Genomic DNA, 144179 nt, shown 5'->3' on the forward strand with positions numbered 1-144179 from the left:
CCTTTCATTTCCAAAAGGCAAGAAAAGAGGGGAAAAAAGGAAAGAGACAGAAAATGCTTTAGTCTGTCCATTTGGAACATGTAGCCATGGTCTGGATTTAATTATTATTACTTTTTTGTACATTGATTTCATTGTACTATTATACTAGCTCAATTTGTCTGGATACTGAGATGTTCCAAGGATGTGTTGTTGTTTATTCGTTTAGTCGCTTCCGACTCTTCGTGACTTCGTGGATCAGCCCATGCCAGAGCTTCCTGTCGGTCGTCAACACCCCCAGCTCCCCCAGGGACGGGTCCGTCACCTCTAGAATATCATCCATCCACCTTGCCCTTGGTCGGCCCCTTTTCCTTTTGCCCTCCACTCTCCCTAGCATCAGCATCCTCTCCAGGGTGTCCTGTCTTCTCATTATGTGGCCAAAGTATTTCAGTTTTGCCTTTAATATCATTCCCGCAAGTGAGCAGTCTGGCTTTATTTCCTGGAGTATGCACTGGTTTGATCTTCTTGCAGTCCAAGGCACTCTCAGAATTTTCCTCCAACACCACAGTTCCAAAGCATCAATCTTCCTTCTCTCAGCCTTCCTTATGGTCCAGCTCTCGCAGCCATATGTTACTACGGGGAACACCATTGCTTTAACTATGTGGACCTTTGTTGTCAGTGTGATGTCTCTGCTCTTAACTATTTTATCGAGATTTGTCATTGCTCTTCTCCCAAGGATTAAGCATCTTCTGATTTCCTGACTGCAGTCAGCATCTGCAGTAATCTTTGCACCTAGAAATACAAAGTCTTTCACTGCTTCTACATTTTCTCCCTCTATTTGCCAGTTATCAATCAAGCTGGTTGCCATAATCTTGGTTTTTTTGAGGTTTAGCTGCAAGCCAGCTTTTGCACTTTCTTCTTTCACCTTCATCATAAGGCTCCTCAGTTCCTCTTCGCTTCCAGCCATCAAAGTGGTATCATCTGCATATCTGAGATTGTTAATGTTTCTTCCAGCGATTTTAACTCCAGCCTTGGATTCCTCAAGCCCAGCATGTCGCATGATGTGTTCTGCGTACAAGTTGAATAGGTAGGGTGAGAGTGTACAGCCCTGCCGTACTCCTTTCCCAATCTTAAACCAGTCCGTTGTTTCGTGGTCTGTTCTTACTGTTGCTACTTGGTCGTTATACAGATTCTTCAGGAGGCAGACAAGATGACTTGGTATCCCCATACCACTAAGAACTTGCCACAGTTTGTTATGGTCCACACAGTCAAAGGCTTTAGAATAGTCAATAAAACAGAAATAGATGTTTTTCTGAAACTCCCTGGCTTTTTCCATTATCCATCGGATATTGGCAATTTGGTCCCTAGTTCCTCTGCCTTTTCTAAACCCAGCTTGTACATCTGGCAATTCTCGCTCCATGAATTGCTGAAGTCTACCTTGCAGGATCTTGAGCATTACCTTACTGGCATGTGAAATGAGTGCCACTGTTCGATAGTTTGAACATTCTTTAGTGTGTCCCTTTTTTGGTATGGGGATATAAGTTGATTTTTTCCAATCTGATGGGCATTCTTGTGTTTTCCAAATTTGCTGGCATATAGCATGCATTACCTTGACAGCATCATCTTGCAAGATTTTGAACAGTTCAGCTGGGATGCCATTGTCTCCTCCTGCCTTGTTATTAGCAATGCTTCTTAAGGCCCATTCAACCTCACTCTTCAGGGTGTCTGGCTCTAGCTCACTGACCACACCGTCAAAGCTATCCCCGATACTGTTATCCTTCCTATACAGGTCTTCCGTATATTCTTGCCACCTTTTCTTGATTTCTTCTTCTTCTGTTAGGTCCTTGCCATCTTTGTTTTTGATCATACCCATTTTTGCCTGGAATTTACCTCCGATGTTTCTAATTTTCTGGAAGAGGTCTCTTGTCCTTCCTATTCTATTGTCTTCTTCCACTTCTGCACATTGCTTGTTTAAAAATAATTCCTTATCTCTTCTGGCTAACCTCTGGAATTTTGCATTTAATTGGGCATATCTCCCCCTATCACTGTTGCCTTTTGCTTTCCTTCTTTCTTGGGCTACTTCTAGTGTCTCAGCAGACAGCCATTTTGCCTTCTTGGTTTTCTCTTTCTTTGGGATGTATTTTGTTGCCGCCTCTTGAACAATGTTGCGGACTTCTGTCCATGGTTCTTCTGGGACCTGATCTACTAAGTCCAGTCCCTTAAATCTGTTCTTCACCTCCACTGCATATTCCTTAGGAATATTAGTGAGCTCACATCTAGCTGATCTGTGGGTCTTCCCTAATCCCTTTAGTCTGATCCTAAATTGTGCAATAAGAAGTTCGTGATCTTCTACAGTCAGCTCCAGGTCTTGTTTTTACCAACTGCATAAATGTCCGCCACCTTTGGCTGCAAAGGACGTAGTCAATCTGATTTCGGTGTTGTCCATCTGGGGAAGTCCATGTATAAAGCCGTCTCTTAGGTTGTTGGAAGAGAGTGTTTGTTATGCAGAGTGAGTTGTCTTGGCAAAATTCTATCAGCCTATGTCCTGCTTCGTTTTGTTCTCCCAGGCCATGCTTACCTGTAATTCCAGGTGTCATTTGACTGCCCACTTTAGCATTCCAGTCTCCTGTGATGAAAATAACATCTCTTTTAGGCATGGTGTCCAGTAGGTGCTGCAGATCCTCATAGAACTGCTCTACTTCAGCTTCTTCAGCATCTGTGGTTGGGGCGTATATTTGGATCACTGTGATGTTAGATGGCTTGCCCTGAATTCGAATTGAGATCATTCTATCATTTTTTGGATTGTATCCAAGCACTGCTTTAGCCACTTTACTATTAATTATGAAGGCTACTCCATTTCTTCTGTGGTCCTCTTGTCCAGAGTAGTAGATCTGGTGGTCATTTGATGTGAAGTGGCCCATTCCAGTCCATTTCAGTTCACTGACGCCCAGAATGTCTATCTTTAATCTTGACATCTCACCAATAACCACATCCAATTTGCCCTGGCTCATAGATCTTACGTTCCAGGTTCTAATGGTGTGTTGATCCTTAGAACATCGGATTCGCTGTTCACCACCAGCACCGTCGGCCGCTAGCCGTCCTTTCGGCTTTGAGCTAGCTGCATCATCACGTCTGGGGCTAGTTGAACTCATCCTCTGTTCCTCCCCAGTAGCATTTTGACCAACTTCCGACCTGGGGGTCTCACCTTCCAATGGTATACCGACATATCTCTGGTTGTACTGATCCATTGGGTTTTCACGGCAAGAATACTGGGGTGGGTTGCCATTACCTTCCCCAGGGATCGCATTTAGTCTGACCTCTCTGTCATGACCTTCCGTCTTGGGTGGCCCTTCATGGTTTAGCTCATGGCATCATTGAGGTGCTCAAGCTCCAGCACCACGACAAGGTAACGATCCTTTGCTGAAGTCCAAGGATGTAGAACAGACTAAAAGCTACTGCCTACTTTAAGCCTCCAGGGAGGCAGTCATACCCCTTGCCCTTTGAAAAGTTTCCAGAATTAACTTTCTGTCAGTACCTTCTCTCTTCCTCTTTTTCTTCTTCTATCTTTTTTGAAAGTCTGTTTTCATTTCCTTGCATGGATACCACCTCTTTAATTGGAGACAATGAAATGGGTGGGCTGTAGTTTTGACCTTTTCAGAAGGAAGTTCTGACTGCCAGGAATACTTACCTATGAAGCTTGTAAAGATGTTGGGTTATTAGCCTCGCTCTGGCCAGATATTTCCTTAAAGTTTATATTTTTAATGTACAGAAATCTAAGAGCAAAACTCTCCTCCTCCTCCTCTTCCTCCTCCTCCTCCTCCTCCTCCTCTTTGTCTTCAAGTCAGTGTTGACTCTTGGCAACTGCCTGACAAATACCTGCAGTTTTCTTGGCAACATTTTTGGAAGTGGTTTGCCATTGCCTCCTTCCTAGGGCTGAGAGAGAGAGAGTGACTGGCCTAAGGTCACCCAGCTGGCTTTGGGCCCAAGGCAGGATTAGAACTCATAGTCTTCTGGTTTCTAGCCTTGTGCCTTAACCGCTACACCAAATTGGCTCTCAAAACTGTTCTTACAAACTTATTTTTAAGTGGACTTAAAATAAGTCCTTTTCAGCTGGCTCCTCCATTAATTTTATATGAATTCCTGTCTCCTTCACCATTGTTGCTGGCTCCTGAAGGGCATAAGTGAGAGTTGGAACAATGTTTGAAGTAAAAGTTGTACTTACTATTGTTTCAACAAAGGCCAGAGGAACAGGAGCCTTTGTTTTGCGTATATACATGCAGTATGTGTGATATTTTATAGATCCGTTAAACTTATGGATGGGTTAATCAACCTATTTCCTTTGGGTTCTTGTTAAAAATCTGTGGGAAACTGTGCCCACCAATTTTCAGTATTTTTCTTCAGTTGATGATGCCTACTCATGGGGGCTATTAAAAAAGGGATGGGGCCACATCCAGTCACTGGGCATACCTCACACAGCATTCCATCAGACAATGTCTATTATATTAATTATACCAGGAAAGTGTTGCAAGGGAAATTATGCGCATTTCTGTAGCTCCCTGTGTCCTGTTTGAACGGTTCTGGTTGGCTGATGAGGAACCATACTTAAACTTCATGCTGTTTGCACAATGTGCTAAATTTCCCATGGCACTATGTAGTATTAAGCTTTCTTCCCTCAGAAATGCACTCATCTTTCAGAAGTGATGTATAATCTTAACTATTTGTGCTAGTATTTAGTGATCATCCTTAGGCTGATACACTGGAACTTTTGGTATATTTTCAAACCATTTAGCTTAATTTTATTGATTTTTAAAACAAATGTTTAGTTATGATTGTTATTTTCTATATTAGGGATATATTTGTTATATCCCTAGTATAGAAAATATTTGATATATATTAGGGATTGTTTGTTGGTTTGTTTGATTGGACAAAACCTTGTACAGAGGACATGACCCTTGTATTTTGATCTGACTTCAGTCAGCTCTGGGAGGACACCACCCGAAGTTCAAAGAAAGACCAAAAGGTGACACTGATAAGTCTTCTCACATACTATTTCCTACCTAAGAAACACATGGTGGTAAAAGCTGCCAGGAGTTGTGTGGGTTTCTGGGGTGGAGTCATTGGCATCCAAGCATCTTGGTAAGGTATTTGTATAAGTGGATGATGAAAGAAGCATGATCCCAAGAGGACACTGCAAAAATGAATTCCCCTGTGGTTGCTTGCTGAGTTAGGTACCTTGGAACTCCTTGAAAACCCTGAGCTTTTCATACCCAAATCCAGGGCTATGATATGCCTACTTGTCCCAGCTCTTATTATTAGAAGGAATTCAGATTGATTATTTGGCTGTCTCTGTGACGTACAGCTAGCAGAGTGAATCTGAAATTTGCTATTGGGTTAATGGTAATGATAGGCACAATCCAGCCAGAGTTGAAGTGCACTATCTATTGCTCCAATAATTGTCTTTTATATAGCTTGATTCAACTGTGGGGATGGGAAGATGCTGTCCAAACACCCCTGGCCAATAGCATTTAAGCATATATTTAATTGGATAACTAATGCCATACTTTGTGAGCTGCCCTGGCTCACAGTGGACTTGTGTGTGTGATTTAAAGCACTGGTGGTTACCAATAAAGCCCTACATAGCACAGGACTAGGTTATTTGCAGATCTATCCCAACTCTTCCATCATATCTGAGAAGATAGGCATGCTGTGGGTCCCTTCCATGAAACAGTGCCATCTACCAGAACCCAAAGGTTTTGTCAGGCTTTCAAGATTATCAAAAATGTAGAGTTCTAGTATTTCTTGTGGTATGTGTTTCCTGATCTGGTCTGCCTCAAAGGGCTGATATGTTCCTTTTTTGTGGCAGCCCCTGCCTAATGGAATGGCATCCCCCTGAGATCCAAATGGCCCCAATCCTGTTAGACTTCCAGAAATCCTTAAACACCTGGGTTTTACCCCAGGCAGTGGGACCAGGTTGTTAATGGAACTCAACATGTATGAGTTTTTGATTGGGAGATGTCTTTTAGGGGTTTGACTACATTATAGTGCTTTTATGACATTCTGGTTTTTAAATAGTTTTTACATTGTGAATGTCCTGTGCTTAACACAAGCTTAAGAAGTGTGGCTGTATTAAATAAATAAATAAATAAATATTTATTAGATTGTCCCTAACTTTTTCCAAATTACTTTTTATAATTCTGCTAGTTTAAAAAGATATGGAAGTTCATCAATTTTCAGAAAATTCATTTTTAAAATTGTATTGTTTTTCTTAAAATATCCTAAATAAAAACTTTAAGATAAAGGGATTAGCAAAGCAAAGTAATAAAAATAGAGGGACAGAGGGAAACCATCTGCTGGATTTTAATTTAAATACCTTGGCAGATCTAGTGACAGTGTTCCGGAAGACTGATGAAATAAGACTGATGCCATTACTGAAAAGGCCCTGTCCAGAACAGTATAAGCCATGATGACATCATATCCATCATAAGATCATCATCCAATTGATGAGAATTATGCAATTTGTGCCAGCTGTTTTATGTCATTAGAACAGAAATAAGATACAATACATAACAGGCATTATTTATGGAATAATGTCATGAGTGTGTGGCGTCATTTGACCCCCATACCTACTTCTTTGGCTGGGCATGGTTCAGAGTAAACTACCAGAACTTGAGCTATTGTGTAGTGCAGAACCATTTTGAGTAGAATTCACAAATGGATCACATGCTCTATTGTAGTTGCCATGTATTTTCAAGATTTTCTATATCGGTCCTCACACTCTCCATACAGCCATAAATCACGGTTTAGAGAAAAATGACATGGCTAAAGGAATCAAAACACAGCCCCTGCCCAGGAAAATCACCTTTTGGATCTGTGAAATGTGGAATGCAAATTCTGTGGTTCTATTCTTATTCCTTACTTTGCTATCTTATCAAATAAGTTCCATGTAGCCTGATACGCACAAACAGAGTTAGAGTTTGCAAAGCACATTTTCTTAGTAAGTCCAACTTAACCTTTTTTTTTCTGGTGACACATTAGTCATTCCTTCATACTTTTTAAAGTTCTTTCAGTATTTTAGCTGAAGAAGACAGAACTGAATTGCATAGCAAAGGCAGTGTAAGCTTAATCAAATTGCATTATTATCTTTCTCCAGGAAATTCTTTTTACTAGACATGTACATAATGTTTTATGACATACACCTGGTCCTTCCTCTTATGGCACAGGGAAATATCTCACTGATACCTATCCTCATGCTGTTTATCCCTCACAGTTACTTTGTGTTTACATCTGAGTGGAGGTGCCTCCAGCTTCATAAATCTGTATGCAGTAGTATGGGCTCTCTAACAGCCATTCATTTTAATTATGTGTGACATAAAAGGACCACCTACTGATGAGACAATACAGCTGTAAGATTTTCAAGGTTGCTACAGGGAATACTTCATAACTGAAGTATGTTTTCCCTAAGGAGTTATACTACCATTTGATTTAATTTTTAATTTTTACATTTTAATCAAAAATAGATCAAATGGTAGTGGTACCCCCTGGGAAGCATACTTCAGATATGAAACTGTTCATGTTTCCTTTAAATATGTAAAGCTGCCATTTATGTATAACTCATGAATGACATCCTGTGTTGCAAGCAAATATCCATGCAGTGGGTTGTATACTGCTCTAGTAACAATAGTAGAAGCACATACATGTATAGCCAGATTCAACAAGGAAAGTATTGCTACTAAAACATTCCAAGACATGATTCCATTCAGTATAAACTTAGCCCTAGTTAAATAGTGTATGTTTAGAGAAAGCTTAAGGTCATATTTCTAGGCTTATAATACAGAAGTCACGTAAAAATTTCATCTAAGCATGCACAGATAAGTATTTTTATTAAGAAGTATATGAGATGTGCCCACAAATAGGGGGATTATGAGAGGTTATTCTAAATTCTTTTAAGATTGCTTTGGAAAGAAGGAAGGAAGGGAGGGAGGGAGGGAGGGGACGGGAGGGGAGGCATGTTGGCACTACAAAGTATGTAATAGATCTGAATGGAGATGATCTGATCTTTGCAGTAAGCTTGAATCCATGTATGGAAGTGAAAGTATAGTTTAATGATAAATGAAAGGTATTTATCAGAAATGTATGTCAGAAGGTATGAATTTGTGTCATCTAGATTGTTATGGGCATGTGACATAATAAACTGGTCATGGGAGCTGGGTAATGCATTAATACTCATAATTTGTCCTAACAGCCAGGAAACACACTGAGACAAGGAACTGGTCTCTAATATTTATTGCTAGTACTTAACAGGAATCCTAGCAAACTGAAAAAGCGTGAGGAAAACCCAGCCATATAAACCCCAAGGGTTAAGGCGGTCCCGATCTGTGTCTCTTCGAATGGCTGACCAATTCCTCAGTGCTATGCATGCGCTTGACAGGCTGGATGGGAGCCCCCTGCTCGCCATCCTTACTCATGACATAATTCATAGGTTGGTGATAGTTGTATGTTTTGCTCTAGTGAATGGTGATAATGAATGAACCAGGCATATATTTTGGGGGAATTGCTCAATTTTCTGAATCAATATGATCTGGGAGGAAAAATTATTGGTTTAAGTGACATGAATGGATGGGTGGAACAGGATGGGAGAATGCAGAAAAAGGGATTGGGCCATTCAGAGAGTCAAGATTGAATAAAAATAGTGATTATTTAGTGGGTATCTGCTTTGTAGAGAGGTCTGTTTTGAATATGTGGTTTAAGGATAATGCTAATGAACAGAAATCTAAAAGTATGCTTGATTTGACTGTTTATGATGAAAGATTAAGAGAATTGGTGAATGATACATGGACTGTCAGAGATTCTGAAACAGATAATCTTGGTAGTGCCAAGACTGGCTCTTAGGAAAAAATTGACTTGGAAGAATATGGAAATAAATGGGAGAAACAAGAATGGAGGAAAAAGAGTCCTGTATGAAAAAAGTATCAGAAAATAATTTAATTTCATAATTAAATGAATGTAAAGTGAACATAAGGAAAAATGATGTAGAAGCTGCTTGGAATAAAGTGAAAAGAATTTTGTTACAAAATGCCACTTAAGTGTATGAAGTTACACTAATGGGAAGCAGGAAAAAAGATGCTTGGTTGGAATGATGAAGTGAAAGGTATTGTGGAAGAGAAAATGCATGAAGACACTAACTGAGGATGAGAGAAATACATTGTACAACGGGTATTATAGAGAAAATGGATAGTTGCAAAGAATTTAGTCAGGGCTGAATGGGGCAGAGAAAATTCAGAATGATCTGATGGAAATAAGAATGGTTTTGGAGTGGGTGAAGAGGGAAAGAAAGAAAGAAAGAAAGAAAGAAAGAAAGAAAAAGAAAGAAGGAAGGAAAGAAGGAAGGAAGGAAGGAAGGAAGGAAGGAAGGAAGGAAAGAAAAGGGAAGAAAACTTAACACAAAATGAGTGGCACTAAGGATAAAAATGAAGAAATGAGATTTATTTGTGAATAGACATGAGTGCTATAAATGTTAGTCATTAAGGAAAAATCTGGTAAGGCTGCAAGTGCTGATTATATTACTGGAGAACTGGAACCATCATTCCAATCACAGGGATGTAGCAAAAATTGCTGCATTATCAAAACCTTTGTCCCAGTTTTTATCAGCCTATATATGGGAAAGAGTAATACTGGTATCTTGATTATATCTGATATCAGCTTTCTCATTCTACTTATTACTTTGGCGATTGACACTTTCAGACAACTACCATACATTTATCCAATGTATCTGACCCTATCTATTGGCATTAAGCAATGTTTCCTAAATCAAAGATAATGGGCTAAGAAAGGCTGTGTAATTATATATAGTATTTCACTCAAAAATAAATCCTACTGAGTTCAATTAAATAGAGTGCCAGAGAAGTGCATTTAGCAGTGTTTCTCAACCTTGGCTTTTTTAAGAGGTGTGGACTTCACCTCCCAGAATTCCCCAGCTAGCATGGCTGGCTGGGGAATTCTGGTAGTTGAAGTCCACACCTCTTAAAAGTGCCAAGGTTAAGAAACACTGGCATATAGGATCAGAGCCTCAATTTCTTCACGGCATAATAGAATAGAAAAGCTCCACACCTATAGTATTTAATACATGGTAAAGCTATTTATGTAATCTGCTGTACCACACTACTTGAGTCACTTGCTACCACATCTCCCCCATTCTACTTGTTTAAATAGTAGTTTATTATTCATTATTGATGATTAGCTACAAAAAGTAATCAGGCACTATTTTAAACTGAAATAGTAGTTATACCAGCCTGATTCATCTATGTTGTATATCTAATGTAGAATGTGTGATACTATATGTTATAAGCAGGAATGTACAAAGAAGAACAGGGTATCAGAATTGGTGGAAGACTCATTAACAACCTGCAATATGCAGATGATACAACTTTGCTTGCTGGAAGTGAAGAAGACTTGAAGTAGTTGCTGATGAAGATCAAAGATTGTAGTCAGCAATATGGACTATACCTGAATGTGAAGAAGTTGAAGATACTCACAAATGGACCAATAAACAATGTCACAATAAATGGAGAAGAAATTGAAGACGTCAACAATTTCAGTCTACTTGGATCAACGATCAACGCGAAGGGAAGTAGTAATCAAGAAATCAAATGACATATCGCGCTGGGAAAATCTGCCATCAAAGACCTATCTAAAGTTTTCAGAAGTAAAGATGTCAGTTTAAAAACTCAGGCCATGGTCTTCTCAATTGCCACATATGCCTGTGAAAGTTGGACATTAAAAAAGGAAGACAGAAGAGGAATTGGTGCATTCGAACTGTGGTGTTGGTGAAGATTATTGAAAATACCACAGACTGCCAGAAGAACAAACAAATCAGTTTTAGAAGAAATACAACCAGAATGTTCCCTAGAGGTGAAGATAACTAGGCTTAGACTCTCATACTTTGGGCACATCATCAGGAAAGACCAATTGCTTGAAAAGGATATCATGTTTGGTAAAGTTGAGGGACAGCAGAAAAGAGAAGACCTTCAGTGTGATGGATTGATACAATTACCACAACAATGGATGCAAACATTGGAACAGTCAGGCATATGGCGCAAGACCAAACAGTATTTCGTTCTGTTATACATAGGGTCACCATGAGTCATAAATGACTTGACGGCAACTAACAACAACAACAACAACGTATGTTATAAAGTGCAACTATTTAATATTTGGGTATGATAAATAGCAGCTATAGTATTTTTACAGGAATACCTGGTCACAGTTAAGAGATAGGCATACCACTTCAAAAGAATGCAAGGGAAAAACGTTGTAGTAGATCTACCAAGCAACTTCCGAATATGGTGACAAAACGAATACTAAAAAGCCAAGGCCTTAAATTCTGGGGAAAAAGACCTTTGAGTCAAACCACTTACTCCAGAGAATCCTCTATAGGTCAATTCCTGGAGAGAGTAGGTTGTGGAATGCAGACTGAGAAAGAAGTCTGAGAATCAAATAGTCTGTAATGAAACTTGAGCTTCGAATTTTGAACATACTTCTTTGCAAGTAAAGATAGATTCAGAAATCTACCTTTTCTTACATTTTGCTGTTTGTTCCCTTTTTGAACAAACTTGCTGAATATATAATATCTGTATCATCTTATCTCTATTTTTCACATTGTAGATGAATGCCCATGTGTCAGGGAAAGAAGAATGTACACTCATTTTTTCTGTGTCTTTTGTCCTAGCGAGCTTTCCTGTGAGCATACCTCTTACAGTTTATATTTCACCAAAGTTCAAGAAGTTTGGGAATATGCAGATATTTTTCCAAGAGCATCCTTGGGGTACTTTAAAAGCTCCCATACTTATTTTGGTATATGCTTTTGTGGATTACAGTCCACAAAGGATACATGAAATGTTATCTTCCTATTAGCATGTGTGTATAGGTATTCCAACTGGGTGGGGAGGTGAATGATGAAACATGTAACATGACATCATGTTGCAAACTGTCTCACTTATTTACTTGTGTCTGACATCATGCCGCAAGTACAAAAGGCCAAGGTTTGCATCATGAAGTTGTGACACACATTTCACCATCTTTGTCATTGCAATCTGTACCAGACACTCATGCAGCAGGAGGAAATGTCAAACTGGACTGCAAAATATACAGCTTGTGACAATTACATCAAACCTTAAATACATGCAAATATTTAAGTAACCATGATGTTTGTTCAAAACAGAACTAATAGATAAGAGAAACACCTCAATATTAGTAAGTTAAACAACATATGTAGTAGAACAGGAAACCATCATCATGGGCATAGCTGGAAGTGACAGAAATTTACTGTTTGATAGCTTGTATTTTGGAATTTCACATAAGAATTTTCCTTTTAATTTAATAATGAGCACTTTTCAAATGTGAAAAATGCCCAGTTCTCAATGACATAGCAAAGTACAGTCTCCTATATTCTATCTTATTTATTTCTGAGGATCTACCTCCCTGAAACATATGAAGGGAGAACAAGAAATAGCATTTACTTGGACAACATTGGAAGACAAATTTTAGAAGAAAGGTAAATTTAGTTTTTCTTATACATTAACAGGTCTTTTTTTAAAAAAAAAAAATTGTCAGCCTTTAAAGCAAATATGCTTTTTAATATTCCAGCTTAAAAAAATATAATTTATAAATACAAAGTGTTAAAGTTATATAACAAAAAATCAACTGCTGCGTCAATTTCATTTTTTTTTCCATTTACGAAAGTAGCATTCTTAGATTTTGTATACAAAAAAGTCACAATGTATCTATATTTGTAATCTTTCTATTATAAAATCAAAAAGTGGTTAACATTTCTCAAAACACTTCTGTGGTTAACAACATTTCTGGCCTATTTGATTTGGAAACAAATTCCATATTCAATTTGAGGACAAACCACATGTTTATTCAACGTAAGATTTGTAAGGTCTGATGAACAATATAAAATTGTATTTTCCCACTGTACACTTGCCAATATAAATATTCTAGGATCTCTTTGTTAAACAAAAGGCTAGTTTACTCGCATTCTTAAGAACAATCTGTTGCTTTCAAGAACGTAATTAAGAAACTTCAAAAGTCTATGTATAATGCTCATGAATGCCATGTTGTCATGCTGAAAATTAAACTTCTGAGGCTTGCATTCAGGTTTACATTATATGCAACCAAGTGGACAAGATGAATCAGGCAGACTGTGGTGCAGATTCTATGAAGCAAGCTGCGGGGGGTGGGTTCAGAAAACCAGGCAGAGGTATTTTCTGTCAAACTCAAGGACCTGACTTTGGGGAGCCTTTCTGAGAGATTGGAAGGGCTGCTGCTGAAACAAGGAGAGGAAGCCTATATGCATCTAAATCCAATCCACTGTTTCCTAATATGCCATTTTAGCATTAACAGAGGTTTTTGAATTAAGTAAAATGTAAAGATCAATTTCACCCTCCCCCCAGGATGGATGAAGGTTTGTTATTCTGTTCATTTTTATGTTTTATGTACTTAACACCTGCCTCTACAGAGCAAAATTAACCTAGGATATACTAAAAAGTATACGATAAAATACGAATTGTTAAAGGAAGTCTTGTGATATACATACAAGTAACAACTTCAGATTTGTGAATGGCAATCCTACATTTATTTTCCAGGTCTGTAAATGCTGTGAGCCATAAAGGAAGAGATTTACCTGTCATCCTGTTTGTCTCCTATGTTTCATCCTGTGTGTGGATATAATGTTGGAATCAGAAAATGTAGAATCTAATGAGTGATTCATGTAACCTTTACCCCTAACTTTTTAAAGGCAATGACTGTATGGATGGAGCCTACAAATGCTGGACTCTATATAATAGTCTCACACTACAGCCAATGTAGCCAGTATCAGTTGGGCGTGACAAGGTGGGACACACCTTGCAAAAATCCTATGAGATCTCAGGAAGCCTCTCTTTTTGTATTTAATGTATTTCTTTATTAAATGTATATACCACCTCAGTGCGGTTAGACTCTAGGCACTTACAGAATATGGATTAAAATACAATAATAATATAAAATAAAAATATGAACAGTGAAGAAATATAGTAAAACTAAATCTTACATCAACAGCTTTGGAATCAATCCTCCAAAGAGCTTGGTCTTTATAACTTTCTGGAAGGTTGTAAGAGTGAAGGCCATCCTCACCTTTGAAGGTGAGGTATTACACAGAGAAGATGAACATTTACACTTGTTCATTGAGACTCTTTCACAGATAAGTGTCCATCAGAATGCAGTCTTAGGCATCTTCAAGCTGCTGATTTGGAAGCTGCTTTGTTCATAGCATTCTGAAGGAATAAATAAAATATCTCAGTCTTTGGAATTGAATTGAATTGTAAGCCCTCGCCTTAATTGTATTCATATTTTGTTCTTAATATTTCATTCAATACTGTATTACAATTATGAGCAAAAAGTATTTGATTGAACCGTAAAGTTAGAAGGAGCAATAGACTGTAGGTAGTTTAATTCACCAGGTTTCAGTTAAGTATTTCAGCTAAAATATAAGGAATCATACGTTACACCTTTTATTTAAATTCTGATATTACATTACAGTGCTGGCATTATTTATGCATTTTTGTTAATTCACCTAGCATAAAAATATTTTTTAAAAAGGTCCTAAAAAGGTTTCATATAAAGTGCTTCCATATAAAAACTTTGTTCTTAGAAGCAGGTCTTTCTTTTGTGTAAGGATTTCTCCCCTTTTATTTTAGAACATATTCAACATAACTTTGTTCACATCATTTTCAGCCTCTGCAATGCCTTCTGACCCTGCAGTAACATCTGGTAGAAAAATAAAATACATCACTGGAAGTGCATCTAGACAAGGCTTTATTGTAGGTCCTGACAAACATCTCTTCCATCCGTGATTCTTCCATGTTTTGCTATGGAAATTTGAAGGGGACCTGCACACTAAGTTTCTATCAGTAATGGAAGATAGCGTCTGTCTGGAAGCACCAAAGTTCAGATCCTACATATTAAGGCTGGTGGGGATGGGTTGGTCAGAAAGGAAAGCAATGCAATCCAAATTAGCCCAAGAAGAAAGTTTTGCACTGCTCATGCGCAATTCTATGGAAGTAATGAAGTGGTAAGAACAGGAAGCGCCATTACTGTTCCCATAAGGCATTGTTTGCTTTACAGATTTGCCATAATGCTGAATTACAAATAAGTACAAGAAAACGTGCAGGACTTATACCTGTTTTTTCTTATTTTAAAAGTGATTGATTTAATCTTGCATTCGAAAATAATTCCAACAACCTCAAGTACATTTTATGACATATTCAGGAAACATGCAGGTTAAAATAATGTTTACTAGCAGCAAGCAAAGAATTGCAAGCAATTCATTTGACTCATTATTTATTTCACGTGAAAAAGAACTAGTTCTTATCTGAAAATTTCCTTTCTCTTCTCTCAGATAGGACTCATCCATCTGACAAGAGTTTTCCCCAATTTATTGCCCTCCAGGTGAGTTAGTTCTAAAGTTCCCAGAACCCCCTTCCCTCAGAATTTCTGGGGAAAATTCTAGTCTCAATGCATTAGGAAATATTTTTCAGGCCTCAGGGGACCCTGGTACATTCAGGCTCAAATATAGGCCAGAGGTTAGTTAAAACACAATTTTACTAAATGGTTGGAGTGCACACAATATTGCTAATCAGATAATGTAATTCCTTTGAATGTTATTTAAGATTGGTGGAATAGATCTCTATTTTGAGACAGATGTTTAGTGCTGACTATTGCTGTCAAGATTCATATAGAAACAAACATGCATTTTGGGTGTTCAATGCAAAATACATGAAGTGAAAATAATGCCATTAACAGCCTACATTCAGGAAAATATACCTCTAATAGTACATGATATGGACATGTGTGTATTAGGAGTGGAGAATTTTTTTTCTAAATAACAGATAATATAGAATATTAAAAAGCAATTCAAAATGGGATTCTACTGAAAATACTTAAAAAAATATAATCCATTATTTACTTCTTTTTACACCTATAAGAGTTTTTAAGAGACGTGGAGATAGTATTGGCAGCTCAAGCTTATATTATTTTGTTTGAAGAACTACTGCATCAACATCCTTTGATCTTCTATAAACCCATCATATGACCAAAGTGTCCCTGTAATGAAAAATAAATCATATTAATTGAAAGCAGGGTTTGTTAAACAGATAAAAATGTGTATCACACTAAGAATAGAGAATAAATGTACTACAATAAGATCTGCAGCTTTGAGAAGCTTGGAAGGTTTTAAATACTACGTTAAAAAAAGAATTATGTTGCTGATAGGCAGCTACTAACTGGAGCTGGACGTGGCCATTCAGATAAAGGCTGGGCTGACATACAGCACTACAGCATCAGTTGCTGAATAACCTACAGTTCGTTGTTGTTTATTCGTTTAGTCGCTTCTGACTCTTCGTGACTTCATGGACCAGCCCACGCCAGAGCTTCCTGTCAGTCGTCAACACCCCCAGCTCCCCCAGGGACGAGTCCGTCACCTCTAGAATATCATACATCCACCTTGCCCTTAGTCGGCCCCTCTTCCTTTTGCCCTCCACTCTCCCTAGCATCAGCATCTTCTCCAGGGTGTCCTGTCTTCTCATTATGTGGCCAAAGTATTTCAGTTTTGCATTTAATATCATTCCCGCAAGTGAGCAGTCTGGCTTTATTTCCTGAAGAATGCACTGGTTTGATCTTCTTGCAGTCCAAGGCACTCTCAGAATTTTCCTCCAACACCACAATTCCAAAGCATCAATCTTCCTTCTCTCAGCCTTCCTTATGGTCCAGCTCTTGCAGCCATATGTTACTACAGGGAACACCATTGCTTTAACTATGCGGACCTTTGTTGTCAGTGTGATGTCTCTGCTCTTAACTATTTTATCGAGATTGGTCATTGCTTTTCTCCCAACGATTAAGCGTCTTCTGATTTCCTGACTGCAGTCAGCATCTGCAGTAATCTTTGCACCTAGAAATACAAAGTCTTTCACTGCTTCTACATTTTCTCCCTCTATTTGCCAGTTATCAATCAAGCTGGTTGCCATAATCTTGGTTTTTTTGAGGTTTAGCTGCAAGCCAGCTTTTGCACTTCCTTCTTTCACCTTCATCATAAGGCTCCTCAGTTCCTCTTCGCTTTCAGCCATCAAAGTGGTATCATCTGCATATCTGAGATGGTTAATGTTTCTTCCAGCGATTTTAACTCCAGCCTTGGATTCCTCAAGCCCAGCTTGTCGCATGATGTGTTCTGCATACAAGTTGAATAGGTAGGGTGAGAGTATACAGCCCTGCCGTACTCCTTTCCCAATCTTAAACCAGTCCGTTGTTCCGTGGTCTGTTCTTACTGTTGCTACTTGGTCGTTATACAGATTCTTCAGGAGGCATACAAGATGACTTGGTAACCCCATACCACTAAGAACTTGCCACGATTTGTTATGGTCCACACAGTCAAAGGCTTTAGAATAGTCAATAAAACAGAAATAGATGTTTTTCTGAAACTCCCTGGCTTTTTCCATTATCCATCGGATATTGGCAATTTGGTCCCTAGTTCCTCTGCCTTTTCTAAACCCAGCTTGTACATCTGGCAATTCTCGCTCCATGAATTGCTGAAGTCTACCTTGCAGGATCTTGAGCATTACCTTACTGGCATGTGAAATGAGTGCCACTGTTCGATAGTTTGAACATTCTTTAGTGTTTCCCTTTTTTGGTATGGGGATATAAGTTGATTTTTTCCAATCTGATGGGCATTCTTGTGTTTTCCAAATTTGCTGGCATATAGCATGCATTACCTTGACAGCATCATCTTGCAAGATTTTGAACAGTTCAGCTGGGATGCCATCGTCTCCTCCTGCCTTGTTATTAGCAATGCTTCTTAAGGCCCATTCAACCTCACTCTTCAGGGTGTCTGGCTCTAGCTCACTGACCACACCGTCAAAGCTATCCCTGATATTGTTATCCTTCCTATACAGGTCTTCCGTATATTCTTGCCACCTTTTCTTGATTTCTTCTTCTTCTGTTAGGTCCTTGCCATCTTTGTTTTTGATCATACCCATTTTTGCCTGGAATTTACCTCCGATGTTTCTAATTTTCTGGAAGAGGTCTCTTGTCCTTCCTATTCTATTGTCTTCTTCCACTTCTGCACATTGCTTGTTTAAAAATAATTCCTTATCTCTTCTGGCTAACCTCTGGAATTTTGCATTTAATTGGGCATATCTCCCCCTATCACTGTTGCCTTTTGCTTTCCTTCTTTCTTGGGCTACTTCTAGTGTCTCAGCAGACAGCCATTTTGCCTTCTTGGTTTTCTCTTTCTTTGGGATGTATTTTGTTGCCGCCTCTTGAACAATGTTGCGGACTTCTGTCCATGGTTCTTCTGGGACCCTATCTACTAAGTCCAGTCCCTTAAATCTATTCTTCACCTCCACTGCATATTCCTTAGGAATATTAGTGAGCTCATATCTAGCTGATCTGTGGGTCTTCCCTAATCCCTTTAGTCTGATCCTAAATTGTGCAATAAGAAGTTCGTGATCTGAACTACAGTCAGCTCCAGGTCTTGTTTTTACCAACTGTATAAATGTCCGCCACCTTTGGCTGCAAAGGATGTAGTCAATCTGATTTCGGTGTTGTCCATCTGGTGAAGTCCATGTATAAAGCCGTCTCTTAGGTTGTTGGAAGAGAGTGTTTGTTATGCAGAGTGAGTTGTCTTGGCAAAATTCTATCAGCCTATGTCCTGCTTCGTTTTGTTCTCCCAGGCCATGCTTACCAGTAATTCCAGGTGTCATTTGACTGCCCACCTTAGCATTCCAGTCTCTCGTGATGAAAATAACCTCTCTTTTAGGCGTGTTGTCTTATAGGTGCTGCAGATCCTCATAGAACTGCTCTACTTCAGCTTCTTCAGCATTTGTGGTTGGGGCGTATATTTGGATCACTGTGATGTTAGATGGCTTGCCCTGAATTCGAATTGAGATCATTCAATTTTTTGGATTGTATCCAAGCACTGCTTTAGCCACTTGACTATTAATTATGAAGGCCACTCCATTTCTTCTGTGGTCCTCTTGTCCAGAGTAGTAGATCTGGTGGTCATTTGATGTGAAGAGGCCCATTCCAGTCCATTTCAGTTCACTGACGCCCAAAATGTCTATCTTTAATCTTGACATCTCACCAATAACCACATCCAATTTGCCCTGGCTCATAGATCTTACATTCCAGGTTCTAATGGTGTGTTGATCCTTAGAACATCGGATTTGCCGTTCACCACCAGCACCGTCGGCCGCTAGCCGTCCTTTCGGCTTTGAGCTAGCTGCATCATCACGTCTGGGGCTAGTTGAACTCATCCTCTGTTCCTCCCCAGTAGCATTTTGACCATCTTCCGACCTGGGGGTCTCACCTTCCAATGGTATACCGACATATCTCTGGTTGTACTGATCCATTGAGTTTTCACGGCAAGAATACTGGGGTGGGTTGCCATTACCTTCCCCAGGGATCGCATTTAGTCTGACCTCTCTGTCATGACCTTCCTGTCTTGGGTGGCCCTTCACAGTTTAGCTCATGGCATCATTGAGGTGCTCAAGCTCCAGCACCATGACAAGGTAGCGATCCTTTGCTGAAGAACCTACAGTTAGTTGGATTAATTTATCACATTAAACTACAAAGCAGATTTAACAGCCTACAATTGTTGGTTCCATATAACTCACCATCAAAACCAAATAGGTCATATTAAATCTTGCACAATGTGTGAATGCCGTTGCAATTTCCAAAAATCCAAAGCTTTCTGAATTGAGCCTACCATATTTTTTTCTCTTTTTTAAGAACATAATAATGGCCTTGGTATATCAAACCCACAATGTCCAGCTTTATTCTCAAAGAAGAGTCAGGCAGATGTCTTTAAAAATCTCGTAAAATGAGAATACAACTAAAGTAGCCAAACTGTTTTTCAATGCTGGTAACTAGAATAGTAGCCTTCTTAGCTACTGTCTGTAAACACCACTGAAAATGTTCCATGACATTATATAATCCTTCTTTAAAACTACAGTATTTAAGCAAACAGATACCATTTAGCCTGTCAATGTTTCATAAGATTATGGCTAACAAATTAGAAACACAATGCAGCCAACGTATCCTAAGATAAAAGATATCAACATTTAGTTAATGAGCATTGTTACTTTTTCAGGAAACACCTCTGTGGAATACATAACGGAGAACCTACTTCAGATATTACACAGAAAAAAGATAAAAGATTTACTCATACTTAATTTTCCTGTCGGTCAAGCAGCTAAAGTTGCTCATAAACAACTTTTTAGCTTTTGTAGTATTGGAACATGAATGGAGATTCCAACTCTAGAGGCTAGCCTAGCTTGATGAAAACAAACTAAAAATCATACCCCTCCCTACTTTGTTTAAATGTCTATTTCCTTACTTTTGCTCTCACCAATTGTATTCAATCTTAAAAACACAAATTTTAATTTCAATTTCCCCCAAAAAAAGAAAAAAGCATCAGCTGAGAATAGGGTTAAGGGCTTCACTAAAATAATTGGAAATCTGCACTAGGAATCTGGCTTGGGGGGGTATCATCTTCCTTGGGTTGAAAGCAACTCTATTTAATCACAGAAAACTTTAGTTGAATTGGATTATGCCTTAGATTGAACATATCAAAGAATAATATGCAATTCTCCCCTCTTCCAGTTTTATAGAGATACTTCTAAAATCTCTTCATAAATCTTAAATGTCTCCGAACTGGAACAGAGTAATACATGCCTTTTTAATGTGCATTGAGATTCATTTAGGTGACTAATTCTGCTTTCTAGAGTGTGTTTGAAAAACGAGCTTGCACTCCCTATATTTTCAACCTAATGCAGGAAACATATTAGTTTGCACTCTGCTAGCATACCAAGAAAAAGCTAAATCAATCTGCTGCTTTTATTTACATGCTTTATCCCTGAGAAATGTAATTGCTGGGTTTTTTTTTATTAACCTTATGTTTTATGGCTCTAATATTTAAGAACAAGCCTATCTTATGTCATAGTAAGAAGGTTAATATACTTACAGGTTCACCAGCAATACATCTTGGACATGGCTGGGCAGTAGCTTTGGCTTCATTATCCGTAAATACCTGATTAGTAAGCACATATATACAAAATTCTCAAAACAAGCCAATGATCATTATTTGACAACTTTATTATAAAATAGATTAACATCTGCTAAAAGAGCTGCGTAAAACATACCATATAATTTGGCTTCTCTTTTGTAATCTGAGGACTGAACAATTCAGTGGGATCATTCTGCTTGAGATTCTGCTTCATAGCCCAGTAATCCATAAAACAGTTGCTTAGTGGGTGGCAAGGATTGATTGCCTGTGGAACAGTCTTCAAATTTCTGCACACTCGTTTCTGGGAAAAGAAAAAGAAATGAACTCTGAAGGCTTTTCCCATATGCTCATTATGCATGCATCTTGGCCAAGGTGACTTGTTCTTGAGAAATCATGATTCTATCCCTATTGCAACCACAGGTTATTGCATGACCATGAGCGGTTGATGGTCATTGTTCTTCCTACTTGAGAAATTAATAGTGAGAAATTGTAAGAGCAGAAGACTGCAGAAGTTTCTATATTAAAATATAAATAATAGACACCATATTTACCTAACAAGGAAGCAAGATTTCTCCCTAAATAATTACCTATGATTTGGAGAATGGGGCATTTCATAAGACTAAAAGATGCTGTGAAAATGAGGAAATGGATGAGAGGTACAGATGGCTGCAGTTGCTGCCTAAGACTTAAATGAGTTTGAAGATAAACAGTCACCAGCCTAGGGCTTCTTACCTGGGAATTCCAACCCTGTTTGTAATATCCAACAAGATTTTCTCTCTTTTCTTCCTTGTGAACATCTTTGCCCTTCTTATTCTAGTTTTGTTCTCCCCTTCCTCATCTTTTCCTCCTCCTTTTTGACTCTGTTGGAAGGGGAAGGAATGTATATGTGTAAACTTGTGCATTTATGTGTTTGAGAGTGGTCTGAGTGTGATTCGTTTTATAAATGGCTTCCTTTAGATATACAATTAATTTTAGTCAGTAGTTATTAATTCAACACACACACACACATTCCTAACCCTGCTTATTTTTAGAGTTTAACTTCTGGCAGGTATATACACATGTACAAGTATGTCATATACATACATCTGGGTGAGTGATGTCCAGAATTGGTTTCAAATGCAGTTTCCAATCCTAGGTTGGCAAGATGAGGAAGCTGGGGTTTCCACAAGATTATTGTTTGATTGTTTCCACCTTTCTTTTCCTTTATTGAAAGAGTATCTTAGATTCAAGGGTGTTTTCTTTTTGGATAACTATGATGGAGATAACAGGTATTTGGATAGAAACAGAAAACAGAAAGAAAAACATTTCACTGAATAATGAATTTTGGTATCAAAATGATGTATTCTGATTTCTGTAGTTTTCTATTTTATAATCACTGGCATAAGCATGTTTTATTCCACAGACAAATAGCTTGTCTACAACCTAGGCTTCCACAGCAGCATCTTTCTAACAGTGAATCTGGGTAACTGAGTATTTATCATTTTGGAATGCAGGCACTTCAAAATAAGATTTTCTTAATCTGTATTGCTATATGCAAAATCATTATAGAGAGAGCATATAAAAAAGGAGCTTTTCACAAAGACCTATGCTTAATGATTCCTAGGACTTATGGCATGTTGAAAGTAATCCAGTGAAAGAATGATATAAGGATCAGCAGGGAGGTGAAAAAACAAAATTGAGAGGGATGCAGTAGGAATAGGGTTGGGGTGCAGCTGATCATGAAGTCCATAAAATCCTATCTACACTAACACCTGAACATTTTTAGACCTTTGTAATGGAATAATTTGAGCAGGATGGAAGAGAAAAAAGTTCCTTCTCTCCATATTCTCTTGAAGTCTTCCTGTAACTTCTCTTTATCCCCTGAAAATGGCTTCAGGGCTCCTGTCTCAGGTTGACTGGACACTAGAATAGAAGCATTTCATTTTGTGAAGGATACACCTTCATAGAAATCAAGTTCAAAAATCTGAATATAAACAAAAATGAAATGAAATGAAATGAAATAGAATCATGTTAGGTTAAAACAAGAAGAATATCCAAGGGAAAAAGGCTGAAGCATGACTACTGTTGAAAATGGATCAAGATACATCTAGAGGAAGTGAATCAGAAACAAAATATGTATTATAGTAAGAGTGTACAAAATGTAATAATAAAAATCTGAGAAGACCCTCTGAAGACAGGCTGCCTTCCATTGGGAAAACATCCATCTCCTTTGTTCCTGGAGAATTTGTCCTTTATTAAAAGCTATAGCAAGCAAGTACAAGCAGCATAACTAGCAAGATGCATGAAAGGACAGATAAAAGAGAAAACTGATTTACTGCTATGCATTAGAAGAAATTTTCTCTTATCAAAAATAAAACCAGGCTATTGCTTTGGGTCTAAGGCACTTATGATCAGAGACAGGAATTTAGCATACAGAGTAGCTGGTTATGAATGCGACACTAATGCAAGCAGAACCTGTAGAGGTTTCTATAGAGACTCCCAAATTATTCTGATATTTGAAGGCATCAGAAACATCTCAAGAAACTGCAAAAACAGACCTGTATAGAATTCTGATTGTGGAGACTGCATTAATAACTCATACCTAGCATGTCTGTGGCAAGGCCCAGTGGGTCAGAGAGCTTTAGAGACCTTCACACTGAATTTCATAAAAATGGTGCATAAATGTGCCAACCTCATTCTTCTGCAGTCTGAAAGGCCAAATATATTCAGAAGAATGTCTGCTATTGAGCAGTTTAGATAATTATGATAGCATCTCATATGTTTATTAATGGTGTGTGGGTGTCTGTGTGTGTACACACACATACTATATATATTCTGAACAGGCAATGCATTTTTGCTTTATTGTATGTAATGAGCAGATGAGTAAAACTTAGAAATTCCATGAGGATTCTACATGAAGTTTCACAAAATGTATAGCAAGAGCAATGGAATAACAATTTATCATTTTGAGGCATATGCTTTAGGTAATATTAACTGTGGCTTTAAATTATTACATGTGGGCACACTTAGCATTATTATTCCTCTTGCTTTTACTATTCAGTCTACAGCCTCACATATTGTTTTGTCTAATGTTTCAATATGAACAGAATTTCGGATAACTATTGTGGTTTTCCTGTTGAGCAAGGTTAAATAGCCTGTGATTCTTCTGTATGTTGTTGGACTTGAACTTCTATCACCATCAGCTACAGCAAGTGTGGCCACTAATTTGAGGCAACAGGTGCTATTATCCAACAATGAGTGGTCTTTTCACAGTCCTCCTATTGGAAAGTGTGTAATTTTCATTTTAATGCAGCCATTTCATTAACCAGCCATTTTTCCATATACAATGCATGCAACTATGATGCAGCATGAAGTTTCAGGATAAAATACCCATCAAGGACAAACCAAGGACCAAAGAATGAGTGAATGTAGCAATAACGAAGATTGTTGGACCAAGTTAATGTTTTCACTAAGTAAAACAAGTATCTGTAAACTTCCAATTTCTCACTTTGAGTCACTTCAACCATAATCAATAGGAATTTGGGACTAAATGCACAACTGAGTTAAATCCAAGAATATATAATAAAGGAAATTTAACTCTATTTGCTTCAGAAGAATTGCAATAGTTTTATCCCAGATATTTTGCCTTAATTGGGATGCCTAGCATGATTTTTCTAATGAGTCAGTCCTTTAGTATTTACTGAAGTCTATATTATGGATTTCACACACCGAAGTATTATTTCAAACAATAACCATGATGCAACTGAGATAAAATTACATTTTTCTACAATTAATTTTAATTTTATATAAAAATACAGTTTTTTAGTAATTTACAGCAAAAATAAACACTGAAAAGGTTATTTGGTATTGTTTATTCTTCTTACATCTCACTTTAATTTCATCTCTGCAAGGGCACTGGGGTTCAATAATAGGTAGCTTAGAACATCTCAGTCATGTATCCTTCCTTAAACTCCAGGCAATGCCTTATATAGCTGCATATAATGGAGCATATGCTGAAGTTCAATACGCAGTTATTGATAACTGATGAATAGTCTGTATCCTTGTGTAATTTGTGGAAACCTCCAAAAATACCTATTTTCTTTGACCTTAGCTTGTTATCTTTTGGAATATGGTTTGATTCACGGGACAGGCTAGGCTAGGTAACTTATGCTTGTCGACAGGCATTGCTGCATGATCATTTGGCTGGGAGCACTTTCTTAGCTAAGTATATCAGTGGGATAAAAATTAAAGGAGACGCCAATTACCATCTCTGATCTCAAAAGCTGCAGATAAGACCAATCACCCCTTAAGGGTGATATTAAAACTCACTCTACTGAATATAAAGCATTAAAGTAGATGGCCTTTAGACAGACAAGGAAAATGAGGATGGCATTAGCTTGCATTATTCTGATCAACCGCGCCAACAAATCCAATCCTCCGTAGAAATGCTATTAGTGTCAGCCCTCTCCCCCCAAAAAGGGGAGAGGAGGGAAAAGGCTTTGTGTAAAGTCCCTGAAGGAAAAGAAGCAACTAATGTCATTAATGTGTTAACAGCCTCTGGTCACTTAACAGAGTAGTTTTAATAGGCTCTAGAGGGGAAACGTGTCCAGCCCTTTTCAGCCAAAGGGTAGGTTAGAGCTGTGTGTGGGTTTTGAAGATAGTGGGTTAAATTCCTGGGGGATTTGCCTGCCTTGTTATATATTTGCAAATGTACTTTTAATAAAGCAAATGATGGCTAACTACAATTAAGTACCAAAGGTGGCTCTTTTAACAAGCACATGCCATTGCACTGATAGGTTTAATTACACTATAAAGCTCACTGGAAAATACTTCAGGAAAAAGATATAGGGGCATCACAGTTTGCAACATTAGCATATAACAAGTCACTAGTGATTTCAGTTTCCTGTCATAAGTTTGCTGGTGCATTTGAATTCTGAATTACATTTCAAGTCTCTTAAAAATAGATTTTCCCATACCTGCCCCCCCATTTACAAATCTCTTTACAAGAGCCTTTTTCTCATACAACAAAGTACTGTGAAATCGCTAAAGAACTGGGCTCAGCACTATTTAATTATTAACACTAGAGGGCTAAAATAAAAGGTAAGATTGAACAATTGAATTCTTAGATATGTGAAACCAACTTTTATTTTAAAATATGCTATTTTCAGACAGACATTTATTTGCTTACAAAACACACAGTGGCCAACTGCTGTTGACTTTTAAGCAGTGGCATTTAGGACAGTCCTCACTGTACTGTATTTGTCTCCTTAGCTATGAGGAAGAACACATTGGCCTAAGAAAGAATGCAATGAATATTGTTACGTAGGAGTGTAGAACTCCAGCTACTGAATTCTTCTGGATACCTTTGTAGATTCTTCTGCCTGTCCTCCCCTCCTGTAATGGTATGTGGGAATGACCTTGGGAGACGGTAGGAAGACCCACAGCCTAGGTAACGGTCTGGTAAGAGGCTGCTCAGTCCACAGGTAGGGGGAAAGCATGGGAAGCATTTCAGAAGCCCCCCCCCCCCCGTTTTCCAGAGACTAAAAGGGGAAGAGGGGAGAAATACTTTCAGTCTGGCAAGATTGATGTCAGTTTTGTGAGGTAGTCAAACAAGAAGAACACGCATATGAGCTAATCCTACTTTACTGTAAGGTTACATAAACAGAATCTTTTTAGTCTCTGGAAAACTAGGGAGAGTCCCTTCTGAAATGCTTCCCATGCTTTCCCCCCACCTGTGGACTGAGCTGCCTCTTATCAGACCAGACCATTTGCCTCCTGTCTCCCAAGGTCATTCCCACATACCATTACATATCCCCTCCACCCACTTCTCAGAGTAAGAGAGGAAGACCATTTCATAGTGTAATGTTTCAAATTCCAAGCAAAAATCTTAGGCGCCCAGCTACCTGGATATTTTTCCAGCCCCAGGCAATGTTTTTAAGTGCACACAATCCATCCTGCCTCTCCCCATCCTTTTAGCGTTCTACAGATCCTACTACTTCTGAACAGGCAAAGAGTTATGTCAGTAGCATCTGCTGTGTAAATTTATAACTGAGTGATGATTTCTGACATTTATGTATATACAAGCTGCTACATCTTTCTCCATTCTCACCTCCATGACAGCTCATGAAATTTCCTTGTCAGAATCTGCTATTTTCTTGCAAGAGTGGCACGGCCTGATGGATGAGAGGACCCTCTAGGAAGGGAAGGTGATGTAGAATCATTTGAAGATTTTGAAGAAGCACTAAAAGTATCTGTCAAAGATACTTTAGGTCTACAAATACTAGAACTGGTCCATGAGGCTGAAGTTTATGGCCCAGACCTGAGTTTTAAAATAATTGCTTTGGAATTCACAATGGCCAAAAGAAAAAGCTTGGAGCAGAACTTAAGAACACAGAGTTACAAATATTTGATTTGCAAACAGCTATTATCAGCTTTCATGATGAAAGTCTTGTAGGCAGGCTTGGAATGAGAGGGTGAATAATTACACCTGGGGATGGCTAGCGCCATGAAGTGATTCGGAGGGACCTACCAGACTGGAGGACTGATTAAGATCTTTTCGCCATGTAGATTGTATTATATTTATATTGTATTTTGTAATGTAATGGTTTTATATTTTAATCCTGTTTTATTGTAAGCCGCCCAGAGTCCCCCCCACAGGGGAGAGATGGGCGGTGAATAAATTCATAAAATAAATAAAGTCCAAGAAATGCCATTATTTCTTTTTAGTAGCAATTTTGACACAATGCATTTTTTTCCTTTTTTTGGCAACTATTCTTCCTGAGCATAGAGAGAAAATGAAAGATTAGGCAAGTTTTCCCAATGTGGTGCTGTCCAGATGTGGTGGGCTACAATTCACAACATTCTCTGCCAGCTGGCTTGGGATTCTAGGAGCTATACTCCAATGCATCTGGAAAACATGAAGCTGGAGTGGAGAAAGCTGTACTGTATTAACAGGTTTAATTAAAGTCTACACTTGTCCTACTTGTTGCCAAACATTCTGTGGGGCAATTCTGGTCCCCATGGCTAGTGGTCACTGTGATTTTGGCAGCCCAGATCTGGTAGCCCCACTTAAAATGCCAAATTGTACATACTCCTCATGCTGACCAGCACTGTCTACAGCCAGTAAATCTGAGTAGCCCAAAATGACTTGCTTCCTTTTCAATCAACAAGAAACCCAAAGCTGATCTGGGGTTCCACTTCAAGCAAAATCATGTATTATTTTAATTATTATTTATTGGCATTCATTAGGCTATGGAAATTCTCCAGCCAAGCTCATCCATCTCCAGTCTGAGGCTCAAAATGGAGAGCACACCACCTCTGAGGAAACCCAGTGCCACATCCTGATATGTTTTGGGGTGCACGATTGGCCTCTCCCAACCGCTCTGCTCTCCCGCCCATCTAGAAGAAAAACCCGGGGGCAAGGGGGGGGGGGTAAAAAAGCAACCACAACACTCTTCCTGCTCTGCGCCCCCTAAGCTCTTCCCAACTTCCCCGCTTCTTAATCCTTTCACAGATGATTTGCAGTCGAAGGACTCGATCATATTTCAGAGAAAACCAAGCGAAGCCTACCTAAAACTTTCCTAAGAAACAGCAGCTCGCCCTACGGGTGCCCTTTATGAACCAACGGAGAAGACGGTCGAAGAGAGAAGGCTGAAATATTCCAGCTGGCCCAATGTGCAGGCCAGGCACACTGTTACTTCCGATAAGACCAATTTAAGGTATTGCGTGATGCACTAAAAAGGAGTGCATGAGAAAGAAGAGGCGTTAACTTGCTGAGAGCATCGTGGCACCCTTCTCAAGTCCCACCGCAGCTACAAGTTTGGACTAAAGAGGGAAACGAGGGTCCCCCCTGAATTTTATTTCCTTCTTCCCATTAAACTCCTCTCTCGCGGTTCTTTCCTCTTCCTCTCCGGCTGGAACCGCTGGGCCTTCAGCAAAATTTAGGAGGGCAAGCCAAACGTGATTTGCTTTCAGCAGGGTCGTTTCTCCGGCCAGTTTGCAAAAGTGCAAAGGCGCAGGCCACGGAGGGCAACGAGGAGGAAAGGACGGGTCGTAGCCTCGGCAGACCAGACAGCGCATGCTCAGGCCGCCCCTTTCCAGCCGGGCGGGCGAGCAGCGGCTCTGGCGCGCGCAGCCCTAGGACGCTGAGCGAGGTGGACTTACGCTCTCGGGCTCAGGGGCGCAGAACTCCTCCGGCCACCCTCGCCGCCGCCGCTCCTCCAGCAAGTTCATGGGCGTCCAGTCCAGGCAGTTGATTCACCGCGGTCAGCGCTAAGCTCGCCGGCCGCGTCTCAAGGGACTGCGCCCCCGGCACTCCGCCCACTCCTCTCGGGAGCCAATCCTCTTAATTTAGCCGTGGAAGGTGAGGGCTCCGTCGCCCGCGCGGCGTGTGCTTAGAATGGCAAGGCCCGATAGGCAGCCTCGAGCGCTGCCTGGTGCAATTCCTCAACGCCCAGATATAACGGTGCTAGAAGTCCGGGAGGTAGCTCGAGGCCGCTCAAAGAAGGAGCGAGGCGTGCGCCGGATGGCTCTGGGCCTGTCGCCAATTCTAAAAGAAAATTCAGGTTCATGCACCCCGCTAAAGCAGGTTTCTCCACCATAGCAACTTAAAGAAGGGTGGACTTCAACTCCCAGAATTCCCTAGCCAGCATGGCTGTCTGGGGAGTTCTGGGAGTTGAAGTCCACCCATCTTAAAGTTGCTAAGGTGGAGAAACCCATAGTTTGCTTAACCATGGCTTGTTGAATGCATTACCCATGTGTGGCTTCACCCCATGCAAAGTGTAGTGGCATTCTTTGTTTTGGTTTTAGTGTCTGGAGTCTTCTGTTGAGATTAGCTGAAACATTTCTTCAGCCTGGGGATTCCAGAAGGCTTCAACTATATGCAGAGTTTTCTGTATCTCTGTTACTGTTTAGGGGTTGTCTGGATTTTTGCATGTTGGGTCCTGTAGCCCTATTAGACCATATTTCCCATAATTCTTAGACAACACAGCCTTTGGCACGAGATTAGAGAATGACTGTTGTATAGGGAACGTCCATTAGAAACAAGAAAAAAAAAGCTAATGAGCTCAAAGGACTTGAGTCTTAGAAGTTTTATCAGTCCTTACAAGTATAGCCGTTGATAAGTGGCTCCTGAGGCATGGATGGGCTGGTTTCACCCAACTTGTGAAGCTAACAGGTGATAAGCTTGTATGTGGCACATTGTTTAATGCATATGCACATAAATGGTGAATTCAGTAAATCATTGTTCAGTTACCCATGGAATAGCATATTGTATAAACCCAACTGTACCATTTAGTACAGTAGAGAACACATGGCCCGTAACTGGAAAAAGGGAAATTTGAAGAAGACCTGATGACTTTTGCTGGGGGCTAGCTGGGGGCTGACTTTTCACTGGGGGCCAGTGGGGTACAGATTAATAATTTCCTTTTTTTAAAAAAAAATATTTTTATTAAGAATTTTTATTATTATAGTAAAATCTAATACAAACTAAACTTAAAAAAAGAATATGAAGAAGTAAAAAGTGCAAGAAAAAAGAAAGAAAAGTAAGAATATAATAAAGAGAAAAGAAATATATTCTTCATCCCATATCCCATCTTTTATCCATAAACAAATCTATAAAACATCTTTTCAGTCTTGGTGTCAGCAGAAAGTCCATAAAGGGTAGAAGTAACAAGTCTTGTTTTAACCTTGATCAAATAAACCAACTTTATATTCCTTCCTTTTACTTCTAACAGTCTTAATCTTTAATTTGTTCAATGTTAGGAATGAGGAATCAGAGGAGGAGGAAGGAGATGGTTTGTTAGAACCATTAACTCAAACCGTAGAAAAAGACGGGGAAAGCATAGAAAACAGGAAAAGCGGAGAGCAAGAAGAAGAAGATGGGCGTGACTGGCATTCACCACCTCCAATCAGCGTGAGAGAATGAAGGGCTGAAAGGAGGGCTGAGCAACAGAAGGCCCGATTAGCTCCCAGTCACCGACGGCTCAAAAAGGAAAGTTATAAAAGGTGCTGAAAGACTGACCCAGTTGCAGAGGACAACCGCTCCGAATCACAGCCTTGGACTGAGATTACCTCAGCCTGAGCCGTCTTCCTAATTCGTCTGAAGGACCTTTCCAGCCTTGCCCTGACAGCACTCTTGGAGAACCCTCGCCTCCTCCACCAGGTCCCGAAACCTACCTTGTTGACGAGTCTTCTTCTGTTCCTGTCACTCTGCAGTGTTTTTCCTCAGCTGCATTCTTGCCTCTGCCTGTGTTCCTGCCGCTCCACCGCCTCTTGACTCCGCCTGCGATCCTGTCTCCGGTGAGCCCGTGCCTTGCTGCTCAGTCAAGCCCTGCATTCCCCACAGACCCCACTGTCTTGCCTTCACCTGACTCCTAGTCTGACAGCTGTACTCTTCTTGCCTAGACTGTTAATAGCCACTGAATTGTCCTGCCTTGAACGCTTCAGCCCAGAGCCGTTCTGAACTTAGGCTACAGCCACGTGCAGATTTATTCACCATCAGTTGTAGAGCAGTAGCAAGCCCACTTTATTCTGACCCACTGCATCCAGTATGCTGTGTTTTCACTATTGATGTAAATAAAGGTTTTAATTGTTAAACTGGTGTCGGTTGTGTCAAGCTCAGCCAAACAGGCCATTCAAATATTGTCGTAGGATTTCATTTCTCTCCAATTCTTCTTTGTCCCATTGCACAAAATTCTTCAAGGCTTTAACCAACCTCTTTTGTAAATCCAATAGGAAAAAAATTATCCAGGTCACTCTCTTGGTTTGTCATTTGTATTTGCCTTTAAAATTTTAAAACCTCTGCCAGTTTCTTTTATAGATCCAATGAAACCTCCTTTTCTAAGTCATTCTCTTGGCCTGTCAGTTGTAAATCCACTTTCAGTACTATGTCTATCTTGTTAGATAAAATTTGTTCTATATCTGTCATTTCTTCATAACATTTTTTGAATATAGTCTATCCATAGAGGCAGACATCATTAATGACACCGTTGCTATTGTGGCTGCTATTTTCTAATTCCATTCTTCAAAAGTCTCCTCCAATATTTTCATTGTTACAACATTTTGCAACAGTTTACAGGATTGTAAACCTAAAAACTTTAGTTCCCTCTGGTGTCCAGTTTTTGAAATCATAAAATTGCTGATCTTCGTTGTGTCTTGCAAAAACCAAAACAGAATCTTATCTCCCACAAGAAGCTGTTTGTTCTTATAATTCATTCCAAATTCTTATCGTAAAAGTTCTAATATTCCAACTTTATCTGCACCCTTAGTCCATTTATAACTTTCTAAGATCAAAATCTTATTTAAATTTTTGCTGTTTATTTCATATTCTTTAATTTCTTAAGTTTATGATTAAAATTTTCTTTTGTTCAGGATTGAAGGCAGACACACACATCATTTTCAAACTTGTCATTCCAAAGGTCTCTAATAGCTTAGAAGTAGTTAATCAGCAATTTCTGAAAGTGATTAGAAAGTGAGGTTTGCAAACTTAGTGTCCTTTAAAAGTCTCCACTGCAGGTGCGAGCCAGATGGCTAATCCCGTCATCTCCCAGCACTCAAACCCACAGAAAACTGCTGTCCTGCGGTCTCCTTGTGAAGATCAGCTTCCTGGAGCACACATGGGTGATCTCCCATCCTCTCTTTGTCTGGAGAGGTTCTGAAGAACCCGTCTGTACACCAGTTCTTCAGTCTTTGCCATGGTCATCAGCTCTCCTTTTGCGGAGATATCTTCAGTTCGCCATGCCTCTCCCAGAAGTCTTGCTGATGACGCTCCTCCTTCATTCTTAGTGACAGCCTGTTTATTGAGTGAGACCGGGCCTCCCTTATTGGAAAAGCACTTTTGGCCATGCCTACCCTACCGGTTCCTTGGTCTTTGCCACAGTCGTTGGCTCCATTTTTGCATGGCCATCTTCAATTTGCCATACCTTCCCCATACCTGGGTGGCATACAACAGAGTTAAACCAATTAATAAAAATCTAAAACCATTATCATTAATTATTAAAAACATTAAAAACTAGAAACTGACTTAGGTTCTTTTTCTGACCTGAATCTCACTTGGTGACTGACTAACGTGGCTCAGGAATTACCCAAAGTCAAAAATCTTTTTGGGTAATTCCTGTAGAAACTTTGAAGGGTACTACATGGTGGTGGAACTCTGCAATTTTGAAATCTGGATACTATCCTAAGATAATTATTCAATTCCTTTCTACAATAAGGAGGAAATGAATGTGCTTTTCCCCATAAATTATGAGGGTCAGAAACCTTTAAGAATTATTTCTCCCCATACAGATAAGGGTTTTCCAGAAAGGTTTAAATGGAAAAATGTTCAGGAAAATTTCCCTATGTAGATAAGTATGATTCCATTTAGAATATTCATTTCAATATCTAGAGCTTGTGCAAGAATTTGAGGTACATTATTTGATATTGAAAAAAAATTAACCCATTTTATGAGGTTCCCACTAGATATTCAGAGAAACTAAAAGCTTTAATGCATGGAGAAAAATAACTTTATTGGAATGCTGGAAACAGCAATGGGCAATAAACAATAACACATTATACAGTCTGAAACTGCCAAATCTGCCAGAAATATAATATTTTCTGCAGAAAATATTGACCCTGGAAACTTTTACAGCCCACACTTTTCTTCTCCCCATTTCATTTTCATCTAATCTTGACTATTTCATTTGCTTTCCACACCCCAACTCCCTGTTGGATACCTGTAAACTTATTCCATGTATCTGATGCACATACTGAACCTGGATGTCTAGAACATTCTAGCAAGCCTTAATTTTGTCCTGAAAGACAGGAATAATCTTGAGGACATGGGACACCTGTTGTAATAGGAAGAAAAAAAATGCTTTGGAGCACAGAAAATCTATTCTTGAATATTATGAATTGTTAGGTTAAACAACAACAAATTACATCTGAACGTCCCATTTGTTTTGTAGATGTTAAATATCTTGCTTCCACCTGTACCTCCATATCCACTTGTGCTACATATAGATTCCTGCTACAGCTTCTATGTCATGCAGCATTCTACTGTTAGGCAGATCAGCAGCACTGGCTGTAGGTCTCAGCTCTAATCAGCACTAATGTTCAGATAACATCTCTTGTAGTTTTAGCTTTTCTGCACAAACTAGAATGCAAGGTAGGGTGGTTATTTCAAGGGTTGTCATTTTAAAAAAGACGTGTATTATTCCCATGCTCACCCCTCCCTCCTTTCCTGTCACAAAAGGGAAGAAGACTATGATTTGCAGGTAGAATAATTTAGAATTCTGATGTGTTAGGAAGAGAATCTTGGCAGTAGAGAGCATTTGAGTTGTTACAGTTTCCTCTATAAACATTTTCTGAGCTTTAGTTTAGTTTTATTACACTACAGTTCCATCAGATTCAGGACAGGGGAGACTTCATGATGTTAAAAATGATTGAGGAAGGATATAAAAGCTTAAGGGACTGCGCTGGAATAAACAGTTTGAGAACTAAACCAATTGCCATCTGTGTCTTACAGAAAAGTTGTTGTTTATTCGTTTAGTTGCTTCCAACTCTTCGTGACTTCATGGACCAGCCCACGCCAGAGCTTCCTGTCGGTCGTCAGCTCCCCCAGGGACGAATCCATCACCTCTAGAATATCATCTATCCATCTTGCCCTTGGTTGGCCCCTCTTCCTTTTGCCCTCCACTCTCCCTAGCATCAGCATCTTCTCCAGGGTGTCCTGTCTTCTCATTATGTGGCCAAAGTATTTCAGTTTTGCCTTTAATATCATTCCCTCAAGTGAGCAGTCTGGCTTGATTTCCTGGAGGATGGACTGGTTTGATCTTCTTGCAGTCCAAGGCACTCTCAGAATTTTCCTCCAACACCACAGTTCCAAAGCATCGATCTTCCTTCTCTCAGCCTGCCTTATGGTCCAGCTCTTGCAGCCATATGTTACTACAGGGAACACCATTGCTTTAACTATGTGGACCTTTGTTGTCAGTGTGATGTCTCTGCTCTTAACTATTTTATCGAGATTGGTCATTGCTCTTCTCCCAAGGATTAAGCGTCTCCTGATTTCCTGACTGCAGTCAGCATCTGCAGTAATCTTTGCACCTAGAAATACAAAGTCTTTCACTGCTTCTACATTTTCTCCCTCTATTTGCCAGTTATCAATCAAGCTGGTTGCCATAATCTTGGTTTTTTTGAGGTTTAGCTGCAAGCCAGCTTTTGCACTTTCTTCTTTCACCTTCATCATAAGGCTCCTCAGTTCCTCTTCGCTTTCAGCCATCACAGTGGTATCATCTGCATATCTGAGACTGCTAATGTTTCTTCCAGCGATTTTAACTCCAGCCTTGGATTCCTCAAGCCCAGCGTGTTGCATGATGTGTTCTGCGTACAAGTTGAATAGGTAGGGTGAGAGTATATAGCCCTGCCGTACTCCTTTCCCAATCTTAAACCAGTCCGTTGTTCCATGGTCTGTTCTTACTGTTGCTACTTGGTCATTATACAGATTCTTCCGGAGGCATACAAGATGACTTGGTATCCCCATACCACTAAGAACTTGCCACGATTTGTTATGGTCCACACAGTCAAAGGCTTTAGAATAGTCAATAAAACAGAAATAGATGTTTTTCCGAAACTCCCTGGTTTTTTCCATTATCCAGCGGATATTGGCAATTTGGTCCCTAGTTCCTCTGCCTTTTCTAAACCAGGCTTGTATATCTGGCAATTCTCGCTCCATGAATTGCTGAAGTCTACCTTGCAGGATCTTGAGCATTACTTTACTGGCATGTGAAATGAGCGCCACTGTTCGATAGTTTGAACATTCTTTAGTGTTTCCCTTTTTTTGGTATGGGGATATAAGTTGATTTTTTCCAATCTGATGGGCATTCTTGTGTTTTCCAAATTTGCTGGCATATAGCATGCATTACCTTGGCAGCATCGTCTTGCAAGATTTTGAACAGTTCAGCTGGGATGCCGTCGTCTCCTGCTGCCTTGTTACTAGCAATGCTTCTTAAGGCCCATTCAACCTCACTCTTCAGGATGTCTGGCTCTAGCTCACTGACCACACCATCAAAGCTATCCCCGATATTGTTATCCTTCCTATACAGGTCTTCTGTATATTACAGAAAAGTATCATTGCTTAAATTATTAACTGCATGGTGGTACGCATGAAGTCCAAACATATGAGATTCTGGCCTTAGCTTTTGGGCAAAAATATTAGATTCTTGTGTTAGATAGCATTTAGGAGGTAAGGATGGAGCAGGTGCCTGTTCTAACTTAGTGTAAGGCATCTGTATATGTTAATATACAGTCGACTCTTAGCAACCATATAGATAGATCTTCTCCATGGCAATCTATCCCTGACCTGGTCTTTCAGATTGGCTGTGAATCCCAAACTTAGTTAAAAATTCCAGTTGTGAAATTTCTCAATTCTAGAACAAGACATTACTATATGAGGGTAATTTGGAAATAAGGATCGATTTTTGAGATGCATTCCTATAGTCCTACCTGCCATCAGTAGTATAACTCAGCCTTCTCCAACTGGATTTTAGTCCTGTGTTGGAATACAGTTCCCAGAATATATTTGGAGGGCACCCTCTCATGCACTTCAGAGTATATCCATTGCATTTAGCTGATTTTATGCTTAGGTAGGTTTGTGCACAAGGATTCTTGGCTAAAGCATATAAGCAAGATAAGAAATTAATTTTAATAAGATGCAATATCTATGGCTCACCTTATATTGACATAATTATTTGTAAAATGTTATTGTAAAAGGGTGCTTGCTTAGAAGTGCATTCTAAATTAGTTCTGTCATTCTTCTATAGTATAACCATATTCTGGATTAAATAATACCTGCAGAATAGGTTGTCATGAAGATTTTATGCAGTTTATTTAAAAACACACTTGTTTGATGAATGACCAAAGAGAAAGGCTCAGGGAAAACCTGCCTTTTAATAATGTAATGATATTGTCCAGTCTTAGAGATGATCCCTTATCATATACTGTATTTATCTTTAATTATATGTAATATAAGTAAATCAAAGTGTGACAATAGTTACCTAGTGTCAGATATTTTTGGTTTGACTGTGATTATTGAGCTCTGGACTTAGATGCATTGTTTCCCAGAGTGGCATTTATTTCAAGACTGAACATTACTGCTTACACCAATACAGTCCTCTTATTTTGGCTCTTGATTCTCCAATAATACGTGGAGTGGGGGCGGGTGGAGGGAGGGCAGATTGACCTGTACAATGTTTCTAATTTAGCTCAATCTAGTAGGATTTTCATTTTGATAATTTAAAACTTTCTTGTACAATAAAGCACATTTATCATTGTGGTGCTTAATTCTTACACTACAAAGTTGAGATTCACTGATCATAGTGGTGTAGCAACCTCATTTAGGTTGATGGGATAATTCTTGAGTATGAAGTTTGTGAGTCAACCCATAATAACCAGTTTTTTGCCAATACAGAATATTGCATAACAGATAAATAGGAAATGGGACAATCCGACTCTTTTAGAATCATAACATAATAGAGCTGAAAGGGATATTTAGGCCATCAAGTCCAACCTCCTGTTCAGCAAATTTCTATTATAAGAACAAATCTGATTTTGCTAAAGAAAAACACATTTAACAATGTATTTTCTATTTCAAGTCTGAATGTTGGATTCAGTTAGCACTGACATTTCTTATTAGATATGCTGACAATCTGAACAGTACTACAGATTTTCCAAAACCCATTTGCTTGTCCCAAAACATACAGTGTGAGAAGTTTGGCCAGACTTCTAAAAATAATTAAAGCTTAATTCAACCCACCTCCTCCCCCTGCCCCCCAATAGCTTATACAGTAATAAGAATGAAAGCTTTAACAGGGAGAGTTGCTCATCTTTAGAGGCTGTTTATGCCACCTACAGACAAAGAGCTATCTTTACAACTCTGACTTGTAGGAAGACTCATTTCTATGTTAAGAGCTTAATTAACTTTGTTAGTTTGAAAGAATAAAAATGAAATAGTTAGAATGCTTCTTTCTTATCAAAATTAAAAAGGATTTAGGAGCTATCTATATAAGCTTGTTTCTGAAGTTCGTTTGACTTCTTGCCTTTTGGTGGCTTCTTGGTGTCTAACAGACGGATGTGCATTTTTAATTTGCGGGGTGAGAGAGGCAGCTGAAACTCCAGGAAAAGAGTCATGACGTGTATATTGTGCAGCTGTTTCTTGCATTGAGCCCTCCCCCTCCCCCTTCACACTTCTAAAACCCAAGACGTTTAAAGAAAAGTCTTTGCAGGTCACCAAACTGCAGAGACATGATACCTTAGGTTTCCCCCCTCCCCCCGCTAAACTGAAAACAAAGGAAAAATGTGTTTTCTCTAAAAAATTGGTGACTTGCTACTAAATTTCAGTGAAAAAAAATATCTCAAGTGGCTGCTGAAAGGGAGTTGGGCTACTTCTGATTTGCAGATTGTCCAACCATCTTATGGAATCTTGCTTGATCTGGTCCTAGAACACCTGAAGGAAATTGCAAGAAAGCCAGAACAAAATGGAATGGAAAATGGTCCCTTCTGACCTCTTCAACTTTCTGCAACCTTATTTGATTCTTAAATGTTAAAACAAAGTATGGAAGGCTAAGTGTTGAAAAGAGATAACTCTTTGTTTGGGTTCTTTTACGTTAGAGAAGAGAAACATAGGAGTCTACGAAGTGAGATTCCTGGCATTTGCAGACATAACAGAAATTACTTACACGCATATCTGCACCTTGTCTTTCAAATTGCGTCTCAGACATGAGAGCTTATTTCTAAAGAATATAAAACCAAGGAACAATTAAAGGTTTCCTTAATGTACCCTGAAGATCTGGGTGATACTCTGTGGAGTACCCTCTGTAGAGAAACTCCCCTGGCACTTATACTACAGTCCTTTTGGTCCCTGTGTAATCTCCCAGGTATTTAAAAATAATTTCCGAGACTGTTTTACAACCACTTTTATTATCATGTTCTGATGTGCTGTAATGTTATTGATGCTATGATTGCACTGTTCACTGTTTAACAGATTTTGAACTTACTTTCCAAGAAAATAGTGTGTGCTATAGTATAGAATAGAATTATAGTACATAACAGACAAACAATTCTGCTTGACCCGAACATGAATTTTACAAAAAGTAAGCTTGTTTTTTTGGCATTCAGAATCCCTGTTTTTATTAACAAGTGGAAAGGTGGTATTCTGATCTTAAATACAAGTATGCCATTCACTTCATTTGAATTTCCTTCCAAATAAGTGAACTAAGGACTGCAAATATTAGAGTTTTGCCCAGTGTTGGATATTCATCACAGTGCAGTTTTGTTGTAAGAATGCAATACAAACCAAGTGTCCAAGAAGTAGGTTAAACTACAACAGCTTAGGTAAATAAAACACGGCATTTGGAATCCTTTCATTACATTCCAATGTTCTCTGCCTTTCAAGGCACAATCTCAAAGACAGATTTGAGCTAGTTTGGGGTAAAATGTGGGATCATTCATTTGCCCCTATCCAATTATCTCTGTGGTGTTTGGGAAAATATTACCCACACTTCCTCCAATTCATAAAAGGTTTTATGTATGCAGGTATGTACTCACACACAGACACACACAAGCTCCCTAATGCAATCAATATATATTAAACAGCATTAAGGGTCCCAATAGTACTACAATTTCACAGATCTAGAAGACAGTATGTTAGTAGAAAAAGGTGGGTGGTGAGTGGTTTTCAAGTATTTCTTGTAGACATTTGGTTAAGTGTTTGTATTTTATACAGCGATGGAGAAGTAAAATTAATGTATAGAATTTAACTTCACATCTGCCGTGTTTTAATTTTAACTGGTGTGTATTTTATCTTGACTTCAAATATTTTCTATGCTTTAAAAAACATGACTGCTTTGTCCACTGTGAGGACTTTCATTTTGTATGAGGGAAGCAGTTTTAAGGCCAAAGAGCTTAAGGAAGTAAATCCTATTTTCCACCTTCAGATAAAAATTGTGGTTTCAGAGGGAATACCAAATTCTGTTTAGCAGTTAATTTTTAATGGGTGAATTTCTCCTGTGAATACAGCAAAATAAAAACCGAGTTTGTCAGAGGTATCTTTCATCGGATTCATTTTCCCCTTTCCCTGTTTCTATGATGTGGAATCCCTATAAATAATTTGCAGCCCTACACATCTTGAGCTATTACAGATGAGATAAATTCTGATGATGCACTCAACGACCATGAGCCTAAAAATAGTTAAAAGTGACTCATCCTAGGGACTCCACTTCCCATTATTCTCTGGTTACAGAATAAGGCTGCAGGTGATGGGGGCCATGTGGTCTGCAAGTATTGTATACTACTTAAGATGGATTCTGTAATCAGATTTCTTTAACTTGAGGTAAGTGCACCTGCACATCTGGAAACAGCGCTTTGTGTGCTGCTGCCCCATCCGTTTCCTTGGGACTTGTATTGGCTGAGTAGTTGGAGGATTATACTGTCTGGGAGGCTTGCCAGATTAATTTGGCCTGCTGCCTGTTGTTCAATCTGGAGCCACTGAAGCCCTTGGTTTCTCTGGGACCTTGCTGCCAGATATTCCATATGGGATGCCCAGAAATATAGCCTAACATTAGGGAGATTTAGTTCTCCCATGTCTCCATGGGCCCATACATTTTTAATGACAATTCCTGTTTTTTGCCTACCAAATGAACCTTGAAAAGGTCTTGTGGAGCTTATTAAAGTGTGAGGTTTTAAATTCTCTGAAACAGTTGTAGTTGATATAAGAGACTAAGGAGGGTATTTATTTTAGGAAGCTGTATTCTTTCCATAATTGGTGCAGAGAGATTCATCCACCTTTCCAGATGATCCTTAACATTTGGTGGCATCAGGTTTGTGCTTGGTGGTTGAATGGCCTCATTAGCATCTTGAAACTAGAAGAAGGACATGTAGCCTAACAGCTTAAGTGGTTTGGTCAGGGATGTTGTGTACTAAAACAAGAAAGGATGTTCGCAAAGCACCAAAGTCCTGTCTTCGTTGCTTTGATGTTGTTTTTCAGGGCAAGTTTATACAGTACAGTATAAGCAACCAGCACAATCTTGCAGAATCACCCATACAACCAGTGGTCAGTTATAAATTCAGTAGTCGGACTTCATCACTTCTAGAACACAGCAGCTTCTATTTCTCCTCCAGTCAGACAGGCATTTCATCTGAAGTTGCTTTGCATAAAATAAAGAATGGGGTGGGAATGATCAAGCAACTGCAGTTGGAATCTGTGTTGGAATCTCTGGTTTCCTGCTGCTAACAGCTGCTCCCTCTTGTTTTTATGCAGCAATTTCATTCCAGTATTTTTTTTTTATGCAAAACACGTATGGATATTAAACATTACTGGCCACAGTTTTGAGGTTTTTGTTTGTTTAGCTTGCTGGATGAAGTCAGCTCGTGTGATTTGTAAGCCATGGTTTATAGCTTAGCATGTGTGAGCACAGCCAGTTGTGGTTTATTTAGGAAGCCATGCCTTAAGTGCAGTGTGAGAATTAAGCGCAATGTGTGGTTTCAGAAAGTAGTTTGATTATTTGCATGAGAACAGAACAATTATGCATGCAGCATTTTTCTTGATATATTTGTTGGTTTCATTTTAATTGGTCTTTTGCTAAGCCTCCATGGATTTAAGGAAAACTGCTAGATACTGTACCTGCAGCCACAAAAAAAAAAAAGTAATATGCATAGAAACAAGTTAGATTAACTGACTTCATTGCTATATGCAAGTGACTGATCCTCTTGATCAGTTAATATTCCAGAGTTAATGATTTCTAATTTACATTTTGTGGGCAGCAGTAAAGGTGAAAGGTGTTTATGTGTCTGTACATGTAAAATCACAGTCTGCTTACCAGATAGCAAGTCTGGATCCAGACTTAATCATATTTAGACTGGACTGTCTGAAATTAATAGTTTATATTACTCATAATTAACTTGGATGTTGAGTTTTTAAATAGTTTCTTATATGTTTTTATTATTGCTGTGAACTGCCCAGAGTTTTGGTAAAGATAGGTGGCCATGTAACTTTCTTAACTAAATCAAAATAAATAAACGTAAGTCCCATCACTTTCAGTGAACCTATCCAAAGTATATCTGTGTCTGAATACATCCTATGATTATATACCCAGAATCAGGACGTTATACACAATGATCACAGCCAATAACTGATGTTTGGGCAATTGGTAAATCAGTTTCTGGCCTTATTGACAAAGGTCTTCATTGAAGGAAGGGAAACAGCTTCCTGTGAACAAATGTGGTGCCTTGTAGTTTTCATAGGGTTATGCTGCTTTATTATCACATGGCTACTAGGAAGAAAATCCCTCTGTATTCAGCAGGATTTATTTCCATGTGTAGACAATTGTAGACATAGTGATTTTGACATTAACCTTTTTAGTTTAAGTTATTTCTGAATAAAGCTAAGTAGTATTAGGCTGCATTTTATATCAAATATAGTAGACAGTGTGAAAAAAATACTTGACTGTACATAGATCTTTGTATAAAATGTGCTGATTACTATCAACACTGGAGGCTGTATCCAATAAATTAATCCAAAATTTGGTACATACACAATTCAAGGTATCCAATTATATGACAGTAATAAAACATTGGACACGTTTCATTCTCATCTTAGAAAGGTCAAGGTGCACTCCAGAAAGACTGATTCCTGAAGAGAAATCTTAAAGATTCTTAGGTGTAATCCAGAACACATTAAATCCTTGAGAAAAACGTGGAAGGTTGAATGTCTGAAATAGATTATATATCCTTCGTTTTCTTAGGGAGCTTAAGATGATACACGTGGGGATCTCGCCTGTTTTTTCCTGCACAGCAACTCGGTTTGTTCACCTGACAACTTGCTCAAAGCTGCCAAGGGAACCCCCCGAGATCAACCCCCCCCCCGCACGGAAATACGGCATCCAGAAAAACACCTTTCTTTTATTTATATACTAAAAAAAAAAGGCCAACAGGTTGAAGCGCCCTTTAAACTGCTTCAAAGCATTGCTCAAGCCGTCGTTCACAGCGCCTGGCTTCCGAGTTCTGTTTCCACTCATCGCACAGGGTTAGAACCCTCACCCCTCAGAAACCTGGCCCCGTAACTCTCGCGCTGCGCAAATCCCACGCAAACAATCGTCGCAGGGCAGTAGACAAGGCTGCCTGTCTCCCGGCCCGCATGCGCGAGATTCCAGCAGCCAGTCTCGAGGCGGGAGCGGACTTCGGAGGGGTGACGTGAAAAAGCGTCAAGAAGGGGATAGGCCGGGAAAGCGCACCTCCTCGCCTTCTCCGCCCTTCCCGGCGCGGAGATCAGCACCAGCGATGGCGGCAGAGGGAGGAGCGGGCGCCTTATTAGAAGCGGCATCGTCGGCCCAATTCCAGGATTTGCTGCAGCGGTCGGACAGGTGGGTGCCCAGCCGCCGGTTCTGATGCTCCGTTTGAGTTTCGTTGGGGCGGGGAAGGGAAAGGAGCCACCCTGCCAAACATCGGCTACCTCCGGGCCGGTTCTCTTTTGGAAATGTAAGCCCCGCTGGTGGGTGGGTTATTCCTGTATAGGTATGCCTCGAATTTCAACTTTCATTGAGTTACTCGTGGGAAGACCTGTTCAGCTTACCCCTTGGCTACAGGTCAGCCCCCATTATCCCCAGCCACCCCTTGGCTAAAGGTTGTGCTGGCTGTGGAATAGTAGGTCTAAGGCAGGGGTCCCCAAAGTGGTCAGTACTGAACCCCAAGGATCGACGGGACTGTCCAAGGGGTCGATGCTATCATCATCATCATCATCATCATCCGTAGCACTATTACTTAAACCAGTATTTATTAAATTATTTTCATATAACGTTTGGAGGTTGATGAACAATCTGAAATTTCACGAAGGGGTTGATGAGCTGAAGAGTTTGGGCACCCCTCGTCTAAGGTATTTGCAGGGCATGTGGTTGAGGAAGGCCGGCATGAATTGGGAAAGTTTACTTGAGAGTAAGTAAGGCAGTAAATTGAATTTATTCCCAGAAAAAGCCACCCTGTTTTCTGACAGAGATGGTACAAGGAGTGGATCTGTCTCTTGGTGCATCCCTCCGCCCCCGCCATTGTAGCATGCATTCATATTAGTTTGACACTGGAGCAGAAGATGCCCCTTGCGTCTTTCCTCCTCATTGCAAATATAAATGTGGTCATGGTCTGGTTTTGTGAAGCCCAATGACAGTTGGTCTCCTCACTCTGTTGGTTCCATTTTAATTGCATTCAGCATTTTGTTTGTAAACAATTATGAAATAAAGCAAAAGGTTTATATGATTATATGGAGAATGGCTTTTGGTTTTAGAATTACAGTTGACATGTGTGGCAGATGAAATGACAAATCAGCCATGAGATCTGGCGCACTTTAAATATATTCATCTCTCTCTCCCACCCTCTTCATTTTGGAATGAATGGGTTCTTTGGGGGGAAAGATGGAGTTCAACAGAGCAACATCTCAGAAGGTTGAGAGGTAAAAGGTCTTGTCAGTGGTCCTACTGGCTGGGCATGAGAACAGAGGAAGCCAACCCATCTTGGAGAATCCTTGGATGGATGAGGCTGAATGGACAAGAGATTTGTGACAAATATGTTAATAGCTAAGTGAAGTCCCACAGATTTCAGTGAAATCAGGTTTGGATTCCACCTATTAAAAATGCAGCATGTTGACAGATTGCTTACTTTCTGTTCTCTAATTTTAGAACCTTTCTGATAAAACTGGTTCTTTCGCATAATGTTTGCTAGATAGGTTGAAAGTGAAGAGAAAGGTACACTAAGAACCCTCCCAAGGAAAGGATTATTCAGTAATTAAAATGTAGGATCTCTGATCCTTAAATTCCTGCTTTTACACTATTACTATTAATAAATAGGTGAATCCTGTGTTGGGGATGCATTGGAGCACATAGGTCTTTAGTTTCTTACATTCATTCTTTAATTCTTTTTCACTGAAAGTGAAATGATGTTGGCAGAAATTTGGTTTGTTGCTCCTTGTCATCTTCATGACTGAATTGAACTAGAAAAGGAACACATGAACTGTGTGTATTATATGTTATTTATGTAGAACTAGTTTTTGTGCTGAGCAAGGAGGTAGTAAAATAAAATCCTGACCTTGCTGAATGTAGAGTTTGGCCCCAAGGAGTCTTGCAACCTACAAATATGTATGGAATTATGCTAGAGCACAAAGATGAAAGAAGCATTATCTCCTTTACATTTTAGGAAGTGGGAGTGAGAGCACACAGCTGTATCTAGGTGGGGAAGGAGTTTTGCTGGTGACTCAGCAGGACAAAGCTTTAGTCCAAGCTGTATTGTTGCAATGCAGTTTTAAGAAATAGGTACAAATTCATTTTAGTCAGAGTAATTCTAGGTGAAAGTATAAATAATACAGTGCATTCTATGAAGTTACAATTTGAAATGAAGTCCAAATATGTGTGGGAAAGATTTAAAAATTTTTTCTTGTATATTCCCAACTGAAGTATCTCCCCAAAGTTGGAAAACTTATATTAAAAAATAAAGTAAAAGAAACCAAATACATTTAATCAAGTGAATTGCAACTTTTAAAAGACAGTTTCTGTCATTTCCCAGCTTTCTCTACAGAATGTTTTTAACTACAACTGAGTGAATGGGGCTGGGGTGTCAAGAGTGATATGGGAAGTAAACTAATACTTTCAACTTTTGTAACTTCTGTTGTTAAACAGAGAATGGCTGGATTGGAAGTCTTTGATAATTCAGCTTCCCACTGAGGAGCAGCTGTCAGGGTCTATTCTTTGGCAGCAGTAAATGGGATGTGAAGGGAACAGCAATGAATGTGAGTTGAATTTGGATCAGCCTTGAATAGAATCAGTAAGCAGGCTGTTGGGAATATAGGGACTGGTAATATATCATGTCAAAATCTTGGTCCATTGCTACTGTCTATTTTGACTGACAGTGGTTCTCCAACAACTAAGGCAAAGAGGAGTTTTTTTCAGTGCCTGTTTGCCAAATTCTTACACTGTGCCTCTAGTTGCTTTTTACATTTCTCTGGTCTGCAAAGATATTTGACTGCCATGTGTTTTCTTTGTCTTATTGCAGGTCTTTAGTGGTGGTTCATTTTTGGGCCCCATGGGCTCCTCAGTGCGTTCAGATGAATAATGTCATGGCTGAACTAGCAAAAGAGCATCCACAGGTTACGTTTGTGAAAGTAAGTCAATATATGTGTGATTGCTGACTTTGTACACGCAGGGGAAACAGGAGAACAAAACAAATTGTCTGGAGATTCCAAATTGCTTGAAATTGTGAATTGCAGCAAGCAAGTTTTGTTTGATCTTGCAGTTGCTACTTTCCCATTTTCATTGGTGGGATATCAAATGCTTTCTTCAGTAAAAGTGAATCTATTCTCTTACTTTTAAACCAAGATAAGCTTTTTAAAATGTGGATATAAAAGTGGGGATAATGCTTAGCCATCCAGAAAATGATGCAGCACAGACTTCATTCATAAACATCAGTGGAAATTGAATTGTGTCAACTGTCGCAGTAAAAGAGGCTCTGTTCCAAATGTTGTTGCCATGCTTTATTTTTAGTAGGGCTTATATGGCTACAGTCTTAAGCAAGCACAGCAGGCTAGAGATTACACTGGAAATAAATATCTGAATCTTTGATGTCTTGAAATTTAGTTAGAATTGTAGTATTTTTTGTTCTTTTTTTTTTTACTTAAGGCTAACAATTCTTCAATTTAACAATTCCAGTTTTCAGCATAGAACGCTATCGGAAGTTTAGTCAGTTCTTGAGGATTTTGAGATTAAAACAGGATGCAATGAGCCCTTGATTTAACAAACTAATGGAAGGAAGGGGTCCTGTTAGAGATGAATGTCAGATAAAAGGCGAAGTGTTACGGATAAATAAAATGTACATACTATGCTTAAAAGTACATAATGTATGTTAATTGTCTGAACTGATTTGCTTAGGGTGAAGTCTATCATCTGAAATGCAGATTTTGTCTGTTATATCCAAAATCTGCTGAATTGAGGCCTGTAAAAAGCTTTATTGTATTGTCATTTTTAAAGAGTTTATTAATTATTTGATTTGTCATATGATGCTGCTGATTAAGCAGATCACTCTCTTTTTAATGCAGTTCAGATGACCAAGATGCCTGCCTTTCAAAATTATTTATATTAATTAATCTATGGTATCATGGTCTGTTTTCCCGAGTAGTAGAGTATTTACAATTTCCAGTAAGATGTTTCAAATAATCAAGGAAACATAAGTCCACTATAACTGTATTCATGTATATCTGACTGCTGTAATATGTATACTTACTGGCAGTTTGTGTAGAAATGCAAAATGGATGGAAATTTTGAAGTGACAAGAAAAGAAATTCATTTAAAAAAAAAGAAAAGTTGATGTCAACTGAAATATATATAATACCTATTTTTAAAAAAATACTTTATGGAAATTAACTTTTCATACTTTGTAAAGTATGTTATTTCTAGCATGATATGCTTGGGGTATAAGATTGAAAACCATATAATTAATAGCTAAATGCATTGATTGAATTTATTTAAAATTCAATTAAAAATAAATAAAGCTTTTCTGCATATTCTTTAGGAAAAGTGGGTAGACAAAAAAAAGTAAAAAACTGAAGAAATTACCAACATTGTAGAGAAATAAAGTTAAATGTTTCTGCTTTATTTCTCACTGTATCAATAAGGAAAGGCTGTAGGGAAGGACTAAGGTTTAAAATATACATTTTGCCATGTGAAGTTTTGTGTAAATTAGTCTCAGTTTTTTAATATTAAGTGCTATTGCTATCAGCGGTTTCTCTTACTTTTGAATCTTAATTTTTGTAACTGTCATTTTTGTGGCCTTCAGAAAATTGAGTGTTTTCATATCTTAACCTTTTTATGTATCATTTAAAATAGGAATGTTCCTTTTTTTCAGAAAAAAAGTGTCACAAAAGCAGAAGAAAACATTTTTTTTTCTTGTTTTTGTAATTCTTTTTCTGGGTACCCACATATCTAAGTCAGTCCCTATGAGCCTAGTTTGTCTTTTTATTAAACGCATAGTAAAGGGTAAAGGTTTCCCTTGACATTAAGTCCAGTCGTGTCCGACTCTAGGGGGTGGTGCTCATCTCCGTTTCAAAGCCGAAGAGCCGGCGTTTGTCCGTAGACACTTCTGTGGTCATGTGGCCAGCATGACAGTCACAGAACGCCGTTACCTGCCCGCCAAAGCGGTACCTATTAATCTATTCACATTGGCATGTTTTTCTTGTAAAAAATCATATTGAGACCTGAGATAAATGCCAGTCTAAAAACAATGGAACTGAAGTCTGGAACCCTGAATAATCACAGGGTTAAACCAAAAGCAGTTGGCACTGGTAGAGTGCCATTTGAGTTCCAGTCTATTGAGAGAGGGAGACAGAATGAATTTCATTCACAAAATAAATTCTGAGGATAATCTAGGATAATTTCTAATACTAGACAATCCTGTCACAATAAACATAGAGGTTTTCTCTGATCTTTCCTACTATTTTTTGAGCATTCTAAACCAAGAAATGATTAAAAAAACTCATTTAAGAGAATGCTTATTTTTAATTTCCCGTTATATTAATATCCATGGCTAGGGTAGTAGTAAGGGCATGATTTTCAGTTTTATGTGAGGAATTTTTTTTATGAATAGTAGTGACAGTACAAAAAATGAAGTTCAAACTTAAAGTCAACAGTGTCTTGCTTATGGATTATATGTCAAGGATGATATTTGTTTGGATTTAAAAACTCTAAGTTCCATTCTTACTCATGTTAAATTCTTAAAGTCAGTGGGACATTAGTTATAATTTAGTATATTGTAATTAAGCAGGCTTAAAAATTATTGAAATACCAGTTCCATTTATATTCTTTTATTTTCAGTAGAACTTAACACTCAAATATAATATTACAGCTTTCTCTGATGGCCAAGAATAGTGAAAGGAGTTAAATTTTATATACATGCCATTAAAACATGCAGACTTGAGATTACAGGTTGTCTTCACTTAACAATCACAACTGGGACTGGCAACTCCATTGCTAAGCAACAAGGTGAAACATCACGTATGCCCAACTTAGGGTGTCACTTCTGCTGCGGTTGTTAAGCGAATCACCCGAGTTCACTGAGTGCAACTTCATGTGACCACAACTTGTGACTTACTGCCAGCTTTCCCACTGACTTTGCTTGTTGGAAGCTGGCTGTGAAGGTTGCAAATGGTGATCACGTGACTGTGGGATGCAACAGCTGTAAGTTTGAAGACCGGTTATAAATCTACTTTTTAAGTGCCATTGTAAGTTCAAACGGTTGCTGAATGAGGCAGTCATTAACCAACGACTACCTGTATATTTAAAAGTTTGTATGCTCCACTTTGATGTGAATATCTTCAAAGAATATCTCCAGTTATGTTAGTCTTTTAAGTGGTTATAACCTTTGGGGGCAGTCTTCTCTTTATTGTGGTTTACAGAGTACTGTTTAGTAATGATCAGGAGCAATTGTCCCAAGGAATAATATCCACTTTACAGTATGTGAGCCCCAATGCTGAAGTGTTTTAGATGTATTTTTAAAATGTACCACTTTAGGTTGACCATCCCTGGCTTTTAACTCTTCTACCTATCTACCTATCTACCTACACACACACACACACTTTATTAGAGTTGTAAACTGCTTTGGAATACTTTTCAGTGAGAAGTAGGATACAGATATTTTAATGAATAAATTAGTTTTCTTTTTGTAACTCAGTATAGTGTTTTGGTACTGATGAATAAGTACGAAACAAAATGTATATCATAATACTTGTATTATTTGCTGAGTTATACAGTATTAGGTTACTATCAATAACATAGTTATAATAGTAAAATCACATTAGTCTGGAAGTCTATTAATGTATTGCCTGAAGTCACATTAATTATAATGTTAATTGTTCTTATATCAGTGGTAGTGATTAACAAAAATGGATGGGTTTTTAAATGAACTTTGATGAGGATGGAGGAGACATAAAAGAGTTGAACAGTCTCCAGCATTCTCTTTGATGTGCAAGCTTTCCTTATAGAGGAAGATAATATAAAATGTAAATATCACTCCTGAAATCTTAAATAAAATGAGAAGAATAAGGAAGCCTAAGATGTGAAATTTAAAAATTAAAGGCTGTAATGAATTCTGTGCATTCATAGTTAAATGGATGAGTTATTTGGTAATAGAATATTACAGGTTGTCCTTGCTTAACCACTCTAATTGGGACCGGCAACTCTGCCACTAAGTGAAGTCGGTAAGTGGGAAATCACATGACCGTGACTGTGCTTTCTTGCTGGACAGAGCGAAGACTACTGTGCTCAGTTTGACACCATTGGCATTTGTTTGCCTCCTAACCACTCCCCTGCCCTTTGGAATGCTCAGGTGTCTGCTTACTGTCTTGAACACATTGAAAGCAATGAAATCGTGCCAGCAGCCTGGGGCTGGGAGCCACAGATGTGCTATGCAAACAGCTTATTCTCTTGCTATTCCTTCCTCTCCAGTCTCTCCACTCTGTGGTGGTGGGGGGAGAAAAACAAGCGATTTCTGTAGGCAATCTCTTCTTTGCCTGACTCCTCCTCTCGCAGAGCAGAGCAGAGAGATTGGAGAGGAAGGGATTGCAAGAGAGTAAGTTTTTGCTGTTCTACACTTCGAAAGCAGTGCAGTTGTGCCGGCAGCCCAGGCCTGGGAACCACGGGTGCACTACGCAAACAGCTTACAGTGCTCTCTTGAAATCTCCTCTCCAAGCTCTCCACTCTGCGGGAGGGGGGTTGAGAAAGCAAGCTAGCGATTTCTTTAGGCAATCTGTCCTTTGCCTGACCCTTTCCCACTGCTATCACGACTGTATTACTTTTGATATGTAGAAGAGCAAACAGCTCTTGCAATCCCTTCCTCTCCAGTCTTTCTGCTCTGCAAGGGGGTAAAAAACCCCCCACACAGGTCAGGCACAGGGCAACATGTACTGACTGTAATGGTGATCACATGACTGAGGAACACTGTGAAGGTTGTAAATAGTTCTAAATTGGCCATAAAGTTATTTTTTTCAGCCCCATTGTAACTTAAATTGTTGCTGAGCAAGTGGTCGGTAAGCGACGACTACCTTTATACATTTAAGTCACATCTAGATTAGTTCTAATGGTGATACGTTTTATGGGTGGAAAATAAGGTAACTGGCAGTCCCATTAGAGACTAGTTCCAAATGGCAACTGATAGTCCAATCTGATTGATTCAAATCATGTGGTTAAAAAATGATGTAGATTGTATGATCTTCAATTCAGTCTTAGACATATTTAATAGAAAGTAAGGTCCACTGGGCATAATGCAATTTTTTTTCTCAAATAAGTATATTAAGTTATACTCTATATGAAAAACTTCAGACAAAGAATGAAACAGACCAGCTTACAGGAAGAGTGAAATTATTTTGTGTTGTAACATTTTTACAGTTGTTTTCCATTACTACTGTCCCTTCATATATCTAACAGATGTAACATTTCATATTATTAATCTTGTAGATAGGTCCTTTAGACCCCCATGTCAAAGCATTTTTCCCACTTGGATACTATCTTGATGTGCAGACTTCAACTCCCAGAGTTCTCAGCTAGGGCTGTGGTAGCCAGAGAATTCTAGGAGTTGAAGTCCTCAGATTTGGAGGGGAACAAGTTTGAGGAAATCTATCCTAAACTGTTATATATCTAGAGTTACATATTAACTAATGGTTTTTAAAATGATATTTTGAACATAGCTGTTGAATACTCACATCAATACCTATAGTTGTTAGATTTTTATTGCTGAGTGAAAGTTAGCAGCATTACTTTTATTTATTAACGATGTCTGTGTCTTAAATGTTTACTATATATAGTTTTAGACTGTTTCATTCAAGTAATTCATTCCGTTTTGTAGTGTTGAGCTACTATATTATGGGTATATTATGCAAAAAAAGTTTGTTTAAAAATCTTTATTTGCTACTTCCAGAAAAATACTTGGATTCTTTCACCAACATAGCACTCTCAAACTATGTTGAACTTCAAAACATCTGGATGGTGGTAGATTGGAAAAAATCTCTTACTATGGTTAAATAATCAATTTTTGGGGTTTCCAAATTTTAATCCTAAAAGTCACCAACTCTTACGGTGTTCATTAGAATAAATTTATATTACACATAATAGAGTTAATTTGATTGCACAATTAAAGTATTAATGTCTCTTACACTTGCTTCCTTCTCCAAATTGTTCAGCCTTCTCACTGATAATTTCCAAGTATGCAAGATTACATCAGGACTTCTGTATTTGTAAATGGAAGCCTCTGTAAATTGCAAGTTTCGCAGTTTCATATTTGATTATCAGTTTCTGTTGTCAGCTTAGTAATGTGCTACTATCTAACGGTCTTTCAGGAGTTAAAAACTAAAATGTACCAGGCATCAATAGTTTATTGAAGAAATACTCCTTTTTTGCTTCATAATTTGCAGAAGGCTGGAAATGTCAGTCATGATGTACTGCCTCTTGAAATTAGTCAATAGAGCAAACAGCAAGAATTGCTGTGGGCAGAAAATAAGCACTGTAATCATGACATAACTGGGGTCAGTGATTTATGGATTTCAATATAGTAGTAGCTGCATATGATTGAAAATTTACTAGGTCACTAGTGCACCACGAATTTTATTCACAGCCTCTAGGCATCTTTTGAAATGTGCAACAAAATAAAAACCTCTGAACCTGTTTTGACATGGCAGGCTCAGTGGATGACAAGCCTGCCCTGTGAGTTTCATTTAAATGCAAATGTGTCACAAACTTTTGCACTGAAATCCTTTTAAACATTTAACATGACTAAAAGAACAGTGTGGACAAGATCAGCCACTGCAATCTAAACTATAAATAAGCTTTTGGGGATAAAATAATATTTCCTTCTTTTTTAAAAGCTGGAAGCTGAAGCAGTTCCAGAAGTATCTGAAAAATATGAAATTTCTTCTGTTCCAACGTTCTTGTTTTTTAAGGTAAACTTATTTTATCTTTCTTGAATAAATGCTTTGGAGGAGAATACGTTATTTCCAGTACTGGTAAGATAAATGTTGGGGTAATATTCAATTTATATATATATATATAAAAGTTAAGAATCTTCATGATTAAGTTATATAGAATTCCTGTTTTTTAATAAATCAAATATTATTCCCAAAGGCATCAATAAGGAACTACATTTCAGTTGTTATGTACTGTTAACCATGTAAAAATAAATTTGATATCTAAGCTCATTGTGATGACTTAGTTACTAGATAATTTTAGAAAGTGTGTTTTAACAATTTAGATTATCATGTCAACTGATGAGCTTACTAACTTACCATGCTTTGTGAATGTATTTACTTCATTCTGTTTTGTTAGTCCTGTTGAAATGAGGTTTATTCCAGCTGCCGTATTTGAATTTCTCTTGTAGCTTTTAATACAGCCATGTGACTTTCTCTATACGGTAAGGTGATAGTTTTTAGAAATGTGTTCTTGTGGCCCTTGCAGATTGATCAGACTGCTGTTGTCTGTTGACAGGATTCTCAGAAAATTGACCGATTAGATGGTGCTCATGCACCAGAACTGACCAAAAAAGTTCAGCGTCATACATCTAGTTTGGCTCTTTCACTTGGTTCTGCTGATAATGAAAAAGAGGACCTTAATTCACGACTCAAGAAACTGATTAATGCTGCACCTTGCATGTTGTTTATGAAGGGAACGCCTCATGAGCCTCGTTGTGGTAAGAATTATTTTGAACGTTTGTGTAGTGGGACGATTTATTTTATGATTTATGTTACAGGGTTTTTTTTTAAATATATGTATCTGATCTCTGAATGCCAGGACTGATCAGGACTTTTTTTTAGCAACACTCATTTAACATCTTTTGTCCTGGTCTTAAATAGTGGATAAAACAGTTGCCTTGGTGCAGCTATCTTTCAAGGTTTCTTTGAAAGGCTTTAACTGCAGCTGTGCTATACCCAGCTCTGGTTTTCTGAGTTCAGGATATTTAGGTTACGAATACTGTAGATCATTTTGGATAGAAAGTGGAAGAGGGTAGGAGATACAGAGGTTAAGTCCCGTAATGGAGTATATGGGGAAGGGATACGCAGAAATCCTTGCTTACAGTTTGTGGTGTGACTCTTGGTAGACTGAAACTATTCCAACATTGGCAGGGAAAGGTGAATAGAATATAATTTCTCCAGTCTCTTCTAAAACCATGCAAAAGAAAACTTCAAACTTAAAGTAGAATAGCATTTCAGGTGTGGAAGATGGGCAAAAGGCTGGGTAATTTTTTTCACATGTATAACATGGATCAATGAGCTGTGCAGCTTGGTTGCTGAGGAGAAGAAAGCTTTATCCACTTCAGGCTAACGTCTGTATTCTAAGTTAGTGCTCTCTCTCATGTTCTCTGTCTTCAAAATGGGAGTGGGGGGTGGAAACATCTGAACATTTGAGAATCATCGAGCTACATTTATATCTAAAGGTGTATAAAAGATTCCAAGTTTGTTTATAAACATCGATATAGCACCTGTATAGTTTTTGAGTAATGTCTGTTAGTGACAAAAATGGACCTCCTATAATAATAATTAATAGATTCATTCTTTAAGGAGATAGTTGTTTTTGTAATGAATCAAACTTTGAATCTGTTTATTATCATTACTCTTCACTCATTTTCTTATTTATATCTTTACTCATTATCCTCCTTTATCTCAAAATACTCCTATCTCTAGTTAATTTGCCATGTATTGGCTTGATGTAAGCACTCTACTGTATGAATTGTTTCTTACAGAGAAGTGTATGTGTAAGATGGAGCGCTTCATTGTGTTCAATGAAGTATTATATTGAGTATAGTGTGATACTGATTGATAAGCCATGTGTGCACACTTAATCTAGAACAGTGAGGACCTGAGCATAAATGGATTTGAGGAAGAGATGGGTTTTAGGTGAACTGTGCTACTCCTTGGCTGCTACTGTGTCTATGCATAAATCTTATGCAAATTTATAACAGTAACAAATTATCTGTAATTTGGCCCTAATTTCCTCAGGAAGCTCACAAAAATAGTTATGTGTGTATATTATAAAGTTCTCTAGATTGCCTTACAAGCACTGTATAACTCTGCTTGCAGAACAGGAGATCAGCCGCACAGTATTACTTGTGCTAAAGTTCCTAACAGGTTGTGTCCAGGCTAATTTCCATAAGAAGGACAATGGTTTGTCAGTTGCAACTGAGTGTAATTGAATTACAGGAACCAGTAATCCTTGTTATGGCTGGTATTTCATCACTGCCTATGTAAAATCTATTTACAGTAATGCTAAATTATGTCTGTGCCCTTCGCTCTGTGCTTATAGGTGTTTTGCTTTCTGACATCGTTAGTATTATACAGTGATTATACATTAGCTTTCTGTCTCTTTCAATGTGGTATTCCCATTATGCAGCCTTGGTTTGTAGGTTCTTATATGTATACTTCAGACATGTTTTCATTAGCTTTTGTGTTGCTCAGATTGTATTGGTTTTAAAACGTCAAATATTTCATTATGGGAATAAAGTAGTGTTGGTACTTTATCCCTAAGCATAACATTTCCAGTCTGCTACTTTAACCCTTAAAACAAAGTCCCACCAATCAATCTTTTTGTCTGTTTATAGTTGCTTACAGCTAAAATAAAGTGTTTGTTCTCTTTCTTACAGTAGAAATGAATTAATATATTGGTAGCATAATAACCATCAGCAATCACCCTGTAGCTGTTTACTAATGAACTCCCAGATGCATGGGGAAGGGAGGGAGATCAGGATCCTTGCTTCACTCGAGGCAGTACAAGAACTTAATGTTTCAGTTGTGTGAAGAAAAGCAACATATACATCATATAAATAAATACTGCTTGCTCTTGGCTCAAAGAGCAGATTATAAAGACCTCAAGCTACAGTACAAAACAAAAGTGATGGGCAAATTTGACAGATAGAAAACTTGTACAGGTTCTTTAGAATGTGTACTTCTTATTTTAAAACTGTGATAACACATCTGGTGTCTTAGAAGTTTTTCTAAATTGGCCAATATTTTTCAGATACCATACAAAACTCTACACATATAGCTGCATGCAACACATATAGACACATAAGGAAGATTTCTGTTTTGTAAGGAGAAAATTTAAATACAGTGGACAAGAGATTATATGGGTTGTTGATGTATAATGCATAGATGTTCAGTTTTCTAAATAGTTTTATTACTCTTGTATAAATGGAGTTGATGGTAAAATAACTTGTTTGCTGCTAAAGTATAAATATAAAAAAGCTTTGTATCACAGTTGTACAGATGGGAATAAGGAGAAGGATAAGTGTGCCCATCTCCTCCTGCTTCCTCTACCTCTTGCGTGCTGCTTAATTTTAACCCTTGAATTATTAGAATGTTTTGTTAACTGACATTAAGCCAGAATTCTCTGGTTGTTGTCAACCATGAACTCTCCATTAATGTGAATATATTTTTAATGATGGCCCACAGTTGGGGAGGAAGAAAGACATGTTATCAGGGATTGATAATGATGCCTGGAATAAAGTTATGAACAATGTTTATAAACTGTTATTTATCTATTGTGCATGAACCACATAAAGTAAGTTCTCTATTTGTTGCTTCTATAATTTAATTCTGGGGGGGAATTCCCTTGGTTAAAGATATAGCCTCATTAAAAATTGTGATTTTTTTCTTTTTGTCCCCCATCTTCCAGGTTTCAGCAGACAAATGGTAGAAATTCTTAACAAGCATAACATTGTGTTTAGCAGCTTTGATATACTTTCTGATGAAGAAGTACGCCAAGGTCTAAAAACGTACTCTGACTGGCTTACTTATCCACAGTTATATGTAACTGGAGAGCTTATAGGTGGATTGGATATTGTTAAGGTTAGAAAATAAAATTATCTGTTTGGTGTTTTTTAAAATCTAACTTAAAAAAAATTCCTTTATGTATACAGAATTATTGTATTTTAGGAGCTTGAGGCTTCAGGAGAATTGGATACAGTCTGCCCTAAAGCACACAAATTAGAGGACAGGTATGATGCATTTTGTTTTCTGCTTATTATAAAAAAGAAGAATGGGTATATTCCATGATTGAATTTAATTGTTGTCCAGTTCAAAGTTATTGCTTTGTTTTTCTGTCCTTCAGCCTGATTTCTTTTTTCTATGCCTACTCTAGCATAAGAATACCCAATGCTGCTCTAGAAAATGATGATTGCCAAATCAGATTAGTCTCAACCTCAAAAACAAGGCCTGGAGCTGACTGTAGTTCAGATCACGAACTTCTTCTTGCACAATTTAGGATCAGACTAAAGAGATTAGGGAAGACCCACAGATCAGCTAGATATGAGCTCACTAATATTCCTAAGGAATATGCAGTGGAGGTGAAGAATAGATTTAAGGGACTGGACTTAGTAGATAGGGTCCCGGAAGAACTCTGGACAGAAGTTGGCAGCATTGTTCAGGAGGCGGCAACAAAATACATCCCAAAGAAAGAGAAAACCAAGAAGGCAAAATGGCTGTCTGCTGAGACACTAGAAGTAGCCCAAGAAAGAAGGAAAGCAAAAGGCAACAGTGATAGGGGGAGATATGCCCAATTAAATGCAAAATTCCAGAGGTTAGCCAGAAGAGATAAGGAATTATTTTTAAACAAGCAATGCGCGGAAGTGGAAGAAGACAATAGAATAGGAAGGACAAGAGACCTCTTCCAGAAAATTAGAAACATTGGAGGTAAATTCCAGGCAAAAATGGGTATGATCAAAAACAAAGATGGCAAGGACCTAACAGAAGAAGAAGAGATCAAGAAAAGGTGGCAAGAATATACGGAAGACCTGTATAGGAAGGATAACAATATCGGGGATAGCTTTGACGGTGTGGTCAGTGAGCTAGAGCCAGACATCCTGAAGAGTGAGGTTGAGTGGGCCTTAAGAAGCATTGCTAATAACAAGGCAACAGGAGACGATGGCATCCCAGCTGAACTGTTCAAAATCTTACAAGATGATGCTGTCAAGGTAATGCATGCTATATGCCAGCAAATTTGGAAAACACAAGAATGGCCATCAGACTGGAAAAAATCAACTTATATCCCCATACCAAAAAAGGGAAACACTAAAGAATGTTCAAACTATCGAACAGTGGCACTCATTTCACATGCCAGTAAGGTAATGCTCAAGATCCTGCAAGGTAGACTTCAGCAGTTCATGGAGCGAGAATTGCCAGATGTACAAGCTGGGTTTAGAAAAGGCAGAGGAACTAGAGACCAAATTGCCAATATCCGCTGGATAATGGAAAAAGCCAGGGAGTTTCAGAAAAACATCTATTTCTGTTTTATTGACTATTCTAAAGCCTTTGACTGTGTGGACCATAACAAATTGTGGCAAGTTCTTAGTGGTATGGGGATACCAAGTCATCTTGTATGCCTCCTGAAGAATCTGTATAATGACCAAGTAGCAACAGTAAGAACAGACCACGGAACAACAGACTGGTTTAAGATTGGGAAAGGAGTACGGCAGGGCTGTATACTCTCACCCTACCTATTCAACTTGTATGCAGAACACATCATGCGACAAGCTGGCCTTGAGGAATCCAAGGCTGGAGTTAAAATCGCTGGAAGAAACATTAACAATCTCAGATATGCAGATGATACCACTTTGATGGCTGGAAGCGAAGAGGAACTGAGGAGCCTTATGATGAAGGTGAAAGAAGAAAGTGCAAAAGCTGGCTTGCAGCTAAACCTCAAAAAAACCAAGATTATGGCAACCAGCTTGATTGATAACTGGCAAATAGAGGGAGAAAATGTAGAAGCAGTGAAAGACTTTGTATTCCTAGGTGCAAAGATTACTGCAGATGCTGACTGCAGTCAGGAAATCAGAAGACGCTTAATCCTTGGAAGAAGAGCAATGACAAATCTCGATAAAATAGTTAAGAGCAGAGACATCACACTGACAACAAAGGCCCGCATAGTTAAAGCAATGGTGTTCCCTGTAGTAACATATGGCTGCGAGAGCTGGACCATAAGGAAGGCTGAGCGAAGGAAGATCGATGCTTTTGAACTGTGGTGTTGGAGGAAAATTCTGAGAGTGCCTTGGACTGCAAGAAGATCCAACCAGTCCATCCTCCAGGAAATAAAGCCAGACTGCTCACTTGAGGGAATGATATTAAAGGCAAAACTGAAATACTTTGGCCACATAATGAGAAGACAGGACACCCTGGAGAAGATGCTGATGCTAGGGAGAGTGGAAGGCAAAAGGAAGAGGGGCCGACCAAGGGCAAGATGGATGGATGATATTCTAGAGGTGACGGACTCGTCCCTGGGGGAGCTGGGGGTGTTGACGACCGACAGGAAGCTCTGGCGTGGGCTGGTCCATGAAGTCACGAAGAGTCGGAAGCGACTAAACGAATAAACAACAAACAAAAAGCATGGCCAATAATCAAGGATAGAAAAAATTGTTGTCTGTCATCATTGGAAAACTGATTATTCCCTACATTAATGGCTTAAGGAGAATTGATGTTCTGTTCTTTCATGTGTCACATATATACAAATACCATAATTTTCTAAAATTCATTACTCTTTCAGCTCCTCAAACCAGCATAACATACATAAAAAATGATTATGCAAAACATTTCCAGATCAAAACAGTCTTATCCCAGAATGTTCCATTCTGAGGTTTTGAAGGGCTTCTGACCCTACTGGATCTTGGAATGAGCTGTTCCAATCTTTGTTTATAAGTCAGGAAAGTGGATTTTGAAGTTGGAATATTTTTCTAGTAAGTTTGTAATCATTGAAATACTTCTTGTAAGATTGAAACTGATATTATGGGTTGGGAATGTTTTAACTCCATCTCCAGCTGTCAGCTATGGAAGTTCTCTTTGCCATTATAACTTTGACTGTACATATTCCTAGGCACAGATTTACCGAGATTTTACTGTTATCTCATTACCCTTGTATATTAACATTGTTAAAACACCATCACAGAGCTAAAAGTCTTAATGCCCTGTTAATTAAAATAGCTTTACTGCAGGATACCAATGAGGTAGAGTGCAGAAGAAAAACATGTCCCATTATTTATGGGATATATTTGAATACAAACTGAATAAAATTGACAGAAATGATTTCAAGACTCTAGAGCATCAGCGCAATTCTTTGGTATTATTTTGAAGTAATTCCTACTATGTTCAATGGAGATTAAGTGCTATGATTCCAGCTGGAATTGTAAGAAAAAAAGTTAATGCTTGAGAATCCATTGCTAACCATTTTTAGAATGTTGTGTCTTTGTTACTGAAATAGATGCTTTGAAAGGGTAGGTTTCTTTATATTAAATTTTGTTTCTCACTTTTGGGAATAAATGTTACATTTTCTTTGTGGTTAAAAGTTACTATAAATTCATGAGAATAATTGGAAGTTACTATTTCTGTTGTAAGTTGCATTAATCTCTCTTTATTTGCAAAAACATCAAACATACTAAGTATTACTCTTCAATGTATTTAGAATGTAAATCCGTAGTTGGGAAACTGCCAATTTTAGAGAAAGCCTCTTTAAATTTATATATAGAAAAGTATTGTTAGAAAAATAATTTTAAAAGCTGTATCTTGTTATGGAGAAAAAAAGCAAGCATGAAATTGTTGAACGTATAGTTACACACTTCAGTGAGAATCTGTTTTTGATCTATATTCTCTTACAAATTAATGCTCAGGTTTTATCAATATTTTCCTTTTCTAGGCTCAAAGAGTTAATAAACAAGGCTCCTGTGATGTTGTTCATGAAAGGAAATAAACAGGTAAGACTTGTAGGAGTGTTTTAGTTTGATGATCATTGCAGCTTATTAAAATAATGCATTAGCTGTTCCCAACCTTATGACCTCTAGATACAATAGAACAACAATGTCAGAATTCCCACCCAGCATGGTTTTGTATAAGAATTCTAGGAACTACAATCCCAGGCCATTAGGAAATGTCAGCTGGAAAATGTTACTTCAGGAAAGCTGAAGTAAGATCATAAGCACACTTGCAGTTTCACTTAGCAACTACTTAACTTAACAACCTAGTTGCCAGTCCAAATTGTGTTCCCTAAACAAGGACTACCTAGAGTCATGCATTCATGTGTGCCTAGGCACATAAAGATATAGAAAGTTCACAATGGGCTAGACTGCAGATTTAATGAACTGTATAAGAATATGTCATTCTGAGATGAGGGCTGGAGAAAAAAGTGCTGCTGTGGTTGTATGAAATGAATTTAGTTTCTCTGTTATATGTTGAAGTCAAATGTATTAATCAGGATTTTCTGACGTTTATTTTTGGAATGTCTTGTTCTTTGTTTCTTTTGTATGACATAGCCTGTTCTAACCAGTTGCCTTTTAGATGTGTTGGACTATGGGATGTGATATGTTTAATCTAGTAGAAAACAATGTTTTATCTGTTTTTTCTTATTTTAGATGGCAAAGTGTGGATTCAGCAAGCAGATTATAGAAATTCTAAACAATACTGGGTATGTAACTAATTTATTATCTTTAAACATTTATTTTGTTAAAAATCTTAGCATATTATTTTCTTGCTATACACCTGAACTAAACTAAAAGCATTATAAAGATTAACAAGCTAAGGAGCAGAAATTACTCCTTAGCTTTTTAATCTTTTTAGTGCTTTCATCTTTTCAATATCCATGAATTCTCTGATTATATCTTTTATTGTCTACCGTGCATTTTTGCACTCTATATGAAGATTGATTCTTCATATATAATGGAAGGCTCCTTCCACCTGGTTGCCTATTGGTATCTTTTTTTTATCCATTCAGTTGTGGCCGATTCTCAGAGGCTGCCTGGACAAGTTCCTGCAGTTTTCTTGGCAAGTTTTTTTCAGAAGTGATTTGCCTTTGCCTCCTTCCTAGGACTGAGAGAGAGGGACTGGCCCAAAGTCATCCAGCTGGCTTTGTGCCTAAGGCGGGACTAGAACTCACAGTCTCCCAGTTTCTAGCCTGATGCCTTAACCAGTACACCAAATTGGCTCTCATTGGTATCTATTAATAAGTAAATAGAGGAAGAATTTTTGGTACTTTTGGGCTCTCTTCTCCATTCATCGATTCTGTTGGTTCTCTCAGTGCCAAGCTGCTGAACAATTTGTATGACTCAAGAGCTCTAAATGGGTCATCTCTATAGTCAGCTATAGGACTGGAATGCTAACCTTGTTACCTACATAACCGGAATGATATGTAGTTGTGATTGAAATTGATCCATATGTTGAAAGTAGTTTGCTTATTTGGATTGAATAACATAGCCTTACTTGAAATCCTCAAATTATTTTGTAGTTTTAAATCACAGTGGCTGGGATTTCTGGAATTTTTTTTTAAATAACTCATGTAGGCCTTGGATTCCTCAAGCCCAGCTTGTTGCATGATGTGTTCTGCATACAAGTTGAATAGGTAGGGTGAGAGTATACAGCCCTGCCATACTCCTTTCCCAATCTTAAACCAGTCTGTTGTTCCGTGGTCTGTTCTTACTGTTGCTACTTGGTCGTTATACAGATTCTTCAGGAGGCAGACAAGATGACTTGGTATCCCCATACCACTAAGAACTTGCCACAATTTGTTATGGTCCACACAGTCAAAGGCTTTAGAATGGTCAATAAAACAGAAATAGATGTTTTTCTGAAACTCCCTGACTTTTTCCATTATCCAGCGGATATTGGCAATTTGGTCTCTAGTTCCTCTGCCTTTTCTAAACCCAGCTTGTACATCTGGCAATTCTCGCTCCATGAACTGCTGAAGTCTACCTTGCAGGATCTTGAGCATTACCTTACTGGCATGTGAAATGAGTGCCACTGTTCGATAGTTTGAGCATTCTTTAGTGTTTCCCTTTTTTGGTATGGGGATATAAGTTGATTTTTTCCAATCTGATGGCCATTCTTGTGTTTTCCAAATTTGCTGGCATATAGCATGCATTACCTTGACAGCATCATCTTGCAAGATTTTGAACAGTTCAGCTGGGATGCCGTCGTCTCCTGCTGCCTTGTTATTAGCAATGCTTCTTAAGGCCCACTCAACCTCACTCTTCAGGATGTCTGGCTCTAGCTCACTGACCACACCGTCAAAGCTATCCCCGATATTGTTATCCTTCCTATACAGGTCTTCTGTATATTCTTGCCACCTTTTCTTGATCTCTTCTGCTTCTGTTAGGTCCTTGCCATCTTTGTTTTTGATCATGCCCATTGTTGCCTGGAATTTACCTCCGATGTTTCTAATTTTCTGGAAGAGGTCTCTTGTCCTTCCTATTCTATTGTCTTCTTCCACTTCCGCGCATTGCTTGTTTAAAAATAATTCCTTATCTCTTCTGGCTAACCTCTGGAATTGTCCTAACAACCAGGAAACACACTGAGACAATGAACTGGTCTCTAATATTTATTGCTAGTACTTAACAGGAATCCTAACAAACTGAAGAAGCGTGGGAAAAACCCAGACATATAACCCCCAAGGGTTAAGGCGGTCCCGATCTGTGTCTCTTTGAATGGCTGAACAATTCATCAGTGCTACGCATGCGCTTGACAGTCTGGATGGGAGCCCCCTGCTCGCCATCCTTACTCATGACAGGAATTTTGCATTTAATTGGGCATATCTCCCCCTATCACTGTTGCCTTTTGCTTTCCTTCTTTCTTGGGCTACTTCTAGTGTCTCAGCAGACAGCCATTTTGCCTTCTTGGTTTTCTCTTTCTTTGGGATGTATTTTGTTGCCACCTCCTGAACAATGCTGCCAACTTCTGTCCAGAGTTCTTCCGGGACCCTATCTACTAAGTTCAGTCCCTTAAATCTATTCTTCACCTCCACTGCATATTCCTTAGGAATATTAGTGAGCTCATATCTAGCTGATCTGTGGGTCTTCCCTAATCTCTTTAGTCTGATCCTAAATTGTGCAAGAAGAAGTTCGTGATCTGAACTACAGTCAGCTCCAGGCCTTGTTTTTACTGACTGTACAGATGTCCGCCACCTTTGGCTGCAAAGGATGTAATCAATCTGATTTCGGTGTTGAAGGTGAAAGAAGAAAGTGCAAAAGCTGGTTTGCAGCTAAACCTCAAAAAAACCAAGATTATGGCAACCAGCTTGATTGATAACTGGCAAATAGAGGGAGAAAATGTAGAAGCGGTGAAAGCCTTTGTATTCCTAGGTGCAAAGATTACTGCAGATGCTGACTGCAGTCAGGAAATAAGAAGATGCTTAATCCTTGGGAGAAGAGCAATGACAAATCTCGATAAAATAGTTAAGAGCAGAGACATCACACTGACAACAAAGGCCCGCATAGTTAAAGCAATGGTGTTCCCTGTAGTAACATGGCTGCGAGAGCTGGACCATAAGGAAGGCTGAGCGAAGGAAGATCGATGCTTTTCAACTGTGGTGTTGGAGGAAAATTCTGAGAGTGCCTTGGACTGCAAGAAGATCCAACCAGTCCATCCTCCAGGAAATAAAGCCAGACTGCTCACTTGAGGGAATGATATTAAAGGCAAAACTGAAATACTTTGGCCACATAATGAGAAGACAGGACACCCTGGAGAAGATGCTGATGCTAGGGAGAGTGGAGGGCAAAAGGAAGAGGGGCCGACCAAGGGCAAGATGGATGGATGATATTCTAGAGGTGACGGACTCGTCCCTGGGGGAGCTGGGGGTGTTGACGACCAACAGGAAGCTCTGGCGTGGGCTGGTCCATGAAGTCACGAAGAGTCGGAAGCGACTAAACGAATAAACAACAACAACATGTAGGCCATCATGTTGGAGAATGATATACAACCCTGTCCTGTTGTTTTCCTTTTCCAGGGTATTTCAATAATATATGTGTTACGTTTACACACACACAAACATACACCCCAATAATATATACTATAACAAACATTGTTTTGCTGTTTTGAGCTATGATAGAATGAATTGAATTGTAGAGTTAGAAGATGCAATTTTGGCCAACCCTTAGCTTAGTGAGGGAATCTGAATTAAAGTATCTTTGACAGATGGCTCTGTAGCTTCTCCTTGAATATATCCAGTAAAGGGGAACTCACAATATCTTTACTAACTGATTAATTGTTCATTTGTTCTTGCTATTAAGTTTTTTTTTCTTATGTTCAACTGGAATCTTTCTCTAACTTGACTATCATTCTAAGATCTGTGCTTTGCTTTGGGATGATAGAGAACAGATTTGTGTTGCACTCTTTGAGATAGTTGAAAAGTATCCTTGTTGCCTTTTTCTGCACTTATTCAGGTTGCTTCAAATCTTTCTTAAAATATGATGCCCATACTTGACACAGTATATGAATTGAGGTCTTTCCAATGCAGAATAGAGTGGAACTTTTGCTTCTCATGATTTGGAAACAGTACTTCTATTGAAGTGCATAAATTTGACTTTTGTCTTTTAGCAGCCATATCACACTGCTGACTGATAGCAGCTTGTGATGAACTACAATGCCAATGCCATTTTCTTACTCTACTACCAAGATAGTTATCTACCATCCTTTATATGACCATTCTGATTTGTTTTTTGCTTGTTGCATCCTGTGAACAACTTTGAATTTGTTCCTATTCAGTTTAATTTTGTTCTCTTCTCCAGTCTATCAAGATTATATTGAATCTAATATCGGTATTAGATTTACTACCCAATCTTGTGTAATCAATCAGATTTTATAAACATTTTCTGTTCATCCAGGTCATGAACATTGTGCTGAAGAATAAAGGATCCAGGATCCTTGTGACACTCTGTTCAGTATCTCAGTCTTGGTTGATGTGGGTCACTGATGAGCATTCTTTACAGTTTCAGTCCAGCTGAAGGACGAGAAATATTGGAACAAGGATAACTGTTTTAGCATTTGGCCTCTGTACACCACCACATTGAAGTTGAAAGGAAACACACCCAGATGGGAGCGAACTTTCAGCTGTAATTCAAGAGGTTTGACAAAAGTGGGGCACTAACCATTCAGGAAGTACAGCCAATGGCATACACACACCCGTTGGTGGCTAATAAGTAATGGAACAAACGAACATCATTACAAACATAAGGATCACTTTTAATATCTGGATGAAAGTCCTTTGCAGTCGATGACTGCCTGAAGTCTGGAACCCATGGACATGACCAAATGCTGAGTTTCCTCCCTTGAGATGCTTTGCCAGGCCTTTACTTTCAGCTGCCTTCAGCTGCTGCTTGTTTGTGGGTCTTTCTGCCTTCAGTCTTGTCTTCAGTAAGTGAAAAGCATGCTCCAATGGGTTGAGATCAGATGACTGACTTGGCCATTGAAGAACATCCCACTTCTTTGCCTTGAGAAACTCTTGGGTAGCTTTTGCTGTATGTTTTGGGTCATTATCCATCTGCAATATGAAGCGGTGTCCTATCAGTTTGGCAGCATTTGGCTGAGTCTGAGCAGAAAGTATAGCCCTATACACTTCAGAATTCATCCTGCTGTTTTTATCAGCAGTCAGGTCATCAATAACCACCAGTGACCCGGTTCCATTGGCAGCCATACATGCCAATGTCATAACACTGCCTCCACCATGTTTGATAGATGATGTGGTATGCTTTGGATCATGCGCTGTTCCTTTCCTTCTCCATACTTTTCTCTTCCCGTCATTCTGGTGCAAGTTAATCTTGGTTTCATCAGTCCAAAGAATCTTATTCCAGAACTGGGCAGGCTTTTTTAGGTGTTTGCTGGCAAAATCTAATCTGGCCTTTCTGTTCTTGAGTGTTACCAGTGGTTTGCACCTTGTTGTGAAGCCTCTGTATTGACGTTCATAAAACCGTCTCTTGTCTGTAGATGTTGACAGTGACATGCCTACTTCCTCAAGAGCGTTCTTGACCTGGCTAGATGTCGTGAAAGGGTTCCTCTTCACCATGAGCAGAATTCTGCGGTCCTCCACTTTAGTTGTCTTCTGTGGTCTTCCAGGCCTTTTGCTGTTGCTGAGCTTGCCAGTTAATTCCTTCTTTTTCAGGATGTTCCAGACTGTTGTATTGGCCATTCCCAATGTTTTTGCTATCTCTCTGATGGGTTTATTTTGTTTTCTCAGCCTAATGATGGCCTCCTTCACTCGCATGGACACTTCTTTGGACCTCGTGTTGAGAGTTCCAGTGAACAGCTACCAAATGCAAATGTAACACTCAGAACCACCTCCAGGCCTTTTATCTGCTTGATTGGTCATGGGGTACTCAGGAAACAGGCCACACCTGGCCATGCAGCTGCTTGTCAGCCATTCATTCCATTACTTATGAGCCACCAACGATGGGTGTGTGTGTATGCCACTGGCTGTACTTCCTGAATGGTTAGTGCCCCACTCTTGTCAGACTCCTTGAATTACAGCTGAAAGTCCTGACTTCGCTCCCATCTGGATGTGTTTCCTTTCAACTTCAGTGTGGTGGTGTACAGAGGCCAAGTGCCAAAACAGTTATCCTTGTTCTAATATTTCTGGTCCTGACTGTATCAACCAAAAAAATAAGCTATCCAGACAATTTTTATCTAGTTTGCTAAATAAAATTCCATTGTCTATTTTGTCAGATTTTTTGCTGAAGTCAAGTTGTCCACAAGATATATCATGAGTTAAGACCCATGCTTGGTGAAATTCATCTCATAGCGGATGGTGCAGTCATTAAAGTTCTCCATTGTTACAACTTCATGCTCCTTTCAAATATTTGGAATTTGCTTTTGGAAAGCATCATTCATATTTTCTCAGAATTCTGTGCATATGTGGATATTTTTAACATACATTGCAATTCCTCATTTTCTAATACCTTGGCCTTTTTCAACAAGTTATATCCTTCAGTTGCTCTACTCCAGTCATGTAAATTGCCCTACCAGGTCTCCATTTTAGCTAGTAAATTGTATTGGTCTTTCTGAAGTAAGAGTTTACGGTCATCTCCTATGATACAGAGAGTGAAGACCATAAACTTTCTCTCAGTCAATGTTCTTCCTGATGTTTCATTGAAAGGTTTAATAGATCTCAGTTTAGTTATTCTCTCACTTGCTCTTACAGTGCACAGCTCCTTATCTCAAGATCTTATGTCCAGGTTTCTATCTCCAGCCTCCTTAGGGTTCACTTTAAATCCCCTTGATCAAGTTGTATGCATTGATTATATGTTCTAACCGCCACAGCTCCTTATCTCAAGATCTTATGTTCAGGTTTCTATCTCCAGCCTCCTTAGGGTTCACTTTAAATCCCCTTGATCAAGTTGTATGCATTGATTATATGTTCTAACCGCCACAGCTCCTTATCTCAAGATCTTATGTCCAGGTTTCTATCTCCAGCCTCCTTAGGGTTCACTTTAAATCCCCTTGATCAAGTTGTAGGCATTGATTATATGTTTTAACCACTGTTCCTCCCTTACTTGGTAGGCTACCATTCAAAACTGTGCTACTGTTTATTCCTAGGTGAAATAATAAATCTCAATGTCTTTTCTTTTTAGTGTTGATTATGAGACTTTTGACATACTGGAGAATGAAGAGGTATCTTGTTCATTTGCAACTCTCTTATTACTAAGTTTAGAAATCTATAATGTGGAACATTAATTAAGATTACATTTCTTAGGTGCGGCAAGGATTAAAGAAGTATTCAAACTGGCCAACCTACCCACAGCTGTATGTGAAAGGTGAACTCGTTGGAGGCCTAGATATTGTTAAGGTGAGAAAAGAATTGTTGAGAAGTGTGTGAACATTTCATTTAAAAAAAATGGATCCCTGGGTTATCCATTTTGATACTTAGTCTACTATGTTCATATTTATGATTTCTTTGTTACCTATTCTTCAAAAAGTTGTTTTACTGTTACTAAAAATTTAGGTCCAGGATTACAGTTAAATCAGTGGAAATGCCTTTATCACACTTTAGCAGGACAATAGCATTCCTGGTTAGTGTGAAAGTGTACTCAGATTATGGAACACGTACCTTATGAGATAACTTTGCTTCCCCTCATTCAGTAATTGGCACCTGAACTTTTTTTTTATTACAACATTTGATGGGCCAGACTTGTGGTTTTTCTTTTTCAGATATGATGGATTATCTTAATAGACTTTTTTATACTGATTATTTTATAATGTTACTGATGTTTTATTTGAATTTTAATTGTGTGCTGCTCCAGTAAATACATTAAAGCTGTCTGTCTTTTCTTAACTTTCCAGCCTGAAAAAAGGTGCAGCTGCTTTAATGAGTAAGCAGAGTGACGTGCAAATGCAAGAACTGGAGCATTTTATCCAAATCATTTTTGAAGCATACACTGTCTTAATGCATGCATACTAGAAAGTCAGGCTGTAGGTTTTAAAAATAATTATTCTTCACTGCCCAGTTGCCTATAGTTTGATCTCCTTCTGCAGTACCTCTGTTACCGTTAAATAGACTTCTTCTTATCATTTGTTATTCAAGCCAATCTTCTTTTTGTGGCCATGATTTAGCTGATGGCTGGTTGATGCTTATATACCAATACATAAAACATTAATTTGCACAAGTTTATTTCTGGTGCTTTTCACTTTTGAAAAGTCTTAGTGCTTTTCTGTAATCTATCATTAGCTTGATATATTACTGAAAAAAATCTTAAATCTTCATTGTATGGTTATACGAATAGATAACGTAACACTAAAATGCTGTTTCTGGACATCAGTCAGGTATTTGTTCTAAGAACTATCTCCTCTTACTCCCATGTGTGCATTTAAAGATATCATTTTGTTTTTAGCTTTAGTCTTTGACATTATTTTTTTCTGGAACAATATGATGCTTTGCCTAGCAAAGTATCACATTTCTGAAAAGAAGGTAAGATTTTATTGTATACTTTTAAAAAATGGCCCTGAAGTAAAACAAACAAACAAATAGATCTGTATTTCTTGCTCCATCTTCTGATATTTGTGTGTGTGCACAACAAAACACGGATTGACTTCTCAACCTAAATACTCCTGGGTCTATTCTTGTCTTCAGTGTTTTATAGCCAATATCAAGGGCACTGTATCTCCTGGGAAGGTAGAATCAATAAGTCTCATTAGTTTTTTAAAATAGGTTTATGTTACTTAGCTCATGTAGTTATTTTTTAAAAACAAATGTTCAGCAGTATATTGCATTCAAAGATTATATACTGTGTGGTTTTAAAGAATATAAGATTTTCTCACTTTCTTTGCATGTGACTCCTATTAAATTTCTTTACATGATGCAGTACTGTATCTTTTGAGGGAGGGCATTGGAATCAGGATGGATCAGATGATACAGTTCATATTTTAATCATTTTGAAAATCTATTGGGAAGCATTTTTCATTGACAGTAACATTTTATACATACACATATCAATGTCCAATAAAAGTTCCTTTTCTGCACACAGAATCCTCTGATTTCATTTTGGGTTGATTTTAAAATCCATCTCTAATAGTTCTTGCAACCAAAGATACAGTAAAATTGATTACATGTTTGGATACTCAGGGACACAAAAAAACATGCACTTTCCCTTTTCCAAAAAAGCATGCCTATGAAGCTCTCCCTGCTCATGTTTCTAGGGAAACATGAACAATACTAGAATGTATTCCAGACATTAAGAAAATTCCAGGTCCATATGTCAGGGCTAATCTTGCAGAATGTAGTGGTAATACATTCTAATGCTTAAGTCCCAGAGAACTGCTGCTATTGAGAATATAAAATACTGGGTTTAGGTGGTGAAATCTTAACTGGTATAAGGCAAGATTCATACCTGAGGCTAGGAAGACTTCATGAGGCTGCACCATATAAGATTTTTTGGTTGCCGTACTGGCAAGTCCATGTATGTCAGATTTCTAGGATAGATTGGTAGATACACAGTTAATGAAAAAAATAGTTATGGGGACTGGGCTTCATGCATCCAACTTGCTGGTTGGTAGAGTTTTTTTAGTCATATCAGTCTCTGAATGTTTTCTCCCTTTCTGTTTCCAGGAACTAAATGAATCTGGTGAGTTGTCATCTATTCTGAAAGGAGAAAATTGATGCAAGTGAAATTCAGTAATGAAGACAGCTGAAATACAAAAAAAATATTATTGACATTTTCACTGGAACAGGTCATGATGGAAAAAACAGAATGCGGGTTTCTGACTTTCTTATACTTTTATCAGGCCATGCTAGAGGTGTATGTAAATGTAGATTTTCATACAATTCTAAACTTATGAACATCTTCAGATTGAATTAAAATTGAAGTTCAAAAGTGTGTCTGAGTACTTCAGTTTTTCCTTCCGTTCGCACAGGTATCTAGCTGTCCTAACCCTTGTGTAGCTGGTAGGTCTGCTCACAGTGAGGACCACTATTACAGGCATTGAGCTTTGTGATGTAGTCTGATGCATGTGATAAGGTAAGACAACATTAATGGCAGTCCAGTCAGATTCATGAATGAGAACTCCATCCAATCAGAACCTATGTAATGTGAGCTGTATCTTTTTAGCTATATTTTAAGTAGTACCGAAAAGGGATGCAGTATAACAAATTTAGGGGTTTTTCCGTACCTTCATTGATTGGTAAATCAGCAAAGGCAGGTTCAGGTGAGCGCTTTGCATCAGCATGGCGTTTGTAAGTTGTAAATTTAAATTATTAAATTGTGTGTTTGTGTAGTCATATTCTACCAAACTCTTTGGTTGTAATTTCTGTAGTTATTTAGATTTAGATTGAAATGTATGAAAACAATATCTATAGTTCTATACAGCTAAAACATATACAGCATGGGTCCAGGTTACCTGAGGGACCATCTCAGCCACAAAACATTGACCTGTACCACCTGGTCATGCAGCGCATGTTACGGACCCCATCCATGAGAGATTGTCAATTGGGGTCCAGGAGGAGGGCCTTCTCTGCTGTGGCACCCATTGCCCCCAGGGGTGAGGCAGGCCCCCATTCTCCCGGCCTTCTGAAAGGGAGTGAAGACCTGGCTCTGCCATCTCGCCTTGGGTGGGAGGAGAAGTAATCAATCCAGGTGGCTAGTGCCTTGAAGAGGCTCTGGGGAATTACATGTATCAAATTAAGATCTTTGTATTTGCCATCTTGGATTTTATATTTTATATTTATATTTTTATGAAGTATTTTACTTTTACTGTATTTTAATCTGTACTTTAATTGTATTGTAAACTGCCCAGAGTCACCCTTAGTGAGATGGACGGTGATGAAATATGAAATACAAATAACTAAAACAACATTAATAAAGTAGCAATAGGGAATAGAATTCCCTCTTAATAGCAAACAGGTGCTGAGTGCTAATAGTAATACCAGCATGATTAAGGGTAATACTAAATTCTAGATAAATTCTAGATTGCTAAGCTACACAAAAAGATTAAAAATGCCCATGTGTTCCCAAAGGATGTAAGCAATGATGGCAGTGCAGCAAGAAACGACAGTCCCTAGAATATTTTGTCAGTGTATTCCAGCTGTCTTCTGTGACCTTCAAGAGAATGGTCAAATATCCATTAAATTGCAGAAAAAGCCTAGAATTTAAGTCTAGAAGTGCTGAGATGAGAGAGAGAGATGATAGATTCTGATTGCTGTAAATTGTAGTAGGCAGATCTGCTGTTGTAATCGGCTTCCTTCTTGCCTACAGTAAAATGTCTGCACAAGCTAAGTTGTATCTGAGAGCCTGCTGCCAAATAAACTGTTCAGGAGCCTGCAGAGCATAGATACATAGTGGTGCTGGGCTGAAATGTAACACTGAAAGCTTAATAGGTGCCTTTGAATATTGAATATCAGTTGTAAAAGAAAATGGGAAGCCAGAGGACTACAAGAGTTCTTTGGTTAGATTGCTACCTTTTTACACGTTCTTCTGGTATTGGTCGTGTTAGGGATTTGCAGAACATACATTATAACTTACTGATTCTCCAGGAGACTTACATACTGTCTCCTTGCCAAATGATAGGCATTGCACAATCAAATAACCATACAAACTCCCATATTAAAACATAATGAGGACAAAGTCTGAAAAAATCGAAATAGGAAGTTAAAACAATCCTACAATCCCAATTATCAGTCAACTCTAAAGCTTGATGAAACAGCTGGATCTTTACTCCTTTACTGCTTTCTTGGAAATAGGAAAAGGTGTGAATTTATGTCTTGCAAGGAGTTTATTCCAGAAAGCCAAGCTGCCAATGAGAAGGTCTGATTTGAGACTTCTACCCCATATACCATTTGGGTCAAAAGGACAAGTAGCAAAGTTAACCTCTCTGGCCTGGATAGGATAGGCAGACTGTACTTTTAGGAGATAGTCCCCAAAATACCCTGGGCCCAAGCTTCTATGAGCCTTTATCTGCATTACCTGTAGTGTTGTACTGTTGAATTGACTTTCATCTCTGAACCTGTGGGATGCCACATTCTGTACCCACTGCAGTTTCTGAGTCAAGGGCAGCCCTAGTAGAGTGCATTACAGAAATCCAGTCCTGAAGTAAATAGAGTTACCATTGTTAAGTCCTCCAAATGGAACTGTAACTGCTCATGGCTTGTGAATAATAAATGCAATAGAATCTCAAGAACTTTAAAGCTATAAACATCATTGTATTGAAACAATGTAATGTATTAATATTTCTAACAATATAATAAAAGGGAAAAGAGGAAAAAAGGCATTTTGCTATGACTCAGTTTCAACCTTTTCCATCCAATCTAGTCCATTATTGCCTCCAGATATTGGGTGAGGATCTCCACTGCATCTCCTTCTTGGTTCTGTGAGGAGAAGTACATCTGGATATCATCTATATATTGATGATAACTCACCCCAAGCCAACAGATGATCTCACCGTATGGTTTCCTATAGATGTTAAAAGAATGTGTGGCAGGGGCAGGGGGAACTAGCCCTGAGGCATCCCATGTCAGAGTAGCTACAAGCTCAAATGCTCCTCCCCCATCTCTTGACTCAGGAAGAGCTGGAATCATTGCACTATTGTTACCCCAAATCCCAACTGTTGTAGACAATCCAGAAGGATATCAGAATAAATTGTATTAAATACTACTGAGAGAGTTAATGAAGAGAGCTGCTCTCCCTCTATCCAAGTCCTGATTAAGGTCATCCACAAGACCAATTAATGTAGTTTCACTCCAAGGTCTTGGTCTGAAATCTGATTGAAGACAATCCAGGTCATCCACTTTATCCAGAATCCTTGGTAGCTGCATGACCATCACATTTTCTCAAATCTTGCTAAAAAAAGGTGGAAGGTGTCTAATAATGTTGGGTTTTAAGATGGCATCTACAGTCAGGTGCATAAATACCTTTAAGGCTGATGGTACTTTTTCCTTTAGGCATTAATAGCCTCCTGAACCTAACCCTTCCCCTCATCTTTGGCTGCCCAAAGGAGCCAAGTGAATCAAGGATCCAGCCTACAGGTGGATAACGCAAAGAATCTATTCTACTTCTGAGAACACAAGATCAAAGAATCCCAGGTTATCTCACAAGTAATCCCAGTTACCTTGTTTTGTCCTCAGTGTAACATATCTCCAAATATGAGTTATTTTATCCACAAGATGTTTAGCAAATCAGCCACAGCAGACTGATAGAGCCATCCCCAATAATATGCAGATTAAGTACAACTGCATTGCTGGATGATGTTTTGCTAGTGCAATGTGGGCAGAGAAATACTTTTTGCTGTGTGTATCATCAACGGCCCAAACCTGAGCTCATAGGTGGGGCTGGCCATGTTCTTTGTCTTCTGCTACTGGTGCTTCAACCATTTTTTTTTTTTTTTAACTGCATCTCGAGCTCCTTGGTAAACCTTAGAGCCCCCCAGGATCTGCTGTCATGATGAGGCTGCTTGAAGGCAATTCTTTTTAATGGTTTTGTCACCTTCTTATTCCAGAAGTCAACTAGACTCATGGCACAGCTGCCAGCCATATCATTAGGTAAATCACCAAGTACTTACCTCCTGGAAACTGAGCTTTTTCCCTTGTCCTGGGCTTTTTAACTTTGACCTTCTTTGTGGCAGAGGTCTTTAGCCTTAGGAAATGTGGCTTATTTTAAAGGCAGAGCTGATGTTTCATTCTCTTTTGTTCTATCAAGTCCAACCTTTTATCTTAAACTCCAATTTAATAATGATTACATTGTGATGAGACCACCTGAATTTCTGAGGTATTTGGATTTATTTTTAATATTGGGCTTCCCAGTCATAAAAATTATTCTATATGCTTTACATATCTTACCTGTTCCACTGTAGTTTGATGTTTGGAACATTATGGCCTGCCAATTTCTGGTCTAACATTTTTAAAATCCCTTTTTGCTTAGTCTCCCTGTCAAAGTGAACAGCTAACTTGGCTGATTCCTTAAAAAGTAGTGTCAGCAGTGCGTGGTTAACAATATGATTTGTTGTATCATTGCATCTAACTTAATTTTACTTAGACTGGAAAATAGCCAAGTTGAATTTAATTATGATGTTGTATCAGGAGATTCTGGAAGATCATTTTTTGAAATTGTCTAGGAAATAGGGCGGAACTGAATTTAGATTAGGATGGCAAGGAAACTCCAGTTCTGGGAATTAAAGCAGCTGCCTTGATATCTACTTGGTTTCTTTGAATTCATCTGAACTTTACTTACAATTTAATATACGAAAAAAAATGGAGGATGGAATTCTCTCTGAGCTGTTATGGCTTGTATGAAATTATTTACCTCATCAGCAAATAAATGCAAAAATCCTGAACAGTCTCATGCATTTTGCATCATCAGCTCATCTATCACAGCTCTTGGCTTCCTCCAAAATATGAAGTATTACACCCAATATCAAAAGGTTTGTCCCTTGCATTGCTAAACAATTATGAGAGTGTTGGAAGGTGGATTATTTTGACCGTAAGTAAAGGAACATGTCTTAGCTTGAAGATTGAGATACCACAGCTAACATCTCTCTTTTCTATGGTAATTTTTGGGAATCCATATTGGCAATGTTGTTCCACAAATCTTGTATTTTTTGCTTCAAGCAGAGAACTTATTTGCTGCTCGTTAGCCCATATTAACAGTGAAGTTGTTGGACTACAGCTAAGGAGGCCCAGGCCCAGGTTTACCTTCAGACATGAAAGCTCTGTCATATTCTCTTAGCTAAACCTACTTCAGAGGATTGTAGTTGTGTGGAACTTTGGAGGAGGGAGTTGTACAAAGGCCATCTTGCTATCCTAGAAGAAAAGTGGGATGTCAATCACCCCCACCCCCATTTTTGTATTTATCTTATAATTTATTTGTTTAAATTATAAATAAATAACTATGTTAAAAAAAAAGAAGATAGAGACATAGTAGATAAGAATAAGTTATCAGTAATTATGGTGGGGAGCTTTTACAACAGCTTTGTTGAGCTTCATGCAAGGATGGACTTTGACCAATGACCATAGTTATTTTTCTTTTAAAATGGTTATTGATGGTTTTCTATGTTTTATATTGGTTTTAAACTTTTTTTTATTGGATTGTTGTTTTTAACTGCTGTGAGCCACCCAGAGTCACTTAGGTGAGATGGGCAGCCATTCAAATTGAATAAATAAATAAAAAAATAAACTAATCATTTAGTTTATGATCATTTACAATGATCATCAAATTTCAAATTATTATTTCATTCATTCATAATAACTAAGGTCATTATGCCATATTAAAAAATAACTAGAAATCACTATAAAACTATAAGCATATTAATACTGATATCACCACTATTTGTCATTGTTCCAAAGATGGATGCACATAACCATTTAAAAGGAATAAGGAAATATGAAAAAAGAAAGATCAGTAAAAACAATATTGGAAAATTACATAGTTTTAAATTTCTTCCCATTGCACCCAACTGATGATTATATCACCATATTTTTAAACAAATAGGAGAGAAATCTAACAAAAAAAATAAAAATACTGAGCAAAATGGAGCCTGGCTTTCTTAGTTGGAAGATAACTAAGTTTAGGTTTTATCTTTATGTATAATAAAGATATTTCTTTATTGTACATAAAGAAATAATACTAACTACACAAATGTCTTAGTGGAGTTAGTATTACTTCTAGATGTTTAACTCATTTAATTCTGTATGTGGCCTGCATTTTTTTGCTACAGATTAGTAACATTTATTTGTAGCCATTTACAACAGAGATGGGGAACTGTTGTCTTTATAGAAGTTACAGAACTACAAATCCCAACAGCCTTTGGTAGCATGGCAAAAAATGAAGAAGCTAGTTGTTCTAGGAACTTCTGGCAGCCCATTGCTGAGTGACAACAAATTTTAAGTATTGCTTAGCCAGTATGAAGTTATGCTTTTTTTCCACTAGAGGGAGCAGCCTACCATCTTTCCAAAAGTACCATGAAAATAACTACTTGGCTGCCTCGATAATTTCCACCACAGGATGTCACCCTAGGACAATTCATGCATTAAGCATACTTCCTGTGCAAAGGCTGAGTACTTTTGCTTTAAGGCTTGAGATGTTCACAATTGGGGCTCCTCACTAAGGAAAAAGCTAATGCAGAGGTAGTTGCTTACTGAGATTGACTGCACATTAGTTGTTTGCTCCAGGACAGACACATTTCTTGATCTAGGTTTTCCAATTGCATTGCAGTGTTTCTCACCCTCCCCACCCGTCTTTTTGTAAAGATCTAATTTGCGCTGTTTTTTCCCCTATTTTTTGATGGATTGCATTGTTACATTTAATATTATTGTTGAACAATAGTTGAACAATTATAAAATGATTGTCAGTGATCACCTTAACAAACTCTAGAGGCATTATTGAATCACCAACATTGATAGGTAGTCTGTGAAGCAGTTGGCATCTCTGCCATTTTTGCCTGAATGCTTTCTCCTCCAACCTTTCTGAAGAAACAGCATCAATTCTGGAACAAAATGTAGTCACAAGTTCAGTATGTGTTGGGTGGCCAAGTAGAATGAATGACTCTGATCTATCTCAGATGATAAGGGTTTAACTTGCATTGGTTCTTTGTATCTTTCCTATTATATCGCCATTCCAGAATGGTTCCTTTTCCATGATTGTTCTTAGCCTGGGCACTGCCTTAATGGGTTTCAAGTTCTCAAAAGGACAATTGTGCTAATATGCTTTAAGGAACAAAACATTCCAACTTCTTTTGCTCTGATGGTTGCGCTTGGCGCAGTGGTACAGCACAGTTGCTGGCTATTTACTTCTGCTTTTGCCATGTGGGATCGCAGTGAAGATTAAATAGTGCGGTGTAAATATTTTGTGGAAGCACCATGAAAAATGTGCTTCTGGCCAAGGAGCTGCAAAACATCTCAGCCACACTAAAGGATATTATAGCAAAAGGCCATATATCTTCAACTGGTGAAAGTACACAAATACACATGCACGCACACCCCTACATATATACATATACATACATGCACAGACACATATACATGCACATTTATGAAAAATGGGTGCAGCCAATGAAACTGCCTTTTTCCGTCCAAGGATGATGTAAGTTAAAGCTCCACAGCAAAGGCCCAGGGTCCTTCTCGGCAGAATGAGCTGAAAAGCCACCTAAAAGAGCAAACCAGTTTACCACTTTTGAAGTCAGCATGTAATGCACATGACTCTTTAAGAAGCTCTCAACAATTAAAACCAGAGTCCAAAAATACCTAATTGCACCACTGGTCATCCATACAGTCATCACTACCTCATTAAGGACAGGAATGGAATTTTTGCAATCCAAGATGGAAACTCTTTAATTCTTGTCATGTGTAGTTTGTGCAGCACAAGAAGTAGCCCTGAAGCTTGGGCATAAGAAGATATAACAGGTAGCTTCATATCTATTGTTGTAGCAAAGACATTAATAGTCCTGTGAAGAAAGGGATGTACCACAGAACTTCAGGTCACAGGCTGGAGAACAGGTGGGTGGGGCAGTGTAGTAGATGCTGTCTGCAGCGTGCTTCAAGAAATTCATAGGGCTTTGAGTAACCTTAATGCTGTTTAAATAGAGATGATGCTTACATTATCTGTCATTTGTAAAACAGGAATATCTATATTAATGAGCTTGACATGAGAACTGTTTATGGACATTCTCTTCTGCCTTGTTCATAGTGTTGTTTTTAGAGAATTGAACTGTTCACCATGGGGGAAAAACACCATTTGTATGGCCCTGCAAACAGCATGGTAAATTATGTTTAAGCAAATGAAATATTAGCAAGCCAGCTTGGTGTAGTGGTTAAGGCATCAGGCTAGTAACTGGGAGACCATGAGTTCTAGTCCTGCCTTAGGCACAAAGCCAGCTGGGTGATCTTGGGCCAGCCCTCTGTCTCAGTCCTAGGAAGCAGGCAATGGCAAACCACTTCCAAAAAAGCCTTGCCAAGGAAACTGCAGGGATTTGTCCAGGCAGTCATCAGGAGTCAACACTGACTTGAAGGAACAAAATAAATAAATAAAAATGAAATATTATATCAGATACTCTTCCTTCATGAAAAGACAACTCATACTACCAAACAGTAGAAATCTCTTGTAATTTAGTTTCACAAGAGTTAGCTGTACTTCCTGGGACCAACATAAAAGTGCTCCAGCACTATAGTGTAGGCTTAAGTTCTAGTTGCCAAAACAGGTCCTCAAAGAAATGGCTAGCTGCAAACACTTTGAAAATTAATCCATTCTTATTCATTATCAAAAGCTAACTGGTCAGTACTAAGTAATAGTTGTATAAGCAGCTCTCAGAGTTCATAATATGCTAAAGAAAGAGAGATAAGTGCCATTGAAAAGGTATATTGATAACATCTGTCTTCAAGATTTATTCATTTATGGGTTTGTCAACTCAACAGTAATCTTTCAGGTGTGCTTTCTCTAATACACACACACACACACACACACACACACACACACACACATACATACATACACAAACAAACTCAGGACTTGGAGCAAACATGTATCTCTACTGAGTGGATCCATTGCTTTCTGATTGATTGCAGTCTGTGGTTTGGTACCTATTTATAGATTTCAATAGAAGCACACTCTTCGTCTTTTAGCAGAATAATTCTATCCCTTAGACATGCAAATAACAAAATGCTATAAGGAAAGGGGAAAAGGGCAAAATTTGGCACAATGGAAGAGTAATTGGCATTAAGTGGAAAGGACCACCACTTAATAGTTAAACACACACTTATGGAAGAGGAATGAAAGAGGTTCCACAGTCAATCCCTGATTAGTATCATTTCCTGGAGCACCTGGGGAATCCTACCCATTGATCCATGGTCTGACTGCCTCATATTAGCTGTGGTGGTGGAACCATAAGGTCACTTTGTAGGTCACCATGACTACTAATGAGAAAAGCTTGGAGGTGGCCTCCTACAATACCTGGAGAGAGCCAACAAGTTTTCCCTTCATGTTGCAAATTATTAATATTAATAAGATGCAAAGGGTATTCATGACACAGCATTGTTTAAAACAGATCATTATAAATTTTAATAGTGTATACCAATGCTTGCTAAATCATAATTAGGTGGGGACAGGGCCGCAACTAGGGGGGCAAGTGGAGCATGTGCCCCAGGCGCCGCACTGGGGAGGCACCAAAATGAGTGCTGGGGAGTGCCAAAATGGGCGTGCAATCCATGTTTGCCCTGGGTGACAGAGACCCTAGTTGCAGGCCTAGGTGGGGAGCATTGAGAACTGACTTCACAAACAGAAAGTTCCTTTTGTACTTAAAACTTCCCTTTTCTTGAAATGGATATTTTTAGCTTGGAGAACATGATTAATGCTTCCTTTTTTAGAAGTTACTGTGAGGCAGCAGTGAAGTGGCCAGCTATTGTTTCTTTATTTTACAAGTTTCGAAGGCCTCTCAAGTCATTCCTGCAAAGAGGTATATGCTGTGCAGTTGGTAATGAGCCATTACCAATTGGTAATTACTGGGTAATGAGCCCAGAGTCATCGTGCAAGAGATGGGCAGCAAAGAAATTTAATAAATAAATAAATAAATAAATAAATAAATAAATTTACAAACTATCATCCTGGTAGATAAAAGGCAAAGGGGACCTGCAACAAAACACTGCAGTGGGAAATGCTGCAGGATCCATTCTATTCCACTCCACTCCACTGCATTTTTCCCCATTTATTTCCCAATCCAATAATCATAATTCTTTGGCCACTTTGCATGCAGAGTTCTCAATGTATAGTCTTGATTCTTCCCTGCTTTCTTAGGGTATGCTTTCCTTTATATGTATATATTTTTCTTTTATGAGTCAGAGTTTGCTGACTCTTCTCTTTTGTGAATGCTGATGTGTTGCTTGCCTATATATGCATCAGCACTCACACTTAATAATCAGTATTAGAGGGAATGATTTGTGCACCATTCAGCATTAGCTGTTTGCTTCTAACCAGCATATTATAATTTTCTAGTTCTTATTCTTTTGTATTAAATAAAAAAACCAACAACAAAAAACTACCTCATCTACCTAAAGGGATAGACTAGATTTGGCAGCTCCACTGACATTGTGCCAAGTGTTCTGTTGGTTCTAATTTAAGACTAACTGGTAGTAATAAACTGTGATAATGGCTGGGCATAGTTATTTGTCCCTAATATATTATCACCATTTAATTGCTTTTGATAGAAGCATTACTATTCACAAGGGGGTATTGCCTCTCAGCTGTCATACGACACTGGGTGGCAAAAAACCCAATTGCTTTGTCTGACATTAAAAATGGATGACATTTATAGCAATTATTCTAAAGTTGCTCACTCAGCTTACCCTGAGCTCAGAATAAATATGAGCAAGGCTGGATGGAGTTTTGTCCTTTAGTCTCAGCTGTCACAACGAATACACACACACACACACACACACACAGAGACATATTTGGGAAAGGAATATAGTTTCCCTCAATGCCTTGTATACTTGATATCAGGAGCTACTCTCGTAAATGGATAATGCCAGAGCTGTACCCTGCCCCAAATAAATATGAAGCAGAAAATATATACCATCAAGAGCCAGTGGGTAGGCAGGATATGGTAAAAAAAAAAAAGTTCAGATGGTGACTGTGGAGCTCATAAAAATCAAGGGAAGCTTTGATCACATCACTATGCCACCAACTTAACCTTTTTTTTTTTTACTATACCCAGTGGACAGGCCGGATTGAGAGCTACCTTATATCTAAATGAATTAATATTTTAAAGGATCCAACTATGTATTAATAGAGACAATTTCTGCAGCACAATCCCTTTTCTGTGCTCTTCATAAAACAAACTTGGTGGGATAGGATGTTACAATTCATATTTCATGTTGGAGGAGTTCTGGGAGTTGCTGGGAGAATCTGTCAGTTTCAGTTTCTCACACTTTCGTACTTTGCCATTAATAATTTTAGTTGTTACCATGTTGTACTAGACTGAGATGTGCTTTTAAGAACTTGCAGTCCATTCTGAATATTCCTCTGTGCTCGTATGCATTTTTGTTCTCTGATATACTGTACATTTTTGTGGTAATATGTTTCTATTTCCGTCACCATTTCTGTTTGTTTCTAAAATTTGAACCGAGGCTTTTTAAAGAATTTGAACTGGATTGGAAACTTCAGAAAAGTGTAAATATTAAAGAAATTTCATAGAAGGATGTTTGGTTTGCGCATTGATTTGATTCATAAATCCAAAATAAGAGAAGGGTACCTTCAGATGTGAAGTAAATGAATTTCTCTTCTATCCTTATCTTGAAGTTGTAGTTCCAATATTTCTTAAGGAGATCAGGATTGAAAGATTGTCCTGAATAATTTGTTGTTTATTCATTTAGTCGCTTCTGACTCTTCGTGACTTCATGGACCAGCCCACTCCAGAGCTTCCTGTCGGTCGTCAACACCCCCAGCTTCCCCAGGGACGAGTCCGTCACCTCTAGAATATCATCCATCCATCTTGCCCTTGGTCGGCCCCTCTTCCTTTTGCCCTCCACTCTCCCTAGCATCAGCATCTTCTCATTATGTGGCCAAGTATTTCAGTTTTGCCTTTAATATCATTCCCGCAAGTGAGCAGTCTGGCTTTATTTCCTGGAGGATGGACTGGTTGGATCTTCTTGCAGTCCAAGGCACTCTCAGAATTTTCCTCCAACACCACAGTTCCAAAGCATTGATCTTCCTTCTCTCAGCCTGCCTTATGGTCCAGCTCTTGCAGCCATATGTTACTACAGGGAACACCATTGCTTTAACTATGCGGACCTTTGTTGTCAGTGTGATGTCTCTGCTCTTAACTATTTTATTGAGATTTGTCATTGCTCTTCTCCCAAGGATTACGCGTCTTCTGATTTCCTGACTGCAGTCAGCATCTGCAGTAATCTTTGCACCTAGAAATACAAAGTCTTTCACTGCTTCTACATTTTCTCCCTCTATTTGCCAGTTATCAATCAAGCTGGTTGCCATAATCTTGGTTTTTTTTGAGGTTTAGCTGCAAGCCAGCTTTTGCACTTTCTTCTTTCACCTTCATCATAAGGCTCCTCAGTTCCTCTTCACTTTCAGCCATCAAGGTGGTATCATCTGCATATCTGAGATTGTTAATGTTTCCTCCAGCGATTTTAACTCCAGCCTTGGATTCCTCAAGCGCAGCATGTCGCATGATGTGTTCTGAATAGGTAGGGTGAGAGTATACAGCCCTGCCATACTCCTTTCCCAATCTTAAACCAGTCTGTTGTTCCGTGGTCTGTTCTTACTGTTGCTACTTGGTCGTTATACAGATTCTTCAGGAGGCATACAAGATGACTTGGTATCCCCATACCACTAAGAACTTGCCACAAGTTGTTATGGTCCACACAGTCAAAGGCTTTAGAATAGTCAATAAAACAGAAATAGATGTTTTTCTGAAACTCCCTGGCTTTTTCCATGATCCAGCGGATATTGGCCATTTTTGTCCCTAGTTCCTCTGCGTTTTCTAAACCCAGCTTGTACATCTGGCAATTCTCACTCCATGAATTGCTGAAGTCTACCTTGCAGGATCTTGAGCATTACCTTACTGGCATGTGAAATGAGTGTCACCGTTCGATAGTTTGAACATTCTTTAGTGTTCCCCTTTTTTGGTATGGGGATATAAGTTGATTTTTTCCAATCTGATGGCCTGAATAATTAGCATTGTCTAATTTTAAGCTGCCAACATTGGTATTCAAGGAATTCTTTCCATGACTGTCAGCCCTCTTGAGCAGCGTTTCTCAACCTTTGCCACTTTAAGATGTATGGACGTCAACTCCCAGAATTCCCTAGCCAGCATGTCCACATATCTTCAAGTGGCCAAGGTTGAGATACACTGCTGTAGACCTTTGTAGCAAATTAAATAAATCTATTGTTTTTCTTTAAAAGACAGAGATGGTAGTGGGTGAGGAACCCATTGACACCATCCTAAACAGCCTTGCCATAAGTAGTTACAGTAGAGAAGAGTTGCTATCTAAGTTGCTTCTAGCTAAAATAAATGGTATGTGAGCAGAAATAGCTCACCATGAAAGATGAAGACAGAGTTAAGTTGGGTTCCTGTTGACCATGCACATTTGTCATTGCCTTCTTTCAGGGTGTATTTCAACTTCTGAATCTAGCCTACCACCTTGGTATTCTGTGTTGGTCTCCCATCCATTTCTAATCAGGCCTACATTTGCTGAACTTCCAAGGTCAGAAGCTGTTGAACTGCCTGCCTGTTTTGGATTCCTCTTCCTGTCCCCCTCCCTCCAGACAGAACACCTGAGAAGCTGAAGCTCAAGAATAGATCGAATTCTAGATATTTATTTATACACCACCCATCTCACTATAAAAGTGAGTCTGGGTGACTTACAAATAGATAGCAATGTTTGTTTGTTGTTTATTTATCATATTTATATAGTTCTGGCTTCATTTCTATCTAGTTTATGCATGGGAGTCAAGCAGTTTGAGGTTTATGGTGTGAAAAAGCCTGGTGACTAAGGGAAGATCTTAAAATGTGCCAGTGAAAATGAGTTCTCTACGGAGACTCACACCTGTGTCTCTTCAGTAGTGTCAGGTACACACAGACACTCAGATTTTTTTTCCCCCATAGAGAAAAGAAATTTAAAAAACAGAAGTGGGGGGAAAGAGTGACAGCTGCATTCAAATGGCTGAACAGACTTTAACAAATGGCCATTGCACAGCAGATTTAGCTATCCTGAACTCTGGGCTGTTGGCACACAGAGGTAAATATATTGATGGAGTGAGGGTACGGCTCACTTATACATGTCATGAGAACACCTCACAATTGTCCTTTGGCCACCTGTTCTGCAGTGTCTTGCTTTAAAGAAAGACTCCTCTGAGCAAAGTAGCCATAAAACAATAATAATAACAGAAAACAGAAATAAAAAAGGGACTTTCCCCCTTGCTTCAAATAAAGGGATATTTTTAATTGTTTCTGCATTGAGTTACTGTTATTCCTGCATGAGTACTGTTATTTCTCTTTCCCCTTTTTGAAACGTAAAATGCCATCCTTGCATTTAAGAGAATCCTTTGTATATTTTTAAAAATGTCTTTTATTTAGATTTTAGATTTTTTTTGTCCCACCTTTATTATTTTTATAAATAACTCAGGGCAGCGAACATACCAAGTACTCCTTCCTCCTCCTCTTTTCCCCACAACAAGAACCCTGTGAGGTGAGTTGGGCTGAGAGGGAGTGACTAGCCCAAGGTCGCTCAGCCGGCTTTCGTGCCTAAGGCAGGACTAGAACTCACAGCCTCCTTTTATGTTCTTTTATACAGAAAATAGAAAAATGAAAGATATTAAGATTTCATAAATACACTTCTACCCTGCCTGTTCTATTAGGTTTTCCCAATACAGTATTTTGAGGCATAGGGGAAATGCTTCAGCGAGTGTTTAAGTTGACATTACCTCAATATGCTGATCAGAACTGTCAAAAACTGTAATAATGTTCTAACCAGCTGATGCAGCAATCAGTCAAGGATTGTTAACACGGCCAACGGGCTAATCTCTTGGGCTGTTTAAGCATTTAGAAAACTGATGGGTCTAAGTGCTGAAGCAATGAATCCCTTTTAGGCTTACGGTTCAGTTTTTGTGGGAGGTAGGGAAGACCATCAGACCATTTCCATTCCAAAGTGATCCTGTAGAAGAAATTATTTCAAAGCTGGAGAGAATTCTAAGGGCGGATGTTTTATCTTTCTATATATATATCTGTATCGTTATTTTCAATAGGCTGATAAAAGGATGTAATATCTGATACAGAGCCAGCTTTGTGAATAATGTTATAAACATGAATATTTTCAAACCATCTGCTTATATTTTTCCAAATTAAGAAATTAAGGCAAGTATATTTCCAGATATGGTCCTGACTATTCATTAGATTTTCACCGGATATTCTATTTTCTGCCTTTGGAAATGACAGAATAGTATTGCCCAAAGCAGGGATATGAAACTGTCTCCAATCTCTTCTTTAAATCCTTATCTTTCTCCACCTACTCAGGTACAGCAATAAGGTTTCCATGATGTCAGTGGAAGATTTTCAACAGGTTGGAGAGAAAGGTCTTAGATGATGAGGAAAGGATTAAACTTATCCCATATTTATTATTATTATTTTATTTATATCCCACATATTCTCCAGGAACACAAGGCAACACACACATAGTGCTCTATCCTCCTATTTTTCCCCATGTGTAGAGAGGAAGGAAGATGACCGTGACAGAAATATGCAAGAACTCTTACCTAGGGAAAGGGGGCTGAAATATTTTTAAGCCCTCTTTGGTTCTTGGATTCTGGTGGGAATGGCAGCTTGAACAGCATCTCTTTGCAATTTAGCTTCGCAAGTAGACCTGGCAGCACAGCATTTTAGGGCCCAGGCAGGATTCCCTGGAGCCCAGAAGTGTTCTCTGGATAAAGGGGAACTGTAGGAATTACCCCTGTGTCCTCCGGATGGCTGGTCATAGCCAGAAGATCGTAAATGGAGTTTATAGATTGAGTGGCGAGTGCTCAGCTGTGAGGTGGAGTGTCATCCTTTCCCAAGCCGTGCTGCAGCCGTTTAAATGGACTCTAAAACTGACTACTCCATTTCTTAATGCACCAATTTACTTCCTTTTCTTTGCTTAAAGGAGGCTTTTTCCAACACAGAGATGAGATTTCTCTTGGTAACTTTTACATCATTTTTGAAATTTAACTGTTGAGCACTTGAACATGGTTTTGTACTTTCTGTTTTGGGCAAAAAAGAACCAAAAGCTGAACTATGGATTTATTTTATAGAAGCAAAGGAATATATGATTTAATTGGTGGTATTTTTATTGTTTCCTTTTGGGATTTAAGGAATCTGCCCTGTTGGAATCAGAACTTTCATGGCTATCATGAGGAAATAACTGTTGTTGCTTTTTTCTTAACGAGTTTATTGGTTACTTCCTGTAAAGACCTTAGCGGCAAGACTTTCACTTTTGAACGATCTCAGTCTCTAGTATTTTTCTACTGACTTTAAGATTTGGCTGTATTGGCTAATTTTAACCACCAGAGGGAACTAATCATGGCTTCTACGAGACCACCTCGTCATGGTTCTGATGATGGGGAGATGATGAGAAATATGATTGATGAAATTTCTGATACCTTTAAACCATCTTTTGATGCCTTTGAGAAGAAAATGGAAAATAGATATTCTGACTTTGAGAAAAAGATTGAACATCAAATGGAAAAAAACTGCTAGAGAGGTAAAAGAAGTAACAGATCGAGTGGAGGTGTTAGAAACTAAGATGGATAATACTGAGCAAGAGAAAAAGAGCTTGATAAATGGCTCTGTTAGAACTCAGGGACATGGATTTCTGTCTGAGACTGAGAGGAGTTCCTGAGGTGAAAAAATTGTTGAAAAAATCCTACAGGCTTTGGCAAAATTATTGGATTGGGAGGAAGATAGAATGGAGGATGAATTAGATAAAGTTTTTCACATCAACTCAAGATATGCGGCTGTAAATAATAAACCAAGAGATCTTTTGGTTCATTTTGCTAGAAGGAAAACAAGAGACCAGGTTTTGCAAACTCACTTTGAATCAAGATTAAATATTGACAAAGTGGATATAATTATTTTGAAAGAGATTCCTGTAAGGATTTTGAGGAAGAGAAAAGACTATGCTGTTTTGACAAAGATTCTGAAAAATAATAAAATTGTTTTTCGATGGGAAAGATTGGAAGGTGTAAGTTTTATGTTCCAACAGCAAAGTTTCAGATTGACCTCCATCCGTAAGGCCAGGATTTTCTTGCCAGATATGGATCTGGTTTGGATCGGGGTGTAGATGAGAAACTTGCCCCTGGAACTAGACCCCAAGAATCTGCTCTATAAGGTATAGACACAGGTGCTACATCCAAGGACTTTGATCAGATGTCTGCTTAATCATGGCTTGCACTACCTTACTTGGAATGTGAATGGGACAAATGCCCCACACAAAATAATATTTTTTTATTATTTGAAGAAATTAAACCATGATGTGGTATGCTTACAGGAGACTCATATAAGGAAAAAAAGATATTAAATATTTGATGAATAAAAAAATTGGGAGAGGAATTTATTTCTGCAGGTTTGAAGAAGATAAATGGACTTGTAATATATGTTAAACCACAACTGAAACCACATTTATTGCTTTCTGACTAACATGGCAAATATGTAGCAGTGGAAGTCGAGCTTAATGGACTTAAATCTATTGTTGTGGGGATATCTGTACCAAATGAGGATAAAAGTAAAGTTTTTAGACACCTTCTGAAGGAATTGTCTTCTTCATATCAAAGCTGATGCCTACTAGGAGATTGGAATGATGTAACTTCCCACGATTGGACAGGCCATCTGAAAAGGAAATTAAGCTTAAACAAGGAAGACTCCCACAGTCCTTTTTTTGACATGATAGATAATTTGGCATTAGTAGATTCCTGGTGACACAAAAATGGATTGACAAGGGAATATACCTTTTACTCAGAAAGACATACTGTCAGCACCTGTGCATTCGAGCATTCACACAGTAACAGTCAGGAGACTGTGCTCTTTTAACTGTTTTAATGAAGCAAAATGAATGGTACAGAGGTCAAGCTGCGAATGGAGAGTTCCCACTTAAACCTAGATTTAAAACTACATTTCTTTAACTGGTTCCCTTTCCCACAAAAGTATGTCACCCCCCCTCCTATCCAGGTGGTGTTTCTGGTGTATCTCAATTCATTGTCCTTGATGTCTTCCATAGCCATAATAAACCACTTCACACTCCAACCTCACACCCCCTCCCATCTGGCGACACAGAGTCTACACCCATTGAGAAGGAAACGATGGCAGATGCTCAGATAAGGGGTTCTGTGAATCCTTTGGTTGGGGGGATCTGACACATACATCCTTTTCAAGAATTGACGTGATATGGATTTCAAATAATTTAGCCAATACAATTTGTAAGGTTGATATTTTACCAAAGACTTTCTCTGATCACAGTCTAGTAAGTTTGAAAATAAACAGATCATCTATGTTTTTTAGATGGAAATTGAATGAAGCTATTTTACAAAGAGAAAACGTTTTGGTTGATTGCAAGAGGAGTTTAAAAGACATCAATTTGGACAAAGAGACTGACCTAAAAACTGTTTGGGACACCAGTAAGGCAGTTATGAGAGGTCACTTTCTTTACCATAATTGTAAAGTAAAAAATAAATCGCAACAAAAATGCAAACTATCCTGGATCAAATTAAAGTAAAAGAAATTGAGTTACAATAAAACCCAGTGGATACTGGTATTTTACATCAACTTAAATTATTATACCAACTATTATCTATGTTGACTGTGAGGGAAATTGAGACAAATTTGAATTATGTTAAACAGAGACATTTTGGGTTTACCAATAAACCTTGAAGATGGCCTATAAATTAAGGAAGGAAAGAGAAAAGAAAATGTTATTAAAAATTCAGGAAGGAAATATTGAATTAATGGATAATGAAGGAATTAAGAAATTGTTCCACAACTTTTTTTCCAATTTATATAAAAGGCAAGAAATTCCTCTGGAAAAGATAGATGAGTATTTGGAGAAACAAAAATTACCAAAACTCTCACAATCACAGAAATGATTAATGAACAATCCTATAACTACTTTTGAAATAGTGGAAGCTATAAAAAGAACCAATCTGGGGAAAGCACCAGGTCCAGATGCTTTGCCAGCGTTGTATTATAGGTGCTTCAAGGATCAGCTTCTTCAGCCCTTTCAAAGATTGATGAATTCTATTTTGCAAGGCTCTGCAATGCCTGACTCTTGGAAAGAAGCCAAAATTGTATTTTTACCAAAAGAAGGCCAAGATATTACTCTAACTAAGAATTATAGACCACTTTCATTGTTGAACAATGATTATAAAACATTTGCTTCAATTTGGCTAAAAGAATGAAGAAAATTTTACCGGACTTTATTCACCAAGATCAATGTGGGTTTCTACCCAAAAGACAATTAAGAGACAATGTGAGAATAGTTTTGGACAATATCACACCACAACACCACAATGAACAGCAAGCAGCTCTCATCTTCTTAGATGCAGAGAAAGCCTTTGACAAATTGAACTGGACTTTTATGTTCAAAGTTTTGGAAAATATGGATTTGGGAGATAACTTTATTCAAGGAATTAAATCAATTTATGCACCTCAAAAAGCATGTATTATTGTAAATGGCAATTTAACTGAGCCTTGTCATATACAGAAAGGAACAAGGCAAGGATGTCCTTTGTCACCTTTACTCTTTATCATAGTTTTAGAAGTCCTGAATAGAGACATTAGACAAGACAATCAAATAAAGGGTCTGAAGATAAAGAAGGAGGTCTTCAAACTGAAGGCCTTTGCTGATGATCTAGTTTTAATATTACAAGACCCTTTGAATGTTGTTGAACATTTGATGAAGAAATTAAAGGAATTTGGGTCATTATCTGGACTTAAAGTAAATAAACAAAAAACAAAGATGGTGATCAAGAATATGACTACACACAATCAAGACTGGTTTTAAAATTGAAAAAAAATCAGATATTTGGGGTGACATTATCAAACATGAATTTTATATTGTTTCAGAATAACTATGTTAAATTGTGGAGTGATGTTAAGAAAGACTTGTTAAGGTGGGAAAAATTACAACCGTCAATGATGGTTGGATATCTGTGATTAAGATGAATGTTTTGCCTAGAATGTTGTTTTTGTTCCAGACAATACCGATTTTGACAACAGATTTACCTTTTAAACAATGGCAGAAAGATATCTCTAAGTTCATTTGGCAAGGGAAGAAACCAAGAATCAAGTATAAATTGTTACAAGATGCCAAAGAACGAGAAGGTCTAGGTTTGCTTGATTTGAAATTGTATTTTGTTGCCTGCTGTTTGCTATGGATGAAGCATTGGGTGACCTTGAAGGACATGAAATTATTGGAATTAGAAGGACATGATCTCTGATTTGGGTGGCATGCCTACTTGTGGTATGATAAAGTTAATAAAGATTTTAAAAATCATTTTGTTGGCATGCCATACTGAAGGTTTGGAATAAATATAAGCCAGTATTGTGTCCTAATGTACTTATGTGGTTGTCCCCTCAAGAAGCTTTTTTAAGAAGAGAGATGGCAGGCAAACCAAGCTGGTTGAGAAACGAAGATTTGTTGAATTTTGAAGAAGGGATACCTAAACTTAAAACAAGAGAACAACTAGAATTGGAAGGTCATATTTGTCACTGATTTAATTTTGCACAATTGTCAGAATGGTTTAATTTGGTTAAGAAGGTATATAATTTTGCTCATGAAAAAACACAATTTGAAATGGAACTTTGTACAAACGATAAGCATCTTATTAAGAAAATGTATAAAATATTGTTGCAATTGAATTTAGAAGATGAATATGTTAGATTGTATGATTAAATGGGCTAAGAATTTTGGGTATAATATGCTTGGACAATGTGAGAATATGTGGAACAAAGGTATGAAATTTACTCTGAATTATAATTTTAAAGAGAATTTTTATAAAATGATGTACCTTTGGTATTTAACTCCTGACAAGTTGTCCAAAATGTATAATGGGGTATCAAATGTTCATTGGAAATGTTTACAAGGTGAAGGAATTTTCAATAATTTATGGTGGACTTATGGAAAAGCTAAGAAATTCTGGAATCAAATATGTATTATTATTCAAAAGATTCTCAAATTGGACTTAGAATTGAAACTGGAGCTGTTTCTCTTGGGTTTGATGGACCAACAGCTTGAGAAGCAATATGGAACTCTGTTCTTATATATGATAACAGCAGCAAGACTCTTATATGCCCAAAGATGGAAGGATGCACAAATTCCCTCAATGGGGGACTGGATGATTAAGATAATGGAATTGGAGCAAATGGCTAAACGGACAGCATTGATAAGAGAAAATACTGTAACTGGATTTGTTTCTATTTGGAAGCCGCTTTTGGACTATTTGCTTGTAATGCAAAAAAAAAAAAAAGTTTTGATTTTGGGTTTTGATGATTAAATGGTTTGATTTTAGAGAAATAATGTTACTAAATGTTTAATTAATAGCAAGAGATTAACTGTTATGTACTTTTATATCTATGTTGGAGAAGATCAGAAGCCACTGTCTTATGTGTTTTTCTGTCTATTCTTGGACTGTTTTAGTTTCTCTTGATTCTTTTTTTAGACTTCTATCTGTTCTGTATTCTGTATTTTGTGTTTTAATTATATCTTGAAAGTTAATAAAGCTGTATATAAAAAAGGCCTCTTTGTTTCTTGCATATTTCCATCAAGGTCATTTCCCTTCCTCTCTATACCACAACACTTAACTTGTGAAAATGTTGGGCTAAGAATGAGTGATGGCCTCAAAGATACCTAGTGAACTTCCATGAGTGTACTTGAACCAGGATCTCTTTAGCTCTGATTCACCATCCACCTATGTTGGATGCCCAAATCACCCTCACAACTGGGATTTAAAAATGATTCATTTGGCATCACTGGGAATTTCATAAAAACTTAATGGGAGGGGAGAGCAAAATGGACAGACAGGGAAAGAAAAATGTGAGTAGGGAAGACAAGAATGAAGGAATTGGATGGTCCTAAATGAATATTTAAGTAAAAGAAAGTCAGTCAGTGAGGTGATTGGCCACATCTGCTTAAGTATATAGAAAGCTATTTCACCTTTATTGACTGGAAAGATTTCTACAGGATTTCAAGCAGGAATTTTTCCAGCCCTACCTAAGTCAGGAACTGAATCTGAAACATTTAGTATGCAAAACCAGTGTTCTCCTACTGAATGTATAGCCCCACCCAGGGATGACATGTAAACCCTGGAAAGTTTCCTGTGAGAGAAATGAAACTTTGAGTTTAGGCAAGAAATATTCTCCACCAAAGGTGTCCACTGACTGGTATAATTTCTCCTGAATTTTAGGCTTACGAGGACTTACTCAATGTCAGAGATTAACCTGAGATGTTTTGATTTGTTTTTATCACTAGTTTACCCAGTAATGGTAAATATTGTATATTGTAAGAAACAGATAAGTCTGCGAATACTAATAATTTTATATGTACAGAATGTGCTTTTTCACTGAGTAACAGTCCTTTCCCAACAAATGGCTAATGAAGACAGGGCATTCTATATAGTGGTATCCTCTCTAAGGACCATCCTTTTCCTCCATAAGTTCTATTAGGCATTTATGCTTTCCCAGGTGCCTGGTGAATTTTGTTTTTATTTTCCTGGGCTTTCATTACTGCTTATGTGTGATGTTGCTTTGGCTGTTGATACAGGTTGTTTTTTTTACTAGCTCTGGGCGATTTGTTTTTGTCTACCAACTCTCATCCATATTTATGAAAAATAATTTTCTTTCAAAGGGGAAAAGAATTGAAGAACAATTTTTATTCCTAGGTTATGCGGTGGCCAAGGGGACTGTGTGTTGTATTTGTAAGGGTCTCTCTTATTTCTGAATATGCCTAATCAAAATGGGACAGTCTCTAGATCATTGCCACCACCCTTTTCTCCCCTCACCAAGGTCCTTTGTTATACAACAAAGGCCATAAGAAGGACATTGACTTCCCCTTTCCTTTACTTAGAAGACACAAGGATAGTTTAAGCCCTGTACAGTAACTGGTAATCAATCTTCAGAAGCCTTATTGATATACTGGCACCAAAAATTTCTGTTTAAAATAAGCTAAAATAATATTTAGGTTATTAGGAAAACATACCAGCAAATAAAAGCATAGATAGATGTTAGGCTTAGAGAAAAAAGGATTAAGATACAAGTGTAAACTAAAGATGGATGGGTTGGCCAAGACAAAATGAATTTGAGCCTGGACAAAATAGCTTTGTAAGGAATTGAGCGTATCAGAAATAAAATATCTAATGATTCTCTTTTGATTACTTATTGCCTCTAGAAGTCTGAATGCATTAGATTTTGAATCCTGGAAGTTTGCATTTGATAACCTGGAGTGGCCCTAATGTTTTTCTTTAACTAACAGTCAACTCTGCTACTGAGAAGGTAAACAGAGCAGAAAGCATCCAGCAAACTTTCCCCTCCCTGTCCTTAGCAGAAGCAGAGATGACCAGTTTCCAGGCCAACTCTGAGTATGCTGCTGATCCAATGGGACCTCTAATACATACACAAATAGAGGTACCAACTGCAATTGTTCTCTCTTGAATGGGCTACAGCCTCACTGGCTTTTCACATTTCAGTCAAATTCTAAAGAAAAAAAAACATGAATGAATTCTTTCCATTGGATTTTTTCAGCAGTGGCTCTACTGTCAGTATAAAGGAAAGGTTTTGGAGAGATTTGGAAAACCTGTCTGTCCAAATTCTCTTCATAAAAATCAGACTGATAATTTCAAAAGGCCAGTTGTGCTCAGCTTTATTTTTTATTGCTGTTTTTTAAAGCTTTATTTATTTAAGAAATCAGAATGAAAAGAGGAAAAAAGCAATAGCAAAAATTATGTACAACAATTATGTAAGATATATTTATAAGGTTTTATACAGCACAGTTTTATTGCTGTGTAATGATTTACTGATTTTCATTGTCTTGGGCATAATTGTAGAAAGTGAGTTGTAAAAAGTTATAAACCGTAACTGTATTTTTTTTTCAAAATAAATACTATTAAAAATAAATACTTTGATTTTACACTGATCAGAGAAAGCGTATGTTTAAATATCAAGTATTAAGCAGCTTATCATAATAAATGAGTGAGTTATTTATACAGGGTAGCAACTCAGGTAGTGCTAGGAAGTGCTTTTCTTTTTAGCTTTTTATTTAGCTGAGTGAACCAGGTTACTGTTAACTTCCTAGGAACAAGAAGAGATACTTTCCTGAATCTTTCATCCCATGACTTTCCTTGAACTTCCTTCAACTCTGCAGAAGTTTTATAGCTTTATTTTGTTGTAGTGATACAGCTTAATGGAGGTGAGTGCTACAAAACTATACCTGAATTCTGCAGGAGTGAATTACCCAGACAAGAGAGGAATGCCCCAGACAAACACTGTCTGAATATCTAGTGTGAACTTGAAACCTTTGGCACAGGAGAGATTTCAACTTAGTAAATGATGTCTCCTTTTCAAAGCCTCTACACTTTTGCAAAAAAGGCTACTTCTGCCATTTCTAGGTTATGCTAAAATGTCTAAAATCTAAGTGGTATCTTTAAAAGTGGCGATGCAAAGCTAAATCTTGCCCACAATATTTTTAAAGGCTTTCAAGTGAAGGGAATGAAGACAATGACTAAGGGGATTTCTGCCAACCTTCAGTCAGCATCACAAAATTCAGAATCTAGGAACTGTTCTCTTTATTTTAAAATTTAACTTGTGTCCCTTTTTGGGAAAGTCTAAGACTTTAAACTGGATATCTGAGGATGTTTCACCCTCTGTTCCCAAAAATATGAATAAAGAAGTATATATATACTTCTGGAGTGGGTGGATAGAAGAGAAGGAAAAGACGAAAGTAGACAATCCAGATGGATTCTGTGTATTTGTAAACAGTGGATATCAATTGGATATGTACAATTGAATATCAACAGTCATGTATTTGCTGTAAGCTTTCAACCAACGATAAAACCAGAGCCTTGTGGTATCTTAAAGGTGAGCAACTAATGACAGCATAAGCTTGAGTGGCTTTGATATTGTGGCATTGAAATTAATTCTTTTCCCCACATCCTGCTGTCAAGGTTATAATCACATGCTCTGTAGCCCTGTGTTTATTTATTTATTTATTTTCCTTAATGGCAACATTTTTATACAGCTTCCATACATAAAAATCATCTAGGCAGTTCACAAATAAAAATTAAAACCAGGAGAGTTTATTCATGCTTGACAGTTTTGAGGGTGCCAAAGACTTTTATGCAAAATATTTGAGATTAGATTATCTATTTTACTTTGTTTTCTTTTGATGAAATATAATTCCTTGAGGATTATCTCTCTCTCTCTCTCTCTTTAACGTTTGGGCCCATGCCACTTTTCCCAACCAAAATAATCTCCAACTTGGAGTTACATTTTTTGTATTTGCTTCCTATGGGACAGGTAGGAAATTTGACTAGAAAATTGGTTCAGTCTCTCTCCCTTTCCCCCTCCCCCTCTTCTTGACAATTGGTATAGCCTTCCTTCCAATAATATCTCCTGAATAATATATAGTTTATTCCTTGATAGAAAGGGGAACAAAAGAAAGACGGATTTACTACTATTGTTTTCACTACATGGTATCTGTCTCCAAATTGACTAGCAGTGGTGAACAGAACGATAACTAAAAAATCAATCCCTTGTTTCCACATTAGCAATTTAGGTTGGAATTGCCATTCTTTGTCCACTAATTATTTATGGAGGTGTCAAGGAGCCAACCCACTGCATTCTGATGTAATGTATTCAGTCTCCCTCCCCCCCACCATTAGTTCAGACCTTGCTTGTCGTGATTTTCTTTCTTTTTGCAGTGGAATACAATACAGCACTAGTCTGCTCAATGCTTTGAAACTTGCCAGAACTACTGTGACTTGAATGAAAAGCTTTCTGTCTGCAAGTTCAGCAGATTCCGTTTCATTTTGTTCAGCATAACTATTGGTAATGAATTCCCCCTTGAAAAAAATCCTTTTAAAAATTGCTTCATGTACTTATTTGTTAAACTGAGAACCTACTTTTCTGCTGAATGATGTTCATGTGGAAGCTTTAATTATTGATCTCTTTCTTCCTTCTCCCTATCTCTTCATTTTTAGATAGCAAAAGGATGCTACTTCTCAATATATAAAGGGGGAGAGAAAATAAATCAGGTGGACTTGGGGGACTGCAGAAAACCAGTGCTTCAGCAGCTCTAAAACAGAGAAGCAACCAGTTGTATCTTGAAGTAGCCTATTTGTGAATCTGCATTTTTTTTCTGAAATATTTAGCAAAGGGTGCTCATATTGTCAAGAGTGAACTTTCAGAGTGAGTTATCTGCATGTGTTTTGCAATGCAAGTAATGAAATTTATCAGCTAAGCCTGCATATTCTTGATTTGTGATAAATTCGTTAGAATTATATCTAGCTTTTCCTCTAAGAGCTCAAGAAAGATACATTTTTTTTTCTCCAAAACAATAACCCTAAAAAAGACTGACCCAAAGTCATCCAGTGAGCTTCCATGGCTGAGAGTGGACTTGAACCTGGGTGTTCCCTATCCTGATCCAGAACTGAAGTATACCATGCTGGATCTCCAGGTAGAATTTCCTCATGAAGATTCTGCACCCATCTGAAGGCAACTCCAGACCTCCATGTTTTTATAGTGTCCAGAGCCAAGTTCCCTCTAGTTCAGCCACAGTGTAAGAGGGAATACCATTTCAAATTGAGGATGAGCTATTGTTCCTTTTGAAGAGCTTTTGCCTCACCTGGCCTGACCTGACCTGGAGCCTTCTAGAAGGTTCCGTAAGCAACTTTATCGGTTAACCCAATCTTAATCCTTCTAGTCAGCTCTTAACACATTCACAGACCCTGTAAAAGTCTTCATTTTCCTAGGTTACATAAAAAGTATTTCTCAACACACTGAAACTTTATCTGCCCAGACAGTTGCTTACCAGTTTACAATGCCTGTGAAAAATCCCTCTTTTTTTCCCCTTCTGTATCAACAGTATGGAGTGAATTCCTGTCCACAACCCTGGCTGAAACTGTTGGATAAGATGCCTGGCTGCAAAACTCTCCTGATGCTGATTTCAGTGAGAATTTATTTGCAAGAAGAATGACATCTTGAGAGCAAGGCAGCCTTACTTTCATGCCAACAACTCAGATTGTTTTGCAAAACAGCCAATCAACTGCCCACAGCATGGGCTCAAAACATGAAGGAGTGGGGAAGCTAGAAATATATGTATATATATAAAAGAAAGTACTGACTAGGTCTTGCTGTTCCCTGTTTGTTCTCAGAGTTCCAAAATTGGCAGGAGAGATTTTGATTACATAAGTGGTTGGCTTCAAAATGAAGGACTGGAGGGTAGAATCAGGACTATGTGTAGAAGTGCCCTCAATCATCCACATTTTGGAAGATAAGCTGTTCAGATTTATATATTTGAGGTATCCCACTTCTTTATACTATACATTATTTTAGTGTGTTGCTAAAATAAGGGGACAGTATTGTTTTCCTTGTTTTTCTTTACAGTAGAGTGCAAAAGTGTTTCTACAAATGTTAGAAGGGATGTGCACTGAATCAGGCCAAATCTCAAACCAAACTGGGTGGGTCAGGTACATTCCAGAGTGTTTCCTGGCAAAGCAGGTTCTCCTGTGAAGTGAGCAGAACAAAATCTAGACCTTTCTGAACCCTTGTGAGTGCTTTGGAAAACTGCTGAGGATGAGAAATTCATTTATGATATGGAGGAGCCAAGGTGAAGCAGTGTTTTTCATAGGACCCTAATGGGATACAAACAAGAGCTGGCACTGTTCAGAATCTGAAAGGAGAGTACAAGTGACCTCGTCTCCTCACTCAGGTTATATCCCAGTTCCACATAAAAGCAGAAATAAACAGAAACATTAATTAGCCAAGTGTGACGTCAAGCATGGGAGGAAAGAAAATGTATGGGTTTGAGGAAGCTACTTCCATACTACTGCATCCTATTAATACTTTGACTGATACAGTCTCATTAATCTGTGCAATAAAATTTCAGGCACATCTACATAGCATCATGAGCAGTTGGTAGAATATCCTACAAGTCCATTTACCTGAAGCTTGAACACATGCAGGGCAAGAGAAAGCTGTGGATAAGATGGGGGTGTGGGTGGGGGGAGGACAGAACAAACCCTTGTTCTGTGTTCAGCACCTTGGGACTCAGACAGGTGAATTCCTAGATGCTAGGGATCCCATGGCAAACAACCATTCAAATCACAGATATGTGATATGTCCATGAACTGAGGAAACACATAAGAAACTAATATGCGCTGCTATTCCTGGAGAAAATGCCCAATTGGCTACTGTTTGTAATCCTACTGTCAAGACTGACTTGTGTGGCCCCAAACCAGCATAAAATACAGATGGAGAGAAGGAAGGAGGTACAACAAAGGCAGAGATGAAAGGCAAAGAAAGGCCCATTTCTTTCCACAGTATTTTTAAATTCAGAATTTCCAACATGCATACTATCTAGGAAGAAACCAGAGAATAACACAGAAAGATTGGAGCTATTGGTCAGAGTTTTGTGATAGTGATTAAGGAGTGAAAATAAACTTCAGACTGCAGTGGCATGCTATCAGAAGAATGAATGGGGAGTGTACATGTGTCACCTCTCCAGGCATTGAGGACTTGGCTAAGGTTCTGCATGTCCCTATTGATTATGTGCTGGATGGTTTTTCCAGAAATGTTTAAGAACTGAGAAATTGCAATTGTCAGAAACAATATGAAGAAACAAAACAAAAACACTTACAGAAATTTTAAGTCAATGGGGCTTAATTGGTCTGAAAGCAAGACCCACTGGCTTAAAGCAAATACGGATTTCAGTAACTTCAGAGCTTTCTAATGTCAGTCCATTCAGAGTTTAATGAGTCATTCAGGTAAATGCAAGATTATTGTTACTTCATTGTAGTCCTCTTCAGCACATGATGAGAGGATGGCTATCTCTGCCTCTCTGGTACAACTGTAGTTATTGTCAGCCCATCAAGGTAGTCCAGACAGGAAGCACAACTATGAGTGCTAACACTACCTTTATTGTAGGTTAGAGTAACAGGATCTTGAAGTCTGAAAGTCCATCTCTTCCTCCTCACCTTTACAGTCCAAGAAACTAGGGAGGGTCCCTTCTTAGAGGTTTTCTATGCCTCCCATTGCTTCTTTGGGCTAAGCTGCCTCTTATCTGACCATTGCCTAGAAGGCTGCTCCTCTTCTTCTACCTCCTGCCTCTCAAGGACATTCTCACAGACCATTGCAGTTATTCCATGACCTTCCACATGTTGGAAAGCAGAGTTTGCTGCTGGTGAAGGTTACATGTAGGATTTAGACTCTTAAGCTTCCAGGGTCCTGAATCTCTATTGCCAGTCTATCTTTTTTAATGGGTAGAAGATAATGAATCGCCAAGGATGTGGAAATGGAATCAGTGAGGGCCATGTAACGGTAGTTAAGGGGTGAGACTAGGGCTGGAGAGACTCAAGTTCAAGTCCATCCTCAACCATGGAAGCTTATTCTCAGCCCAGCTGACCTCAGAGCTGTTGTTTTGGGCAAAAATGGGAGGAGGCCACTAGATATGCTACCTTGAAGCACTGTAGGGAAAGTGTGATGAAACTCTAAATAAATAAATAAATCTGAGAAGGAGAGAGGGAGAGGGACAGAGAGAAGAAGGGAGAACACTGCTGTAGCACTTCAGTTTTTATGCTTTCACATGAGAAATGGAATGAACATTTAAAAAAGGAAAATCACCAGTAACAGATTTAATCAACGTGGTGTTATTTGAAAAGCATAAGCAAAATAAAGTGGGAAAACGGGAGCCAACATTATATAGCCTTCATTTTATTGTGCCTTTTTGGTTACAAGCTCTCATAACGTCTTTCTACATCATGTTTTTTTGCAAAACAGCATATATTCATATCAGAATGGGTAGTACGTAACCTGCTGGCTAACACTGAACCAGTTTTATTTCAAAGGAACAAGGATCTTAAGGGCTGTATCTTCCTTTTCTGTGCAATCAGTATCAAGGAAAAAGAAAACTAAACTCATTTCTAGAGATTATGACCTGTGAAGGTATGTGTTTCCTAGGAACTTGTGTCACTGCTGCCTTGTAGATTTGCGGGCAGGGTTGTGTTCCTGCACATTCCAAAGTACCTTTTGGGAACTGGATCCAAAGTGCTGCCCAACCATAATGGAGAGATACATAAATGCAGAAGTCAATGCAAAGTGCCATCTGCCATCTTAGAACAATCAAAGAAGCTCCCTAAAAGAAATGGGAAAGAACAATGAAAGTATGCTGGATGCTGTGTGCTGTAAATTGCCTAAATGGCTTGTTAACATTTCACTCTTTTTAGAGTCCATCCTTTCTTTTTATTATCTCTTTGGTATCCTATATTTCTGTTTTATTTATTGCTACTAGCTGCAATGAGTTCTAAGGAGGAAAGACAGGAAATAAACATTGTGAATATATTCACCTTGGCTTTTCTTCCCAGTTTCTGTACGGGAGTTAGGGCACATAAGCAATCAGGTTTAGGATGGATTTTTTTTGTAGTTGCTTTGTGACACATGGAAAGCATCTAAACTGCAGATCATCAGAATCTACAAGAGGAATCATTTTGGGATCAAGGGCCACATGTGGCCTCTGACCAGTGCAAGGGGTTCTACATTTTACAAAAGGTGGATTAGGACAAAGGTGAGAAAAAATGAAATGGAATTAACTTAAATTGAATTAAACAAATGCATTAAATACACTTAACGGGATTGCTTTCATGAATTTAATACTTTCCTGCTTAGGCCACATTAAAAATTATAATTTGGCAAAGTGCTTCAGAGGGTCCAAGGAGAGGGCTGCAGGTTGCAAGGCCTGATTATACAGCCCTTGATGCTGTTTTTTTTAAAATTCTTTCTACTTCCACCATGGTTTTACTAATTTAGTGAAATGTGGCCTTGTACTGCCGGTACTCTTTTGCCAGCAAATATATATATTTACACTACAAATAAGCAATAGTTCTTAGCTGGAAAAGACTTCTTATGCCATGCTGGAAGAAACATATTAAAATCTGAAGCTGAATAATTAATGCTCCAAGGGATGAATGATCTCATATATATATATTGCATCTTGAGTGCAATACTTGGGAAAATTAAAAGGCTCACAGAGATGATACAGAATGCTAAGTGTCAGTTATTTAATTCTCAGCCTCTTTAATGGTCTGTTTTATGCTGATGACACCATCTTAGATTTTGTTGTGTCCCAAGGCTGTACTGCACACCCTTTAAGAGTTCTATTGACCGATGCATCCATTCAGAGTTGTGGAATGTGTAGAAATGCACACTGTTCAAAACAAGAGTAATTAACCTAGGAAAGCTGAGTTTCATAGCCAAGGTTTTTATTGATTTGCACTGGTCATTTCTCTTTCTTTTTGACATATGTTCAACCTTGACCCAGCATATTTAGGCCAACAGATTCAAACGTAGGGGTCCTATTCTGACACAGGAAATTGCTATGAATTTGGATTTGGAAGCTTCAGATTAGAAGCAGTCTAACCATTAATGTCAGTAATGGAAAATGATTATATGCTGTACCATCACATATCTAACCTTGCAGGTATGGATGCAGCAGACTTAAGTGATGGGCATAAGTGCTTTTGATGGTAGCCACATGCCATGGAGCTTCCTTGGAAATGATCTGTTTGTGGCAACTTAAATGCAGACTTTAAGTGGTTTTAGAAACTTTTTGTTCTTGTTTTACTTCAAGAGTGTACAGTGCTGCTGATATCAGACTGTGTTTTCAAGCTCTCTTAAAACGTTTCATGAGACAGTGTAGGACCACATGAGACCTTTTTTCTAGTCTTAGATGCTGACCTTCTTCATCTGGATTTGCAATTAACCCAAGATCTTTCTTTTTTTCATCTCCCAATTAGATGTGTAAAATGTGACTAGACTGGTAATTGAGGGGGTGGCTTCTCCATTAGAATTGAAGTAGCATGTTAGCTTAGGGAGCTCAAGACAGGCTACGTAGCATATATGGCTGTGCTCTCTAACAAAGCGTCAATGGTACAAGCAAATGATGGAATGCACCCTGTAATTATATAAGAACTATAAACCTTATAAACTGTCTTCCTTTTGATGAATGGGCCTGGAAAGCTAGCTATTCAGTAGACATGTTTGTCTTTTATTCATCATAATCATTATTATATTATATTATATTAATTATAATTTAGAACAGGATAATGCTGCAGACCAGATTTGACTGGGGACTGCAGAGGAAAAAACTTCCATCAAAAATCCCCAGTGCAACATCCCTACAGCTGGGCAATGGTTCAAGATATTGCTGGTTGTTCCATTCTAAGTCCCCTCCTTTTCCTTCCTGGTCATATGCCCCAGAGTGGCACTCATCCAATATGGAATTATTAACATTCTATTCTTTAAATAGCTTAGAATATTGAGAATAGAAAAGGAAAGGAAAAAAGTATTCTATCAATGTTAATTACAATTTAGGATGGCAATATTACAAAGCATAAAATTATTTAGCTTTTTCATTCAAAGTTGAGTATAATGATTAAAAAGAACCACTACAACTCACATCAAAATAATTGTTATATACTAGAGGTTTCAATCTTAAGCTTTTTTTGTTCTTTTTATTAACTAACTATGTTGTTATTCTAATACTGAACAATGTATTTAGCTGTAAGTAAGGCACAGAAAATCCACTTTCTTCGTCCAGATGTTGATTCCCATGTGATAGAGATAATTTATATTCTTCAAAACACCTGGAAATATTGAATCTCAAAGTTGAGTTAATGCATGTAATAACTTCTTCCCCAAATGGAACAATTGTTGGACCCTGTAGAAACATATTTAAATAAAGCATAAATTTCACTGCATCTCTATCAACATAACCATTTACTCAGCCTTTTTCTATATATGCTAATATAAATGCAATAAGGTTATTTCTGAAATAGTATTTCTTGTTGAAAAAACTGTAATCGAAAATTGATTAAAGTTTATCTATATATCTTTTTATTTTTTGGTCCCACTAATTTCATTGAGACTTATTGCCAGGAAAGCAGGTACAGGAATTCAGCCTAAAAGCAGAAGCTGGTCTAACACTACAATCCTATGCAAGACTTCTTACAGCTAGGTCCCACTAAGGCAAGTGGGTATACATTTGCAGTCTGTGGGTATAAACCATGATCATCCCATAAGTATGATGTCATCATCATCATCACCATCATCATCGATATCATTCATGCCAGAACCAGGAAATCAATCTTTTTTTTCCTGCCTAAATATTTCTTCACTCTATATGTCAGTTTAACATATGGCTTCATTAAATAATCATTAACCTTGACTAAATATTAGCTGTATATTCTGTCAGACTCAATATTCTATAAAGTTTAGACTTTAATATCTGTCCTAACAACCGGGAAACACACTGAGACAATGAACTGGTCTCTAATATTTATTGCTAGTACTTAACAGGAATCCTAACAAACTGAAGAAGCGTGGGAAAAACCCAGACATATAACCCCCAAGGGTTAAGGCGGTCCCGATCTGTGTCTCTTTGAATGGCTGAACAATTCCTCAGTGCTACGCATGCGCTTGACAGTCTGGATGGGAGCCCCCTGCTCGCCATCCTTACTCATGACAATATCAGTCCTGAATGTCTCTCTCTTCCACACAGCGGTAATTATATTATAACTTATTCCTTTTAGACAGGATTAAGAAAACTTCTCTATTCTCTATTTTGTATCACTGGAGGTCTTTTCAATTCATGTATTTTATGGACCAGCTTCTGTGGAATAGAAAGCATCTATTCTCTTGGCCTGTCAACTGAATATACTATGGAAAGGGGATGTTGGTTTGTTTATTTGTTAAATGTATTTATTTAGAAGATTTATATATTAGCTTCTAACAAAGCTTCTTGTGTAGTTTACCTTCACGTACTACATGTGCTACATTAGTCTGTCCAGATTTAACTTTGATAGTTCATCTGATATATTATTGCATTGAGTATATTACATTGATGCAAAGTAAATTTGTATTTAACTGTAGTATTTGAATTGGATTCATCTCACAAAATCAGAGGTCCATTGGAGTGAAGCAGGAAAAAGAATAAAATATGGATGTTTTTGTTTTGTTTTGATAACTTGTTAACTATTATTTGAGATTCAATTATTTATTATTATCTGTTATCTATTTATTATTTTGCTTTAGTTGCAACTTTTTAGCTTTTGTAATTTTCTCCCCAAATGTTGTTTAATTATAACTTTCATTATTCATAGGTAGAGCTTCGTGTGGTGCAGAGTGGTAGGCGGCAGTATTGCAACCGAAACTCTCCCCATGACCCAAGTTCGATCCCAGCGGAAGCTGGATTCTTGGGTAGCCAGCTCAGGTCGACCCAGCTTTCCATCCTTCTGAGATCATTAAAATGAGTACCCAGCTTGCTGGGGAAGGCAATGGCAAACCACCCCGCTATAGTCTGCCAAGAAAAGTTGTGAAAGCGGCATCCCCCAAAGAGTCAGACATGACTTGGTGCTTGCACAGGGGACCTTTCACCTTTCACCTCATGCATAGGTACTGTTGGTGGTCAGACTCAGCACTTAACTGATTTCTTGGTGGAATAAAGACTGAAGTATGTTGGTTGGACCCACCTTACTGATGTTGAATATATTCAGGAATTTCTTTTTTCTGTGCTTTTTATTTTTAAAATCAGCAGTTCATTAGGATGGGATCCAAAGGCCAGTAAAAGGAGGTTTGGAGTCACACATGACCTTGGGGATACAGATTGTGGCTCTGTCTTAGTGTGAGCTACTTTGGGAGAAATTTACTGGTAGAAAGCAGCATATAAATAAATTTAACTAAAATGAAGGAGAAAGTAGCTTCCAGCTGTGCTGAAAATTGATCTGGCAGAGTTCAAGCACAAAAACTATTATAAGGCTGTAATTGTGTGCAAGCTGAAAGATTGGGATTTGTCCATGCTTAATTTAACTGAAGATTGTAGTCTTCATTTCCAAAAACCACAAAAGTGCAGTCATCAAGCAGTTTGTAAAATGAATGCAGTACTTTTCATATCAATATATCATATATCCCTTTCTATAAACCCTTTTCAGTCATTTAAATAACTGAGTAGCCATGTGGATCAATGGGGACTTCTTAATTTCTGAAGGAAATACTGTCAGTATTAGCATTTTGTATAACTAGTTTTAAAATTACAAGTAAAACCATTATCATCATCATCATCTTCATATCATCACTGATAGGCTATTAATATTTTAGAGCAGCTTATTGCTTATTTTAAAACATCTGACTTGTTAGAAGGAGAATTTGAATTGTCTGAAACTGGAATGATAGTAAATTCTGTTAAAGTTGCTTTTTATTTCAACATTTGATCACTTCTGAATTATGATCAGGGTTGAAACACGTGTTGGAAGATTTTAAATATACAGTTTTATTTTTGCAAAGCACTAAAATGTATTGCTTGAAGTGGGTATATTATTTGCAAGAATTTTAAGAACAAGAGTTGGGATATTCCTTATTAACCAATCAATGCTTAAGGGTCTTACAGAAAATTAAATATGTTTCCTGTATAATCTGAAGGTGAGATTAATACAACAATCTTTTCCATGCTTATTGGAGATCTCAGAGAATGTTCTAAAACAAAATACTTCAACAAGCCACAATACAAATGTAAAAAGAAATGTAAAAATGCTAAAACTTTACTGACAATAGGCTTGGCGTTAGTTTTTAATGATATTTAGCAAATGCTGGTGCCACTTTTGTCACAGTTACTTTATTTAATACAGTACCATTTGCTATTCAGCAGTTGCTAAATACAAAATCTGTACCTAGTAAAGCAATTTTCAAGCATCCCTTCTTCAGGGGAGCTTGAAACATTGTAAAATGAGGAGCTCTCTGAAAAACCCAAGAAGATCATCTATCACAGAGTTACCTGCATTTAGGTCAATTGAAAACACTTCTCAGTGCTTTCAGATAAAATGAGCACAGGCTGCCCTGATTTACTCTAACAAAGACTGGGCTTGAAAATTGAAATAAGACATCTAGCCCCCAAATGGAAAACTTTAAGCTGAAGCTTATTTACTTTCTAGCTAGGCAATAATTTGGACACACTTTGGCCCAAAGGGGATAGATCTCACACTCCTAATTTTGTTTAGTTTCCTAGCTAATGTGATGATTTTCTTTCTGCTCTCTCTCATTCTCTCTCTCTCTCCACTCACAGAATGAGAGAGAGAGAGAGAGAGAAAACTAGAGCACCACCAGAAAAAGGTAACTATTATACAGTGAAGGAAGAAAACCTAAATATAATATAGGGATTAAAATCAGCTAAACATGTCAATAAATAAATAAATATCTTAATAGAGAAAAGTTCCATATTATAACTACAGATAACAATGTAAGATTAATTGAATCCTTAGCTTATCATTAAGTTTAGATAATGTAGGAAAATATCATGTCATCTTCTCAGTTTTAGAACACAGGAAATTTTAAAAATTGATAGCAATGGCATATTGTTGATCCCTTTTTTAAAACCAGGAGAGTAAGTTTCTTTCCAATTACATAAAATTATCCTGTTTGCTGTGCCCCAGGCTCATAAGAACAAAAGTTCTTCATGAAATGACAAACAACGTATTTAGAGATATAGTTGAACCTCACATTAAGATCCTTAATTGTAATATTTTTTCCCCGAAATGACGTTGATGTATGTAGCATTTTGGAGCCAAAAAAGGTGACAGCTAGACAAGACCAGATCATATGGGTTGAAAAACCTTCAGATTGCTTATAACACCAACATGAACCATCTAAAATCTATCCATTTTTAAACATTTGTTGGGGGGTTACATAAACAGAAAATAATATTTCTAATGGATTCATTTCATTTTTAAATCATAAGAAGTGTATTTCATACTTCTTAACATCTAGATCCATTGAGTCTCCAAAACTGGATATTCCAGTTCATCTTTTCACAACGGAAATATAGAACTAATGCTAACTTTCATTTTACTTTTTAATGGCTTATAAAATTGAATTGTTGATCTCCATTCAAGCACTGCATCTCTTAAGATTCCGAAAGTGTCAGGTACCTTGGAGGCTTCTAGGACGCCCATGCCATACTATTTAATTAATGTACGTTTCAATTGTATACATGGTCAAGGGAATATTGTGGGGAAGTCGTACTCAGCCCTCTCTCTCTCACTGTCTTTAAAACAGACCAATAACTGGACTATCAGATTCCTCCTGAGTTTTTGCTGCAATGGGCTAAAATGGCTCTCCTTCTACAACCCAACCATTAGAAATCAGCTGATATAAAGTCCTGATCCCTTGTTTAGCCCAAGCATTCCAGGAAAACATCTTTCCTGCTATTTTCACTTTGAATTAGTCCACAGTGTCAGTTTCTTATGTGATTTCTCATGTGATGTGAGATCAAAACATAATTGCTTACTTATTAATAATAAAACATGAACCAAAGAATTGAAATCTCTGATAATGCCATCTATGTCTTCATGTTCTTAAAAATGTTAAAATGTTATTAATGGGTTTGAAATTAAAGTTGATCCATCAAAAGTTATATTTAGAGTGTATTGGACTCTAAAGAATGTACTCAAAAGGATGGACATCCATTTTTTCTGTTGGAGAGATAAATAATTTTAGGGTTCATAAACCCATATGATATGGTCCTGTGAATTCCTGACATTTTTCTGGAGCAGTATTTTAATGTATATTACTAGATTTATGAGGAAATCTTTAAATGTTAAAGATCTTAATATAACGTTTTATATCAAGTTTACCGCCTTTTGGGAGAGATGGGTGCTAATAGAAATCTGAAAAATAAATAAATAAATAAATAAATAAATGTTGAATTATATACAAAAGCTCTGGAATCTTACTGTATATGAGCAATTTTGGTTATACCATGCATGAGGAATGACTGAAAGAATAATACTGAGAAAATGGAAAAGTGATATTATTCCAGATATTAAAGACTGGTTTTTGGAAATGTGCAACTTATCTGTACTGGAAAGGCAATATTTTCTACTAATCAAAGAATGAAGCAGTATGTTCTTTTTTAAAAAATGAGATTTTACAATAATATTTTGTATCTGATTATAATATAGTATGATATAGTATTTTTTTTGTAAACCATTGACTATAAATTTAATCATTTTTGTTTGTTTTTCCCCTTTTTTCTTTCTGATTTCTTTTCCTTGTTTTTTTTCTTATTTCTATGGATAGCTTAGTTTTGTTCCCATGTATCTTCATACTGTGCTTATATTCTGTACTCTTTTAAAATAAAAATAATAATAAAAATTAATAACCAAATGTAGCTGGCATCATTCAAGACTGGAAATGAGGATCCCTGTTTTGTATACATGAAGATTCAAAATTTTGTAAGGCTCAAAAGAGAGCAGTGGACTAACTTTTCTCAGTCTCAGATTACATTATACAGCATGCTGTTTATCATGGATAACAGAAGGGATAACATTTTATAACAGAATATCAACTACAGAAGGAGCAGGCTTAGTCAGTGGACTTTAGAGCTGTCTATGGTATAAGGGATGAGGTGGCTCTGCAGGTTAAACCACTGAGCAGCTGAGCTTGCTGATCGGAAGGTCGGCAGTTCGAATCCGTGTGACGGGGTGAGCTCCTGTTGCTAGTCCCAGCTCCTGCCAACCTAGCAGTTCGAAAACATGCAGATGTGAGTAGATTAATAGATACTGCTTTGGTGGACAGGTAATGGCATTCCAGTTAGTCATGCTGGCCACATGACCACAGAAGTGTCTACGGACAAACGCCGGCTCTTCAGCTTTGAAACGGAGATGAGCACCGCCCCCTAGAGTCGGACATGACTGGACTTAATGTCAAACCTTTACCTTTACCTATGGTATAAGGAAACAAAGACGACAAGAATTTGAAGGGACATGCTGTATTATAAGAGAAAGCCTGTTAAAAAATTGGAATTCCTTAAAAGCAGGAATAAGTCCAATGATTTTGCCACTAGCATCTTTGTCAAATGTTTTTTACTATGAGAAAGATCTGTTCACATATGCCAACATAATACATCTGGACTCAAGAAGTAGATTGAAGACACAACAAGAACTGCTTAATGAAGGAAGGAATCTAGCATAGTTAATATAGTATTTGAAAGTAACTGGGGGAAAAAATGACCTTAAAAGAAGGAGGGACCCTGAGAAAGATGACAGAATTTGAAATACTTTTACAGAATCAAGATAATTTATTAGAACACATTTAAAAATTGTTACTCAGGTATGACATGGTGACAGAATAAGGTAAACATTGTATCATAAGATGGACACAAAACTTCAAGTAAGTAATAATGGTGGAAGAATGGGAAGAACTATGGAAAAAATAATTAACATTTACACCAAGCTACAATTTGAGGGAAAATTGATGTAAAATGTTTTACAGATAGTATATACAGTAACTCTCCAAAATAGGCAAACCATACAGCAGTAAATGTTGGAAATGCCACAACAAGAAGAAATATTTTACCACATGGTTAAACAAAAACAATAAAAAGTACTGGAAAAAAAATACTGAAATATCCAGAAAATTCTGAAAATTAAATTTGAATTAAAACCACAAATATTTTTATTAGGTATGATCCAGAAGAATAGAAATGAAAAGTATCACAATTTATTAAGACATATGCTAATAGTGCAAAAATCAATCTGGCACCACACTGGAAAAGCGAAACCTTGTCATATGCGCAATTAAGAGAAATAGATAAAAAGGTAACTGGAATTGAACAACATAAGATGGAATTTGAAATTAAATTATGTACAAATGATGAATACAGGATTGCAAAAATGTATAAACTTTTGTTAATATATGAAACGGAAGAAGAACAAGTTAGAGATAAAATGGGCTAAAAACTTTGGTTATAATATACAGATGGATCAGTGGGAAGATATGTGAGTAAAAGGACTGAAATTTACATTGTATTATAATTAAAGAGATAATTTTTTATAAAATGATGTACCGTTGGTATACATTACCAGAGAAATTATCTAAGAAGTATAAAGGTACATCTGGTCAATGGTTGAACTGTGAAAAACATGAAGGGATATTTTACCTTGCATGGTAGACTTGTGAAAAAGAAAAAAGAAATATAAATACATATGACAATAGAAAGAATTTTAAAGATTAATATCAGCATGAAACCAGAAGTTTTAAAATTGGAAATTATGGATAATCAATTTAAAAAGACTTATGGAAGATTGATCTCATATATGGTACCTACAGCAACATTATTATATGCACAATGATGGAGAAATATTGAAATACCCACAATGGAAGAACGGACTGTACAGATGACAGAATTAGCAGAAATGGCAAAACTGACCTGTCCTGCTCAAGGATAAAACAATAAGTACTTTTATAAAAGCCTAGAAACCTTTTATGGACTTTTTGCTGAAAATGGAAAAAAGTGAAATGGTGATTTATGGGTTTGCTGATTGAAAAAAGGGTTAAATATGGGATAGAAGGAACTTTTCTAATACAATCTTAAAGAGGGAGGAGAGATAATTAGTTTGTAACTGCTGTAAAGAATATTGGATGGACCAGAAAATTAGGACACTGCCAAAATCTGGGAATCCTTGCTAAGTAGCTTCTTAACCTAGAATATAGCCAGGCATCAAGAAATAACTATTATGTGGGTCAATTCAAGAATGATGAATTTGATTTGTGAGGTGCGAGGATACAGAGCCAGTTTGGTTTAGTGGTTAAGGCTAGAAAACAGGAGTCTGTGAGTTCCAGTCCCGCCTTAGGCCTGAAAGCCGTCTGGGTGACCTTGGGCCAGTCACTCCCTCTCAGCCCAACTCACCTCACAGGGTGGTTGTTGTGGGGAAAAGAGGAGGAGGAAGGAGTATTAGGTATGTTCACTGCCTTGAGTTATTTATAAAAATAATAAAGGCGGGATATAAAATAAATAAAAAAAATTATCATAGAGAGAGGCAAAGATCTTCAAAGGCCTTTTAATGTTACGAATTATTGGCTTTGGATCACAACAACTCTACCCATGTTATGGCAGATTTTCCTCAAGATAACTCCAGGCTCAACAAGACAATTCTTCTTGCTTCCACTGTATTTACCACATGCAAGCCAACAACCCTTACTCTGAGTCTAACAAATTCATACAGAATACAGAATGAACATTGTAGTGCTAATTAAGCAAATCTTTCAAACTTCTCAGAGGGCATGAAGGGATATTAAGATTATTTTTAAGTCATCTAGTTTCCATGCGAATTTATTAGCTTTGTGCTCTTTTGAAGAAGCAATACGTATTTGTTGGCAAGTGGAAAGATTGGTGTGCTGATTTGCAATAAATCAAATCAGCATCTTAGAAGAATCAGCATTACAACATATGTAATATTTAGGTGCTGTGTACTTTCTGATTTTGCATCTTGAGCTTATCACAGGTAGCATATTTTTCAGCATCAAATAACTATGAATGAGCACTTAATAATCTCATAATTAATTTGTACAAACATAATACAATAATACCAATAATAATACAAAAATACACACTTGTACATGTGCTGATATGGTTTTAGATGCAAAATAATGTTATAGGTTTAAGATTGGGAAAGGAGTATGGCAGGGCTGTATACTCTCACCCTACCTATTCAACTTGTATGCAGAACACATCTTGCGACAAGCTGGGCTTGAGGAATCCAAGGCTGGAGTTAAAATCACTGGAGGAAACATTAACAATCTCAGATATGCAGATGATACCACTTTGATGGCTGAAAATGAGGTGGAACTGAGGAGCCTTATGATGAAGGTGAAAGAAGAAAGTGCAAAAGCTGGCTTGCAGCTAAACCTCAAAAAAACCAAGATTATGGCAACCAGCTTGATTGATAACTGGCAAATAGAGGGAGAAAATGTAGAAGCAGTGAAAGACTTTGTATTTCTAGGTGCAAAGATTACTGCAGATGCTGACTGCAGTCAGGAAATCAGAAGACGCTTAATCTTGGGAGAAGAGCAAGACAAACCTTGATAAAATAGTTAAGAGCAGAGACCTCACACTGACAACAAAGGCCCGCATAGTTAAAGCAATGGTGTTCCCCATAGTAACATATGGCTGTGAGAGCTGGACCATAAGGAAGGCTGAGAGAAGGAAGATTGATGCTTTTGAACTGTGGTGTTGGAGGAAAATTCTGAGAGTGCCTTGGACTGCCAGAAGATCAAACCAGTCCATCCTCCAGGAAATAAAGCCAGACTGCTCACTTGAGGGAATGATATTAAAGGCAAAACTGAAATACTTTGGCCACATAATGAGAAGACAGGACACCCTGGAGAAGATGCTGATGCTAGGGAGAGTGGAGGGCAAAAGGAAGAGGGACCGACCAAGGGCAAGATGGATGGATGATATTATAGAGGTGACGGACTCATCCCTGGGGGAGCTGGGGGTGTTGACGACCAACAGGAAGCTCTGGTGTGGGCTGGTCCATGAAGGCATGAAGAGTCGGAAGCGACTAAATGAATAAACAAGAACAAAATGTTATAGGAAGAGGTAATAGAAAGAGTTAATATCATTTATACCTCGAGGAGTATTAGATCGTTTGATCACTTGTATACCACTGCAGAATGTTCATAAAATTGTACAAAGTTTATGTAATTAGAGTGGAGCTATGGAGAAAAATATTTCTTCTTTAAAGAAAAATATAATACCAAAAACATTGTTCTAGGCATAATGCTTAGTATGTATTAGTAATGGGATTAAATTAATAGAAATATAAACTATGTGTAATCTGACTTGAACATGATGCAAAAATATAATTTTAAGAAGTAAAATTAGTTATTGGACTTATGGGCTCCTCATTGGGTTTTTTTCTTGTTTATGCACTAAAATTGTCTGTGGAAAATAAAAATTAAATAGTCTAAGGAAGGCTGAGAGAAGGAAGATCGATGCTTTTGAACTGTGGTGTTGGAGGAAGTGAAGATTCATGGATGAGATAATAGTCAATACTTCTAGTATTTAGGATTTAAAATAGCACAGACTTCACAGCAAAGTTCTGCAATCTGTCTCCTCAGGAGGCATATGAACTCCTGGCCTCTTTTCATCCTTTGACATGGAAGGATACTTAGAATTTCGCCTTGAATTTCGGTGATGCTTTGGCAGTTGGCACACGTAGCTGATCTTGGCTGATCTGAAAAAAAGCTAAGTAAAGTAGTCCTGGTTAATGCTTGGATGGAAGTCTATCAGAAATCCCAGAGCTCTACAGTAGATTGGGAAATTTAGAAAAAAAATGTCCCAGAAGAAGACTATGGCAAACATCTTCCATACTGTTGCCAAGAGAATAATACAGACATATCCCCTTAGTCAACAATAGCTGCATTCAACTTAAGAATCTTGAACTTTATTTCCAAATATTAAAACTGCAGTTTCCTGCCATTTTAAATAAAACCTAGCTCTGCATATAGCTCTGTTTACTCTGCATCATTAGCGCGCTAACATCAAGTTTTACATCCCATTGCAAAGTGTGGTTCCCACTCATCAAAAGTTGACATACCTCTTTTCTGTGGTTTCACAATGTTTTGCAATGCATTTAATATTAACATTAGAATTATTGCACATGGACCTATTGTCTGTATGTATATATAAATAAACAAAGAATTTAGTATTTGAATATTCTTAAAGTATACTGATATATGAAGAAAAAATGCTTCAGTCTAGAGGCCCATTTATTTGCTTGTATTTACTTATTTTTAAACAGATTTTCCAGGAAATTAAAGATTCAAAGTATCCCAAAGATAAAACTCAATCCAATAAGCTAACAGGACACCAGCAATCTCAATATATTCCAGAAAATGTGGGCAGCTGATAGTGTAATGTTTGCAAAAGTAGAATCATATTCATACTATTTTGAAACTGGGCGTCATGATCTGTATGAGAAGAGAGACTCCTGATTTTGTTCCCATCCTCTACCCCTGATTTTACTGGCTCTGCACTAAGTCTGTGGACATAGGAAGGATCTTTGGTTTCAGACTTAGTGCAAAATGCTCTAGTTTAGGTATAAAGGACATGCATGTAGACTCTCAGAAAGTGAACAAATCACTGCTCTAATTCCCTCACTGACTATGTGCTCAAAAAGGTGGCATCTGATTAGATTTCCAGTCTGCTCTTTACTCTTTTAAATTTTTATTTTAAAAGTTTCATAGTTCATCTGACACAGCCTGACTGGCTCCCCTTACTCTCCTAGCACTTTTATAGTGTGTGTGTGTGTGTATTTGCCACAGGAAGTATATGTGTGCGTGTATTTGTCATAGTTAGAAGGAAGACATCAGTGTTCCAACTGATCTCCAATGATGTTGGACAAAATCAAGGCTGCTGCAGGTAATTCTGGAAAGGCTGAAGGATGTGTGCTTCTAGAAGGCCTCTTAGAAAATACCTTATCAACAGTCTTCTCAAATCTAGTGGTACCTCCAATATCTATATATTTTTGTCGTAGGAGCCCCAGCTGCCTCATTGCCTACAGCTCTGCAGAGCCCTAAGGAAGTGACATGACTGTATGAATATAAATTAAAAATTGTTGGTTATCTATAGGCAGAATAATCTCCCTATTCTAAGCAGAATATTGGAAAAACTGAAAAAAGCACATGGAACCTTTTTTGGGAAGATAATGAGACATGCCATTTTTGTGGTGTTTATGTAACTTTTTACATGCATATGGCAGAAATGTAGCTACTGTGAATGTCAAATGCACATTTTACATGTTCATGTGCAATAGGGAGCTGGGGCCATCTGTTCCTCCTTGTGGTGTGCAAGTGTTTTAAGAAGCTCACATTTATATTTATTGAATGTGGGAAGTTATCCTTGTGACTGAATTTAATCCAGTGATGACAGATCAGAGAATGTACTGTAGATTTACTCTAATATTTAGTGAGTGTCAGGGCAGCCACGCTCTGAATAAGACTCAGACTCACTTAGAAGGTCTAAGGATTTCTGGTCTTATTAGAACGGTGTGCGTGCAAAGAGAAAGACGGGAATCCTTATGTGGTGACAGGGTGCCCTGTTTATACTTTGCTGGCGGACGTTGTGCTTCTCTACCCTCGGGCCAGGACCGGATGGGTGCTTGAGACCGCGATGCGTCAGCTGATGGGCGATCCCGGCGACCTCCTTTGTCTCCCTGTCTTCGTCCGGACCGGGTGCGTCCCCTGAAGGTGTTTCCCTGATCTTCTGATAGGCGTTAACTTCTGTCTGATGGGTGCTCCCATTATGTTGGATATTCCTCTGTGGACATGCATGCCTGAGGGAGGTGTGAATGCATCCCCGGGGGGAATGGGAAGGTGTTCCCCTTACCTCTTTATGGGTGCTAAGTTTGGTCTGAAGGGCTTATCTATTGTGTTGGGGGTTCCCTTCTGGATATGGGTGCTTGAGTGATTTAGGGATTATGCTTATCCCTTCCTTTTACCTAATGTGCATGTTCCCCGTTGTGATGCACATATGCCTTGCAACGGGGAATATGACAGTGAGGGACAGTAAGGATGAGTTTACAGCTCATTGCAGTTAAGGCTTAACATTGTCTTTAATGCCATTGATCCATTAAAGAAAAAGAGGATATTGACCTCCAACATAAGTAAAAGATATGTACCATATAATATGGCACTCTGCTATTCAACATTTTGCTTATTTTCACATAAATGAAATTTATTCTGACAGTGCATTTTTCAGAAGGGAATGGAAATTAAATTGGTTGAAAGCAGCAGGTTATTACCAAAGCATTCTAGCAACTTTCATGAGTTTTGACAGTATGTCAACATGGGCCAGTCCATCTTGGACACTTAATCTGACATTTCCTTTTTTGAACTAGCCACATTTGCTTCACAGATATGTCTGACCATAAAGGCTTGTTGGATTTGGCATAATTTGCAAACAGTAATAATAATGAAACTGTTACCACTAAGAGAACAGTCATTCTAATTTATAATATACAATACTGTCAACTGTGATATCCTGACCATATCCATCTACTTTGTTGTCAACTATCCTTACATGAATTGTCTTCAAAAATCCCTGCCTTTTGTCTCTGTACATTCAATACACCTGCAACTCTCTTAACCTGATTACTCAGTACAATATATTTAACCATGAGCTAACTAAGTGGTCTGAGTTTGCAGTTAATGCTCAAGTGTCAAAAACTAACAAAAATTAATTAGGCCTCACATGGGTACAAATTAACCAACCTGTAAATCATATTGTGTGAACACTGACTGTATATTAATAGCTACTGATGTATTTAATGACATGACCAAAATGTAGCAGATATCCAGAAGAAACAGGATATCTGCTACATTTTAATTGCTGATACTTGTTATGTGGCACATTATTACCAGGGGAAGGAGTTGATTTTGGGTCCTTAGAATTTAAGGCAAAATCTGGATGAATTGATCATTGTGCTTGACTCTTTCTAGATCTCACCGGGTTTGTTTCTACTTTTTAACTGATTATTTTTGTTCTTTGTTTTTAATTGATTGTTTTCTTTGATTTTCCATGATTTGGTTTGGCTTTATTGGGTGACTTTTGTGCACTGATAGTAATCAAGACAGCAACTGCCCAGAGTCCCTCCTTGAGGGGGAGATGGGCGTTGATAAGAAATAAATGAAATCTCCTGAATGGGAAAAATAATCTGTGATGGTGCCCTTTCCTCCTGCAGCTTCTGCCCCAGATTCCAGAGCAGAATTGTGGGGAGGTGAGAAGAAGATTTAAGGAAGAGGGAGGAGATAAATATCCCCTTTTGGTAAAGGGACACTACCTGCATATTTATCTTTTTCTAGCACTTTAATTTAGTTTCTAATGGATTTGTTTAATTATTTAAAAGATGAAGCAGGATATAAAATGGTAACAAATGAGTAAAATAAATACCTATAAATCTTCAGATGCATTGGTTGGACATTTATTGAAGTGCATGCATCTGGGCTGGCAGAACAGATTTCCTTGCATGCTCCTCACAAGACAGCCTTCATAAAGAGAGGCAGCTGAACGCGACAGTCTGTGGAGTAGGATCTCTTCAAACAGCATAGAATTCCATTTGGGAGTGGTCTTTCATTTGTGGAAGGAAACTTAGCTTAATTTGTAGAGATGGGAATCCGTAGCCCAACAGGTATCATATTAACTAATACCAACTAAGCCAGGTTGGCCAATGGCCAGAAATGATGGGAATTGTTATTCAGTAGGGCCATAGTACATACATTGTACATCAATGTATGTACATGCCTACATACATTGTACATCAGTTTTTTCCTCTCATCAGGAGATGCAATCTTTTCAGGACACCAAAGAAACTTCTGGCAGAAACCTGCCCCTTATCCCTGTTGTCCAAGGCTAAATTTAGTTCTAACCTAATATATTTTATGAAAACAAGCTCCAGGTGGATCACCTATAGTCATCTGAAGCAAATAAATAAATAAATTAGGATATATTTTTTGCCACTAGAATATTGTTTCAACTCCAATGCTCTCACAAATAAAACTTATTTTGCTGGTGACTCTGCTGAGTACCAGTGAATGAATCAAAGATAAATCAAATAGCTGGCTATAAAACAAGAGTGAAAAGCAATTTTAAAGCAGCACATTGTCCTTTGATGTCTCCAATAAAAGGTTCATTTCCCTTTTGAAACATGCCAATCTCAAAATGGTTTTGGCTGGTACAATATAGAGTGTAATATTAGGTTTTCAGCTGCACCAAAAATGCAAGGAAAATTGGTATGACTTGTATTAGTGTTTCAGTCTAGGGAGTAATTTAGGATTGTTCAGACATGGGGTAAGGAACCAGTGATACTAGTTAGTTAAAAATGGGTAAATAAAATCTGTTGTTCTTTACAAATTGGTGAACTGAGTAAGAATTAACACTAAGTCATGATAGATGTCATAGAGAAAATGTTGAAAATGACTTAATGGCACATAATCAATCAATCAATCAATCAATCAATCAATCATGGTAGATACAAAGCATGATAAAACCAGCCCCAAATTTATCCATCTTTAAATGAAATAATAGTAAAGGTTAGGGAGCTGTCCTATACTAGCTGAGATGGTATGCTAGGACAGTATGGTGTTATGGGAGCTGGAGTCCTATCCTAGGAGTGGGAGATCTGAATTCCAAGTCTGTCTTGAGTGCAGAGAAAATTTCTGTGGAGCTTGCCTCTCCCATTTTTTGGATCTTAAAAAATTGTACTATCTTTCCATAGCTGTAGTTTCCCCATTTTTTCAATATGGAATGGAGAGAATATAAGCTCTGATATAATTTTCCTCCATTTCAAGCACAGGATCATAGAGTTGGAAGGAGTAATTGAATTCATTGAGTCCAATCCCTTGCTCATTTTTATTTATTTATTTATTTAATCCATTTATATGGGCATCCATCTCAAAGAAATGACTCTGGGGGGGCTAACCATCATAAAATACATATACAAAAATTAAAATCCAGCAACTGAGAAAAATCACAAACAGCCATTAACACAACCAGGAGATGGCTTCCTGCACATACCCAGGGCCCCAGGTTCAAGTACAGAACCAGATCTTTGAGGCCTTATGAAAGGCCAGCAGATTTGGGGCTGGTCTGATCACCCGAGGGATGATATTCCAGAGGCTGGGCAACATGGCAGAAAAGGCTTTCTCTGGGCCCTCTCCAGCTGATACTCTCTAGTTGGTAGGACCTGGAGCACATCCCTCTGCCAGATCAGATAGGATGGGCAGAAGCAACTGGGGAGAGACAATCCCTTAAGTAACCTAGCCCAAGCTAAAACTGGAGATAAATGTCTCTCTGGCCTGAAACATATCTTGCAGAGGTGCTCACCCATTGCCTAGATAGTAGGGTCAACCATTAAATTGCTCTTTTATTCTAACCCTGGACTTTCAGATGCCCATGTATCTACAGGTAGGACTGCTCTTTCAATCAACAGGTAAAACAAACCTCATAAATGATCTATTTATTAACTGCTAACTCTCAATCAACTTTCCAAATACTATTCTCAAAGGCTAAATAGAAAACCTGAAAAATTTATGAGGTTGGCTAGACCACCTACAGATAGGATATAACTAACCCAGTCTTGTCTAGTATCAAGATTACTGTACTCATCAGACTACAGAGATTAGAATAATTGATGTGAGCATATGGACAAGCACAAAAATAAAGTGGTAGTTCAAGTTCTGATCCAAGGCTGCAACAAAGTGAAAATATTGCAAAGCAATTTGCATAACAATTGCATTGAATCACATCTTCTGGTAGAGTAAAGCATGATCATGGGCAAGATGGGAGCTTAAATGCTACTTCAAACTTTGCTTGTAAAAAGGAAACAAGGAACTGGGCCAGTGAATGAAAATAGTTCATTATCTTCCCTTTCCTTTTCTTGCCAAAGTAATCAACATAAACTGCAGAGGTGAGCAAAAGAATGGCTAAAGGATTTTGAGCTGACATAAGCAAATGATTTAGCCATGTCCTATAAGCTTAAGAATGAGATGGAATAAAATATAGTAAATGCAGGAATATTGTTGGTGAAATACTGGATAATTCAGTATATAGCATAAGCACTCCCAGTGCAAATCTATGCAACTAGAAAGAAATGATAAATTTTGAATCCCAGTTAAGCTAGCTACAATAGAACTTAAAATAACAAGACTCAGTTGCAGGATTAGTGTTTGATGGGATAGTTCCCAGGGTCTGGAGCACCTGCTCCAGATAAGCTAGTGCTTAACAAAAACAATATTGGGGTTTTCTCTGATCTCTCCCCCCACACCCATTTCAAACAGAAATAAAAAAACAAGCCTGCTAAACATTAGCACAATTCAAAATAAACTCTAAGCTTCTTCATGTGAAGTGACAAAATCAAAATATGTCACTTAAACTCCTCAAAATAACAATGGTCTTCCATGTTGCCACTACAATTAGAATCACTGTATTTGTTTGTTTATTTATCAAATTTTTATAGCTGCCTATCTCACAAGAAGTGGCTCTGGGCAGTGTACAACAATCAAATAAAAACAATTAAAATACAATCATTATAAAAATATAAAACAATAAATTATTAAAAGTGAAATATACAGTATTATAAAGCAAGATATACCAACCATGGGCATGGGGAGAGTAAATATATCAATTTTTAAAAGATTTTTTAAAACCTGCCTTTATTATTTTTATAAATAACTCAAGAGGGGGGGACATACCTAATACTCCTTCCTCCTCATATTTTCCCCACAACAACAACCCTGTGAGGTGAGTTGGATTGAGAGAGAGTGACTGGCCCAAAGTCACCCAGCCAGCCATAGATCTATGCATGAAAAATGCTGCCAAGAAAACTGCAGAGACTACCCCAGGCAGTTGCCAGGAGTTAAGACTTACTCAAAGGCACAAAAAAACAAAAACAAAAAACCCACAACAACACCCCTCCATACCTTTCAGAAATACTGTATGTGAAGCATAAGATTTTTTTTCTGTATTGGGAAAAACAATCTCCAGAGGATTTGGGGAGAAGCAAAGATATCAAGAGTCAGAAGCTCGTTTGGCCATGATTATAAAAGAAGAAGAAGAAGTCAAGAAGTGAAGGAAGATTCGTTACAACTTCTGTCAAGAAATCTTATCTGCTAAAGACAATAGCTAGGTTCCTGTCAGTCATGGGGTTTAAAGGAGAAGGGGATTGTTTGTCACTTAATAGCTCTATATTAAACACCCTCTGACAGGTTGGTGAGCCAAGTACTTGTTACCCAAGTCAGTTTAATGGAGTATCGTGGAGCAAATGTCACCCATGACAAAATATTACTGTTGGAACAGCAGAATTGCAGACAATCTCAGTTTGTTTGATTTAGAAGTGTTTCAGAATACGGTGGGGAGTTGCTTGGATATACCATACATCACCTCTTCAGGTAACAGTTTCTGGAACAAATGAAATTCATAGTAAAGATATCCTGCAGCAGGCAGCATGAAAAAAGAAGATATAAAGATTTGCTGTAGAATCATCTTGGTCTTTGAGGTCAGGATATCTAAGATGATAATGTTACTTTGTGTGTCTTCCATCAAGCAGAATTCAAAGAAATGTGAAATTAGTTGTGTATATACAGAAGAGATTATCTGGTGTGTGCTTCTTGGACAGAAAGCACCCTCCTTAATTTGCCACCAAGTAAATTGCTTTTGAATTGGAAGGCACTTTCCCTGTGATTTATATTTTAGTGCAGACAGGGATTTTCAGTGAAAAAAATGGTCACAATCTTCCTGTTTAAAGTGCCAGCCTGGATTCATGATAGGTAATTCTGACCAAATACATATGCAGCTTATAAAAGGTGTTATAAAGATGTTATAAAAAGATGCTATAAATTATAAAAGGTTCCAGCATTCAGCTTTAAACTAAATTATCTGCCTAAGATACTAATGCATACCATTGTTGATCCTATCCAACCTTGAAAAAGTATTAGTAAGAACTTTGAAACTAATTTTCCTTTCTTCTGTCTTCATTTTTTCCCCTCTTACTGTGCTGATTCCTGTCCAAAGTTTACTTTGGTTTAGAGTTCCTAATTTTTATTGAATTGGTTGCACATGCTTTTTAAAATATATACACTTGCCCTGTTATATTCTGTATGCTGTTTTGCTCTTCAGCACCTTTTTTTCCTGGGTTGTTAGGAACACAACTTAGACTATCTGAAATCTGAAAAAATATTTTCAAATTGTAGTTACTGTCTTTAAGAGAAGATCTTGAGATTTGAAACTGTGAATGTTCAGACGAGATCTCTTTCCCAGTTTTGAAACTTTTCTCTTGAGTGAAATGGCAATGTCCATACATGTGCAAGTAACCAATGAGCAGAGGTTGTGAGCTCCAACTCTTAAGAGTTTGGACAGAAGAAAAATAATAAACAGACAGGATTGCAAAAAGTTACATTCTTTTCCATTAGATAGATCCCATCTGAGCTAGCTATATTTTTCGGTTCTTATAGGAACCTTGGATGACACCTTTTAGACCAAATGCGTAAGCCTGCATAATCTAATAAACCAACCACATTGGGAAAGCAAATCCTGATATAACATGCATGCTGATTAGGTTTGAGCTGGCGGTAACTGAAGAGGAAAGGGATGTGGAGGTCATCATTGATGAAAATGTTGATTTATTGCATGGTTGTTGCAAAGAAGGCAAACTGTACATTGGGGATCATTAAAAAAAATAAAAAATAAAAACTGATAATGTTGTAGTTATCCATGATGTGACTACTATTTGAATAATGCATACAGTTTTGCTCTGTACCTGAAAAAAGGACATACTGGGAAAGATACAGTGAAAATGATCAACAGGATGAATGCCTCTCCTCTCCTGTGAAAAAAGATTGTAACATTTGGTGATAAGAAAGACAAGTAATGGGGGATAGTATCAAGGCCTACAGAAATACAGAGGTATACAAGGTATAGAAACACTTATTTTTACCTGAATTGGCTGGAAAAACTTGTATATCAAGGGTAGGCAAAAAGGTAACTGTGGGCATCATTGCTGACTTGTGCAAGGCTACCCATTATTTTTAAAAGATGACCGTGTGAGTAGACAGCATGCAGCAGAGAAAATAATTGATTTTATCAATTTTATCAAATTTTATTTTATTTTATTATTTTAGAAAACAAAAATGATGGGTGATTATAGCCCAAGATGTGTGCACCCAAACACACACAATGATCCTAGGGCTTTTGAAGGATTTCAAGAATAAACTTCATTAAATTGCTTTCTGATAAGTAGGTGTGTTGTTATTGGCTATACTTGCTATGTCAGCCATTTTGTGAATGTGCAAAATTCCCCGTGACAATACTTTGTGAAAGCACCCATAACATGCTGTCATCATTCCAAACTTGCTCAAGAGCTTATAAGGGCTATTGTATATACAAGGAATTATGAGATCAAAAACTGAATTGGTACTTAATACACATGAAAATCCCTCAGTTAAATCAGTGTTTTATTTTGCTCTGCATTTCCTAACCGTAAGACTTCCAGATATGTTGAGCTTATAATTTCCAGAGTTCAAGAAAGCATGCTATTTTGGTCAAATTAATTTGGAGAGCTTTAGGTTGGGGATGGTGGCTCCAGCTCAGTATTTTTCCTTAGCTTCTAGCTGTTTTACCTGAGATCCATAATAGAGATTATCTGAAATAGAAATATAGATTTTCAGGATGCAAACACATAGCTTTTAATGAACTGTGGCTCTTCCAAGGCCCCACCTTTTAACCTGTTTTGCAACTGTGTCAACAGCAGACAGATATTTGATAAGCAAAAATGTGTTGTTCTTTTCCCTTTTTAGCAGAGAGAGAACATGATATAATTCATTGCTACTTTAGTACTGTTAATAATAAACATAATCGGGATTGCCTTGTACTTATTAACACTTTGAGCAAACATTGATGCCACTTTCAGCTGCAATGCCCTGGATTCACTTTGATGCACTTTAAAATAAGTGTCTGTGTATCTTTTAAAAATGCTACATAAATGAAAAGTTAGTACTTCCTATCAATTATTTACCCCACCATGCTCAACTGCTTGTGCATTACGCTATTTGCTTTGCCTGCAAAATCACTTTGCATTGATAGCCGACACAGAGGAATAATTTTGGAGCCCATAGCAAACATGACCTTTTGTGTTTATATTCTACAAGCACTGATTGCCCAGGAGAAAATGGATTCTCTCCTCTTTGCTATTCACAAGGTTATCATTAGAGCGTCCGATCATAAAATTAGTTAAATGCCAGGGGAGCCCTCCCTACTTATCAATACATGTACTTCACTGCAGTCTTTGCAACAGATGCCAGAGCTGCAGGAAAGTGCTGCGTGGCTTGTACTGAATGCCTTTGCTGCCATCGTGTTACATTTCAATGCAAGTAACTGCCTTTGGAATGCTGACCAATGAACTTGTTCAAACGACCAGACTATAGCTTGCAAATTAAAGAAGCAAAACCACATGGATTTCAGGAAGGTATCTTGAATGCTAGTATGGGATAAAAACAGAATCTAGAGCAAATTCCCAGCCAGACACAGGGTGAGATGTTTCAGACAGAATCTCTTTGAAATGCTTTCTTCCCACTGCAGTTATATTTGGGCTATATTGTCAAATTATTCTTACTGAAATTGCATTCCTCCTTTGCTTCCTTCCCTCATCAAGATCCTTTGAAAGGGATACAAAACCCATTTTGTAGCTCTCTGCTACATCCTCTCTATGACAACTGGAGCTGGAAAATAGTTAACCAAGGAGCCTAAGAAAATGATCAGCTGTCTTGTAAACAGCCTATGTGAGAAATGGTCTGGAAGTAGTTCATTGAAAAGAACAGGAAAAGGGAGCTTCCGGTGAAGATCATGGTGAACTAGATGTCCCCGAAGGAGCAGGGATGGCAATACAGTGAAGATTGGCAGTGTAATGACTGCCTATCCAAAACAACAATCAGACTCACACAGCACCTCTATGGAAATCTAATTTAATGATGAATAGTATGCAGGATCATAGGCAAAGCTGAGAATACCAGAAGCACAGGATTTCTCCCAATTAACCCAGAAGCAATCCCAAACCCCTCCCCATAATGTCAGTACAATTCCATTCCCTTACAGGTATTCGTAACGGTTGCTGGCAGCCTTTGGGTAATATCCTTGACCAGTCAAGTTAGCCCAAACACACATTCCTTCATACTCCCATCATCCAGCTCACTGCCTGGTACAAGTGTACAGTAGCAGCCCCCTTCTGGACAATAACACGTGTCAGGACCAGCATGGCATGGGAACTCATTGCAATGTTTCAGTAACATTGGAACAGGAACCATGACAGGCAGCCACATCAGCAGAGACCGGCTGGTGCATGTCTTTTCAGAAAGGAGAGATTTGTACTCTGGACATCTGCTCCTCATGAGTAGACTGCAGGAACTGAGGTTTTTGAGGTTGGCTCATTCACTGACTGCCTGGGAGTCGAGGAAATTCAGTCAGGCTCACAGCCATAATTGCAGTCTATTAAATGGACACAAAGTTCAGCTGCCTCATTTCTTAACCACATCTGGATGTAATTAATTTATAGCTAAAGAGAGATTTTCTAAGTGGCAGGATAAGACTCCAGTTGGTGAGTTTTAATTCTTTTTGGATTACAAAGGAATAAAGAAAGAAAAGAGTTTTAAGGACTTAAACATTTTTGGCAAAAATCTTAACAAGGAGCTGATCAAAGAAAGTTTAAAACTGATAAAGGGACAGTTATTCTGAAAGATTATTTTTTGGTGAAAGTGCTTTTGAATAAATTGGAATTTAATTAGACAAATGTTTTTTGTTTACTATTAAAGAGTGCAGACAATTGGTGGATTTTGCAAAACAAAAGATAAAGGGAATATGAGCCAGACTATGATGCTGACTGAAGCTATGGAGATGAAACTATGAAGATGTGGACTGTGATGTTGATTGGAACTATGAAGTGCCATTATTGATGAAAGTATTAAAGGAACAGGAACACACACACACAAAGGGAAGCTTGCCTTTTCTTTTTTCCTTGTTTGAGACACTTTCCTTTCTGGATCACAATATTATAATGACAACCAGAAAAGTGGCGAGAATGGAGGAGAGGAGAGGATCACTTGTCCCCAAAGAGAGACAAGATTTGACTTTAACAAGAAACTATAGGCTGATATCATTATTGAATAATGACTACAAATTGCTCACAACTATCCTAGCTAATAGATTGAAAATAATTTTGTAAGTATTTATTAAGGAGAATCAATGTGGGCTTTTGCCTAAAAGACAGTTAAAGGACAATGTCAGAAATGTGTTGGACATTTTGGGATACTTAGAGCAACATAATAAATAACAAGCTGCATTGATCTTCTTACATGCAAAAAAGGCCTTTGACAATTTGAACTGGGCTTTTTTGTTTAGGGTTCTAGAAGGTATGAATTTTGGAGAGAACTTCATAAAATGGATAAGATCGATCAACATTTCACAGAAAGCACAAATAATTGTTATTGGAGATTTAACAAAACCCTGTGAGATACAAATAGTAATTAATAATTTAATAATCACAAAATAAAGACAGGGATGTCCACTGTGCCCTCTCTTGTTTATTTTAGTTCTGGAAATATTGAATAGAGATATAAGACAAGATGAGAGGATTATGGGATTAAAGGTTTAAAAAGAAATTTATAAGCTAATGGCTTTTGCAGATGACTTGGTATTGGTTCTGGAAGATCCTTTAAAGGGAATTGAAATGTTAATGGGCAAATTAAAAGAATTTGGTGCATTAGCAGGTTTTAAGATTAATAAACAGAAGATGAAAATGTTAACAAAAAATTGAAAATAGAAGATTAAACAGAACTGATGAATAAAACAGGTTTTAAGATTTAGAAGAAGGTAAAATATTTGTGAATCATTGACAAATATGAACTGTCTGTTATTTCAAAATAATTATGTTAAGCTATGGAATGAATTGGAAAAAGATATGTTAAGATGGGAGAAATTTCAATTGTCATTTTTGGGGAGAATTTCTGTGATAAAAATGAATCTCTTACCTAGAATGGTATCTTTGTTTCAGACAATATCTGTCTTGACAACGGATGTACCACTTAAATAGTGGCAGAAGGATATATCTAATTGAGATAGTTTCATCATTGATTCCTTAGTCTTTATCCATTGCTACTTTACCGTTAAATATCTACCACTTTTCTTGACTGGGCTTGGTTCCCCTGAGATAGAAAAATGATTTGGGTCATAATATGTTTCTCTAAAAATGTTTAATGTACAACTGTGCATCCTGGTTGAAGCCTCAGTTTAACATTTCAGTAGAATCAAATCCACTTTCTTACATCAGATATCCAGAGGGAGCTATACTACAGAATGCTTTCACTGTTCTTATTATCTAAATTACAGCAGGGGATCTGCAGCAGGAGTGAAAAAAAATCAGTGATAACCATGCATATGAAGCCCTTTGCCACCATCTTGCCTTTTTTGGCTCCCCCAAGGTACTCCTGAAGTACAGTTTTTTTCTTATTGTTAAATTCTAAGATTACCCATGCTAATCCTAGTTATAATTGCATAAGTTGGCCAAGATATTTTGGCATACAAGATGGAATATTCTAAAATCTCCACTCTATTTAAATGGCACACCCAAAAGGGACAAATTAACAATATAAGCAAATAACCAGAACATCTCTAAACCCCTCTGCCCAATGATAGGGCCAGCTCTGCAGGTAGAGGTCATAATGTGAGAATAATGCAGTATCCAGGCCATCTGGGAACCAAAGAGGAGCAATGGCACTATAGAAAGAAGTCTTTGGCCTACTGGGTAAAAGAAACAATTTTAATATTTATTGTATGGATATATGTTTATTTACTTATGGCAAGATTTTGTACTGCCCTATTTCATAGGTCCTGTGGTAGCTTACAAAGCAAGAATGCAAGCAAGAATACAACTAATAAAATAGGACCATTTGACACAATAGGCAGGCCACACACTATCAGGCACCCAACCGTCAGCAGAATGAGGCGTGCTCTCTAGTTGAGCATGGAAAAATAATGTCTGGACATCCTTCCATTTATAAACACAGGCAACTGTCTGTGGGTGAGTGTCAAACACATCCACATGGCAGCCCCCACCATGAAATTGAGGCCTGACACCCATTTTATGTGCAACCACATTTATTTATTTATCTATCAAATTTGTCACTGCGCATCTCCTCCCATCACCACATAAAAAAGGATGCACCTTAGATTTCATGGTCATGGCTGCCTTCTTTCTTTTCTTTTTTTAACCTCCCATGCCCATCCCAAGTTTTTAGTATTTGATTTCCTTTTCTATAACTCTGCAGTCTTACTAGCCTATGCATATGTTCTTACAGATTCCCTGAAAAGTTTCCTTTAAAGCAAAGCCTTAAATATGGGTGTCCTCTTCTTAAATCTGTACTTCAAAGGGAAGACTAGAGTAATTGCTTCCCCCTGCCCTTTTTTCCCCCCCCTCAGTAAACAGACATGTGGGATTAAAACATATATTTCCAAAGCAAATTTGCCTTGTTTTATCTCTTCCAGAGCCTGCAGCCTTTTTCTGGGAAGGAAAGCCATCAAACTATCTCTACAACAGCACCTTCATTTACAAAGATAAGCATTTTTTCCCCCTCCTAATCACATAACACTATTTCTTTTCTTCAGAAGGTGATTTATACTATCTTATACTAGTTTTAGAATAAGACACATTATGTGGGATTGAACATTTAATATTCAATAAGGAGCTTTAGGGTCAAAGTGTATGTATGACAAAGATAAACAAAATAGCATTTTTATTTTCTACCCCAGTATTTCTCAACCTTGGCCACTTTATGATGCGTGGACTTCAACTCCCAGAATTCCCCAGCCAGCATGGAAAGAACAATGGAAAGAAACAGCTGTGTTTTTGTAGCAGTGGGTAGAATGCATTCCATGAGCCCTTAATGCTCTGACTCAGGTCTTCCTTTGGTGGTCCAGCTGCCTTGGCTTTCTCAGCTAACTTCACTGGCAACCAAAACATCATTGAGATGCTGCCTTACTTGACTGAGGATTGCATTTAAATTATATAATGAATATAAATGATAAAATAAGAATTTGAAAGTGCACATTCTTATATACATTAGAAGATCTGACTCTTAGATGGAAGAACACTTAAAAAGAGAGAATAACGACATTATAACACACTTGGAAATTAGGAGGCAGTTCTGAATTGTTTTATTTTCATGGTTCCTAGCATTTTCCCTTCCAAGGCAAAAAGAAAATGAAAGAAACCTATAATGATTTGCTTTGATGGAGTGATATATATTGCAGACTTTCCATCATTGTCAGATTGCTTGAGTCAGAAGAACACCGTTATTTGTTTGCTATGATCACGGACTTCTTTTTGTATCATATCTTTGTTACATATGCTACATATTTTTATATATGCTATCTCAATGTTGCATATATTGCCCTCAGCATATTGACAAATGAAACAGAACCAAATTGTTAGAAAAAATGCATTCCTTAAAGTCATCAGATGCACAGTTTCTAATTAATGCGGAAACTGATTTGCAGTGTCAGTCCTGCTGACTGGGAATCAGCCTGCTTCTAAATGTGCTTTGCTTTGCTTTTTCTACACCCTACAATCAGAACTCAAATTGTTCTTTGCAAAATGAGGCATCAAGAAATCATGTTATTGTTTTAGTGAATTGTGATTATTTCAGGGAGGCTGAACTAGGGGGAATAATGTGATCTTCTGTTTGTGGGCCCTTTTGTAGTTTTCAGAACATTAAAGGCAATAAGAAATTAAAAAGATTATCCTCCTCATCATCATCACCTGCAGGCATTTTAATCCCCATTTGTTTCAAATCAAATCTTAAAGTGGCTCAAATTGAATAACTTTGGCTTCAGATCATGAATATCTAATTCAAACTGAATCACAACAGATTCACACAAAAGATTCACCTACTAATAGTGTAATTACTCAAAGTGCTGTTAGGAAGGATACAGGTAGTCCTTGTTTAGTGACTGCCTCACTTAGTGACTAAAATTATGACAGTGATGAAAAAATACCTTTGTGGCCAATCCTCATATTTGTGACCTTCACAGGTCTGTAAAGCAAAGGAAAGCTGAAGTAAGATTGTAAGCACAGTCATGGTTTCACTTAGTGACCGCTTCGCTTAACAATCAAGTTGCCGGTCCCAGTTGTGGTCATTAAATGAAGACTACCTGTATATGCTTTGGCTACCAGATTTCTTATAAAAAATCAATACAACTGTAAAGATAGAGCTATCACATGTTTTGTATGTAGAAGGAGGGGAATAGCCCCTAGCTTTCTAGCTAATAATAATTTTACAGTAGGTAACTGGGCATAGAAGGATCTTGGGGAAATGCTCTCAGGTTTCAGTAGACAACTAGCAAAGATGGAGCAGTGTTGGGCTGAAGAAATAATAATAATAATAATAATTAAAAAATATTTTTATCTTAGAGCTCTCTACAACCTGCCTTCATTGTGTAAGTCACTACTTATGTTTCTACTTATTTATTTATATTTTGAGTGGAGACACTCCTGGAAATGGTATCATACTGTGCCAAATATCACAGTTTAATACATTTTCTAAAGGGCGGTTTTGGAAAAAATGATGTCTTTGAGAGCCAAGGGGTGGGATCTCAATATCAGCTGGCACGCAGCCAATGACACAATAAATATAGACTTCCAATAGTCATTTCAAATGCTGTTTTTAATTGAAGCAGAAATGTATGACAATAGTGCTTAGAGGTATTATTAAAGTTAATTAAGAATTTGACAGTGTATCAAGAATCAAGCCATTAATTTTAGGTCTGGTAACTTGGCAGTGTGAAAATTCTAGCCCTAAGTAAAAACTTGAAAACAAGGTCACAGCTTGAATCAGAGGGAAACAGAACAGACTACTGCTGAATGGATGATATGGCATATTATTTAAAGGATCTACTATTATTTCTAGCCCACCCACCTCTGAAGTTTTATAAAACTTCAGAACTGATGAATCCCAGCCAATTAAACTGAAAAAAGGCTAAATTTAGGAAACAGCAAATCAGTTGTATGCCATCTTTATATGGTATGCCCAAATCTAACCCCTAAAACCTGATTATGAAAGAAGTCATGACATCTTCTATTGCCATGCACATCTAATATGGTATGACAAAAATCCATACCCATACTATCCAATAATTTTTTTCCAGAGGAAAAGGGATAATAAAAGGACTTCTCTTTTGAGGTCCAATTTAAACATCATTTAAACATTTTGGAACTGATGACCATGCTGAAAACAAAGCAGTACACTGACCAGAGCTAATCCTGGTTTTAACAGGGCTTGATTCTTTATGTGTGCTCTATTATTTTCTTTAAGTATACCATATATGGGCTGCAGAATTCCGGGAGATCCCTAGATGCCAATAAAGTTTATCAAAACCTTGAGGTCCTTGCTATTGTCTAATGATGGTTTGGAGTTTGGCAACCAGTTGTGGTGTTCCCACTGCCTCAGTCCTACCAGCAATGGAAAAACTAAATCCCTTAGGAAAAAGTTGTTGTTTTATAGTCTGGCAGTAATAGGCATTTACAGACTAAATTATCCTTCTTCAGCCTAATGGTTTTCACAGAAGTTTGGTCTACAACCCCAGAAATTCCCAGGCAGCACAGTCAATGACCATGAGCCATATATACCAGGAATTTTGGAAAAATAGAGTGCCAACAAACCTTGAACGAAGTAAGTTAAGGAAGGATGAAATAATATTGTCCCAAACCACACTTTAACCTGCACGGTCATGTGCTTGCAATTATCAGTGTGCAGATTCCCTCTTCTGCCACCCACCGCAAGCTGAGAAGGAAGATCTGAAGTGAAAGGGTAATTTGTGTTTGACGGAAGAATCTTCAGCTAAACCAGATGTAGCCTCATTTCAAACTTGTGTCAGGCAGAAAATTACTCCTACATTTTTTTTTTTACTTATTTGGTTTGATATAAAACAGAAGTAGGTTTCAACATTCTTTTAATGTTGAGGAGAGAATTTCAATGAAATTTTCATGGACAGAGTGTGGTGTTCTTTTATTTTTATTAAATGTGAGTTGTCCAAGAGGTAGGTACTGTATGTGTGTGTGTATCATGTCTTGTTCATAAAACAGTCATCTCTCCTGCAGTGTGCAGTCTCTCAGTTAACCCTCAAAGAATGACATCACAGGGCAAGTCCTGTTGAGCTTTCTCAGATTGGGATGAGTAAGCACCAGGGAGGATCAAAATGATGGAAAGGTGTATAATCAAAAACCCAAATGCCGCAGAATTCAACTGTAGCACCTTTTGCCACCTTCATCAATGCAATTAGAAATTTTAAATGGAAAATAAGAAAAACAAAAGCTTTTTTCAGAAGACAAGACAACTTTCAAGAATATGTGAGGCAGATCTGGCACAAAATTACTTTAGAACCTCCATTAGGTCAATACAGGAAGGTCAGGGAGGAGTGAATGGTAGAATGGAAAAGGCATTGTTGTCTTTCTGAACCTAAAGAGATGGAGAGATGTTTAGCAACATTCAATCTTATTTGCTTCCATCAACCAGTATGCTAAAGCAAGTTAAAGATTTCCAGCCTGACTACCAGCCATTGTTCCACATTTAGTAACGAGTGGAAGAGGGTGGTCAAAAGAAGGAAGTATCCATTCTCCTTAATGGATGGTTGGACTTTCTTAAGTGCTGTTAAACTTTTGACCAATCTAATTCATCTCTTAAAAGTATATCCCCTGCTAAGTTTTTAATCAAATTGCAAAGCTTATGGATAAATGGAGAGAGATGTTCTAATTCAGGGCTCTCTGGGGTATTCAGGAAATTTCCTATCTTAATTATAATGAGTGCTTGGAGAAAATTTCTACACCTGAGCAAACAAGGAAATAATTGCTGGTTCCAAGAAGGGAAAGCAATTCTAGTGAAAACTAAGCCTTTCATTTGCATAATCTGATACTGTATTCCCTCCAATCTCATTTCATTTTCCATTAATTTAGGGTGAGTAGCACCCCAGTGAATGGAATACTGTACACACGGGATGGATGCCTAACTGTGTGTGAAAAGTTTTTGCAAAGCTTTGCTGTCAAATTGTTCATGGAAGGACTTAAATAGGTTATCATTCACTGTTATGTAATACTTCACACATGGCCTGTACAAAGTCCTTTCCAGGGCATCATCTGGTTAATCTCAACAGAGCAGAAAATGTTGTTTTAAAACCTGATGTTAAACAGTGTAATACATACCCAATTTGAAATCAAGGAAAGAGGAAGATTTTAAAGTAGCCTTTCCCAATCTGATGCTCCTCAGATGATTAGATTTTGGTTCATGGAATTCCCAGATAGCTTGATCACCTACAAGTCATCTGAGGGAACTACTGGAAAAAACTGACAAGGAGAAGTCAGGGTCCCACGATCCTAAGATGTATACTTCAGAATTTAGATCCCAGCATAAGTTTGCCTACACAACAATAATCATTTTTTGCTATAGAGAAATAAACATGACGATATGTATGAATATGAATGTAAATGCATGGACATTATTTCCTATAAGTGTATGTGTATCTGTATACATCTATCTATCTATCATCTATCTCAATCAGTGCACATTATATGATGTGGATTCAAAGCAATGATAACAAGGCTAGGGCAACCTACTATTGAGTGAGGACTTGCAAGCTATAATGGTTCTAAGCTTTGACATTGCTTTGAAAGTAAATCTTGTTATTTGCATCCAGACTAGAATCAATCTAATCTGTTTGTACATATACATATTTAAATCAAGCTGTTCCTTCAGTAAAACAAAAGGCTACATCCACAGAGTTTCAAGAGACCTCTGATCTGCAGATTGGTGGATTGAGACTTACCACATCACATTGCAACAGCTAATTACAGGCCATAGCATTTTACACAACCGAATATTCTTCTTTTTCAATATCCTTATAGGTCTAAATAAAGTGTTCACCCAGGAAAGTACTGTATATTTAATAAGGCTAATATCCTTTAGGAAATCAATGAATTTGAAATAATTTAGCAAGGAGTGTAAATGCTGAAGCTACATTTTTGCTTCTCCTCAAGCCCAAAATGGCCTATTCAAGAGACAAAAGATCAGAATTGCAAAAAATTTCATTTGGCTTAGCATTTTATGTTGTAGGCTATTCTGAGAATATTTGACCTTGATTAACTGGGGTGGGGGGGACTGTCACAGAATTTCCACTATCATACCTATACTAATGTTAGAGTTTTTACCGTGGCTGATTGAAATAGAAAAGAGCATGCACCAGGGATATGATCTCTTATTTGGATTCAGGAAGTAGGAAAACTGTCTATAAAGGATGAAAAAACAAGCAGCAAATAAAACTAGCAGAAACCAGTTATCACATCAGTCACACCTGAAGCATGGGCAATGTCAGAGACTTATTATGCTTTCCATAACAGAAATTGGTGTTTGGAGAACCTCACAATAAGTATGCATTTTCTACCACAAGTTTCTTTTCATAGTTACTTCTGCAATATGAAACTTATATCCCTTGATTAATTCCTAGGTAGGAATGTGTAACAAGATGTCCATTACAACATTAGTCTGTGTTCTTGGAGTCTATAGGAAATTGACACTGCACTTGGTAAATGGCTACAGAAGGCATGTGTGGCGATTATTTAAGGCTTGATATCTCTTCATGTGTGGTTTCTCCTCTTTCTTAAAAGAATGATGTTGGAATGCCTTGGAGATTTGAACTTCCACTTGTCTACATTGTTTGGCAAAGTTAACTTGTTTGTTTGTTTGTTTGTTTATTTATTTATATTTTGTATTTTGTCACCGCCCATCTCACTAAGAGCGACTCTGGGTGGTTTACAATAAAATTAAAACAGCCTCATATTAAAATACAATAAAAGCAAAATACTTCATAAAAATATAAATATAAAATATAAAATCCAAGGTGGCAAATTTCTAATTGTTTATTTACAATTAGCTAAGTTAGCCAGTCATCATCAGATTTTAGTGCTTGAAAGATAACACAATACAGTGTAAATTAATAAGCAGTAAATTAATAAGTGTGAGTGCTAACCCAACATTCAACTTAGGTCTGATTTGGAAATCAGACCAATTTACCTTGGTCCAATTAAGAGCCCCGCTCCTTAGGCTCAGCAGCCAAATATAAATCTTGATTTTGATGGCTGAATCCCTGTGCCTTCCTTTTATTATCATTGGATATTAACAAAGAGCTATAATATGGTTTAACTGAATTAGATGACAATTGCATAAAACATCCATATGAAACAATTAAGCCTGTTAATGGTTGTACAAATAGGTCTCTCTTTTTAAAAAAAAAATACACTTCCAATTATTTTATTGTATCAATATTGTCCACACTAGTTGTCTTTAATTTATTTTAAGAAATTGCTGGTATCTTTTTATTTATTGGAGGAGCTGGGTAAAATGTGGAGGCATTACCCCTTCTGAAGATAAAATTATACACATTAAAATGACAACCACTTTGGTGTAGTGGTTAAGGTGCTGGCCTAGAAACCAGAAGACTGTGAGTTCTAGGCCCACCTTAGGCATGAAATGGGTGACTTTGGGCCAGTCACTCTCTCTTAGCCCAACCCACCTCACAGGGTGGTTGTTGTGGGGAAAATAGGAGGCAGGAGGATTAGTTATGTTTGTCGCCTTGCGTTTTATATAAAAAAGGCAGGATAAAAAATCTAATTAAAAAAAATAAGTGAGAGACAAATTGATGACTGTGAATTACTTTCTTTCAAGATTCTGCATCGGGAAAGGAAAGACACACATCCAGATGCCTTTCTAAAACTTCCTGTGAGATGTGCAGCATGTTTTTGGGCCGAGAGCCACCCTTGGTCTTTGAGTGATGAACACCGTGCTCCTTTTGATTAAATTGGTGTGGCTGTGTAATGTTGTTTTGGGTTTTTTAATGTGATTTGGTTCTATTTCGTGATAAATTCCAGTGTCATGGATGCGAATCTTCATACCAGCGTGGACGTTAAAAAAGGCAGAATCCTTGATCACACAAATCATATGGATTCCAATGAGTTCAGGTATCTGGTAGACCTCCTGGCTGAATACAAAGAAGCCAGAAATATGAAGAGTTGGAATGCACACCAAAAAGTTATATAAAGGTCCATTATGCAGAGTGCTATCTATGACCCACATTAGGTCTCCCAATATTTTGGAAAACTCGAAAATTTATACCTAATATTAAATGTATTCAGAAATTGGCAGCCATTTAGCAACCGGATTAGGCATCAATTATATTTGGTGACAGCAATGTTCCTGAAACAATTTATTAACTGATCTTCAGTGAATGGCCTTATAGGTGCATATATATATGTGTACGTACTCAGCACAGCTCAGTACAATCTCATTATTAAAATGCTTTGCTATATAAAATGAGGTTTGAAAATTGCTGAATGCCAGCATTGCTTTCAAATTGGGGTTAACCTTGGAGGAGAGAAGGCATTCAGCCCTTCTTGAATCTCTCCGATTTGATGGCCTTATAAATCTAATGAATAATAATAATAATAAAAGTTATTAGAAGTATATAAAGTGACTTGTTTTTAGTATGAATTTAAACCCATCTTTTGAACCTAGCAATACTTAGTACTGTGACATGGCAGGCATTTCTTGAAAACCAGCGACAAAGGCTTCACCCCCAAATCTCAGACTGACAGACTGGCTGCCTGTTTAAAGTTCAGAGAAGTCTACCCTAATAGGGAGTGTCTAATCATGAATAATAAAAAAGACATCAATCTGAACCAGCTGAATAATGTAATGTGTTTGTGTTGCATGACAGAGAACGTGCAAGCAATAACGCATATTGGAAAGTTATAATGGGAATTTAATGGACACTGCATGTCAGTTTCAGGCAAAATATTTTTAATATCAAAATATGTTTTACGTATGTGGAAAGAAAAAAAAAATGCTAGTTTTCTCATAACAAATGAAAGGACATTTACATGACTGTGACAATTCTTTCCCAGAGGAACAGAATGGTAAAACACAATTAATAGCTGGATTAATGCATTCCATTTTTCTTCATAAAAATAAGAGGACATGTATGAAACATTTCTGCCCAACAGAAGGTTTTAGATTGGTATTAGATAAAATGGACTTCAATTGTACAGTGGATCAAAAAATGTGCCTGTGAGCTTCAGGATGTAATTTAGTGTGTTCATGACTCTTTAATTTGTGTCTTGGGCTGATATTTGTTAGCGACTGCAGCAAGCAAATTGTTGAAATGGCAGCTGGGGAAGCAAATTGGCAGCCGGTTGTGATACTGGACATATTTCAGAGCAGGGGCTCACACGACAGCACTTTCCAGTGGCTGTTTTTCATTATTTCCTCACCTCCTTGAAATACAGCATCCAAACTGAGGTTTGAGAGCCCTTGAAACACCTCACGTTCAAACTCTAATTTCCAGCACCTTTTTATCCTTTACTACTCTTAGAATATCTGCAGAGCTGACTGCTTAAAGGTGGGGGAAATTGTCAGGAAGAATTTCATCCTAATGCATCCCAGAAATTGATAAAAGTCTTGTTGATACAGATTTCAAAGGGAACCTTGGTAAGTGATTGTACTGCCTGCACTCAAGAGAGAGGGAGGGAGAGGGAGGGAGGGAGGGAGGGAGGGAGGGAGGGAGGGAGAGAGAAAACACTTTCCATTAAAAATGGCTTGGAATTGACAACCTGTGTCAGATCCCTGTTAAATAAAAAAGAACAGAATGCATTTTCTCTGGGGAGTTACAGAGGTAACAATCTTCCCCACCTTGGTGCCCTCCAGATGTGTTATGCTATATCCATAGGAATAACAGGAGTTATAACCCATTGCATCTGCAGACTCCAAAGCTGGGAAAGCTGATATCTAATGTTGAAGCTGTTTTAGAGATTTGTTTAGTATTTCTGTCATTAGGTAGATAGCCTAATGATAGCCCTATGAGGTAGACCAGATCAGGAAACTGACTCCCCTTATTGAGATAGGCTATAGTAACAGATAAGCCTAATAGCTATATGTTCTCTAATTTGAGAGTGTATATGAAGAAGAGGGGCAAAAAGGAATACAGCATGTAAGAGTGTATTATGTAACTGTCATGTTCATCGTTTCAATGTTCTGAATACATCGTAATGTTTCGCATGTCACTTTTCTGATCCGTGTTTGCTGAGTGGAGATTTCCAGCCTTGCCAGGCTGTAATCTCCTTACTGTAACTGTGGAATGTATGTTTGGGTTATTGACTGTGTTCAAGGTTACTTTCTCAGGCCGATGTGTGTGACGGTTGCTAACACCTGGGAGGGGGTGGTTGCTAAGCGGGAGCAAGGGCGGAACCGGGTTCGAAGCGAGGGTTTTTAGTTTGTATTTGGTGCGCTTTTGCTCATTCTCAGCTTTCTTTGTATCTGCACACTATTCTTTCAATAAACCAGTTATCCTTAAGCACCTGCTTGTGAGACTGAGTCTGTTAGAATAGGCAACCATTACAGTAACTCAGTATCCCATTTGTAGCATTTATCTTTGTTCTCTCTATGGTTCGTATCACATGGCTAGAATCATTGTCTTATATTATTTCCCTTCTTCCTCCTTTTTCTACATTTTAATCTTTCCTTGTATCATTCACATCAGCAGAAACATCAATAGAACAATAAATCTGTGAGACACAGCAAGCAATATGGGGCAGCCTGGAACACTTTCTTGTCAACACCTCTACTCTCAGTGAAAAGTTACTGTTTGTACATTAGCCCAGAATCTTTTGTGTTTTCTGATAGTGTGGCAGTCTATAGATCATCATGATTTATTTTCTTATTTATTTACTGGGCTTATGTGACACTCCAATCATAGTTGACTCTGAGCAGCTTACATACCCAATCTTTGAAATTTAAGGCATTCAAAGGATTGGTGTAAGAAGTGTAAAGAATATTTGTCAGCCTGATCAACTTTCCCTTAAAAAAATCTAGAAATGAGATTCTCATCAGCAAAACCGCATTGATTCCAATGAGATCTTGGTATGCTCTAGAACAGCATACCAAGATCTGTTTGACCCAATTACCCTTTTCCTGATCATGAACAATGTCATTATCCCCACAAAATAAAACAGTCTCCATTGTTTTACACAAGTGTCTCAGCAGTGGCAGTCCCACACTGGATCCTCAACTCACAAACAAGCCATTACAATTGCTCCATTACTCCAGGATATGCCAAAATTACCTCCCTGGGAATAATTATCCCCAGTTTAAGAACCCAGTTTAAGTGTTTAAGTGAGTAACCAAGAAATGGCACTTTGCCTAGGGTGCAATCCGCAGCACTTCATCAATCAATTAGTTGGTGACAATAGTGACATCTGTCTGCTACCTATAGTTTACTTTAGGTTGATGTGGGCATGACTCTCTTTCCTCAGCTCCCTTGGCACCATCTTTCAGGGCTGTTCTGCTTTGGATGATGGGAGAATGTATCTGTTTCAAACCAAATTCTCTCCCATCCTTCCTGGTTTCTGAGATAAACTCTGGAGACTTGGATCATGAATGGCAGCTGACCAGTTGTGATGGTGGGTAAGGGGTTGCATGGTGAAGTTTCATACAAATATTTTGGATGGATGAATTCAATGAGAGCCCATCTGATGTAGTATCAGCTTCTTTTGGACATGGGTTTAGCATTGTCCCAGAATAGCACTAAACCTGTCCAAAATGGGCCTGATTATCAGACAACGTGAGTATTGGTAAATGCTTAAACTTGCTGTAATTAATTAATTGTAGCAATTAAACCTTGCCTCCTACTTCCTCAATGCTATCCTAGTTTAAGGTTATCACTAACATTTGTAATGACCCATGATAACTATTATATTAGAGTTCTAAGAATGTTAACAATATTTTATATTTGAGGAAGCTGAATTGTTAAAAATAATTAGAGGGCTTTGACTTATTTTTCCCCATGAAGAACTGTGCAAAACTTTTACAATATTTTCATTGAAAGCTTTCCATTTTTTAATTAAGAAAGAATAGTGATGATACTGCCATTCTTGAAGTCAACTTCTGAATCCGATAAAGTGGAAAAATAATAATAATGGCATAATTAACACCACATCTCAAATCATCTAGAAAAAGTTCTGACATGCATATTAAGTGTTTCTCCTTGATAATTAAGACATGCTTTGGATATGCTCAATGATTAACATGAGTTGTAGGCCACAACTGTGTTGGGCTCTTACTTTCTGTGCATTGTTACATTGATACATTGTTCTACCAGGCTTTTACAGGTTGATGTGGTGGATTTCAGTAATGTTGCTGGGTCTCAGGAAGGAGGGAGCACATTCCAAGGAGGAGGGCAAGATAAGGGAAAACCTAGTCCAGGGATGGGATGTGGGAAGACTAAGGGGTTCAAGCTGGCCCCACCCTACAGTAGAGCCGTCCCAGATTATTTCCCCTTAGGTTAAGTAGAGTAGCTTTAGTCTGGCAAGAGTTTATCTATATGGTGTGAGCAAATAAAGAACTGAAGTTTGACTAGATTGATTCTTTGTCGTTCTTGCGCTGGGCCTGACATTCAGTGATTTTAAGATACATTTTTTACCTTGATTTTTTTTCCTTCTTGTTTAAGTTGTTGCAAATTCTAAGCTTCCTCATGTGCTCCTTTCAAGCATAAAGAAGTAAATCAAGGAAACAAACAAATTGTAGAGGGCATAGGGAATGGTCTTGAAGGACAGGAAGAAGGGCCTCTACCAAGGCAATGATCAGGCAAGTAGGGCTTGAGTCCATTCCAAGAAATTATTTGAGAAAATGTCTCAGACAAGCCTCTCCCTAATTCACATGAAGATAAAGTGAGGGATGTGGGAAGTACATTCAGACTTGCAAGATTCTGTTACTGTAGCTGTTCCCATAAAATAAGTTTTAGACCTACGTATATGGCATTTGTTTCTTAGTCTGGTCTGTCTTATAGGGCTGATGCAAATAAATAAACAAAAATCCTTCCAACAAGGGAAATAATGTCTTTTTGTTAGCCTTACTAGTGAACAAAATGAGGCAGCCACAGAGGTTAGGGATTGATGGCAGCTCTCCATCCTTGCTGAAACTTCTAAGTTAGCCCTGTTCCTCTATGCTAGTCTGCTGCCCTGTGTCTCAATGGGGGATTCCAGGGTTGGAGTTAGATTTAATTGCTAGCCTGATTGTCTCATGTACCTAAAACTGTGGGTTTCGTTTTGTCCTTTTCCTTGGGTTGGCCTTATAGAAAGTTAAAGTGTAAGTGCTGAAGCGCAGAAGGGGCTATTAGATCCCAGCCACAATGAGTCATCCAACCATAGGAAAACAATCTGAATGAGGTACTGTGTTTTAAGGAGAGGGCATATTTTAATTCCTCCATTGTCCTTTTCTCCCATTCTCCATCTGAGGTGTTCTATGTACTCCTTTGCAAATCATGCAGTTATTGAGATGATTTTTAGTCTGGCCATTTTATTCTCTCCTGAGCATTAGATAGCTTCTAAGTCTCCAGTCTGAAGAATGAGATTCTAACTCATTCCATTTATACCAAGAATAGTCTGTTGAGAATGAGCACTATGGAAGCTGGCAAAGAGTTCACCCTGCCAATTGTTTTTAAATAGAAACTGATACCCAGTTATACGCTGATGACAACAGAAAAGGTTTGTTGGGTACATTAGGAAACAGTTTTGCATATAATTCCAGTTACATAATTCTAGCTTTCAGCATGCATGCTTACTCTTTGAAATATCATTCTGATGAGGCCATCTGGGATCTGCTTTTGCTTCTAGCTGAGGATTCTGTTATTTGTTGTTCAACAGTACTATTCTTGCCTCTTGCTCAAAATAATTTATTTAATCTTACTGGCAAATGGTGACAGACGTTCATTCAGCAGAGTAAAGTGCTTCACAATTTAAGAAATAAAAATATTAACGTTTCAGTTCGGTATCTGTGTATCCCATGAGTAAACCAGCCTTATATATATTTTAAAGGATTTCAAGTTGGCTATAAAAAGACAAGTGAAATAATATGAACTGAAATTTGTGAGGCAAACGAAAGGGAAGAAGTAAAAACAACAACAACAATAATCCAAAGAGATTGAAATACATTTTCATGTCAGCATTTAGACAGTGAGAATTTCATTATCTATTTTTTCTGGTCCGTCTTTAATTCACATAATCAAACCAAACAGCAAAACACCTGAGGAAATAGATATTTTATGTTTTATTTTAGTTTTATATATTACTCTGTTGGGTGCTTTCTTTTTTGGTATATTACCTATATGTTCTATTTATAAGACTAGGTCGTTTGTTTTTCAGATTTAATAATTTCAGGACTATTCCTATCTTTAGAAAATGTATGTTTGAATCAACAGTGTAGACTATTATAACCAAAAAATGTATTTCGCATAATAATAGTTTGTCTGCTTCACCTCTTCAGTTGAGCAGTGTTAGGGGAATGGAATCTCCAGGTTTTATTTACAGAGGAAATATTATAATTTTATTTTATTACCCCCTTGTCCCATCTTATTATTTAATTTCATTTGTACTAGAAACAAATGGGCAGTTATCAAACTGTGGAATTTCCCTGTTAGAAATGTTAAACCCACAATTCAGGGTACACACACACACACACACACACACACACACGGATTTGTTTGTTGATTGAGAACATTATAATAGTTTCTACATTCATAACATGCTTGTGGAAGCCAGGTATAATTTATGCAGGGAGCAACATTTTAGAAAAGGAGCAAGTACTTACGTTTATGCGCTGCAACAGACATTCAAAGACACGTAATTGGATTCTGATACCATCCCCTCAAGCTCAGAAAGGATCCCCTTTAACATCCTGCAAGAGAGCTTCCCCTATAAGGGCCCTGATCAGGTACCCTTAGAAGCTAGTCATTGCTATTTCTTCCAAGTTGGCATCTTCTGCCTCCAATCTCATATGAAATCCATGCAATTCCCAGGACACACTGGTGCATTCCGACATCATGAAGGATAACTTGGAATCCTCTAGTGAACTAAGAGATCCTGCGGAGCTTTTTCTTTATTCTTCAATTGCGGCCTTCAGTCCTTTGACCAACCGCCAAGAGTCCCAGCCCCTTTAAAGCTAGCTATGGCACTAGAGAAGGTAGAGGTTCTAGCAACACTCTGATTGTAAGACCTTGTCAGCTGCTCTAGGCAAGTAGGGACTCTCCATGGTGTGAAGCTAAAGTCTGGCAGGGAACTACAGTACTGGTTGTGGTTTTGAGTACTTTGCTGCCTACTTAGAAACTTTGCCTCAGAGGGCATCTGAAAAAACATGACAGCAACCAGAGAAGCAGAGCATTGGTTCTTCCCTCCTCAAAAGTTGGAACTGCAAATTGGGATTGTTTTGAGTTCACATTGAATCATGCTCCTCTTTCTCTCTCTTTTTCTCTCTCTCTATAATGGTATGTGGGAAAAACCTTGGGAGACTGGGCAAAGAGATGCTGCCAAGGGAATGGTCAGATAAGAGACAGTATAGCCCACAGCTGGATAATGGGTGGGGCAAGAGGCTCAGAAGAGACCCTCCCTAGTTTCTTGGGCTGTATAGGAGATGGGTGGGGGGAGAGAACTGTACTTTCAGACTTGTAAGATTCTGTCAACATAGCTTTATAATAAAGTAGAATTAGCTCATCTGGTTGTGATTCCTATCTGGTTTACCCTGCAAGGCTGACATTCTCTTACACATATTCATCTCTTTTTCATATGGATATAGTTATCCAGTGTTGCTTAATAATATGTGTTTTGGATTATGTGTAAAAGTGAAATGAAAAAAGGAGAGAAAGACTTT

General features: G+C 37.8%; 2 protein-coding genes across 4 annotated transcripts; one reads left to right on the plus strand and one right to left on the minus strand.

The window, feature by feature from the left end:
* Positions 1 to 13967: 13967 nt before the first annotated feature.
* Positions 13968 to 29330, minus strand: C6H10orf143 (chromosome 6 C10orf143 homolog). 2 transcript variants are annotated; one of them, XR_010068223.1, is made up of 5 exons: positions 29210 to 29330; positions 21204 to 21368; positions 21026 to 21091; positions 15977 to 16113; positions 13968 to 14285 (listed from the first exon to the last, which is right to left on the minus strand). XR_010068223.1 is itself a non-coding variant. In XM_063307354.1 (4 exons), the coding sequence occupies exons 1-4, from the start codon at positions 29276 to 29278 to the stop codon at positions 16084 to 16086; spliced, it is 330 nt and encodes a 109-aa protein (XP_063163424.1). In that variant the 5' UTR covers positions 29279 to 29330; the 3' UTR covers positions 14326 to 16083. The 2 variants fall into 2 exon arrangements, 1 of the variants encoding a protein (XP_063163424.1); XM_063307354.1 differs by lacking the exon at positions 13968 to 14285 and having other exon boundaries at positions 14326 to 16113.
* GLRX3 (glutaredoxin 3) lies at positions 29203 to 71185 on the plus strand. Of its 2 annotated transcripts, none has more exons than XM_063307353.1 (11): positions 29203 to 29310; positions 46106 to 46214; positions 52956 to 53030; positions 53572 to 53773; positions 56752 to 56924; positions 57012 to 57073; positions 60757 to 60814; positions 61469 to 61521; positions 68447 to 68486; positions 68569 to 68661; positions 70918 to 71185. In XM_063307353.1, the coding sequence occupies exons 2-11, from the start codon at positions 46158 to 46160 to the stop codon at positions 70966 to 70968; spliced, it is 864 nt and encodes a 287-aa protein (XP_063163423.1). In that variant the 5' UTR covers positions 29203 to 29310; positions 46106 to 46157; the 3' UTR covers positions 70969 to 71185. The 2 variants fall into 2 exon arrangements, with proteins under 2 accessions (XP_063163423.1, XP_063163422.1); XM_063307352.1 differs by lacking the exon at positions 29203 to 29310 and adding an exon at positions 43274 to 43437.
* The last annotated feature ends 72994 nt before the right edge of the window (positions 71186 to 144179 follow it).

Source organism: Candoia aspera, chromosome 6 (genome assembly GCF_035149785.1).
Source record: "Candoia aspera isolate rCanAsp1 chromosome 6, rCanAsp1.hap2, whole genome shotgun sequence".
In the NCBI taxonomy this organism is placed as follows: domain Eukaryota; kingdom Metazoa; phylum Chordata; class Lepidosauria; order Squamata; family Boidae; genus Candoia; species Candoia aspera.

Excerpts from the sequence above, each read along its gene's own strand:
- C6H10orf143 (XM_063307354.1), bottom strand. The coding sequence starts at position 29,278 with ATGAACTTGCTGGAGGAGCGGCGGCGGCGAGGGTGGCCGGAGGAGTTC. Across the intron at positions 21,369-29,209 it reads GCGCCCCTGAGCCCGAGAGC|AAACGAGTGTGCAGAAATTT; the intron begins GTAAGTCCACCT and ends TTCTTTTCCCAG. Across the intron at positions 21,092-21,203 it reads AAGAGAAGCCAAATTATATG|GTATTTACGGATAATGAAGC; the intron begins GTATGTTTTACG and ends CTTACTAATCAG.
- GLRX3 (XM_063307352.1), top strand. The coding sequence starts at position 43,355 with ATGGCGGCAGAGGGAGGAGCGGGCGCCTTATTAGAAGCGGCATCGTCG. Across the intron at positions 56,925-57,011 it reads GTGGATTGGATATTGTTAAG|GAGCTTGAGGCTTCAGGAGA; the intron begins GTTAGAAAATAA and ends ATTGTATTTTAG. Across the intron at positions 68,487-68,568 it reads ACATACTGGAGAATGAAGAG|GTGCGGCAAGGATTAAAGAA; the intron begins GTATCTTGTTCA and ends TACATTTCTTAG.